We start from the raw sequence: 144,179 nt of genomic DNA, 5'->3' as shown, positions 1-144,179 counted from the left end.
TGCGAGGACTACATATTAAATGGATTTTTATCAATAGGAGTTGAAAAAGGAGCTTGCTCCGTTCACTCCAAGCATCGACCCGGTACTGCAGTGCCGCTGGGAACGGTGCGCTCTCCTCTGCTCTTGTGAAAAAGCAAACAGCGGTGCAGGATGGAAGTTTCTTTTAATCTGCTGAGAAAAGAGAGTGAATGCGAAGCAGACTTTAACACGGCTCTGGGAGCGAGCCGAGTGCGGGCTAACCAGGAGAATTGCTTTAAAGAAACGCGACACCGAATGAGCGGTCAGAACAAAGCCTCAATACGGTGTTCCTGTGGTGTTTTTATAAAATGCGGTGTAAAAAAAGGTGTGAATGCCCCATAGAAAACTAATAGGTGAATCGGAAGTGTTCGGCTGCAAGAAGGTGTGAATGTCCGACTATATTTGGTGAAAAGCAGGTGAAGCAAGGTCTGAATGCCCAACCTTACATCATCAAAAGCGAGATCAGAGGTTTTTGGCTGCAAGAAGGCCATAGTTTGCCAAAAGCGGGTAAGGTGCGAATGATCGGCTAAATATCAACAAAAGTGGGGGCGGAGGTCTTCGGATGCAAGTGGATGTGAATATCCCACCATACAAGTATGGTGGAGAGGAAGCTGTGAATGGCCGACCATAGTTTGCAAAAAGCGGGTGAGAAAAGGTGCGAATGTCCAACCATACATGATCAAAACAGGGAGCGGAGGTGTTTGGCTGCGACAAGGTGTGAATGTCCACCCATAATTAATGAAAAGCGGGCAACAAGTAGGTTCGAATGCCCAACCATACATCATCAAAAGCAGGAGTGGATGTGTTCGGCTACAAGAAGGTTTGAATGTCCGAGCATAGTTTGTAAAAAGCGGGTAAGAAAAGGTTCGAATGCCCGAACATACACCATCAAAAGAGGGAGCGGAGGTGTTCCGCTGTAAGACGGTGTGAATGTCCGACCATAGTTGGTAAAAAGTGGGTATGAAAAGGTTCGAATGCCCAAATTCGGCTGCAAAAAACTGTGTTCGGCTGCAAAAAGGTGTGAATGTTCGACTAAATTTTGTAAAAAGCGGGTAAGACAAAGTGTGAATGCCTGACAATGTATGATCAAAAGCGGGAGCGGAGGTGTTCAGCTGCAAGAAGGTCTAAATGTCCATTTTTAATTGCTAGAAAACATGAAAGAAAATTTTCGAAAATCAATCCGCACATGATCATAAGTGGGAGAGGAGGTGTTCAGCTGCAAGAAGGTGTGAATGTCCTACCATAATTGCTGAAAAATGTGTTAGAAACGGTAAGAATGCCGGACCATACATCCTCAAAAGCTAGAGAGGTGGTGTTCGGCTGCAAGTAGGTGTGAATGTCTGACTAAAGTTCAAATATATTAACAAAAGCGGGAGGAGAGGTCTTTGGATGAGTGGTTGAGAATTTCCAACCATAATCTATAAAATGCGGTGAAAAAAAAGGTGTGATAGATACCTAAAAGGTGGAGCGGAAGTGTTCGGCTGCAAGAAGGTGTGAATGTTATATATATAGTTGGTGAAAAGCAGGAAAAGAAAGGTCTGAATGCCCAATCTTACATCATCAAAAGCGAGATCAGAGGTGTTTGGCGGCAAGAAAACGGGTAAGGTGTGAATGACCGACTAAATATCAACAAAAGTGGGGGCGGAGGTCTTCGGATGCAAGTGGGTGTGAATATCCCACCATACAAGTATGGTGGAGAGGAAGCTGTGAATGGCCGACCATAGTTTGCAAAAAGCGGGTGAGAAAAGGTGCGAATGTCCAACCATACATGATCAAAACAGGGAGCGGAGGTGTTTGGCTGCGACAAGGTGTGAATGTCCACCCATAATTAATGAAAAGCGGGCAACAAGTAGGTTCGAATGCCCAACCATACATCAACAAAAGCAGGAGTGGATGTGTTTGGCTACAAGAAGGTTTGAATGTCCGAGCATAGTTTGTAAAAAGCGGGTAAGAAAAGGTGCGAATGCCCGACAAAGTATGATCAAAAGAGGGAGTGGAGGTTTTCGGCTACAAGAAGGTTTGAATGTACGACCATAGTTTGTAAAAAGCGGGTAAGAAAAGGTGCGAATGCCCGAACATACACCATCAAAAGAGGGAGCGGAGGTGTTCCGCTGAAAGACGGTGTGAATGTCCGACCATAGTTGGTAAAAAGCGGGTAAGAAAAGGTTCGAATGCCCGAATATATACCATCAAAAGCGGAAGCGGAGGTGTTCGGCTGTAAGAAGTTGTGAACGTCCGACCAAAGTTTGTAAAAAGCAGTTAAGAAAAGGTTTGAATATCCAACCAAACATAATCAAAAGTGGGAGCAGAGCTGTTCGACTGCAAGTAGGTGTGAATGTCCGACCATAGTTGGTAAAAAGCGGGTAAGAAAAGGTTAAAAAACCCGACTGTACACAATCAAAAGAGGGAGCGGACGTGTTTCGCTGCAAGAAGGTGTGAATGTCCGAGCATAGTTTGTAAAAAGTGGGTAAGAAAAGGTTCGAATGCCAGAACATACACCATCAAAAGAGAGAGCGGAGGTGTTCCGCTGTAAGAAGGTGTGAATATCCGACCATAGTTGGTAAAAAGCGGGTAAGAAAAGGTTCGAATGCCAAAATATACACCATCAAAAGCGGAAGCCGAGGTGTTCGGCTGCAAGTAGGTGTGAATGTCAGATCATAATTTGCAAAAAGCTGATGAGAAAGGTGTGAATGACCGACAATAATTGCTGAAAAATGTGTTAGGAAAGGTAAGAATGCCGGACCATTCATCATCAAAAGCGGGAGAAGAGGTGTTCGGCTGCAAGAAGCTGTGAATGTCCAGCCATAATTACTCAAAAACGGGTTCGAAAAGGTAGTATTGCCAGACCATAAATGATCAAAAAAGGGAGCGGAGGTTTTCCGCTGTAAGAAGGTGTGAATATCCGACCATAATTGGTAAAAAGCGGGTAAGAAAAGGTGCGAATGCCCGACAATGTATGATCAAAAGAGGGAACGGAGGTTTTCGGCTGCAAGAAGGTCTAAATGTCCAACCATAATTTGTAAAAACCGGGGAAGAAAAGGCTCGGAAGCCCAACTATACACCATCAAAAGCGGGAGCTGAGGTGTTCAGCTGCAAGAAGGTCTGATTGTCCATCAATAATTGCTAGAAAACATGAAAAAAAATTTCGAATATCCAACCGCACATGATCATAAGTGGGAGAGGAGGTGTTCAGCTGCAAGAAGGTGTGAATGTCCACCCATAATTCCTCAAAAATGGGTAAAAAAAAAGGTGCGAATGCCCAACCATACATCATCAAAAGCAGTACTGGATGTGTTAGGCTACAAGAAGGTTTGAATGTCCGAGCATAGTTTGTAAAAAGCGGGTAAGAAAAGGTTCGAATGCCCGAACATACACCATCAAAAGAGGGAGCGGAGGTGTTCCGCCATAAGAAGGTGTGAATGTCCGACCGTAGTTGGTTAAAATACCCGACTGTACGCAATCAATAGCGGGAGCGAATGTGTTCGGCTACAAGAAGGTGTGAATGGCCGACCATTTTTTGTAAATAGCGGGTAAGAAAAGGTGCGAATGCCCGACAATGTATGATCAAAAGAGGGAGCGGAGGTTTTCGGCTAAAAGAAGGTCTGAATGTCCAACCATAATTTGTAAAAACCGGGGAAGAAAAGGCTCGAAATCCCGACTATACACCATCAAAAGCGGGAGCAGAGGGGTTCAGCTGCAAGAAGGTCTGAATGTCCATCAATAATTGCTAGAAAACATGAAAGAAAATTTTCGAATATCAAACCGCACATGATCATATGCGGGAGAGGAGGTGTTCAGCTGCAAGAAGGTGTGAATGTCCACCCATAATTCCTGAAAAATGGGTAAAAAAAGGTGCGAATTCCCAACCATACATCATCAAAAGCATGTGTGAATGTCAGATCATAATTTGCAAAAACCTGATGAACACATCAAATTTGGATCAGCAGGTGAAACAGTCCACTCCATTTCTTTCTGACATGTAGCAACAAACTCTCCCACACCTTGTCACTGCCAGTGTGTACGTTTGGCCAAGGAAATGTGAGGGCGAGTACCACAAACATTAAAAAAATCTAAGTGCTCTGGAGTCAATAAAGTAGGCGCACATATTTTTTCACTTCTTCTCATAGTCATTGTCAGGCCCCAAAGAAATGTGTGATGTGCAGTGCAAATCAGCAGGTTGCATGAAATCAGAAAAACTAACGCTTTTGCTTCTTCCACTAGTTGTTGTGAAAAAGGAGAGCTGGGAAGTTTCCACTCATAAGCATATGTAAGTGCAGATGAATCAAACTGCACTGCTGTGAAAACTTTGTCAGGCTGTAACATAACGTTAACACCCTCTGGTGTAGAAGTTAAAATAATGCCTAATTTACACATGAGATCACAGCCCATCAGGTTAATGGGACACAACTCTGATAACAAAAATGAGTGTTTGAAGGAGAGCCCATCTGGAGTGACACACGCAATGGGCGATGTCATTTTCTCCTTCACAACCTGGCCTGATGCAGACATAGAGTAAACGTGGTTTCCACTTAACTTTGGAGGACAATCAAACTCCCCTGACGTCACTACTGATGAACATAAGTTCCTATATTCTGAGAGAAATATCTTTGCTCTAGGACGGAAATAGCATGCAAAACTTTACGACGTGAATCACAGTCGGCAAGCGTTTCTTCACTACACAGAGCAGGAAAAATGTGTGAGTGTGTTTGTGCTATCACCCATTAGTGGAGGCTCCGCTGCCACGTGACGTCCAGAACCTGCCTCCCACCCTCAGTCAGCCTTTTGCCCAATTTCATCACTTTTCAGCTGTGGACACAGCCACAGTAAAAACAAATATTCGGATCATAGCTCTGGCGTGGCCCATTTCGACCTCCTCTCCCACACGTCCACGTCTTCGACTTCGGCCTCGTCCTCTGTTTAAACCAACTGCGTAATACATGGTCATGGCTGCCAAATGCAGCTCCTTTTCACACTTGTCCTATATCTTAAGCGTCTCAACTTGGCTCTCAGCATGGCGAGCATATCGGCGAACGTCAGCCAAACGAGGACCCTCACACCATCCCACGTAAATGTTCTTTACTTCAGTGGCGACATCTGGCATGAGGCCTTTAATTATTGCATTGCATGCAATACTCTCCCATGGTCCTGATTCATTACCCAAATCCCTTGGTCTCTGATGACCGCTGTGCTTGCTGACTTCCTCAAGGATGCGGTGTACAAAATCATCAGTCCCTTCACCGGGTTTCTGTTTGCAGGTGTAAATGTGGGACATATTGATTTTGGTTGGAAATTGAGTGGTGATGGCTTGACACAGTCTTTGGATGGCTGCTTCATATTGAGCGTTATCATTATGTCCTCGTTCACTGTTGGTAGGTCGCAAATCCAGTTGTAGCATACTGGCCTCTATTTTGCAGAGGTCGGTCAGTTTGAACTTTTTTGCCAATATGCGACGCAATTCAACCCCGGTCGGGCAGAATTGTGCGCAGAAATCTCGCAACTCGTCAGCAAAATGGGGTCCAGAAATCTCTGGATCTGGTAAGCATTGTTATGCTTCCATGATGTCAGTCTCAGTCCAGGGTCGATAAACCAGTAATGGTCCAGTGGGAACTGCAACTTTAACCATAGGCATGGTTTGAATCTGGTTTTGTTTTTTCTCACGTTTAGATCTCTGAAGTCCAGATTGTGGGTAAAGGATTTTTGTCACTTGCGTTAAAAGTTCTTGGGCAGGTACGCTGGAGAACCAAACGTCTTCCTTTTCCTCATCATCAGACCTATGTAACTGATGTTGTGAGAATGATGGAATTTCTTCCCGAGGGAGGATGGAAGAAGTCCCTTCTTCCCGAGAGCCAGAGGCTTGTGGCAGGGCTGGCTGTTGTTGTTGCAGGCGTCGTGGAGGGCAGGAGTCCAGGTCTGGATCCGGCACAGCGAGAGCGCTCAGGGTGGGGTAAAGAGGTGCAGAAGGAGAAAAAGTGTTATCAGTGGAATATGGTGATGGTTTAAAAGAAGATTCAGTCTTAATCAGAGCTGAATTATCTTTTCGTCCACATACTAAATTATTATCATCATTCCGTCATGGCATTCGTTTAACATTTTCCTTTCTTTCTCTTAATACACTTTATTTTTTCCAACATTCTATACCTTTCTTACTTCTTATTTAAACTTAATTTTCTTTTTTTTTGCTTCATCTCTTTCTCATATTTGCAAAACTTTTCTTCTAATTTTCTTATTTCTAACATACTAAAAGAACCTTCAGGTGGAAAACCTCTGGACCATATTTCTTTTTCATTTCAACATGCTTAGGTCCCCCGGTAGGGTCAAAAGTCTGAGACCTACTGTTTCCCATTCTCAGACTTGGAATGGGGAAATATATTCCTTCACTCAAAGGACGTCTCCAATGAGGACCTTAATCTGTACTCACACTTCTTCGGAGTACTTCACACTTCTTCGGACTGCTTCAAAAGTTTCCCTTACCCATGAAATCTCTGTCTCACTAATGACACAACTGGGAAACCCTCTTTTATTCAAATAAAAACTAAAAAGCAGTCCTATCATCTCAGACTATCATATTTAAAAAATGATCCCAGCGCTGGTATTCAGGAAAAGGACCTGCCAGTCCTCTCTCTCAGAAAAGGCCTTGGAGGTATGAGGCTGGAACAGCTACTTCAGTCCAGGCTGGCCATGCACTGCGGTCCGGTCCAGAGACACCAGTCGAGGGATCCTGTTCGTGACGCCAAAATTGTGGACATAGAAGGGCATGTTGAAGGTGTGAATGTCCGACCATAGTTGGTAAAAAGCGGGTAAGAAAAGGTTAAAATACCCGACTCTACACAATCAATAGCGGGAGCGGAGTTGTTCGGCTAAAAGAAGGTGTGAAAGTCCTACCATGGTTTGTAAAAAGCGGGTAAGAAAAGGTGCGAATGCCCGAACATACACCATCAAAAGAGGGAGCGGAGGTGTTCCGCTGAAAGACGGTGTGAATATCCGACCATAGTTGGTAAAAAGCGGGTAAGAAAAGGTTCGAATGCCCGAATATATACCATCAAAAGCGGAAGCGGAGATGTTCGGCTGCAAGAAGGTGTGAACGTCCGACCAAAGTTTGTAAAAAGCAGTTAAGAAAAGTTTCGAATATCCAACCAAACATAATCAAAAGTGGGAGCAGAGCTGTTCGACTGCAAGTAGGTGTGAATGTCCACCCATAATTCCTGAAAAATGGGTAAGAAAAGGTGCGAATGCCCGAACATACACCATCAAAAGAGGGAGCGGAGGTGTTCCGCTGTAAGATGGTGTGAATGTCCGACCATAATTGGTAAAAAGCGGGTAAGAAAAGGTTAAAATACCCGACTCTACACAATCAATAGCGGGAGCGGAGTTGTTCGGCTAAAAGAAGGTGTGAAAGTCTACTTCGCATTCCGCACCTCCACCCACCCGCTGCACTGAGCACTCTTCAGCCCTTTTAAATGGTATAACTTTACACTACCGCACGCTCCAGCGAGCACCATTCAAGCAACATCTTTGCACTCCAGCTTCGAACATCGGCAAAGTCGCAACAAGTAAGGCGACTCTACTCAGAGAAGTCACTCTGCACAGTAACAAGATTTCTTTTGCACAGACAGAAAGGGCTTCATCCGCAAAGGTAAAGCCTGCCAAAAATAGAAACAACTCATTAGTGCTGCTCAACATTGTACTTTGCAGTAAAAGAAAGAGCAAATCTAAAGATTCAGGAATCCGAGAATAAGCTTACTTCCATGAGTTCTTCACGCTTTCGGATTTTGCTATAAAATGAATTCCTTCACTCAAACTAAATTAAAACTGCTAAACCGCTAATCTGTTACATGTAAGGCAGATGTCAAATTCACCGAAATAGGATCTAAGGGTACTCGGCCAATCGAGCTGTAGCAGCTTTTGTAAAAGAGTATAAGTTGAAGAGTTTGTGAATAAAGGTGTGCGCACACATAGTGAGCTGTAGGAAAATAGGCAGGGAGCAATGCCGGCTGGGGTATATGTTCTTGTATGTTGTCTGACTGTTTGATTTGAATGTGTTGTGTAAGTGTCCTGTTGAATGTTACATGTTTGGGCTTTGACACTTCACTGTGGTTGTTAACTGTGTGGTGTGTCCTGAAATGTTATATGTTTGGGCTGTGTGACATGCTTAATGCTTGTCAGTAGCTACCCACTTATTCATATATAGCAACTGACAACATAAGAAGTCTGGACATACTTTGATAGTAGTTGTAGAAGTATCCTTATTGATAATAGATAAACTAATTCATAGTGATAGAACAGTAGATGAACAGGTGCCTGCACATGTCTCACGAAAATAAAATGGGTGTATGATTGCTGACGGCAGAGCAATACTGCCAAACTTATGAGTTCTTGTGGCAAACTTGATTCAGTGTCTTGACGTGTATACGCTGTTTCGCTGACTTGATTGTCACAAGAAACAAAGTGTGTTTGATAAGATCCGACCATTTTATTACGGGAGGATCAGTATGTATGGATTCTGATGTGACTGATAAACCCATTCGTATCGTAAGCATAATCTAATACGTGAGACAACGCCCTGGCACACAATCAAAAAAAAAAAGAGAGAGCGGTTTTGTGTCCCCACAGTCCATAATGTAGAAAAGAGAGAAAAAAGCCTTTCTGATTTGGTGTGTGTGCTCATAGTGCAGAGTGTAGAGAAAAGAGAGAAAAGAAAGCCGTTTTGGTGTCACGGGTGTTGTGACTTACACATGCAAGTGGGTGTGAATATCCCACCATACAAGTATGGTGGAGAGGAAGCTGTGAATGGCCGACCATAGTAAAAAGCGGGTGAGAAAAGGTGCGAATGTCCAATCATACATGATCAAAACAGGGAGCGGAGGTGTTTGGCTGCGACAAGGTGTGTATGTCCACCCATAATTAATGAAAAGCGGCCAACAAGTAGGTTTGAATACCCATCATCAAAAGCAGGAGTGGATGTGTTCGGCTACAAGAAGGTTTGAATGTCTGACCATAGTTTGTAAAAAGCGGGTAAGAAAAGGTTCGAGTGCCCGAACATACACCATCAAAAGAGGGAGCGGAGGTGTTCCGCTGTAAGACGGTGTGAATGTCCAACAATAGTTGGTAAAAAGCGGGTAAGAAAAGGTTAAAATACCCGACTGTACACAATCAATAGCGGGAGCGGAGTTGTTCGGCTACAAGAAGGTGTGAAAGTCCGACCATGGTTTGTAAAAAGCGGGTAAGAAAAGGTGCGAATGCCCGACAATGTATGATCAAAAGAGGGAGTGGAGGTTTTCGGCTGCAAGAAGGTCTGAATGTCCAACCATAATTTGTAAAAACCGGGGAAGAAAAGGCTCGAAAGCCCGACTATACACCATCAAAAGTGGGAGCGGAGGTGTTCAGCTTCAAGAAGGTCTGAATGTCCATCAATAATTGCTAGAAAACATGAAAGAAAATTTTCGAATATCAAACTGCACATGATCATAAGCGGGAGAGGAGGTGTTCAGCTGCAAGAAGGTGTGAATGTCTACCCATAATTACTGAAAAATGGGTAAGAAAAGGTGCGAATGCCTAACCATACATCATCAAAAGAGGGAGCGGAGGTGTTCCGCTATAAGACGGTGTGAATGTCCGACCATAGATGGTAAAAAGAGGGTAAGAAAAGGTTAAATTACCCAACTGTACACAATCAAAAGAGGGAGCGGAGTTGTTCAGCTAAGAGAAGGTGTGAAAGTCCGACCTTGGTTTGTAAAAAGCGGGTAAGAAAAGGTTCGTATGCCCGAATATACACCATCAAAAGCGGAAGCGGAGGTGTTCGGCTGCAAGATATTGTGAACGTCCGACCAAAGTTTATAAAAAGCAGTTAAGAAAAGGTTCGAATATCTAACCAAACATAAGAATGAGTCTTTTTCGCTGTAGAATGCCCGACTATAGACCATCAAATGCGGGAGCGGAGGTGTTCGGCTCTGAGTAGGTGTGAATGTCCGACCATAATTGCTGAAAAATGTGTTAGAAAAGGTAAGAATGCTGGACCATACATCATCAAAAGCGGTAGAGGTGGTGTTCGGCTGCAAAAAGGTGTGACTGTTCGACTAAAGTTTGTAAAAAGTGGGTAAGACAAGGTGCGAATGCCTTACAATGTATGATCAAAAGCGGGAGCGGAGGTGTTCAGCTGCAAGAAGGTCTACATGTCCATCAATAATTGCTAGAAAACATGAAAGAAACTTTTCGAAAATCAAACCGCACATGATCATAAGTGGGATAGGAGGTGTTCAGCTGCAAGGTGTGAATGTCCACCCATAATTCCTGAAAAATGGGCAAAAAAAAGGTGTGAATGCCCAACCATACATCATCAAAAGCAGGAGTAGAAGTGTTCGGCTACAAGAAGGTGTGAACGTCCAACCAAAATATGTAAAAAGAAGTTAAGAAAAGGTTCGAATATCCAACCAAACATAATCAAAAGCGGGAGAAGAGCTGTTCGACTGCAAGTAGGTGTGAATGTCAGATCATAATTTGCAAAAAGCTGATGAGAAAAGGTTCGAATGCCCGACTATACACCATCAAAAGCGGGAGCAGAGGTGTTCCGCTGTAAGACGGTGTGAATGTCCGACCATAGTTGGTAAAAAGCGGGTAAGAAAAGGTTAAAATAGCCGACTGTACACAATCAATAGCGGGAGCGAAGTTGTTCGGCTACAAGAAGGTGTGAACGTCCGACCATGGTTTGTAAAAAGCATTTAAGAAAAGGTTCGAATATCCAACCAAACATAATCAAAAGCGGGAGCAGAGCTGTTCGACTGCAAGTAGGTGTGAATGTCCAGCCATAATTACTCACAAACGGGGGTAGAAAAGGTAGTATTGCCAGACCATACATGATCAAAACAGGGAGCGGAGGTTCAGCTGCAAGGTGTGAATGTCTGACTATAGTTTGTAAAAAGCGGGTAAGACAAGGTGCGAATGCCCAACAATGTATGATCAAAAGAGAGAGCGGAGGTGTTCGGCTGCAAGGTCTGAATGTCCAACCATAATTTGTAAAAACCGGGTAAGAAAAGGCTCGAAAGCCCGACTATACATCATCAAAAGCGGGAGCGGAGGTGTTCAGCTGCAAGAAGGTGTGAATGTTCGACTAAAGTTTGTAAAAAGCTGGTAAGACAAGGAGCGATGTCCCGACATTGTATGATCAAAAGCGGGAGCGGAGGTGTCCAGCTGTGAGTAGGTGTGAATGTCCGACCATAATTGCTGAAAAATGTGTTAGAAAAGGTAAGAATACTGGACCATACATCATCAAAAGCGGGAGAGGTGGTGTTCGGCTGCAAGAAGGTGTGAAAGTCCGACAATGGTTTGTAAAAAGCGGGTAAAAAAAGGTTCGAATGCCCGAATATACATCATCAAAAGCGGAAGCGGAGGTGTTCGGATGCAAGAAGGTGTGAACGTCCGACCAAAGTTTGTAAAAAGCAGTGAAAAGCGAGAAAAAGCATTTCGTGAGTTCTGCATGATTTGGGATTTTGCTTATAAAATGCATTACTTCACTCAAACTATGTTAAAACTGATTTGTCCTTCATATTTACCATGTCTAGAAATATTTAAACAAAAAAACAACGTTGTACTTTGCAGTAAAAGAAAGAGCAAATCTAAAGTTTCAGTTATCTGAGTATAAGCCTGCTTTCCTGAGTTCTGCACGATTTCGGATTTTGCTATAAAATGAATTGCTTTGCTCAAACCAAGTTAAAACTGCTTTGTCCTTCCATATTCATCAATGTCTAGATCGACTTCAACAAAGAAAAACATTGGACTTTGCAGTAGAAGAAGTTGAAATCCATCTACACATTGATAAATATGAAGGACAAAGCAGTTCCCACTTGCCCATAAGAAAATAAGCTTATTCTCGAATTCCTGATCCTTCAGTGTTGCTCTTTCTTCTACTGCAAAATACAATGTTGTTCTTTGTTGAAGTCGATCTAGACATTGATAAATATGAAGGAAAAAGCAGTTTTAACTTGGTTTGAGTGAATGAATTCATTTTATACATAATATCCGAATTCGTGCAGAACTCATGAAAATAAGCTTATTCTCGGATTCCTAAAACTTTTGATTGGCTCTTTCTTTTACTGCAAAGTACAACGTTGTTTTTTTGTTTAAATCTATCGAGACATTGATAAATATGAAGGTAAAAGCCGTTTTAACATAGTTTGAGTGAAGGAATTGATTTTATAGATAAAATCCCAAATCATGCAGAACTCCTCAAAAGGGGCGTATGGCTTAATCACAAGTGTGGCTCTTTCTCATTCAGGGTAGTATGAGGAAGTTTATGCTTGAGATATATGTAGAAATGGGTACATATGAAGGACAAAGCAGTGTTAACTTAGTTTGAGTGAAGGAATTCATTTTATACATAAAATCCCAAATCATGCAGAACGTATGAAAAGAAGCTTATTCTCGGATTCCTGATCCTTCAGTTTTGCTCTTTCTTCTACTGCAAAATACAATGTTGTTCTTTGTTGAAGTCGATCTAGACATTGATAAATATGAAGGAAAAAGCAGTTTTAACTTGGTTTGAGTGAATGAATTCATTGTATACATAAAATCCGAAATCGTGCAGAACTCATGAAAATAAGCTTATTCTCGGATTCCTAAAACTTTTGATTTGCTCTTTCTTTTATTGCAAAGTACAACGTTGTTTTTTTTGTTTAAATCTATCGAGACATTGATAAATATGAAGGTAAAAGCCGTTTTAACATAGTTTGAGTGAAGGAATTAATTTTATAGATAAAATCCCAAATCATGCAGAACTCCTCAAAAGGGAGGTATGGCTTAATCACAAGTGTGGCTCTTTCTCATTCAGGGTAATATGAGGAAGTTTATGCTTGAAATATATGTAGAAATGGGTACATATGAAGGACAAAGCAGTGTTAACTTAGTTTGCGTAAAGAAATTCATTTTATACATAAAACCCGAAATCGTGCAGAACTCATGAAAATAAGCTTATTCTCGGATTCCTAAAACTTTTGATTTGCACTTTCTTTTACTGCAAAGTACAACGTTGTTTTTTGTTGAAATCTATCTAGACATTGATAAATACCAGCCGAAACTCTGCTGCCGCTTTTGATAATTTATGGTTGGGCATTCTTACCTTTTCTTACCCGCTTTTTACAAATTATGATCTTACATTCACACCTACTTGCAGTCGAACACCTTCTCATCCACTTATGATCATGTGCGGTTGGGCTTTCGCACCTTTTCTTACCCATTTTTCAGTAATTATGGGTGGACATTCAGACCTTCTTGCAGCCGAAAACCTCCACTCCTCTTTTGATCATACATTGTCGGGCATTCACACCTTGTCTTACGCGCTTTTTACAAACTTTAGTCGGACATTCAAACCTTCTTGCAGCTGAACCACCTCCGCTCCCTGTTTTGATCATATATGGTCTGGCAATAGTACCTTTTCTTACCCGTTTGTGAGTAATTATGGCTGGACATTCACACCTTCTTGCAGCCGAACACAACCTCTCCCGCTTTTGATGATATATGGTCCGGCATTCTTACCTTTTCTAACACATTTTTCAGCAATTATGGTCGGACATTCACACCTACTCACAGACGAACACCTCCGCTCCCACATTTGATAGTGTATAGTCGGGCATTCTCACCCTTTCTCATCAGCTTTTTGCAAATTATGATCTGACATTCACACCTACTTGCAGTCGAACAGCTCTGCTCCCGCTTTTGATTATGTTTGGTTGGATATTCGAACATTTTCTTAATGCTTTTTACAAACTTTGGTCGGACGTTCACACCGTCTTGCAGCCGAACACCTCCGCTTCCGCTTTTGATGGTGTATAGTTGGGCATTCGCACCTTTTTTTTTACCCATTTTTCAGGTATTATGGGTGGACATTCACACCTTCTTGCAGCTGAACACCTCCTCTCCCACTTATGATCATGTGTGGTTTGATTTTCGAAAATTTTCTTTCATGTTTTCTAGCAATTATTGATGGACATTTAGACCTTCTTGCAGCTGAACACCACCTCTCCCAATTTTGATGATGTATGGACCGGCATTTTTACCTTTTCTAACACATTTTTCAGCAATTATGGTTGGAGATTCACACCTACTCACAGCCGAATAACTCCGCTACCGCATTTGATGGTGTATAGTCGGGCATTCTCACCCTTTCTCATCAGCTTTTTGCAAATTATGATCTGACATTCACACCTACTTCCAGTTGAACAGCTCTGCTCCCGCTTTTGATTATGTTTGGTTAGATATTCGAACCTTATCTTAACTGCTTTTTACAAACTTTGGTCGGACGTTCACAATATCTTGCAGCCGAACACCTCCGCTTCCGCTTTTGATGGTGTATATTCGGGCATACGAACCTTTTCTTACCCGCTTTTTACAAACCAAGGTCGGACTTTCACACCTTCTCTTAGCTGAACAACTCCGCTCCCTCTTTTGATTGTGTACAGTCGGGTAATTTAACCTTTTCTTACCCGCTTTTTACCATCTATGGTCGGACATTCACACCGTCTTACAGCGGAACACCTCCACTCCCTCTTTTGATGATGTATGGTTAGGCATTCGCACCTTTTCTTACCCATTTTTCAGTAATTATGTGTAGACATTCACACCTTCTTGCAGCTGAACACCTCCTCTCCCGCTTATGATCATGTGCAGTTTGATATTCGAAAATTTTCTTTCATGTTTTCTAGCAATTATTGATGGACATTCAGACCGTCTTGCAGCTGAACACCTCCGCTCCCACTTTTGATCATACATTGTCGGGCATTCGCACCTTTTCTTACCCGCTTTTTACAAACCATGGTCGGACTTTCACAACTTTTAGTAGCTGAACACCTCCGCTCCCGCTATTGATTGTGTACAGTCGGGTATTTTAACCTTTTCTTACCCGCTTTTTACCAACTATGGTTGGACATTCACACCTTCTTACAGCAGAACACCTCCGCTCCCTGTTTTGATTATGTATGGTTTGACATTCGCATCTTCTCTCACCCGCCTTTTACTATGGTCGGCCATTCACAGCTTCCTCTCCACCATACTTGTATGGTGGGATATTCACACCCACCTGCATCCGAAGACCTCCGCCCCCACTTTTGTTGATATTTAGTCGGTCATTCGCACCTTACCCGCTTTTGGCAAACTATGGCCTTCTTGCAGCCCAACACCTCTTATCTCGCTTTTGATGATGTAAGGTTAGGCATTCAGACCTTGCTTCACCTGCTTTTCACCAAATATAGTCGGACATTCACACCCACTTGCATCCGAAGACCTCCGCCCCAAATTTTGTTGATATTTAGTCGGACATTCGCACCTTACCCGCTTTTGTCAAACTATGGCCTTCTTGCAGCCAAACACCTCTGATCTCGCTTTTGATGATGTAAGGTTGGGCATTCAGACCTTGCTTCACCTGCTTTTCACCAAATATAGTCGGACATTCACACCTTCTTGCAGCCGAACACTTCCGCTCCACCTTTTAGTGTTCTATCACACCTTTTTTTCACCGCATTTTATACATTATGGTTGGAAATTTTCAACCACTCTCATCCGAAGACCTCTCCTCCCGCTTTTGTTAATATATTTGAACTTTAGTCGGACATTCAAACCTTCTTGCAGCTGAACCACCTCCGCTCCCTGTTTTGATCATATATGGTCAGGCAATACTACCTTTTCTTACCCGTTTGTGAGTAATTATGGCTGGACATTCACACCTACTTGCAGCCGAACACAACCTCTCTCGCTTTTGATGATGTATGGACCGGCATTCTTACCTTTTCTAACACATTTTTCAGCAATTATGGTCGGAGATTCACACCTACTCACAGCTGAACAACTCCGCTCCCGCATTTGATGGTGTATAGTCGGGCATTCTCACCCTTTCTCATCAGCTTTTTGCAAATTATGATCTGACATTCACACCTACTTGCAGTTGAACAGCTCTGCTCCCGCTTTTGATTATGTATGGTTGGATATTCGAACCTTTTCTTAACTGCTTTTTACAAACTTTGGTTGGACGTTCACACCTTCTTGTAGCCGAACACATGCACTCCTGCTTTTGATGATGTATGGTTGGGCATTCGCACCTTTTTTTTTACCCATTTTTCAGGTATTATGGGTGGACATTCACACCTTCTTGCAGCTGAACACCTCCTCTCCCACTTATGATCATGTGTGGTTTGATTTTCGAAAATTTTCTTTCATGTTTTCTAGCAATTATTGATGGACATGTAGACCTTCTTGCAGCTGAACACCACCTCTCCCGATTTTGATTATGTATGGACCGGCATTTTTACCTTTTCTAACACATTTTTCAGCAATTATGGTTGGAGATTCACACCTACTCACAGCCGAACAACTCCGCTACCGCATTTGATGGTGTATAGTCGGGCATTCTCACCCTTTCTCATCAGCTTTTTGCAAATTATGATCTGACATTCACACCTACTTGCAGTCGAACAGCTCTGCTCCCGCTCTTGATTATGTTTGGTTGGATATTCGAACCTTTTCTTAACTGCTTTTTACAAACTTTGGTCGGACGTTCACAATATCTTGCAGCCGAACACCTCCGCTTCCGCTTTTGATGGTGTATATTCGGGCATACGAACCTTTTCTTACCCGCTTTTTACAAACCAAGGTCGGACTTTCACACCTTCTCTTAGCTGAACAACTCCGCTCCCTCTTTTGATTGTGTACAGTCGGGTAATTTAACCTTTTCTTACTCGCTTTTTACCATCTATGGTCGGACATTCACACCGTCTTACAACGGAACACCTCCGCTCCCTCTTTTGATGATGTATGGTTAGGCATTCGCACCTTTTCTTACCCATTTTTCAGTAATTATGGGTAGACATTCACACCTTCTTGCAGGTGAACACCTCCTCTCCCGCTTATGATCATGTGCAGTTTGATATTCGAAAATTTTCTTTCATGTTTTCTAGCAATTATTGATGGACATTCAGACCGTCTTGCAGCTGAACACCTCCGCTCCCACTTTTGATGGTGTATAGTCGGGCTTTCGAGCCTTTTCTTCCCCGGTTTTTACAAATTATGGTTGGACATTCAGACCTTCTTGCAGCCGAAAACCTCCACTCCCTCTTTTGATCATACATTGTTGGGCATTTGCACCTTTTCTTACCCGCTTTTTACAAACCATGGTCGGACTTTCACACCTTTTAGTAGCCGAACAACTCCGCTCCCGCTATTGATTGTGTACAGTCGGGTATTTTAACCTTTTCTTACCCGCTTTTTACCAACTATGGTTGGACATTCACACCTTCTTACAGCAGAACACCTCCGCTCCCTGTTTTGATTATGTATGGTTTGACATTCGCACCTTCTCTCACCCGCCTTTTACTATGGTCGGCCATTCACAGCTTCCTCTCCACCATACTTGTATGGTGGGATATTCACACCCACCTGCATCCGAAGACCTCCGCCCCCACTTCTGTTGATATTTAGTTGGTCATTCGCACCTTACCCGCTTTTGGCAAACTATGGCCTTCTTGCAGCCCAACACCTCTGATCTCGCTTTTGATGATTTAAGGTTGGGCATTCAGACCTTGCTTCACCTGCTTTTCACCAAATATAGTCGGACATTCACACCCACTTGCATCCGAAAACCTCCGCCCCCACTTTTGTTGATATTTAGTCGGACATTCGCACCTTACCCGCTTTTGGCAAACTATGGCCTTCTTGCAGCCAAACAACTCTGATCTCGCTTTTGATGATGTAAGGTTGGGCATTCAGACCTTGCTTCACCTGCTTTTCACCAAATATAGTCGGACATTCACACCTTCTTGCAGCCGAACACTTCTGCTCCACCTTTTAGTGTTCTATCACACCTTTTTTTTCACCGCATTTTATACATTATGGTTGGAAATTTTCAACCACTTTCATCCGAAGACCTCTCCTCCCGCTTTTGTTAATATATTTGAACTTTAGTTTGACATTCAAACCTTCTTGCAGCTGAACCACCTCCGCTCCCTGTTTTGATCATATATGGTCTGGCAATACTACCTTTTCTTACCCGTTTGTGAGTAATTATGGCTGGACATTCACACCTACTTGCAGCCGAACACAACCTCTCTCGCTTTTGATGATGTATGGACCGGCATTTTTACCTTTTCTAACACATTTTTCAGCAATTATGGTCGGAGATTCACACCTACTCACAGCCGAACAACTCCGCTCCCGCATTTGATGATGTATAGTCGGGCATTCTCACCCTTTCTCATCAGCTTTTTGCAAATTATGATCTGACATTCACACCTACTTGCAGTCGAACAGCTCTGCTCCCGCTCTTGATTATGTTTGGTTGGATATTCGAACCTTTTCTTAACTGCTTTTTACAAACTTTGGTTGGACGTTCACACCTTCTTGTAGCCGAACACATGCACTCCTGCTTTTGATGATGTATGGTTGGGCATTCGCACCTTTTTTTTTACCCATTTTTCAGGTATTTTGGTTGGACGTTCACACCTTCTTGTAGCCGAACACTTCCACTCCTGCTTTTGATGATGTATGGTTGGGCATTCATACCTTTTTTTTGCCCATTTTTCAGGAATTATGGGTGGACATTCACACCTTGCAGCTGAACACCTCCTATCCCACTTATGATAATGTGCGGTTTGATTTTCGAAAAGTTTCTTTCATGTTTTCTAGCAATTATTGATGGACATGTAGACCTTCTTGCAGCTGAACACCTCCGCTCCCGCTTTTGATCATACATTGTCAGGCATTCGCACCTTGTCTTACCCACTTTTTACAAACTTTAGTCGAACAGTCACACCTTTTTGCAGCCGAACACCACCTCTACCGCTTTTGATGATGTATGGTCCAGCATTCTTACCTTTTCTAACACATTCAACAGCAATTATGGTCGGACATTCACACCTACTCAGAGCCGAACACCTCCGCTCCCGCATTTGATGGTCTATAGTCGGGCATTCTACAGCGGAAAAGACTCATTCTTATGTTTGGTTAGATATTCGAACCTTTTCTTAACTGCTTTTTACAAACTTTGGTCGGACGTTCACAATATCTTGCAGCCGAACACCTCCGCTTCCGCTTTTGATGGTGTATATTCGGGCATACGAACCTTTTCTCACCCGCTTTTTACAAACCAAGGTCGGACTTTCACACCTTCTCTTAGCTGAACAACTCCGCTCCCTCTTTTGATTGTGTACAGTCGGGTAATTTAACCTTTTCTTACCCGCTTTTTACCATCTATGGTCGGACATTCACACCGTCTTACAGCGGAACACCTCCACTCCCTCTTTTGATGATGTATGGTTAGGCATTCGCACCTTTTCTTACCCATTTTTCAGTAATTATGGGTAGACATTCACACCTTCTTGCAGGTGAACACCTCCTCTCCCGCTTATGATGATGTGTGGTTTGATATTCGAAAATTTTCTTTCATGTTTTCTAGCAATTATTGATGGACATTCAGACCTTCTTGCAGCTGAACACCTCCGCTCCAGCTGTTGATGGTGTATAGTCGGGCTTTCGAGCCTTTTCTTCCCAGATTTTTACAAAATATGGATGGACATTCAGACCTTGTTTCAGCCGAAAACCTCCGCTCCCTCTTTTGATCATACATTGTCGGGCATTCGCACCTTTTCTTACCCGCTTTTTACAAACCATGGTCGGACTTTCACACCTTTTAGTAGCGGAACAACTCTGCTCCCGCTATTGATTGTGTACAATCGGGTATTTTAACCTTTTCTTACCTGCTTTTTGCCAACTATGGTCGGACATTCACACCTTCTTACAGCGGAACACCTCCGCTACCTCCTTTGATGGTGTATGTTCGGGCATTCGAACCTTTTCTTACCCGCTTTTTACAAACAATGGTCAGACATTCACACCTTCTTGCAGCCGAACACTTCCGCTCTACCTTTTAGTGTTCTATGGGGTATTCACACCTTTTTTTTCACCGCATTTCATAGATTATCCGAAGACCTCTCCTCCTGCTTTGGTTAATATATAGTCGAGCATTCGAACCTTTTCTTACCCGCTTTTTACAAATTATGGTCGAACATTCACACCTACTTGCAGCCGAACACCTCCGCTCCCGCTTTTGATGGTGTATAGTCGGGCTTTCGAGCCTTTTCTTCCCCGGTTTTTACAAATTATGGTTGGACATTCAGACCTTGCAGCCGAAGACCTCCGCTCCCTCTTTTGATCATACATTGTCAGGCATTCGCACCTACTTGCAGCCGAATACTTCCGCTCCACCTTTTAGTGATGTATGGTTGGCATTTGCACCTTTTCTTACCCTTTCTTACCCTACTGATTGCTTAAGATTAATTTGTTTTTTTTCAAACTACAACATTTTTTTAATTGTTGAAACTTGATTTGAAGTGGATAAATAAGGAGGACAAACAGTTTTAAGTCAGGCTGATAGAAGGAATTAATTTTATAGCAAAATCTGTATTTCGTCATATGTCGAGAGATGCTTATTGCTGAAGAAGTACAAAGTACAACGTTGTTTATCGTTGAAACTTGATTAGACATGAATAAATATGAAGGACAAAGCAGTCTTAACTTGGTTAGAGTTAAGGAATTCGTTTTATAGGAGAATCCGAATTCGTGCATAACTCGTAAAATAGAGCTTATTTTCGGATTCCTGAAGAATGAGTCTGGTTCTTTCTCATAATACAAAGTTTGTTGTTTATTGTTGAAACTTCATCAGAAGTGAAGAAATAAATGAATGCCTATCAACAAATGTGGGATCTAAACTCTACTGTTTCCTCTAAAATAATTTCCTTTCTCAATTCAGAAATGTGTGTGTGTAAGTCACAACACCCGTGACACCAAAACGGCTTTCTTTTCTCTCTTTTCTCTACACTCTGCACTGTGAGCACACACACCAAATCAGAAAGGCTTTTTTCTCTCTTTTCTACATTATGGACTGTGGGGACACAAAACCGCTCTCTCTTTTTTTTTTTGATTGTGTGCCAGGGCGTTGTCTCATGTATTAGATTATGCTTAAGATACGAATGGGTTTATCAGTCACATCAGAATCCATACATACTGATCCTCCCGTAATAAAATGGTCGGATCTTATCAAACACGGCTCTGGGAGCGAGCCGAGTGCGGGCTAACCGGGAGAATTGCTTGAAAGAAACGGCATACCAAATGAGCGGTCAGAACAAAGCCTCAATACGGTGTTCCCGTTGTGTTTTTGTTACTGCCACTGTTTGCTTTTTCACAAGAGCGCACCTGTTGAGGGGGGGCCTGGGGGGGCCTGGAGCGGAGGTTTTCGGCTGCAAGGTCTGAATGTCCAACCATAATTTGTAAAAACCGGGGAAGAAAAGGCTCGAAAGCCCGACTATACACCATCAAAAGCGGGAGCGGAGGTGTTCGGCTGCAAGTAGGTGTGAATGTTCGACCATAATTTGTAAAAAGCGGGTAAGAAAAGGTTCGAATGCCCGACTATATATTAACCAAAGCAGGAGGAGAGGTCTTCGGATAAGAGTGGGTGAGAATTTACAACCATAATCTATAAAATGCGGTGAAAAAAAAGGTGTGAATACCCCATAGAACACTAAAAGGTAGAGCGGAAGTGTTCGGCTGCAAGAAGGTGTGAATGTCTGACCATAGTTTGTAAAAAGCGGGTAAGAAAGGGTTTGAATGCCCGAACATACACCATCAAAGGAGGGAGCGGAGGTGTTCCGCTGTAAGAAGGTGTGAATGTCCGACCATAGTCTGCAAAAAGCAGGTAAGAAAAGGTTAAAATACCCGATTGTACACAATCAATAGCGGGAGCGGAGTTGTTCCGCTACTAAAAGGTGTGAAAGTCCGACCATGGTTTGTAAAAAGCGGGTAAGAAAAGGTGCGAATGCCCGACAATGTATGATCAAAAGAGGGAGCGGAGGTTTTCGGCTGAAACAAGGTCTGAATGTCCATCCATATTTTGTAAAAATCTGGGAAGAAAAGGCTCGAAAGCTCCAGCTGTTGATGGTGTATAGTCGGACACCATCAACAGCTGGAGCGGAGGTGTTCAGCTGCAAGAAGGTCTGAATGTCCATCAATAATTGCTAGAAAACATGGAAGAGAATTTTGGAATATCAAACCGCACATGATCATAAGCGGGAGAGGAGGTGTTCAAATGCAAGAAGGTGTGAATGTCCAACCATAATTACTGCAAAATGGGTAAGAAAAGGTACGAATGCCCAACCATACATGATCCTAACAGGGAGCGGAGGTGTTTGGCTGCGACAAGGTGTGTATGTCCACCCATAATTAATGAAAAGCGGGCAACAAGTAGGTTTGAATACCCATCATCAAAAGCAGGAGTGGATGTGTTCGGCTAAAAGAAGGTTTGAATGTCTGACCATAGTTTGTAAAAAGCGGGTAAGAAAAGGTTCGAGTGCCCGAACATACACCATCAAAGGAGGGAGCGGAGGTGTTCGGCTGCAAGTAGGTGTGAATGTTCGACCATAATTTGTAAAAAGCGGGTAAGAAAAGGTTTGAATGCCCGACTATATATTAACAAAAGCAGGAGGAGAGGTCTTCGGATAAGAGTGGGTGAGAATTTCCAACCATAATCAATAAAATGCGGTGAAAAAAAAGGTGTGAATACCCCATAGAACACTAAAAGGTGGAGCAGAAGTGTTCGGCTGCAAGAAGGTGTGACTGTTCGACTATATTTGGTGAAAAGCAGGTGAAGCAAGGTCTGAATGCCCAACCTTACATCATCAAAAACGAGATCAGAGGTGTTTGGCTGCAAGAAGGCCATAGTTTGCCAAAAGCGGGTAAGGTGCGAATGACCGACTAAATATCAACAAAAGTGGGGGCGGAGGTCTTCGGATGCAAGTGGGTGTGAATATCCCACCATACAAGTATGGTGGAGAGGAAGCTGTGAATGGCCAACCATAGTAAAAAGCGGGTGAGAAAAGGTGCGAATGTCCAATCATACATGATCAAAACAGGGAGCGGAGGTGTTTGGCTGCGACAAGGTGTGTATGTCCACCCATAATTAATGAAAAGCGGGCAACAAGTAGGTTTGAATACCCATCATCAAAAGCAGGAGTGGATGTGTTCGGCTACAAGAAGGTTTGAATGTCTGACCATAGTTTGTAAAAAGCGGGTAAGAAAAGGTTCGAGTGCCCGAACATACACCATCAAAAGAGGGAGCGGAGGTGTTCCGCTGTAAGACGGTGTGAATGTCCAACAATAGTTGGTAAAAAGCGGGTAAGAAAAGGTGCGAATGCCCGACAATGTATGATCAAAAGAGGGAGTGGAGGTTTTCGGCTGCAAGAAGGTCTGAATGTCCAACCATAATTTGTAAAAACCGGGGAAGAAAAGGCTCGAAAGCCCGACTATACACCATCAAAAGTGGGAGCGGAGGTGTTCAGCTTCAAGACGGTCTGAATGTCCATCAATGATTGCTAGAAAACATGAAAGAAAATTTTCGAATATCAAACTGCACATGATCATAAGCAGGAGAGGAGGTGTTCAGCTGCAAGAAGGTGTGAATGTCTACCCATAATTACTGAAAAATGGGTAAGAAAAGGTGTGAATGCCTAACCATACATCATCAAAAGAGGGAGCGGAGGTGTTCCGCTGTAAGACGGTGTGAATGTCCGACCATAGATGGTAAAAAGCGGGTAAGAAAAGGTTAAATTACCCGACTGTACACAATCAAAAGAGGGAGCGGAGTTGTTCAGCTAAGAGAAGGTGTGAAAGTCCGACCTTGGTTTGTAAAAAGCGGGTAAGAAAAAGTTCGTATGCCCGAATATACACCATCAAAAGCGGAAGCGGAGGTGTTCGGCTGCAAGATATTGTGAACGTCCGACCAAAGTTTGTAAAAAGCATTTAAGAAAAGGTTCGAATATCTAACCAAACATAAGAATCAGTCTTTTCCGCTGTAGAATGCCCGACTATAGACCATCAAATGCGGGAGCGGAGGTGTTCGGCTCTGAGTAGGTGTGAATGCCCGACCATAATTGCTGTTGAATGTGTTAGAAAAGGTAAGAATACTGGACCATACATCATCAAAAGCGGGAGAGGTGGTGTTCGGCTGCAAGAAGGTGTGAAAGTCCGACAATGGTTTTTAAAAAGCGGGTAAAAAAAGGTTCGAATGCCCGAATATACATCATCAAAAGCGGAAGCGGAGGTGTTCGGATGCAAGAAGGTGTGAACGTCCGACCAAAGTTTGTAAAAAGCAGTGAAAAGCGAGAAAAAGCATTTCTTGAGTTCTGCATGACTTGGGATTTTGCTTATAAAATGCATTACTTCATCAAACTATGTTAAAACTGATTTGTCCTTCATATTTACCATGTCTAGAAATATTTAAACAAAAAAACAACGTTGTACTTTGCAGTAAAAGAAAGAGCAAATCTAAAGTTTCAGGAATCCGAGTATAAGCCTGCTTTCATGAGTTCTGCACGATTTCGGATTTTGCTATAAAATGAATTGCTTTGCTCAAACCAAGTTAAAACTGCTTTGTCCTTCCATATTCATCAATGTCTAGATCGACTTCAACAAAGAAAAACATTGGACTTTGCAGTAGAAGAAGTTGAAATCCATCTACACATTGATAAATATGAAGGACAAAGCAGTTCCCACTTGCCCATAAGAAAATAAGCTTATTCTCGGATTCCTGATCCTTCAGTGTTGCTCTTTCTTCTACTGCAAAATACAATGTTGTTCTTTGTTGAAGTCGATCTAGACATTGATAAATATGAAGGAAAAAGCAGTTTTAACTTGGTTTGAGTGAATGAATTCATTTTATACATAAAATCCGAAATCGTGCAGAACTCATGAAAATAAGCTTATTCTCGGATTCCTAAAACTTTTGATTGGCTCTTTCTTTTACTGCAAAGTACAACGTTGTTTTTTTGTTTAAATCTATCGAGACATTGATAAATATGAAGGTAAAAGCCGTTTTAACATAGTTTGAGTGAAGGAATTGATTTTATAGATAAAATCCCAAATCATGCAGAACTCCTCAAAAGGGGCGTATGGCTTAATCACAAGTGTGGTTCTTTCTCATTCAGGGTAGTATGAGGAAGTTTATGCTTGAAATATATGTAGAAATGGGTACATATGAAGGACAAAGCAGTGTTAACTTAGTTTGAGTGAAGGAATTCATTTTATACATAAAATCCCAAATCATGCAGAACGTATGAAAAGAAGCTTATTCTCGGATTCCTGATCCTTCAGTTTTGCTCTTTCTTCTACTGCAAAATACAATGTTGTTCTTTGTTGAAGTCGATCTAGACATTGATAAATATGAAGGAAAAAGCAGTTTTAACTTGGTTTGAGTGAATGAATTTATTTTATACATAAAATCCGAAATCGTGCAGAACTCATGAAAATAAGCTTATTCTCGGATTCCTAAAACTTTTGATTTGCTCTTTCTTTTATTGCAAAGTACAACGTTGTTTTTTTTGTTTAAATCTATCGAGACATTGATAAATATGAAGGTAAAAGCCGTTTTAACATAGTTTGAGTGAAGGAATTAATTTTATAGATAAAATCCCAAATCATGCAGAACTCCTGAAAAGGGAGGTATGGCTTAATCACAAGTGTGGCTCTTTCTCATTCAGGGTAATATGAGGAAGTTTATGCTTGAAATATATGTAGAAATGGGTACATATGAAGGACAAAGCAGTGTTAACTTAGTTTGCGTGAAGAAATTCATTTTGTACATAAAATCCGAAATCGTGCAGAACTCATGAAAATAAGCTTATTCTCGGATTCCTAAAACTTTTGATTTGCACTTTCTTTTACTGCAAAGTACAACGTTGTTTTTTGTTGAAATCTATCTAGACATTGATAAATACCAGCCGAAACTCTGCTGCCGCTTTTGATAATTTATGGTTGGGCATTCTTACCTTTTCTTACCCGCTTTTTACAAATTATGATCTTACATTCACACCTACTTGCAGTCGAACACCTTCTCATCCACTTATGATCATGTGCGGTTGGGCTTTCGCACCTTTTCTTACCCATTTTTCAGTAATTATGGGTGGACATTCAGACCTTCTTGCAGCCGAAAACCTCCGCTCCTCTTTTGATCATACATTGTCGGGCATTCACACCTTGTCTTACCCGCTTTTTACAAACTTTAGTCGGACATTCAAACCTTCTTGCAGCTGAACCACCTCCGCTCCCTGTTTTGATCATATATGATCTGGCAATAGTACCTTTTCTTACCCGTTTGGGAGTAATTATGGCTGGACATTCACACCTTCTTGCAGCCAAACACAACCTTTCCCGCTTTTGATGATGTATGGTCCGGCATTCTTACCTTTTCTAACACATTTTTCAGCAATTATGGTCGGACATTCACACCTACTCACAGACGAACACCTCCGCTCCCACATTTGATAGTGTATAGTAGCGCATTCTCACCCTTTCTCATCAGCTTTTTGCAAATTATGATCTGATATTCACACCTACTTGCAGTCGAACAGCTCTGCTCCCGCTTTTGATTATGTTTGGTTGGATATTCGAACATTTTCTTAATGCTTTTTACAAACTTTGGTCGGACGTTCACACCGTCTTGCAGCCGAACACCTCCGCTTCCGCTTTTGATGGTGTATAGTTGGGCATTCGCACCTTTTTTTTACCCATTTTTCAGGTATTATGGGTGGACATTCACACCTTCTTGCAGCTGAACACCTCCTCTCCCACTTATGATCATGTGTGGTTTGATTTTCGAAAATTTTCTTTCATGTTTTCTAGCAATTATTGATGGACATTTAGACCTTCTTGCAGCTGAACACCACCTCTCCCGATTTTGATGATGTATGGACCGGCATTTTTACCTTTTCTAACACATTTTTCAGCAATTATGGTTGGAGATTCACACGTACTCACAGCCGAATAACTCCGCTACCGCTTTTGATGGTGTATAGTCGGGCATTCTCACCCTTTCTCATCAGCTTTTTGCAAATTATGATCTGACATTCACACCTACTTCCAGTTGAACAGCTCTGCTCCCGCTTTTGATTATGTTTGGTTAGATATTCGAACCTTTTCTTAACTGCTTTTTACAAACTTTGGTCGGACGTTCACAATATCTTGCAGCCGAACACCTCCGCTTCCGCTTTTGATGGTGTATATTCGGGCATACGAACCTTTTCTTACCCGCTTTTTACAAACCAAGGTCGGACTTTCACACCTTCTCTTAGCTGAACAACTCCGCTCCCTCTTTTGATTGTGTACAGTCGGGTAATTTAACCTTTTCTTACCCGCTTTTTACCATCTATGGTCGGACATTCACACCGTCTTACAGCGGAACACCTCCGCTCCCTCTTTTGATGATGTATGGTTAGGCATTCGCACCTTTTCTTACCCATTTTCAGTAATTATGGGTAGACATTCACACATTCTTGCAGCTGAACACCTCCTCTCCCGCTTATGATCATGTGCAGTTTGATATTGGAAAATTTTCTTTCATGTTTTCTAGCAATTATTGATGGACATTCAGACCGTCTTGCAGCTGAACACCTCCGCTCCCACTTTTGATGGTGTATAGTCGGGCTTTCGAGCCTTTTCTTCCCCGGTTTTTACAAATTATGGTTGGACATTCAGACCTTCTTGCAGCCGAAAACCTCCACTCCCTCTTTTGATCATACATTGTCGGGCATTCGCAACTTTTCTTACCCGCTTTTTACAAACCATGGTCGGACTTTCACACCTTTTAGTAGCCGAACAACTCCGCTCCCGTTATTGATTGTGTACAGTCGGGTATTTTAACCTTTTCTTACCCGCTTTTTACCAACTATGGTTGGACATTCACACCTTCTTACAGCAGAACACCTCTGCTCCCTGTTTTGATTATGTATGGTTTGACATTCGCACCTTCTCTCACCCGCCTTTTACTATGGTCGGCCATTCACAGCTTCCTCTCCACCATACTTGTATGGTGGGATATTCACACCCACCTGCATCCGAAGACCTCCGCCCCCACTTTTGTTGATATTTAGTCGGTCATTCGCACCTTACCCGCTTTTGGCAAACTATGGCCTTCTTGCAGCCCAACACCTCTGATCTCGCTTTTGATGATGTAAGGTTGGGCATTCAGACCTTGCTTCACCTGCTTTTCACCAAATATAGTCGGACATTCACACCCACTTGCATCCGAAGACCTCTCCTCCCGCTTTTGTTAATATATTTGAACTTTAGTCGGACATTCAAACCTTCTTGCAGCTGAACCACCTCCGCTCCCTGTTTTGATCATATATGGTCTGGCAATACTACCTTTTCTTACCCGTTTGTGAGTAATTATGGCTGGACATTCACACCTACTTGCAGCCGAAAACAACCTCTCTCGCTTTTGATGATGTATGGACCGGCATTCTTACCTTTTCTAACACATTTTTCAGCAATTATGGTCGGAGATTCACACCTACTCACAGCCGAACAACTCCGATCCCGCATTTGATGGTGTATAGTCGGGCATTCTCACCCTTTCTCATCAGCTTTTTGCAAATTATGATCTGACATTCACACCTACTTGCAGTTGAACAGCTCTGCTCCCGCTTTTGATTATGTATGGTTGGATATTCGAACCTTTTCTTTACTGCTTTTTACAAACTTTGGTTGGACGTTCACACCTTCTTGTAGCCGAACACATGCACTCCTGCTTTTGATGATGTATGGTTGGGCATTCGCACCTTTTTTTTACCCATTTTTCAGGTATTATGGGTGGACATTCACACCTTCTTGCAGCTGAACACCTCCTCTCCCACTTATGATCATGTGTGGTTTGATTTTCGAAAATTTTCTTTCATGTTTTCTAGCAATTATTGATGGACATTTAGACCTTCTTGCAGCTGAACACCACCTCTCCCGATTTTGATGATGTATGGACCAGCATTTTTACCTTTTCTAACACATTTTTCAGCAATTATGGTTGGAGATTCACACCTACTCACAGCCGAACAACTCCGCTACCGCATTTGATGGTGTATAGTCGGGCATTCTCACCCTTTCTCATCAGCTTTTTGCAAATTATGATCTGACATTCACACCTACTTGCAGTCGAACAGCTCTGCTCCCGCTTTTGATTATGTATGGTTGGATATTCGAACCTTTTCCTAACTGCTTTTTACAAACTTTGAGTGGACGTTCACACCTTCTTGTAGCCGAACACATGCACTCCTGCTTTTGATGATGTATGGTTGGGCATTCGCACCTTTTTTTTACCCATTTTTCAGGTATTATGGGTGGACATTCACACCTTCTTGCAGCTGAACACCTCCTCTCCCACTTATGATCATGTGTGGTTTGATTTTCGAAAATTTTCTTTCATGTTTTCTAGCAATTATTGATGGACATGTAGACCTTCTTGCAGCTGAACACCACCTCTCCCGATTTTGATTATGTATGGACCGGCATTTTTACCTTTTCTAACACATTTTTCAGCAATTATGGTTGGAGATTCACACCTACTCACAGCCGAACAACTCCGCTACCGCATTTGATGGTGTATAGTCGGGCATTCTCACCCTTTCTCATCAGCTTTTTGCAAATTATGATCTGACATTCACACCTACTTCCAGTCGAACAGCTCTGCTCCCGCTTTTGATTATGTTTGGTTAGATATTCGAACCTTTTCTTAACTGCTTTTTACAAACTTTGGTCGGACGTTCACAATATCTTGCATCCGAACACCTCCGCTTCCGCTTTTGATGGTGTATATTCGGGCATACGAACCTTTTCTTACCCGCTTTTTACAAACCAAGGTCGGACCTTCACACCTTCTCTTAGCTGAACAACTCCGCTCCCTCTTTTGATTGTGTACAGTCGGGTAATTTAACCTTTTCTTACCCGCTTTTTACCATCTATGGTCGGACATTCACACCGTCTTACAGCGGAACACCTCCGCTCCCTCTTTTGATTATGTATGGTTAGGCATTCGCACCTTTTCTTACCCATTTTTCAGTAATTATGGGTAGACATTCACACCTTCTTGCAGCTGAACACCTCCTCTCCCGCTCAGGATCATGTGCAGTTTGATATTCGAAAATTTTCTTTCATGTTTTCTAGCAATTATTGATGGACATTCAGACCGTCTTGCAGCTGAACACCTCCGCTCCCACTTTTGATGGTGTATAGTCGGGCTTTCGAGCCTTTTCTTCCCCGGTTTTTACAAATTATGGTTGGACATTCAGACCTTCTTGCAGCCGAAAACCTCCACTCCCTCTTTTGATCATACATTGTCGGGCATTCGCACCTTTTCTTACCCGCTTTTTACAAACCATGGTCGGACTTTCACACATTTTAGTAGCCGAACAACTCCGCTCCCGTTATTGATTGTGTACAGTCGGGTATTTTAACCTTTTCTTACCCGCTTTTTACCAACTATGGTTGGACATTCACACCTTCTTACAGCAGAACACCTCCGCTCCCTGTTTTGATTATGTATGGTTTGACATTCGCACCTTCTCTCACCCGCCTTTTACTATGGTCGGCCATTCACAGCTTCCTCTCCACCATACTTGTATGGTGGGATATTCACACCCACCTGCATCCGAAGACCTCCGCCCCAAATTTAGTTGATATTTAGTCGGACATTCGCACCTTACCCGCTTTTGGCAAACTATGGCCTTCTTGCAGCCAAACACCTCTGATCTCGCTTTTGATGATGTAAGGTTGGGCATTCAGACCTTGCTTCACCTGCTTTTCACCAAATATAGTCGGACATTCACACCCACTTGCATCCGAAGACCTCCGCCCCAAATTTTGTTGATATTTAGTCGGACATTCGCACCTTACCCGCTTTTGGCAAACTATGGCCTTCTTGCAGCCAAACACCTCTGATCTCGCTTTTGATGATGTAAGGTTGGGCATTTAGACCTTGCTTCACCTGCTTTTCACCAAATATAGTCGGACATTCACACCTTCTTGCAGCCGAACACTTCCGCTCCACCTTTTAGTGTTCTATCACACCTTTTTTTCACCGCATTTTATACATTATGGTTGGAAATTTTCAACCACTCTCATCCGAAGACCTCTCCTCCCGCTTTTGTTAATATATTTGAACTTTAGTCGGACATTCAAACCTTCTTGCAGCTGAACCACCTCCGCTCCCTGTTTTGATCATATATGGTCTGGCAATACTACCTTTTCTTACCCGTTTGTGAGTAATTATGGCTGGACATTCACACCTACTTGCAGCCGAACACAACCTCTCTCGCTTTTGATGATGTATGGACCGGCATTCTTACCTTTTCTAACACATTTTTCAGCAATTATGGTCGGAGATTCACACCTACTCAGAGCCGAACAACTCCGCTCCCGCATTTGATGGTGTATAGTCGGGCATTCTCACCCTTTCTCATCAGCTTTATGCAAATTATGATCTGACATTCACACCTACTTGCAGTCGAACAGCTCTGCTCCCGCTTTTGATTATGTATGGTTGGATATTCGAACCTCTTCTTAACTGCTTTTTACAAACTTTGGTTGGACGTTCACACCTTCTTGTAGCCGAACACATGCACTCCTGCTTTTGATGATGTATGGTTGGGCATTCGCACCTTTTTTTTACCCATTTTTCAGGTATTATGGGTGGACATTCACACCTTCTTGCAGCTGAACACCTCCTCTCCCACTTATGATCATGTGTGGTTTGATTTTCGAAAATTTTCTTTCATGTTTTCTAGCAATTATTGATGGACATTTAGACCTTCTTGCAGCTGAACACCACCTCTCCCGATTTTGATGATGTATGGACCGGCATTTTTACCTTTTCTAACACATTTTTCAGCAATTATGGTTGGAGATTCACACCTACTCACAGCCGAACAACTCCGCTACCGCATTTGATGGTGTATAGTCGGGCATTCTCACCCTTTCTCATCAGCTTTTTGCAAATTATGATCTGACATTCACACCTACTTGCAGTCGAACAGCTCTGCTCCCGCTTTTGATTATGTATGGTTGGATATTCGAACCTTTTCTTAACTGCTTTTTACAAACTTTGGTTGGACGTTCACACCTTCTTGTAGCCGAACACATGCACTCCTGCTTTTGATGATGTATGGTTGGGCATTCGCACCTTTTTTTTACCCATTTTTCAGGTATTATGGGTGGACATTCACACCTTCTTGCAGCTGAACACCTCCTCTCCCACTTATGATCATGTGTGGTTTGATTTTCGAAAAATTTCTTTCATGTTTTCTAGCAATTATTGATGGACATTTAGACCTTCTTGCAGCTGAACACCACCTCTCCCGATTTTGATGATGTATGGACCGGCATTTTTACCTTTTCTAACACATTTTTCAGCAATTATGGTTGGAGATTCACACCTACTCACAGACGAACAACTCCGCTACCGCATTTGATGGTGTATAGTCGGGCATTCTCACCCTTTCTCATCAGCTCTTTGCAAATTATGATCTGACATTCACACCTACTTCCAGTCGAACAGCTCTGCTCCCGCTTTTGATTATGTTTGGTTAGATATTCGAACCTTTTCTTAACTGCTTTTTACAAACTTTGGTCGGACGTTCACAATATCTTGCAGCCGAACACCTCCGCTTCCGCTTTTGATGGTGTATATTCGGGCATACGAACCTTTTCTTACCCGCTTTTTACAAACCAAGGTCGGACTTTCACACCTTCTCTTAGCTGAACAACTCCGCTCCCTCTTTTGATTGTGTACAGTCGGGTAATTTAACCTTTTCTTACCCGCTTTTTACCATCTATGGTCGGACATTCACACCGTCTTACAGCGGAACACCTCCGCTCCCTCTTTTGATGATGTATGGTTAGGCATTCGCACCTTTTCTTACCCATTTTTCAGTAATTATGGGTAGACATTCACACCTTCTTGCAGCTGAACACCTCCTCTCCCGCTTATGATCATGTGCAGTTTGATATTCGAAAATTTTCTTTCATGTTTTCTAGCAATTATTGATGGACATTCAGACCGTCTTGCAGCTGAACACCTCCGCTCCCACTTTTGATGGTGTATAGTCGGGCTTTCGAGCCTTTTCTTCCCCGGTTTTTACAAATTATGGTTGGACATTCAGACCTTCTTGCAGCCGAAAACCTCCACTCCCTCTTTTGATCATACATTGTCGGGCATTCGCACCTTTTCTTACCCGCTTTTTACAAACCATGGTCGGACTTTCACACCTTTTAGTAGCCGAACAACTCCGCTCCCGCTATTGATTGTGTACAGTCGGGTATTTTAACCTTTTCTTACCCGCTTTTTACCAACTATGGTTGGACATTCACACCTTCTTACAGCAGAACACCTCCGCTCCCTGTTTTGATTATGTATGGTTTGACATTCGCACCTTCTCTCACCCGCCTTTTACTATGGTCGGCCATTCACAGCTTCCTCTCCACCATACTTGTATGGTGGGATATTCACACCCACTTGCATCCGAAGACCTCCGCCCCCACTTTTGTTGATATTTAGTCGGTCATTCGCACCTTACCCGCTTTTGGCAAACTATGGCCTTCTTGCAGCCAAACACCTCTGATCTCGCTTTTGATGATGTAAGGTTGGGCATTCAGACCTTGCTTCACCTGCTTTTCACCAAATATAGTCGGACATTCACACCTTCTTGCAGCCGAACACTTCCGCTTTTAGTGTTCTATGAGGCATTCACATATTTTTTTTCACCGTATTTTATAGATTATGGTTGGAAATTCTCACCCACTCTCATCCGAAGACCTCTCCTCCCGCTTTTGTTAATATATAGTCGGGCATTCGAACCTTTTCTTACCCGCTTTTTACAAATTATGGTCGAACATTCACACCTACTTGCAGCTGAATACTTCCGCTCCACCTTTTAGTTATGTATGGTTGGCATTTGCACCTCTTTTTATACTGATTGCTGAAGATTAAGTTGTTCTTTCTCAAACTACAAATTTTTTTTAATTGTTGAAACTTGATTTGAAGTGGATAAATAAGGAGGACAAAAAGTTTTAAGTCAGGCTGATAGAAGGAATTAATTTTATAGCAAAATCTGTATTTCGTCATATGTCGAGAGATGCTTATTGCTGAAGAAGTTCTTTCTCATTCTACAAAGTACAACGTTGTTTATCGTTGAAACTTGATTAGACATGAATAAATATGAAGGACAAAGCAGTCTTAACTTGGTTTGAGTTAATGAATTTGTTTTATAGGAGAATCCGAATTCGTTCATAACCCATAAAATAGAGCTTATTTTCGGATTCCTGAAGAATGAGTCTGGTTCTTTCTCATAATACAAAGTTTGTTGTTTATTGTTGAAACTTCATCAGAAGTGAAGAAATAAATGAATGCCTATCAACAAATGTGGGATCTAAACTCTAGTGCTTCCTCTAAAATAATTTCCTTTCTCAATTTAGAAATGTGTGTGTGTAAGTCACAACACCCGTGACACCAAAACGGCTTTCTTTTCTCTACACTCTGCACTATGAGCACACACACCAAATCAGAAAGGCTTTTTTCTCTCTTTTCTACATTATGGACTGTGGGGACACAAAACCGCTCTCTCTCTTTTTTTTTTTTTATCGTGTGCCAGGGCGTTGTCTCACGTATTAGATTATGCTTAAGATATGAATGGGTTTATCAGTCACATCAGAATCCATACATACTGATCCTCCCGTAATAAAATGGTCGGATCTTATCAAACACACTTTGTTTCTTGTGACAATCAAGTCAGCGAAACAGCGTATACACGTCAAGACACTGAATCAAGTTTGCCACAAGAACTCATAAGTTTGGCAGTATTGCTCTGCCGTCAGCAATCATACACCCATTTTATTTTCGTGAGACATGTGCAAGCACCTGTTCATCTACTGTTCTATCACTATGAATTAGTGATCTATTATCAATAAGGATACTTCTACAACTACTATCAAAGTATGTCCGGACTTCTTATGTTGTCAGTTGCTATATATGAATAAGTGGGTAGCTACTGACAAGCATTAAGCATGTCACACAGCCCAAACATATAACATTTCAGGACACACCACACAGTTAACAACCACAGTGAAGCGTGTCAAAGCCCAAACATGTAACATTCAACAGGACACTTACACAACACATTCAAATCAAACAGTCAGACAACATACAAGAACATATACCCCAGCCGGCATTGCTCCCTGCCTATTTTCGTACAGCACACTATGTGTGCGCACACCTTTATTCACAAACTCTTCAACTTATACTCTTTTACCGAAGCTGCTACAGCTCGATTGGCCGAATACCCTTTGATCCTATTTCGGTGAATTTGACATCTGCCTTACATATAACAGATTAGCGGTTTAGCAGTTTTAATTTAGTTTGAGTTGTTTTTTTTGTTTAAATCTCAAGCGTCTCAACCAAGCAACGCTCACCATGGGGAAGGTGGCTATGCCAACTAGCCTGATGCCCTGCTCCCGCAGTGACGGATAATCGTACTCTGGTTTCTCTTCATAACGTACAAGTCTTTCGCCTTTTACTAAAGACTTCTGTGGAGAGCAGCACTAATGAGTTGTTTCTATTTTTGGCAGGCTTTACCTTTGCGGGTGAAGCCCTTTCTGTCTGTGCAAAAGAAATATTCTTACTGTGCAGAGTGACTTCTCTGAGTAGAATCGCCTTACTTGTTGCGACTGTGCCGATGTTCGAAGCTGGAGTGCAAAGTTGTTGCTTGAATGGTGCTTGCTGGAGTGTGCGGGAGTGCAAAGTTATACCATTTAAAAGGGCTGAAGAGTGCTCAGTGCAGCGGGTGGGCGACACTCTGGCCACCTTGAAAACCGAGGTTACATCCACTACCAGGGGCAGCCCAAGTACTGCCGCAAGTGTGGTGAGCATGGGCACCTGGTTGAGGCTTGTACCAAGGTGTTATGTGGGAAGAGCAGAGAAATTGGGCAAACTTTTGGAGAGTGTCCAAATGGCAGGAAATGTAATCTCTGTGGAGAATTAAATCACCTCTTCAGAGATTGCCCTAAATCTTTTGCCAACAAATTAAAGACGGTAAAGCCACAGTCAAGCCAACAAAGAGAAGGACCAAAGGTGGCAGTTGGTGAACAAAGTGAAGAGGTTGACCCAATAAATTCAAACTTCCCGCCAAAAGCTTGGATTGGAAGTGAGGAGCAAAAAGGGGAGGGGCCTGTAGAGGCCTCACCACTCAGTGTTGAAGTCTGTGAGAATTCACAGGCAGAGGGTGGAGCTACGCTAAATGAGGAGGAAGAGCAGACAGGTGAGTCTAGTGAAGATACTCACCTCCCCGAAGGTCAACAGCCGAAGAGGACGGCATCTGAGCCTCTGATTCCCCAGTGGTATCAGAGAAGAGGGGAAGGGTTAGGTCCCTTTCAGACAGTTCTTCAGTGGAAGAACCTAGAGTCTTCCCCTCCGACTCACCAAATGAGGTCTCCTTTTTAACTTCAGCTCTGCAATCAACCCCCAGGGACTCAAAGTTAAATGCAACATTGCGTCAGAGGCCAACACCGAGAGTCCGAAAAGGAAATATAGATCACCCTACTCACCTTTCACCTAAAGAAATGAAGGAAGAGCTAGTTTCCCAAGAAATAACCTGTGTGTAATTTGTTTTGATAACTTAGAAAAACGAAAATGACATACCTACTTTCCTTTATGCTTTTAATGGTTCTCACCTTCTCAACACTAAATGTGAGAAGTGTGAAATCAAAGACAAGAGCCCAGAGTATTTTATCCTTCTTAGACTCCATAAAATCAGATGTGTTTTTAATACAAGAATGTGGACTACCTTTTTTAAAAAACCATAGACAATGGGAGGAAATGTGGCCCCATTTATCGATATGGAGTGGCTCAAATCAAAATAAAAATGATGGTGTGGCCATTCTAATTAAAAATCCGCATGTTCTGGTGAAAGGTAGCACAGTGGTGAGAGACGGACGGGCACTTTTAGCACACTTGAATTTTATGGGGCAAGACTTTAACCTCTTAAATATTTATGGTTTCAATGGAAAAAATGAAAGGTATGACCTTTTAGAAGATATACAGCTTTACATGCTAGGGCAAGTACCTTTAGTTGTAGGAGGGGATTTTAACTGTATCTTGAGCAGGAAAGATAGAAAAAGAGCAGGGGTAGATTTTAAAGTGGATAAGACTTCGATTTTACTTCAGGGCATATGCAGGGATTTTAAGCTTACTGACTGTTTTAAAACCATGCATCCCAGAGAGGAGGGCTTCACCTGGTTTAGTCATGATGGCACCAGAGCCTCTCGCATTGATTATTTCTTTACTAGAGATTGCCCACCCACTGATGTTAGATTAACCCCTGTTTTCTTTTCAGACCACCTTATGCTCTCCTGCACCCTTTCACCCCCTTCTGGTGTGACGGTAGGAAGTGGTCTGTGGAAACTCAACTGTTCCCTGTTGGAGGATGAAATCATAGTCAGTCAGTACAGGGAATGTTATAAAGAGTGGCAGACCCTTCAAGACCTCTACGAAACACATGCACAATGGTGGGAAATGGTGAAGGAAACGACCCAGACTTTTTTTAAACAGCAAGGTAAACGTAAAAAAAGGAAAGAGAATAGATGTATGATGGGACTACATAAACGCTTACAGCGCTACTTTAAACTAAATCAGTGTGGCATAGACTTTAAAGAAGAAATCAAAGATGTCAAAAAGGAAATGTCAGTTTTAGCAGAAATAAAGAGTAAAGGAATTTTTGTAAGAAGCAGGGAGCAGGAAATTGAGGAAGGTGAAAAAGAAAGAAAGTTATAAATAAAAAGGAGTGTAATCAAAATCTAAAAAGAGAAGATGGGTTTTTAACAAAATCCACACAAGAGATGATTGAAACTGTACATACCTTTTATAGTAACATGTACAAAGAGAAACCAGTGCACTTGGAAACATCGGCAGAAATCTTAAAATTCGTTGACAAAACCGTAAAAGAGAATGCACACTTGACACAGAATTTTACTGCTTTAGAGTTAAAAAAATGCCTAACAGGTTTTAAGAGAAGTCGAGCTCCGGGTTTAGACGGGCTTCCTGCAGAATTCTATCTGACCTATTGGGACCTTTTATCATCAGACATTTTAGATGTTTTTAAAGATTTTGAAAAACTCGACCGACTGCCTGACAGTTTTAGAGTGGGAATAGTGACTCTACTTTATAAAAAAAATGATAAGACTGACCTAAAGAATTGGAGGCCAATCACACTTTTAAACTTTGACTGTAAACTTTTTAGCAAGGTTTTAGCGACACGGATGTCCTCTGTTTTAGAGGAGGTAATTCACCCAGACCAAGCTTGTGCCATCTCAGGGAGACAACTCACCGACAGCCTCGTACTGATTCGAGACATCATTGATTACGCTAGAGACAGAAACACCCGGCTTGTCATCTTAAATTTAGACTTTGAAAAAGCATTTGATCGGGTCTCGCATCAATATCTCTTTCAGGTGTTGCAGCCATCGAAAAGGGCCCGATTGTTCCTATTTGGTGAGCTTTGCTTGGTTGAGACGCTTGCCCCCCCCCCCCTGCTCCTCGGCTGACCAAGTAGAAACAATCTATTCGATGGCTGCCTTGTCTTTTACTCTGTGCAAAAGACAAGGCAGCCACAAACACCACGGGAACACCGTATTGAGGCTTTGTTCTGACCACTCATTCGGTGTCGCGTTTCTTTCAAGCAATTCTCCCGGTTAGCCCGCACTCGGCTCGCTCCCAGAGCCGTGTTAAAGTCCACTTCGCATTCACTCTCTTTTCTCAGCAGATTAAAAGAAAGTTTCATCTTGGGCTCCCTGAAACTTCCATCCTGCACCGCTGTTTGCTTTTTCACAAGAGCAGAGGAGAGCGCACTGTTCCCAGCGGCACTGCAGTACCGGGTCGAGGCTTGGAGTGAACGGAGCAAGCTTCTTTTTCAACTCCTATTCTTAAAAATCCATTTAATATGTTGTCCTCGTATAGAGGACATATTAAACTGATAAGAACAGATACTACACTTGATATTAGCCAAAAGGCCGAGAAGCGATAACTGTCCACTGTTTCAGGTCCGAGGGCCCTTGCTGGCACAATGCGCACTTGTAGCAGTGTTCTTTTTATGGCCATAGGTGGCCAGAGTGTCACGTTGCACCTCCGCCCACCCGCTGCACTGAGCACTCTTCAGCCCTTTTAAATGGTATAACTTTGCACTCCCGCATGCTCCAGCAAGCACCATTCAAGCAACAACTTTGCACTCCAGCTTCGAACATCGGCACAGTCGCAACAAGTAAGGCGACTCTACTCAGAGAAGTCACTCTGCAAAGTAGCAAGATTTCTTTTGCACAGACAGAAAGGGCTTCACCCGCAAAGGTAAAGCCTGCCAATAATAGAAACAACTCATTAGTGCTGCTCTCCACGGAAGTCTTTAATAAAAGGCGAAAGACTTGTATGTTATGAAGAGAAACCAGAGTACGATTATCCGTCACTGCGGGAGCAGGGCATCAGGCTAGTTGCCATAGCCACCTTCCCCATGGTGAGCTTTGCTTGGTTGAGACGCTTGCTCCCCCCCTTGCTCCTCGGCTGACCAAGTAGGAACAATCGGGCCCTATTCGATGGCTGCCTTGTCTTTTACTCTGTGCAAAAGACAAGGCAGCAACAAAAACACCACGAGAATCCTTTATTGAGGCTTTGTTCTGACCGCTCATTCGGTGTCGCGTTTCTTTCAAGCAATTCTCCCGGTTAGCCCGCACTCGGCTCGCTCCCAGAGCCGTGTTAAAGTCTACTTCGCATTCACTCTCTTTTCTCAGCAGACTCTTGGGATTTTATCAATAAAATGAATAAATTCACTCAAACTATGTTAAAACTGCTTTGTCCTTCATATTTACCATGTCTTGAAAGATTTAAACAAAAAAACCAACGTTGTACTTTGCAGTAAAAGAAATAGCAAATCTAAAGTTTCAGGAATCCGAGAATAAGCTTACTTTCATGAGTTCTTCACGATTTCGGATTTTGCTATAAAATGAATTCCTTCACTCAAACTAAATTAAAACTGCTAAACCGCTAATCTGTTATATGTAAGGCAGATGTCAAATTCACCGAATTAGGATTATTCGGTATTCGGCCAATCGAGCTGTAGCAGCTTCGGTAAAAGAGTATAAGTTGAAGAGTTTGTGAATAAAGGTGTGCGCACACATAGTGAGCTGTAGGAAAATAGGCAGGGAGCAATGCCGGCTGGCGTATATGTTCTTGTATGTTGTCTGACTGTTTGATTTGAATGTGTTGTGTAAGTGTCCTGTTGAATGTTACATGTTTGGGCTTTGACACGCTTCACTGTGGTTGTTAACTGTGTGGTGTGTCCTGAAATGTTATATGTTTGGGCTGTGTGACATGCTTAATGCTTGTCAGTAGCTACCCACTTATTCATATATAGCAACTGACAACGTAAGAAGTCCGGACATACTTTGATAGAGTAGTTGTAGAAGTATCCTTATTGATAATAGATAAACTAATTCATAGTGATAGAACAGTAGATGAACAGGTGCCTGCACATGTCTCACGAAAATAAAATGGGTGTATCATTGTTGATGGCAGAGCAATACTGCCAAACTTATGAGTTCTTGTGGCAAACTTGATTCAGTGTCTTGACGTGTATACGCTGTTTCGCTGACTTGATTGTCACAAGAAACAAAATGTGTTTGATAAGATCCGACCATTTTATTACGGGAGGATCAGTATGTATGGATTCTGATGTGACTGATAAACCCATTCGTATCTTAAGCACAATCTAATACGTGAGACAACGCCCTGGCACACGATAAAAAAAAAAAGAGAGAGCGGTTTTGTGTCCCCACAGTCCATAATGTAGAAAAGAGAGAAAAAAGCCTTTCTGATTTGGTGTGTGTGCTCATAGTGCAGTGTAGAGAAAAGAAAGCCGTTTTGGTGTCACAGGTGTTGTGACTTACACACACACATTTCTAAATTGTGAAAGGAAATTATTTTAGAGGAAGCACTAGAGTTTAGATCCCACATTTGTTGATAGGCATTCATTTATTTCTTCACTTCTGATAAAAATGATAAGACTGACCTAAAGAATTGGAGGCCCATCACACTTTTAAACTTTGACTGTAAACTTTTTAGCAAGGTTTTAACGACACGGATGTCCTCTGTTTTAGAGGAGGTAATTCACCCAGACCAGGCTTGTGCCATCTCAGAGAGACAACTCACCGACAGCCTCGTACTGATTCGAGACATCATTGATTACGCTAGAGACAGAAACACCCGGCTTGTCATCTTAAATTTAGACTTTGAAAAAGCTTTTGATCGGGTCTCGCATCAATATCTCTTTCAGGTGTTGCAGCCATCGAATAGGGCCCGATTGTTCCTACTTGGTGAGATTTGCTTGGTTGAGACGCTTGCTCCCCCCCCTTGCTCCTCGGCTGACCAAGTAGGAACAATCGGGCCCTATTCGATGGCTGCCTTGTCTTTTACTCTGTGCAAAAGACAAGGCAGCCACAAACACCACGGGAACACCGTATTGAGGCTTTGTTCTGACCACTCATTCGGTGTCGCGTTTCTTTCAAGCAATTCTCCCGGTTAGCCCACACTCGGCTCGCTCCCAGAGCTGTGTTAAAGTCTACTTCGCATTCACTCTCTTTTCTCAGCAGATTAAAAGAAAGTTTCATCTTGGGCTCCCTGAAACTTCCATCCTGCACCGCTGTTTGCTTTTTCACAAGAGCAGAGAAGAGCGCACCGTTCCCAGCGGCACTGCAGTACCGGGTCGATGCTTGGAGTGAACGGAGCAAGCTTCTTTTTCAACTCCTATTCTTAAAAATCCATTTAATATGTAGTCCTCGTATAGAGGACATATTAAACTGATAAGAACAGATACTACACTTGATCTTAGCCAAAAGGCCGAGAAGCAATAACTGTCCACTGTTTCAGGTCCGAGGGCCCTTGCTGGCACAATGCGCACTTGTAGCAGTGTTCTTTTTATGGCCATAGGTGGCCAGAGTGTCACGTTGCACCTCCGCCCACCCGCTGCACTGAGCACTCTTCAGCCCTTTTAAATGGTATAACTTTGCACTCCCGCATGCTCCAGCAAGCACCATTCAAGCAACAACTTTGCACTCCAGCTTCGAACATCGGCACAATCGCAACAAGTAAGGCGACTCTACTCAGAGAAGTCACTCTGCACAGTAACAAGATTTCTTTTGCACAGACAGAAAGGGCTTCACCCGCAAAGGTAAAGCCTGCCAAAAATAGAAACAACTCATTAGTGCTGCTCTCCACGAAAGTCTTTAGTAAAAGGCGAAAGACTTGTATGTTATGAAGAGAAACCAGAGTACGATTATCCGTCACTGCGGGAGCAGGGCATCAGGCTAGTTGCCATAGCCACCTTCCCCATGGTGAGCGTTGCTTGGTTGAAACGCTTGCCCCTGTGCAATCGACAAGGCAGCAACAAAAACACCACGGGAACACCGTATTGAGGCTTTGTTCTGACCGCTCATTCGGTGTCGCGTTTCTTTCAAGCAATTCTCCTGGTTAGCCCACACTCGGCTCGCTCCCAGAGCCGTGTTAAAGTCTACTTCGCATTCACTCTCTTTTCTCAGCAGACTCTTGGGATTTTATCTATAAAATGAATTCCTTCACTCAAACTATGTTAAAACTGCTTTGTCCTTCATATTTACCATGTCTAGAAAGATTTAAACAAAAAAAAAACAACGTTGTACTTTGCAGTAAAAGAAAGAGCAAATCTAAAGTTTCAGGAATCCGAGAATAAGCTTACTTTCATGAGTTCTTCACGATTTCGGATTTTGCTATAAAATGAATTCCTTCACTCAAACTAAATTAAAACTGCTAAACCGCTAATCTGTTACATGTAAGGCAGATGTCAAATTCACCGAAATAGGATCTAAGGGTATTCGGCCAATCGAGCTGTAGCAGCTTTGGTAAAAGAGTATAAGTTGAAGAGTTTGTGAATAAAGGTGTGCGCACACATAGTGAGCTGTAGGAAAATAGGCAGGGAGCAATGCCGGCTGGGGTATATGTTCTTGTATGTTGTCTGACTGTTTGATTTGAATGAGTTGTGTAAGTGTCCTGTTGAATGTTACATGTTTGGGCTTTGACACTTCACTGTGGTTGTTAACTGTGTGGTGTGTCCTGAAATGTTATATGTTTGGGCTGTGTGACATGCTTAATGCTTGTCAGTAGCTACCCACTTATTCATATATAGCAACTGACAACATAAGAAGTCTGGACATACTTTGATAGTAGTTGTAGAAGTATCCTTATTAATAATAGATAAACTAATTCATAGTGATAGAACAGTAGATGAACAGGTGCCTGCACATGTCTCACGAAGATAAAATGGGTGTATGATTGCTGACGGCAGAGCAATACTGCCAAACTTATGAGTTCTTGTGGCAAACTTGATTCAGTGTCTTGACGTGTATACGCTGTTTCGCTGACTTGATTGTCACAAGAAACAAAGTGTGTTTGATAAGATCCGACCATTTTATTACGGGAGGATCAGTATGTATGGATTCTGAAGTGACTGATAAACCCATTCGTATCGTAAGCATAATCTAATACGTGAGACAACGCCCTGGCACACAATCAAAAAAAAAAAGAGAGAGCGGTTTTGTGTCCCCACAGTCCATAATGTAGAAAAGAGAGAAAAAAGCCTTTCTGATTTGGTGTGTGTGCTCATAGTGCAGAGTGTAGAGAAAAGAAAGCCGTTTTGGTGTCACGGGTGTTGTCACATTTCTAAATTGTGAAAGGAAATTATTTTAGAGGAAGCACTAGAGTTTAGATCCCACATTTGTTGATAGGCATTCATTTATTTCTTCACTTCTGATAAAAATGATAAGACTGACCTAAAGAATTGGAGGCCCATCACACTTTTAAACTTTGACTGTAAACTTTTTAGCAAGGTTTTAACGACACGGATGTCCTCTGTTTTAGAGGAGGTAATTCACCCAGACCAGGCTTGTGCCATCTCAGAGAGACAACTCACCGACAGCCTCGTACTGATTCGAGACATCATTGATTACGCTAGAGACAGAAACACCCGGCTTGTCATCTTAAATTTAGACTTTGAAAAAGCTTTTGATCGGGTCTCGCATCAATATCTCTTTCAGGTGTTGCAGCCATCGAATAGGGCCCGATTGTTCCTACTTGGTGAGATTTGCTTGGTTGAGACGCTTGCTCCCCCCCCTTGCTCCTCGGCTGACCAAGTAGGAACAATCGGGCCCTATTCGATGGCTGCCTTGTCTTTTACTCTGTGCAAAAGACAAGGCAGCCACAAACACCACGGGAACACCGTATTGAGGCTTTGTTCTGACCACTCATTCGGTGTCGCGTTTCTTTCAAGCAATTCTCCCGGTTAGCCCACACTCGGCTCGCTCCCAGAGCTGTGTTAAAGTCTACTTCGCATTCACTCTCTTTTCTCAGCAGATTAAAAGAAAGTTTCATCTTGGGCTCCCTGAAACTTCCATCCTGCACCGCTGTTTGCTTTTTCACAAGAGCAGAGAAGAGCGCACCGTTCCCAGCGGCACTGCAGTACCGGGTCGATGCTTGGAGTGAACGGAGCAAGCTTCTTTTTCAACTCCTATTCTTAAAAATCCATTTAATATGTAGTCCTCGTATAGAGGACATATTAAACTGATAAGAACAGATACTACACTTGATCTTAGCCAAAAGGCCGAGAAGCGATAACTGTCCACTGTTTCAGGTCCGAGGGCCCTTGCTGGCACAATGCGCACTTGTAGCAGTGTTCTTTTTATGGCCATAGGTGGCCAGAGTGTCACGTTGCACCTCCGCCCACCCGCTGCACTGAGCACTCTTCAGCCCTTTTAAATGGTATAACTTTGCACTCCCGCATGCTCCAGCAAGCACCATTCAAGCAACAACTTTGCACTCCAGCTTCGAACATCGGCACAATCGCAACAAGTAAGGCGACTCTACTCAGAGAAGTCACTCTGCACAGTAACAAGATTTCTTTTGCACAGACAGAAAGGGCTTCACCCGCAAAGGTAAAGCCTGCCAAAAATAGAAACAACTCATTAGTGCTGCTCTCCACGAAAGTCTTTAGTAAAAGGCGAAAGACTTGTATGTTATGAAGAGAAACCAGAGTACGATTATCCGTCACTGCGGGAGCAGGGCATCAGGCTAGTTGCCATAGCCACCTTCCCCATGGTGAGCGTTGCTTGGTTGAAACGCTTGCCCCTGTGCAATCGACAAGGCAGCAACAAAAACACCACGGGAACACCGTATTGAGGCTTTGTTCTGACCGCTCATTCGGTGTCGCGTTTCTTTCAAGCAATTCTCCTGGTTAGCCCACACTCGGCTCGCTCCCAGAGCCGTGTTAAAGTCTACTTCGCATTCACTCTCTTTTCTCAGCAGACTCTTGGGATTTTATCTATAAAATGAATTCCTTCACTCAAACTATGTTAAAACTGCTTTGTCCTTCATATTTACCATGTCTAGAAAGATTTAAACAAAAAAAAAACAACGTTGTACTTTGCAGTAAAAGAAAGAGCAAATCTAAAGTTTCAGGAATCCGAGAATAAGCTTACTTTCATGAGTTCTTCACGATTTCGGATTTTGCTATAAAATGAATTCCTTCACTCAAACTAAATTAAAACTGCTAAACCGCTAATCTGTTACATGTAAGGCAGATGTCAAATTCACCGAAATAGGATCTAAGGGTATTCGGCCAATCGAGCTGTAGCAGCTTTGGTAAAAGAGTATAAGTTGAAGAGTTTGTGAATAAAGGTGTGCGCACACATAGTGAGCTGTAGGAAAATAGGCAGGGAGCAATGCCGGCTGGGGTATATGTTCTTGTATGTTGTCTGACTGTTTGATTTGAATGAGTTGTGTAAGTGTCCTGTTGAATGTTACATGTTTGGGCTTTGACACTTCACTGTGGTTGTTAACTGTGTGGTGTGTCCTGAAATGTTATATGTTTGGGCTGTGTGACATGCTTAATGCTTGTCAGTAGCTACCCACTTATTCATATATAGCAACTGACAACATAAGAAGTCTGGACATACTTTGATAGTAGTTGTAGAAGTATCCTTATTAATAATAGATAAACTAATTCATAGTGATAGAACAGTAGATGAACAGGTGCCTGCACATGTCTCACGAAGATAAAATGGGTGTATGATTGCTGACGGCAGAGCAATACTGCCAAACTTATGAGTTCTTGTGGCAAACTTGATTCAGTGTCTTGACGTGTATACGCTGTTTCGCTGACTTGATTGTCACAAGAAACAAAGTGTGTTTGATAAGATCCGACCATTTTATTACGGGAGGATCAGTATGTATGGATTCTGAAGTGACTGATAAACCCATTCGTATCGTAAGCATAATCTAATACGTGAGACAACGCCCTGGCACACAATCAAAAAAAAAAAGAGAGAGCGGTTTTGTGTCCCCACAGTCCATAATGTAGAAAAGAGAGAAAAAAGCCTTTCTGATTTGGTGTGTGTGCTCATAGTGCAGAGTGTAGAGAAAAGAAAGCCGTTTTGGTGTCACGGGTGTTGTCACATTTCTAAATTGTGAAAGGAAATTATTTTAGAGGAAGCACTAGAGTTTAGATCCCACATTTGTTGATAGGCATTCATTTATTTCTTCACTTCTGATAAAAATGATAAGACTGACCTAAAGAATTGGAGGCCCATCACACTTTTAAACTTTGACTGTAAACTTTTTAGCAAGGTTTTAACGACACGGATGTCCTCTGTTTTAGAGGAGGTAATTCACCCAGACCAGGCTTGTGCCATCTCAGAGAGACAACTCACCGACAGCCTCGTACTGATTCGAGACATCATTGATTACGCTAGAGACAGAAACACCCGGCTTGTCATCTTAAATTTAGACTTTGAAAAAGCTTTTGATCGGGTCTCGCATCAATATCTCTTTCAGGTGTTGCAGCCATCGAATAGGGCCCGATTGTTCCTACTTGGTGAGATTTGCTTGGTTGAGACGCTTGCTCCCCCCCCTTGCTCCTCGGCTGACCAAGTAGGAACAATCGGGCCCTATTCGATGGCTGCCTTGTCTTTTACTCTGTGCAAAAGACAAGGCAGCCACAAACACCACGGGAACACCGTATTGAGGCTTTGTTCTGACCACTCATTCGGTGTCGCGTTTCTTTCAAGCAATTCTCCCGGTTAGCCCACACTCGGCTCGCTCCCAGAGCTGTGTTAAAGTCTACTTCGCATTCACTCTCTTTTCTCAGCAGATTAAAAGAAAGTTTCATCTTGGGCTCCCTGAAACTTCCATCCTGCACCGCTGTTTGCTTTTTCACAAGAGCAGAGAAGAGCGCACCGTTCCCAGCGGCACTGCAGTACCGGGTCGATGCTTGGAGTGAACGGAGCAAGCTTCTTTTTCAACTCCTATTCTTAAAAATCCATTTAATATGTAGTCCTCGTATAGAGGACATATTAAACTGATAAGAACAGATACTACACTTGATCTTAGCCAAAAGGCCGAGAAGCGATAACTGTCCACTGTTTCAGGTCCGAGGGCCCTTGCTGGCACAATGCGCACTTGTAGCAGTGTTCTTTTTATGGCCATAGGTGGCCAGAGTGTCACGTTGCACCTCCGCCCACCCGCTGCACTGAGCACTCTTCAGCCCTTTTAAATGGTATAACTTTGCACTCCCGCATGCTCCAGCAAGCACCATTCAAGCAACAACTTTGCACTCCAGCTTCGAACATCGGCACAATCGCAACAAGTAAGGCGACTCTACTCAGAGAAGTCACTCTGCACAGTAACAAGATTTCTTTTGCACAGACAGAAAGGGCTTCACCCGCAAAGGTAAAGCCTGCCAAAAATAGAAACAACTCATTAGTGCTGCTCTCCACGAAAGTCTTTAGTAAAAGGCGAAAGACTTGTATGTTATGAAGAGAAACCAGAGTACGATTATCCGTCACTGCGGGAGCAGGGCATCAGGCTAGTTGCCATAGCCACCTTCCCCATGGTGAGCGTTGCTTGGTTGAAACGCTTGCCCCTGTGCAATCGACAAGGCAGCAACAAAAACACCACGGGAACACCGTATTGAGGCTTTGTTCTGACAGTGCAGAGTGTAGAGAAAAGAGAGAAAAGAAAGCCGTTTTGGTGTCACGGGTGTTGTGACTTACACACACACATTTCTGAATTGAGAAAGGAAATTATTTTAGAGGAAGCACTAGAGTTTAGATCCCACATTTGTTGATAGGCATTCATTTATTTCTTCACTTCTGATGAAGTTTCAACAATAAACAACAAACTTTGTATTATGAGAAAGAACCAGACTCATTCTTCAGGAATCCGAAAATAAGCTCTATTTTACGAGTTATGCACGAATTCGGATTCTCCTATAAAACGAATTCCTTAACTCTAACCAAGTTAAGACTGCTTTGTCCTTCATATTTATTCATGTCTAATCAAGTTTCAACGATAAACAACGTTGTACTTTGTACTTCTTCAGCAATAAGCATCTCTCGACATATGACGAAATACAGATTTTGCTATAAAATTAATTCCTTCTATCAGCCTGACTTAAAACTGTTTGTCCTCCTTATTTATCCACTTCAAATCAAGTTTCAACAATTAAAAAAATGTTGTAGTTTGAGAAAAAACAACTTAATCTTAAGCAATCAGTAGGGTAAGAAAGGGTAAGAAAAGGTGCAAATGCCAACCATACATCACTAAAAGGTGGAGCGGAAGTATTCGGCTGCAAGTAGGTGCGAATGCCTGACAATGTATGATCAAAAGAGGGAGCGGAGGTTTTCGACTGCAAGGTCTGAATGTCCAACCATAATTTGTAAAAACCGGGGAAGAAAAGGCTCGAAAGCCCGACTATACACCATCAAAAGCGGGAGCGGAGGTTTTCGGCTGCAAGTAGGTGTGAATGTTCGACCATAATTTGTAAAAATCGGGTAAGAAAAGGTTCGAATGCCCGACTATATATTAACCAAAGCAGGAGGAGAGGTCTTCGGATAAGAGTGGGTGAGAATTTACAACCATAATCTATAAAATGCGGTGAAAAAAAAGGTGTGAATACCCCATAGAACACTAAAAGGTAGAGCGGAAGTGTTCGGCTGCAAGAAGGTGTGAATGTCTGACCATAGTTTGTAAAAAGCGGGTAAGAAAAGGTTCGAATGCCCGAACATACACCATCAAAGGAGGGAGCGGAGGTGTTCCGCTGTAAGAAGGTGTGAATGTCCGACCATAGTTGGCAAAAAGCAGGTAAGAAAAGGTTAAAATACCCGATTGTACACAATCAATAGCGGGAGCAGAGTTGTTCCGCTACTAAAAGGTGTGAAAGTCCGACCATGGTTTGTAAAAAGCGGGTAAGAAAAGGTGCGAATGCCCGACAATGTATGATCAAAAGAGGGAGTGGAGGTTTTCGGCTGAAACAAGGTCTGAATGTCCATCCATATTTTGTAAAAATCTGGGAAGAAAAGGCTCGAAAGCCCGACTATACACCATCAACAGCTGGAGCGGAGGTGTTCAGCTGCAAGAAGGTCTGAATGTCCATCAATAATTGCTAGAAAACATGGAAGAGAATTTTCGAATATCAAACCGCACATGATCATAAGCAGGAGAGGAGGTGTTCAAATGCAAGAAGGTGTGAATGTCCACCCATAATTACTGCAAAATGGGTAAGAAAAGGTACGAATGCCCAACCATACATGATCCTAACAGGGAGCGGAGGTGTTTGGCTGCGACAAGGTGTGTATGTCCACCCATAATTAATGAAAAGCGGGCAACAAGTAGGTTTGAATACCCATCATCAAAAGCAGGAGTGGATGTGTTCGGCTACAAGAAGGTTTGAATGTCTGACCATAGTTTGTAAAAAGCGGGTAAGAAAAGGTTTGAATGCCCGAACATACACCATCAAAGGAGGGAGCGGAGGTGTTCCGCTGTAAGAAGGTGTGAATGTCCAACCATAATTGGCAAAAAGCAGGTAAGAAAAGGTTAAAATACCCTATTGTACACAATCAATAGCGGGAGCAGAGTTGTTCCGCTACTAAAAGGTGTGAAAGTCCGACCATGAATTGTAAAAAGCGGGTAAGAAAAGGTGCGAATGCCCGACAATGTATGATCAAAAGAGGGAGTGGAGGTTTTCGGCTGAAAGAAGGTCTGAATGTCCATCCATAATTTGTAAAAATCGGGGAAGAAAAGGCTCGAAAGCCCGACTATACACCATCAACAGCTAGAGCGGAGGTGTTCAGCTGCAAGAAGGTCTGAATGTCCATCAATAATCGCTAGAAAACATGGAAGAGAATTTTCGAATATCAAACCGCACATGATCATAAGCGGGAGAGGAGGTGTTAAAATGCAAAAAGGTGTGAATGTCCACCCATAATTACTGCAAAATGGGTAAGAAAAGGTACGAATGCCCAACCATACATCATCAAAAGCAGGAGTGGATGTGTTCGGCTACAAGAAGGTTTTAATGTCCGACCATAGTTTGTAAAAAGCGGGTAAGAAAAGGTTCGAATGCCCGAACATACACCATCAAAAGAGGGAGCGGAGGTGTTCCACTGTAAGAAGGTGTGAATGTCTGACCATAGTTGGTAAAAAGCGGGTAAAAAAAGGTGAAAATACCTGACTGTACACAATAAATAGCGGGAGCGGAGTTGTTCGGCTACTAAAAGGTGTGAAAGTCCGACCCTGGTTTGTAAAAAGCGGGTAAGAGAAGGTGCGAATGCCCGACAATGTATGATCAAAAGAGGGAGCGGAGGTTTTCGGCTGCAAGAAGGTCTGAATGTCCAACAATAATTTTGTAAAAACCGGGGAAGAAAAGGCTCGAAAGCCCGACTATACATCATCAAAAGCGGGAGCGGAGGTGTTCAGCTGCAAGAAGGTCTGAATGTCCATCAATAATTGCTAGAAAACATGAAAGAAAATTTTCGAATATCAAACCACACATCATCATAAGCGGGAGAGGAGGTGTTCAGCTGCAAGAAGGTGTGAATGTCCGACCATAGTTTGTAAAAAATGGGTAAGAAAAGGTGCGAATGCTCAACCATACATCATCAAAAGCAGGAGTGGATGTGTTCGGCTAAAAGAAGGTTTGAATGTCCGACCATAGTTCGTAAAATGCCGGTAAGAAAAGGTTCGAATGCCCGAACATACACCATCAAAAGAGGGAGCGGAGGTGTTCCGCTGTAAGACGGTGTGAATGTCCAACAATAGTTGGTAAAAAGCGGGTAAGAAAAGGTTAAAATACCCGACTGTACACAATCAATAGCGGGAGCGGAGTTGTTCGGCTACAAGAAGGTGTGAAAGTCCGACCATGGTTTGTAAAAAGCGGGTAAGAAAAGGTTCGAATGCCCGAATATATACCATCAAAAGCGGAAGCGGAGGTGTTCGGCTGAGAGAAGGTGTGAACGTCCGACCAAAGTTTGTAAAAAGCAGTGAAGAAAAGTTTCGAATATCCAACCAAACATAATCAAAAGCGGGAGCAGAGCTGTTCGACTGCAAGTAGGTGTGAATGTCAGATCATAATTTGCAAAAAGCTGATGAGAAAGGGTGAGAATGCCCGACTATACACCATCAAATGCGGGAGCGGAAGTGTTCGGCTGTGAGTAGGTGTGAATGTCAAACCATAATTGCTGAAAAATGTGTTAGAAAAGACAAGAATGCCGGACCATACATCATCAAAAGCGGGAAAAGTGGTGTTCGGCTGCAAGTAGGTGTGAATGTCCAGCCATAACTACTCACAAACCGGTAAGAAAAGGTAGTATTGCCAGACCATACATTATCAAAACAGGGAGCGGAGGTGGTTCAGCTGCAAGGTGTGAATGTCTGACTAAAGTTTATAAAAAGCGGGTAAGACAAGGTGCGAATGCCTGACAATGTATGATCAAATGAGGGAGCGGAGGTTTTCGGCTGCAAGGTCTGAATGTACAACCATAATTTGTAAAAACCGGGGAAGAAAAGGCTCGAAAGCCCGACTATACACCATCAAAAGCGGGAGCGGAGGTGTTCGGCTGCAAGTAGGTGTGAATGTTCGACCATAATTTGTAAAAAGCGGGTAAGAAAAGGTTTGAATGCTCGACTATATATTAACAAAAGCAGGAGGAGAGGTCTTCGGATAAGAGTGGGTGAGAATTTCCAACCATAATCAATAAAATGCGGTGAAAAAAAAGGTGTGAATACCCCATAGAACACTAAAAGGTGGAGCAGAAGTGTTCGGCTGCAAGAAGGTGTGACTGTTCGACTATATTTGGTGAAAAGCAGGTGAAGCAAGGTCTGAATGCCCAACCTTACATCATCAAAAACGAGATCAGAGGTGTTTGGCTGCAAGAAGGCCATAGTTTGCCAAAAGCGGGTAAGCTGCGAATGACCGACTAAATATCAACAAAAGTGGGGGCGGATGTCTTCGGATGCAAGTGGGTGTGAATATCCCACCATACAAGTATGGTGGAGAGGAAGCTGTGAATGGCCGACCATAGTAAAAAGCGGGTGAGAAAAGGTGCGAATGTCCAATCATACATGATCAAAACAGGGAGCGGAGGTGTTTGGCTGCGACAAGGTGTGTATGTCAACCCATAATTAATGAAAAGCGGGCAACAAGTAGGTTTGAATACCCATCATCAAAAGCAGGAGTGGATGTGTTCGGCTACAAGAAGGTTTGAATGTCTGACCATAGTTTGTAAAAAGCGGGTAAGAAAAGGTTTGAGTGCCCGAACATACACCATCAAAAGAGGGAGCGGAGGTGTTCCGCTGTAAGACGGTGTGAATGTCCAACAATAGTTGGTAAAAAGCGGGTAAGAAAAGGTTAAAATACCCGACTGTACACAATCAATAGCGGGAGCGGAGTTGTTCGGCTACAAGAAGGTGTGAAAGTCCGACCACGGTTTGTAAAAAGCGGGTAAGAAAAGGTGCGAATGCCCGACAATGTATGATCAAAAGAGGGAGTGGAGGTTTTCGGCTGCAAGAAGGTCTGAATGTCCAACCATAATTTGTAAAAACCGGGGAAGAAAAGGCTCGAAAGCCCGACTATACACCATCAAAAGTGGGAGCGGAGGTGTTCAGCTTCAAGACGGTCTGAATGTCCATCAATAATTGCTAGAAAACATGAAAGAAAATTTTCAAATATCAAACTGCACATGATCATAAGCAGGAGAGGAGGATTTCAGCTGCAAGAAGGTGTGAATGTCTACCCATAATTACTGAAAAATGGGTAAGAAAAGGTGCGAATGCCTAACCATACATCATCAAAAGAGGGAGCGGAGTTGTTCCGCTGTAAGACGGTGTGAATGTCCGACCATAGATGGTAAAAAGCGGGTAAGAAAAGGTTAAATTACCCGACTGTACACAATCAAAAGAGGGAGCGGAGTTGTTCAGCTAAGAGAAGGTGTGAAAGTCCGACCTTGGTTTGTAAAAAGCGGGTAAGAAAAGGTTCGTATGCCCGAATATACACCATCAAAAGCGGAAGCCGAGGTGTTCGGCTGCAAGATACTGTGAACGTCCGACCAAAGTTTGTAAAAAGCAGTTAAGAAAAGGTTTGAATATCTAACCAAACATAAGAATGAGTCTTTTCCGCTGTAGAATGCCCGACTATAGACCATCAAATGCGGGAGCGGAGGTGTTCGGCTCTGAGTAGGTGTGAATATCCGACCATAATTGCTGAAGAATGTGTTAGAAAAAGTAAGAATGCTGGACCATACATCATCAAAAGCGGTAGAGGTGGTGTTCGGCTGCAAAAAGGTGTGACTGTTCGACTAAAGTTTGTAAAAAGTGGGTAAGACAAGGTGCGAATGCCTGACAATGTATGATCAAAAGCGGGAGCGGAGGTGTTCAGCTGCAAGAAGGTCTACATGTCCATTAATAATTGCTAGAAAACATGAAAGAAACTTTTCGAAAATCAAACCGCACATGATCATAAGTGGGATAGGAGGTGTTCAGCTGCAAGGTGTGAATGTCCACCCATAATTCCTGAAAAATGGGCAAAAAAAAGGTGTGAATGCCCAACCATACATCATCAAAAGCAGGAGTGGAAGTGTTTGGCTACAAGAAGGTGTGAACGTCCAACCAAAATATGTAAAAAGAAGTTAAGAAAAGGTTCGAATATCCAACCAAACATAATCAAAAGCGGGAGCAGAGCTGTTCGACTGCAAGTAGGTGTGAATGTCAGATCATAATTTGCAAAAAGCTGATGAGAAAGGGTGAGAATGCCCGACTATACATCATCAAATGCGGGAGCGGAGTTGTTCGGCTGTGAGTAGGTGTGAATCTCCGACCATAATTGCTGAAAAATGTGTTAGAAAAGGTAAAAATGCCGGTCCATACATCATCAAAAGCGAGAGAGGTTGTGTTCGGCTGCAAGTAGGTGTGAATGTCCAGCCATAATTACTCACAAACGGGTAAGAAAAGGTAGTATTGCCAGACCATATATGATCAAAACAGGGAGCGGAGGTGGTTCAGCTGCAAGAAGGTTTGAATGTCAAACTAAAGTTCAAATATATTAACAAAAGCGGGAGGAGAGGTCTTCGGATGAAAGTGGTTGAAAATTTCCAACCATAATGTATAAAATGCGGTGAAAAAAAAGGTGTGATAGAACACTAAAAGGTGGAGCGGAAGTGTTCGGCTGCAAGAAGGTGTGAATGTCCGACTATATTTGGTGAAAAGCAGGTGAAGCAAGGTCTGAATGCCCAACCTTACATCATCAAAAGCAAGATCAGAGTTGTTAGGCTGCAAGAAGGCCATAGTTTGCCAAAAGCGGGTAAGGTGCGAATGTCCGACTAAATATCAACAAAATTTGGGGCGGAGGTTTTCGGATGCAAGTGGGTGTGAATATCCCACCATACAAGTATGGTGGAGAGGAAGCTGTGAATAGCTGACCATAGTTTGGAAAAAGCGGGTAAGAAAAGGTTTGAATGCCCGAACATACACCATCAAAAGAGGGAGCGGAGGTGTTCCGCTGTACGAAGGTGTGAATGTCCGACCATACTTGGTAAAAAGCGGGTAAGAAAAGGTTAAAATACCCGACTGTACACAATCAATAGCGGGAGCGGATGTGTTCGGCTACAAGAAGGTGTGACAGTCCGACCATGTTTTGTAAAAAGCGGGTAAGAAAAGGTGCGAATGTCCGACAATGTATGATCAAAAGAGAGAGCGGAGGTTTTCGGATACACGAAGGTTTGAATGTCCTACCATAGTTTGTAAATAGCGGGTAAGAAAAGGTTCGAATGCCCGACTATACACCATAAAAAGCGGGAGCGGAGGTGTTCCGCTGTAAGACGGTGTGAATGTCCGACCATAGTTGGTAAAAAGCGGGTAAGAAAAGGTTAAAATACCCGACTGTACACAATCAATAGCGGGAGCGGAGTTGTTCGGCTACAAGAAGGTGTGAAAGTCCGACCATGGTTTGTAAAAAGCAGTTAAGAAAAGGTTCGAATATACAACCAAACATGATCAAAAGCGGGAGCAGAGCTGTTCGACTGCAAGTAGGTGTGAATGTCCAGCCATAATTACTCACAAACGGGGGAAGAAAAGGTAGTATTGCCAGACCATACATGATCAAAACAGGGAGCGGAGGTTCAGCTGCAAGGTGTTAATGTCTGACTATAGTTTGTAAAAAGCGGGTAAGACAAGGTGCGAATGCCCAACAATGTATGATCAAAAGAGAGAGCGGAGGTGTTCGGCTGCAAGGTCTGAATGTCCAACCATAATTTGTAAAAACCGGGTAAGAAAAGGCTCGAAAGCCCGACTATACATCATCAAAAGCGGGAGCGGAGGTGTTCAGCTGCAAGAAGGTGTGAATGTTCGACTAAAGTTTGTAAAAAGCTGGTAAGACAAGGAGCGATGTCCCGACATTGTATGATCAAAAGCGGGAGCGGAGGTGTCCAGCTGTGAGTAGATGTGAATGTCCGACCATAATTGCTGAAAAATGTGTTAGAAAAGGTAAGAATACTGGACCATACATCATCAAAAGCGGGAGAGGTGGTGTTCGGCTGCAAGAAGGTGTGAAAGTCCGACAATGGTTTGTAAAAAGCGGGTAAAAAAAGGTTCAAATGCCCGAATATACATCATCAAAAGCGGAAGCGGAGGTGTTCGGATGCAAGAAGGTGTGAACGTCCGACCAAAGTTTGTAAAAAGCAGTGAAAAGCGAGAAAAAGCATTTCGTGAGTTCTGCATGATTTGGGATTTTGCTTATAAAATGCATTACTTCACTCAAACTATGTTAAAACTGATTTGTCCTTCATATTTACCATGTCTAGAAATATTTAAACAAAAAAAACAACGTTGTACTTTGCAGTAAAAGAAAGAGCAAATCTAAAGTTTCAGGAATCCGAGTATAAGCCTGCTTTCATGAGTTCTGCACGATTTCGGATTTTGCTATAAAATGAATTGCTTTGCTCAAACCAAGTTAAAACTGCTTTGTCCTTCCATATTCATCAATGTCTAGATCGACTTCAACAAAGAAAAACATTGGACTTTGCAGTAGAAGAAGTTGAAATCCATCTACACATTGATAAATATGAAGGACAAAGCAGTTCCCACTTGCCCATAAGAAAATAAGCTTATTCTCGGATTCCTGATCTTTCAGTGTTGCTCTTTCTTCTACTGCAAAATACAATGTTGTTCTTTGTTGAAGTCGATCTAGACATTGATAAATATGAAGGAAAAAGCAGTTTTAACTTGGTTTGAGTGAATTAATTCATTTTATACATAAAATCCGAAATCGTGCAGAACTCATATAAATAAGCTTATTCTCGGATTCCTAAAACTTTTGATTGGCTCTTTCTTTTACTGCAAAGTACAACGTTGTTTTTTTTTGTTTAAATCTATCGAGACATTGATAAATATGAAGGTAAAAGCCATTTTAACATAGTTTGAGTGAAGGAATTGATTTTATAGATAAAATCCCAAATCATGCAGAACTCCTCAAAAGGGGCGTATGGCTTAATCACAAGTGTGGTTCTTTCTCATTCAGGGTAGTATGAGGAAGTTTATGCTTGAAATATATGTAGAAATGGGTACATATGAAGGACAAAGCAGTGTTAACTTAGTTTGAGTGAAGGAATTCATTTTATACATAAAATCCCAAATCATGCAGAACGTATGAAAAGAAGCTTATTCTCGGATTCCTGATCCTTCAGTTTTGCTCTTTCTTCTACTGCAAAATACAATGTTGTTCTTTGTTGAAGTCGATCTAGACATTGATAAATATGAAGGAAAAAGCAGTTTTAACTTGGTTTGAGTGAATGAATTTATTTTATACATAAAATCCGAAATCGTGCAGAACTCATGAAAATAAGCTTATTCTCGGATTCCTAAAACTTTTGATTTGCACTTTCTTTTACTGCAAAGTACAACGTTGTTTTTTGTTGAAATCTATCTAGACATTGATTACATTCACACCTAGTTGCAGTCGAACACCTTCTCATCCACTTATGATCATGTGCGGTTGGGCTTTCGCACCTTTTCTTACCCATTTTTCAGTAATTATGGGTGGACATTCAGACCTTCTTGCAGCCGAAAACCTCCGCTCCTCTTTTGATCATACATTGTCGGGCATTCACACCTTGTCTTACCCGCTTTTTACAAACTTTAGTCGGACATTCAAACCTTCTTGCAGCTGAACCACCTCCGCTCCCTGTTTTGATCATATATGGTCTGGCAATACTACCTTTTCTTACCCGTTTGTGAGTAATATTTGGCTGGACATTCACACCTTCTTGCAGCCGAACACAACCTCTCCCGCTTTTGATGATATATGGTCCGGCCTTCTTACCTTTTCTAACACATTTTTCAGCAATTATGGTCGGACATTCACACCTACTCACAGACGAACACCTCCGCTCCCACATTTGATAGTGTATAGTCGGGCATTCTCACCCTTTCTCATCAGCTTTTTGCAAGTTATGATCTGATATTCACACCTACTTGAAGTCGAGCAGCTCTGCTCCCGCTTTTGATTATGTTTGGTTGGATATTCGAACATTTTCTTAATGCTTTTTATAAACTTTGGTCGGACGTTCACACCGTCTTCCAGCAGAACACCTCCGCTTCCGCTTTTGATGGTGTATAGTCGGGCATTCGAGCCTTTTCTTACCCACCTATTACTTACTATGGGTGGACATTCAAACCTTCTTGTAGCCGAACACATCCGCTCCTGCTTTTGATGATGTATGATTTGGCATTCGCACCTTTTCTTACCCATTTTTCAGTAATTATTGGTCGGACATTCAGACCTTCTTGCACCTGAACACCTCTGCTCCCGCTTTTGATGGTGTATAGTCGGGCTTTCGAGCCTTTTCTTCCCCGATTTTTACAAATTATGGTTGGACATTCAGACCTTGCAGCCGAAAACCTCCGTTCCCTCTTTTGATCATACATTGTCGGGCATTCGCCCCTTGTCTTACACGGTTTTTACAAACTTTAGTCAGACATTCACACCTTGCAGCTGAACCACCTCCATTCCCTGTTTTGATCATGTGTGGTCTGGAAATACTACCTTTTCTTCCCCCGTTTGTGAGTAATTATGGCTGGACATTCACACCTACTTGCAAGCGAAAAACCACCTCTCCCGCTTTTGATGATGTATTGTCCGTTATTCTAGTCTTTTCTATCACATTTTTCAGCAATTATGATCTGACATTTACACCTACTTGCAGTCGAACAGCTCTGCTCCCGCTTTTGATTATGTTCGGTTGGATATTCAAACCTTTTCTTAACTGCTTTTTACAAACTTTGGTCGGACGTTCACACCTTCTTGCAGCTGAACACCCCCGCTTCCGCTTTTGATGGTATATATTCGGGTATTCGAACCTTCTCTTACCCGCTTTTTACAAACCATGGTTGGACTTTCATACCTTCTTGTAGCTGAACAACTCCACTCCTGCTTTTGATGATTTATGGTTGGACATTCGCATCTTTTCCTACCCATTTTTCAGTAATTATAGGTGGATATTCACATCTTCTTGCAGCTGAACACCTCCTCTCCCGCTAATGATCATGTAAGGTTTGATATTCGAAAATTTCTTTCATGTTTTAAAGCAATTATTAATGGACATTCACACCTACTTGCAGCCGAACACCACCTCTCCCGCTTTTGATGATGTATGGACCGGCATTCTTACCTTTTCTAACACATTTTTCAGCAATTATGGTTGGAGAATCACACCTACTCACAGCCGAACAACTCCGCTACCGCATTTGATGGTGTATAGTCGGGATTTCTCACCCTTTCTCATCAGCTTTTTGCAAATTATTCTCTGACATTCACACCTACTTGCAGTCGAACAGCTCTGCTCCCGCTTTTGATTATGTTTGGTTAGATATTCGAACCTTTTCTTAACTGCTTTTTTACAAACTTTGGTCGGACGTTCACACCGTCTTACAGCGGAACACCTCCGCTCCCTCTTTTGATGGTGTATGTTCGGGCATTCGAACCTTTTCTTACCCGCTTTTTACAAACCAGGGTCGGACTTTCACACCTTTTAGTAGCCGAACAACTCCGCTCCCGCTATTGATTGTGTACAGTCGGGTATTTTAACCTTTTCTTACCCGCTTTTTACCAACTATGGTCGGACATTCACACCGTCTTACAGCGGAACACCTCCTCTCCCGCTTATGATCATGTACGGTTTGATATTCGAAAATTTACTTTCTTGTTTTAAAGCAATTATTGATGGACATTCAAACCTTCTTTTTGATGGTGTATAGTCGGGCTTTCGAGCCTTTTCTTCCCGCTTTTTACAAACCATGGTCGGACTTTCACACCTTCTTGTAGCCGAACAACTCCGCTCCTGCTATTGATTGTGTACAGTCGGGTATTTTAACCTTTTCTTACCCGCTTTTTGCCAACTATGGTCGGACATTCACACCGTCTTACAGCGGAACACCTCTGCTCCCGCTTTTGATGGTGTATAGTCGGGCATTCAAACCATTTCTTACCCGCTTTTTACAAACTATATTGGGACATTCAAACCTTCTTGTATCCGAAAACCTCCGCTCTCTCTTTTGATCATACATTGTCGGACATTCGCACCTTTTCTTACCCGCTTTTTACAAACCATGGTCGGACTTTCACACCTTCTTGTAGCCGAACACATCCGCTCCCGCTATTGATTGTGTACAGTCGGGTATTTTAACCTTTTCTTACCCGCTTTTTACCAACTATGGTCGGCTATTCACAGCTTCCTCTCCACCATACTTGTATGGTTGGATATTCACACCCACTTGCATCCGAAGACCTCTGCCCCAAATTTCGCACCTTACCCGCTTTTGGCAAACTATGGCCTTCTTGCAGCCAAACACCTCTGATCTCGCATTTGATGATGTAAGGTTTGGCATTCAGACCTTGCTTCACCTGCTTTTCACCAAATATAGTCGGACATTCACACCTTCTTGCAGCCGAACACTTCCGCTCCACCTTTTAGTGTTCTATCACACCTTTTTTTCACCGCATTTTATACATTATGGTCGGAAATTTTCAACCACTCTCATCCGAAGACCTCTCCTCCCGCTTTCTTTAATATATTTGAACTTTAGTCGGACATTCAAACCTTCTTGCAGCTGAACCACCTCCGCTCCCTGTTTTGATCATATATGGTCTGGCAATACTACCTTTTCTTACCCGTTTGTGAGTAATTATGGCTGGACATTCACACCTACTTGCAGCCGAACACAACCTCTCTCGCTTTTGATGATGTATGGACCGGCATTTTTACCTTTTCTAACACATTTTTCAGCAATTATGGTTGGAGATTCACACCTACTCACAGCCGAACAACTCCGCTACCGCATTTGATGGTGTATAGTCGGGCATTCTCACCCTTTCTCATCAGCTTTTTGCAAATTATGATCTGACATTCACACCTACTTGCAGTCGAACAGCTCTGCTCCCGCTTTTGATTATGTTTGGTTGGATATTCGAACCTTTTCTTAACTTCTTTTTACATATTTTGGTTGGACGTTCACACCTTCTTGTAGCCAAACACTTCCACTCCTGCTTTTGATGATGTATGGTTGGGCATTCACACCTTTTTTTTGCCCATTTTTCAGGAATTATGGGTGGACATTCACACCTTGCAGCTGAACACCTCCTATCCCACTTATGATCATGTGCGGTTTGATTTTCGAAAAGTTTCTTTCATGTTTTCTAGCAATTATTGATGGACATGTAGACCTTCTTGCAGCTGAACACCTCCGCTCCCGCTTTTGATCATACATTGTCAGGCATTCGCACCTTGTCTTACCCACTTTTTACAAACTTTAGTCGAACAGTCACACCTACTTGCAGCCGAACACAACCTCTCTCGCTTTTGATGATGTATGGACCGGCATTCTTACCTTTTCTAACACATTTTTCAGCAATTATGGTCGGAGATTCACACCTACTCACAGCCGAACAACTCCGCTCCCGCATTTGATGGTGTATAGTCGGGCATTCTCACCCTTTCTCATCAGCTTTTTGCAAATTATGATCTGACATTCACACCTACTTGCAGTTGAACAGCTCTGCTCCCGCTTTTGATTATGTATGGTTAGATATTCGAACCTTTTCTTAACTGCTTTTTACAAACTTTGGTCGGACGTTCACAATATCTTGCAGCCGAACATCTCCGCTTCCGCTTTTGATGGTGTATATTCGGGCATACGAACCTTTTCTTACCCGCTTTTTACAAACCAAGGTCGGACTTTCACACCTTCTCTTAGCTGAACAACTCCGCTCCCTCTTTTGATTGTGTACAGTCGGGTAATTTAACCTTTTCTTACCCGCTTTTTACCATCTATGGTCGGACATTCACACCTTCTTGCAGCTGAACACCTCCTCTCCCGCTTATGATCATGTGCAGTTTGATATTCGAAAATTTTCTTTCACATTTTCTAGCAATTATTGATGGACATTCAGACCGTCTTGCAGCTGAACACCTCCGCTCCCACTTTTGATGGTGTATAGTCGGGCTTTCGAGCCTTTTCTTCCCCGGTTTTTACAAATTATGGTTGGATATTCAGACCTTCTTGCAGCCGAAAACCTCCACTCCCTCTTTTGATCATACATTGTCGGGCATTCGCACCTTTTCTTACCCGCTTTTTACAAACCATGGTCGGACTTTCACACCTTTTAGTAGCCGAACAACTCCGCTCCCGCTATTGATTGTGTACAGTCGGGTATTTTAACCTTTTCTTACCCGCTTTTTACCAACTATGGTTGGACATTCACACCTTCTTACAGCAGAACACCTCCGCTCCCTGTTTTGATTATGTATGGTTTGACATTCGCACCTTCTCTCACCCGCCTTTTACTATGGTCGGCCATTCACAGCTTCCTCTCCACCATACTTGTATGGTGGGATATTCACACCCACTTGCATCCGAAGACCTCCGCCCCCACTTTTGTTGATATTTAGTCGGTCATTCGCACCTTACCCGCTTTTGGCAAACTATGGCCTTCTTGCAGCCAAAAACCTCTGATCTCGCTTTTGATGATGTAAGGTTGGGCATTCAGACCTTGCTTCACCTGCTTTTCACCAAATATAGTCGGACATTCACACCCACTTGCATCCGAAGACCTCCGCCCCAAATTTTGTTGATATTTAGTCGGACATTCGCACCTTACCCGCTTTTGGCAAACTATGGCCTTCTTGCAGCCAAACACCTCTTTTCTCGCTTTTGATGATGTAAGGTTGGGCATTCAGACCTTGCTTCACCTGCTTTTCACCAAATATAGTCGGACATTCACACCTTCTTGCAGCCGAACACTTCCGCTCCACCTTTTAGTGTTCTATCACACCTTTTTTTCACCGCATTTTATACATTATGGTTGGAAATTTTCAACCACTCTCATCCGAAGACCTCTCCTCCCGCTTTTGTTAATATATTTGAACTTTAGTCGGACATTCAAACCTTCTTGCAGCTGAACCACCTCCGCTCCCTGTTTTGATCATATATGGCCTGGCAATACTACCTTTTCTTACCCGTTTGTGAGTAATTATGGCTGGACATTCACACCTACTTGCAGCCGAACACAACCTCTCTCGCTTTTGATGATGCATGGACCGGCATTCTTACCTTTTCTAACACATTTTTCAGCAATTATGGTCGGACATTCACACCTACTCACAGCCGAACAACTCCGCTCCCACTTATGATCATGTGTGGTTTGATTTTCGAAAATTTTCTTTCATGTTTTCTAGCAATTATTGATGGACATTTAGACCTTCTTGCAACTGAACACCACCTCTCCCGATTTTGATTATGTATGGACCGGCATTTTTACCTTTTCTAACACATTTTTCAGCAATTATGGTTGGAGATTCACACCTACTCACAGCCGAACAACTCCGCTACCGCATTTGATGGTGTATAGTTGGGCATTCTCACCCTTTCTCATCAGCTTTTTGCAAATTATGATCTGACATTCACACCTACTTGCAGTCGAACAGCTCTGCTCCCGCTTTTGATTATGTATGGTTGGATATTCGAACCTTTTCTTAACTGCTTTTTACAAACTTTGGTTGGACGTTCACACCTTCTTGTAGCCGAACACATGCACTCCTGCTTTTGATGATGTATGGTTGGGCATTCGCACCTTTTTTTTACCCATTTTTCAGGTATTATGGGTGGACATTCACACCTTCTTGCAGCTGAACACCTCCTCTCCCACTTATGATCATGTGTGGTTTGATTTTCGAAAATTTTCTTTCATGTTTTCTAGCAATTATTGATGGACATTTAGACCTTCTTTCAGCTGAACACCACCTCTCCCGATTTTGATTATGTATGGACCGGCATTTTTACCTTTTCTAACACATTTTTCAGCAATTATGGTTGGAGATTCACACCTACTCACAACCGAACAACTCCGCTACCGCATTTGATGGTGTATAGTCGGGCATTCTCACCCTTTCTCATCAGCTTTTTGCAAATTTTGATCTGACATTCAAACCTACTTCCAGCCAAACACCTCTGATCTCGCTTTTGATGATGTAAGGTTGGGCATTCAGACCTTGCTTCACCTGCTTTTCACCAAATATAGTCGGATATTCACACCTTCTTGCAGCCGAACACTTCCGCTTTTAGTGTTCTATGAGGCATTCACATATTTTTTTTCACCGTATTTTATAGATTATGGTTGGAAATTCTCACCCACTCTCATCCGAAGACCTCTCCTCCCGCTTTTGTTAATATATAGTCGGGCATTCGAACCTTTTCTTACCCGCTTTTTACAAATTATGGTCGAACATTCACACCTACTTGCAGCTGAATACTTCCGCTCCACCTTTTAGGTATGTTTGGTTGGCATTTGCACCTCTTTTTATACTGATTGCTGAAGATTAAGTTGTTCTTTCTCAAACTACAAATTTTTTTTAATTGTTGAAACTTGATTTGAAGTGGATAAATAAGGAGGACAAACAGTTTTAAGTCAGGCTGATAGAAGGAATTAATTTTATAGCAAAATCTGTATTTCGTCATATGTCGAGAGATGCTTATTGCTGAAGAAGTTCTTTCTCATTCTACAAAGTACAACGTTGTTTATCGTTGAAACTTGATTAGACATGAATAAATATGAAGGACAAAGCAGTCTTAACTTGGTTTGAGTTAATGAATTCGTTTTATAGGAGAATCCGAATTCGTGCATAACTCATAAAATAGAGCTTATTTTCGGATTCCTGAAGAATGAGTCTGGTTCTTTCTCATAATACAAAGTTTGTTGTTTATTGTTGAAACTTCATCAGAAGTGAAGAAATAAATGAATGCCTATCAACAAATGTGGGATCTAAACTCTAGTGCTTCCTCTAAAATAATTTCCTTTCTCAATTTAGAAATGTGTGTGTGTAAGTCACAACACCCGTGACACCAAAACGGCTTTCTTTTCTCTACACTCTGCACTATGAGCACACACACCAAATCAGAAAGGCTTTTTTCTCTCTTTTCTACATTATGGACTGTGGGGACACAAAACCGCTCTCTCTCTTTTTTTTTTTTTATCGTGTGCCAGGGCGTTGTCTCACGTATTAGATTATGCTTAAGATACGACTGGTTTTATCAGTCACATCAGAATCCATACATACTGATCCTCCCGTAATAAAATGGTCGGATCTTATCAAACACACTTTGTTTCTTGTGACAATCAAGTCAGCGAAACAGCGTATACACGTCAAGACACTGAATCAAGTTTGCCACAAGAACTCATAAGTTTGGCAGTATTGCTCTGCCGTCAGCAATGATACACACATTTTATTTTCGTGAGACATGTGCAAGCACCTGTTCATCTACTGTTCTATCACTATGAATTAGTGATCTATTATCAATAAGGATACTTCTACAACTACTATCAAAGTATGTCCGGACTTCTTATGTTGTCAGTTGCTATATATGAATAAGTGGGTAGCTACTGACAAGCATTAAGCATGTCACACAGCCCAAACATATAACATTTCAGGACACACCACACAGTTAACAACCACAGTGAAGCGTGTCAAAGCCCAAACATGTAACATTCAACAGGACACTTACACAACACATTCAAATCAAACAGTCAGACAACATACAAGAACATATACCCCAGCCGGCATTGCTCCCTGCCTATTTTCGTACAGCACACTATGTGTGCGCACACCTTTATTCACAAACTCTTCAACTTATACTCTTTTACCGAAGCTGCTACAGCTCGATTGGCCGAATACCCTTTGATCCTATTTCGGTGAATTTGACATCTGCCTTACATATAACAGATTAGCGGTTTAGCAGTTTTAATTTAGTTTGAGTGAAGGAATTCATTTTATAGCAAAATCCGAAATCGTGAAGCACTCATGAAAGTAAGCTTATTCTCGGATTCCTGAAACTTTAGATTTGCTCTTTCTTTTACTGCAAAGTACAACGTTGTTTTTTTTGTTTAAATCTTTCTAGACATGGTAAATATTAAGGACAAAGCAGTTTTCACATAGTTTGAGTGAAGGAATTCATTTTATAGATAAAATCCCAAGAGTCTGCTGAGAAAAGAGAGTGAATGCGAAGTAGACTTTAACACGGCTATGGGAGCGAGCCGAGTGTGGGCTAACCGGGAGAATTGCTTGAAAGAAACGCGACACCGAATGAGCGGTCAGAACAAAGCCTCAATACGGGATTCTCGTGGTGTTTTTGTTGCTGCCTTGTCTTTTGCACAGAGTAAAAGACAAGGCAGCCATCGAATAGGGCCCGATTGTTCCTACTTGGTCAGCCGAGGAGCAAGGGGGGGGGAGCAAGCGGCTCAACCAAGCAAAGCTCACCATGGGGAAGGTGGCTATGCCAACAAGCCTGATGCCCTGCTCCCGCAGTGACGGATAATCGTACTCTGGTTTCTCTTCATAACGTACAAGTCTTTCGCCTTTTACTAAAGATTTCTGTGGAGAGCAGCACTAATGAGTTGTTTCTATTTTTGGCAGGCTTTACCTTTGCGGGTGAAGCCCTTTCTGTCTGTGCAAAAGAAATCTTCTTACTGTGCAGAGTGACTTCTCTGAGTAGAGTCGCCTTACTTGTTGCGACTGTGCCGATGTTCGAAGCTGGAGTGCAAAGTTGTTGCTTGAATGGTGCTTGCTGGAGCGTGCGGGAGTGCAAAGTTATACCATTTAAAAGGGCTGAAGAGTGCTCAGTGCAGCGGGTGGGCGACACTCTGGCCACCTTGAAAACCGAGGTTACATCCACTACCAGGGGCAGCCCAAGTTCTGCCGCAAGTGTGGTGAGCATGGGCACCTGGTTGAGGCTTGTACCAAGGTGTTATGTGGGAAGAGCAGAGAAATTGGGCAAACTTTTGGAGAGTGTCCAAATGGCAGGAAATGTAATCTCTGTGGAGAATTAAATCACCTCTTCAGAGATTGCCCTAAATCTTTTGCCAACAAATTAAAGACGGTAAAGCCACAGTCAAGCCAACAAAGAGAAGGACCAAAGGTGGCAGTTGGTGAACAAAGTGAAGAGGTTGACCCAATAAATTCAAACTTCCCGCCAAAAGCTTGGATTGGAAGTGAGGAGCAAAAAGGGGAGGGGCCTGTAGAGGCCTCACCACTCAGTGTTGAAGTCTGTGAGAATTCACAGGCAGAGGGTGGAGCTACGCTAAATGAGGAGGAAGAGCAGACAGGTGAGTCTAGTGAAGATACTCACCTCCCCGAAGGTCAACAGAAGGTCAATTTGTTGATAGGCATTCATTTATTTCTTCACTTCTGATGAAGTTTCAACAATAAACAACAAACTTTGTATTATGAGAAAGAACCCGAATCATTCTTCAGGAATCCGAAAATAAGCTCTATTTTATGAGTTATGCACGAATTCGGATTCTCCTATAAAACGAATTCCTTAACTCAAACCAAGTTAAGACTGCTTTGTCCTTCATATTTATTCATGTCTAATCAAGTTTCAACGATAAACAACGTTGTACTTTGTAGAATGAGAAAGAACTTCTTCAGCAATAAGCATCTCTCGACATATGACGAAGTACAGATTTTGCTATAAAATTAATACCTTCTATCAGCCTGACTTAAAACTGTTTGTCCTCCTTATTTATCCACTTCAAATCAAGTTTCAACAAATAAAAAAATGTTGTAGTTTGAGAAAGTAAAACTTAATCTTCAGCAATCAGTATAAAAAGAGGTGCAAATGCCAACCATACATACCTAAAAGGTGGAGCGGAAGTATTCAGCTGCAAGTAGGTGTGAATGTTCGACTATAATTTGCAAAAAGCGGGTAAGAAAAGGTTCGAATGCCCAACTATATATTAACAAAAGCGGGAGGAGAGGTCTTCGGATGAGAGTGGGTGAGAATTTCCAACCATAATCTATAAAATACGGTGAAAAAAAATATGTGAATGCCTCATAGAACACTAAAAGCGGAAGTGTTCGGCTGCAAGAAGGTGTGAATGTCCGACTATATTTGGTGAAAAGCAGGTGAAGCAAGGTCTGAATGCCCAACCTTACATCATCAAAAGCGAGATCAGAGGTGTTTGGCTGCAAGAAGGCCATAGTTTTCCAAAAGCGGATAAGGTGCGAATGTCCGACTAAATATCAACAAAATTTGGGGCGGAGGTCTTCGGATGCAAGAAGGTGTGAATGTCCACCCATAATTCATGAAAAATGGGTAAAAAAAGGTGCGAATGCCTAACAATACATTATCAAAAGCAGGTGTGAATGTCAGATCATAATTTGTAAAAAGCTGATGAGAAAGGGTGAGAATGCCCGACTATACACCATCAAATGCGGGAGCGGAGGTGTTCGGCTCTGAGTAGGTGTGAATGTCCGACCATAATTGCTGAAGAATGTGTTAGAAAAGGTAAGAATGCTGGACCATACATCATCAAAAGCGGGAGAGGTGGTGTTCGGCTGCAAAAAGGTGTGACTGTTCGACTAAAGTTTGTAAAAAGTGGGTAAGACAAGGTGCGAATGCCTGACAATGTATGATCAAAAGCGGGAGCGGAGGTGTTCAGCTGCAAGAAGGTCTACATGTCCATCAATAATTGCTAGAAAACATGAAAGAAACTTTTCGAAAATCAAACCGCACATGATCATAAGTGGGATAGGAGGTGTTCAGCTGCAAGGTGTGAATGTCCACCCATAATTCCTGAAAAATGGGCAAAAAAAAGGTGTGAATGCCCAACCATACATCATCAAAAGCAGGAGTGGAAGTGTTCGGCTACAAGAAGGTGTGAACGTCCAACCAAAATATGTAAAAAGAAGTTAAGAAAAGGTTCGAATATCCAACCAAACATAATCAAAAGCGGGAGCAGAGCTGTTCGACTGCAAGTAGGTGTGAATGTCAGATCATAATTTGCAAAAAGCTGATGAGAAAGGGTGAGAATGCCCGACTATACATCATCAAATGCGGGAGCGGAGTTGTTCGGCTGTGAGTAGGTGTGAATCTCCGACCATAATTGCTGAAAAATGTGTTAGAAAAGGTAAGAATGCCGGTCCATACATCATCAAAAGCGAGAGAGGTTGTGTTCGGCAACGTGGATTCATGCCAGTCACTGTAAGAAGGTACCAGAACCAGTAGATGACTTCCACCCTGACATACATCAGCCTAACCAACACGCCCGGAAGGACAAAGATAAGAGTCAGCAGTAAAAGCTGTACTCCACCGGTGTGTTAAGTGCTAGTAACCTCTGACACCGAAGATTGAAACATCCTTACTGAGACCTGCGATGAAGATGATCATACACATGCTGTGAACCATGGAAGAAACTGTTTGTTGTTTGTATTTTCTTATTTGTAACCAGCATGTGCACATTGTATCTTGATTTCACAGGAAGCAATAATACAGGGCTGCTGTATTTTTCCCTGTGTGAAAGGCCTCATTGTATGTATCTCACCAAATGATTCAAATGACTCAAAGAACTTTTTTGCTTTCAAAATTTTTCCTCTAGTGACGCTGACTTAGAGAGGCATGAAGATAATCATATTTAATTGTTCATGTTTTGATTGTTTATCATTGGACCCTTTATCACTATGATGCCTGCATTTTAAACTCACGTTGTGTGCAAATGCAGGCTGATGTTTTACAGATAAAGTTATTATTTTCCTTGTTTCTTTTGGGTTGATTAATATAATGGTATTATTATAATCAAAAGGGAGGAATGTAATGGAAAATAATTCTTATATGCATTGTATTGAGTGTTACTGTGTATAACCTGCAAATGACTGAGCTGCAAGGTACCACCCTGCCCTGTTTTCTTAAATTCCTCTTTACAATGGTGGGCTTGTTATTATGAGATAGCTGCACTTTAGGGGGGACAGGGTTAGGCTGGTATTTACGAGTGTGTCTGGGTAACCTCAACTAATGGTTGGGGAGGAAAGTTAGAAGAACAATCAACTATACCCAAAAACAGATGACGTGATGAGTGGGCAATATAACTGTGTGTTTTTGCTTCAGTGGTCAGAGCAACTCTGTATTCTGTACTGTGTTGTTCTCTCTTGCAAGATATTATTATTAAAGCCTCTTATCTCCTCAAAAGAAAATAACTGACTCCCCAAGTGCAAGTGTCAGGACAAATGATCAAACTTCTCCAAGCTTCAGTCTGCAGAGAGGTACAAGACAGGGTTGCCCACTTTCGCCCTCACTTTTTGCTATTTTCATCGAACCTTTAGCAGCTGCTATCAGACAAGATAGAAATATTAAAGGCATCCAACCCCAAAATATTGAGCATAAAATAAGTCTTTATGCTGATGATGTATTACTTTTCCTTCAGAACTCACAGACGTCTCTCACTCACACGATCACACTCATAAATAAATTCTCAGCACTTTCTGACTACTCTATCAATTGGTCTAAGACCACAGTTCTGCCCATTAACTATAGGGACCAGAATATACCTGCGATCACTTTACAGTCAGGAAATATTAGATATTTAGGCATAAACATTTCCTCCAGGCTCTCAGAGCTAACAAAGCTAAATTATGTGCAATTATTAAAGACAGTAGAGGACGATCTCTCTCGTTTGAAGTCCTTACCTATATCACTTATGGGGAGAGTTACAACCATTAAAATGATGATACTACCAAAAGGTAACTATTTGTTCTCAATGATCCCCATAAAACCATCTGCTACTTGGTTTAAGTCACTAGGTTCATGCATCTCCAAATTTCTGTGGAAAAACAAACCACCACGTATTAGTTTAAAAACCCTACAGAAGACCAAGGACAGTGGTGGATTAGATTTACCTAATTTTCAGCACTATTCATAAAGTTAGTGTTAGTGTATCTGGTCTCCCTCTCGGATAGTTTCTGGCTGATGTAAAGCACTGGGCGGTCAACGCCCCGCACCTGCTGGGAAAGAACAGCCCCCGACCCCCTTCCCGATGCATCAGTCTGCAGGACAAATGGGAGAGAGGAGTTAGGTGTGTGGAGAAGAGGCTCCCCACAGAGGGTCTGCTTTACCCTCTCAAGTGACACCTGGCACTGCTTCGTCCACCGGACCGGATCAGAGGCACCTTTTCGCGAAGTTGGGAATAAATCGCCGGTAATATCCGGCCAGCCCCAAAAACCGCCTCACCTCTTTCTTGATCTTAGGTTTTGGGCAGGCTGCAATCGCTGCTGTCTTGTCTACCTGTGGACGCACCTGTCCGCCGCCCAAGTGGTACCCCAGATACCGTACCTCCCTCCATCCAACTGCACACTTCTTTGGGTTGGCCGTGAGCCCCGCCTGCCGCAGTGACTCCAGCACTGCCGCCCAGCTGTTGCTATGGATGATGACGTCATCCAGGTAAGCGGCAGCATACGCAGGAACTTACATCATGAAAAGCGAGATCAGAGGTGTTTGGCTGAGAGAAGGCCACAGTTTGCGATGCAATAATTAAAGGCCTCATGCCAGATGTCGCCACTGAAGTAAAGAACATTTACGTGGGATGGTGTGAGGGTCCTCGTTTGGCTGACGTTTGCCGATATGCTCGCCATGCTCATAACCAAGTTGAGACGCGTAAGACAACCAAAAGGGACAAGTGTGAAAAGGAGCTGCATTTGGCAGCCATGACCATGTATTCCGCAGTGTGTGTAAACAGAGGACGAGGCCGAAGTCGAAGACGTGGACGTGTGGGAGTGGAGGTCGAAATGGGCCACGCCAGAGCTATGATCCGAATATTTGTTTTTACTGTGGCCAGACTGGACAGCTGAAAAGTGATGAAATTGGGCAAAAGGCTGACTGAGGGTGGGAGGCAGGTTCTGGACGTCACGCGGCAGCGGAGCCTCCACTAATGGGTGATAGCACAAACACACTCACACATTTTTCCTGCTCTGTGTAGTGAAGAAACGCTTGCCGACTGTGATTCACGTAGTAAAGTTTTGCATGCTATTTCCGTCCTAGAGCAAAGATATTTCTCTCAGAATATAGGAACTTATGTTCATCAGTAGTGACGTCAGGGGAGTTTTATTGTCCTCCAAAGTTAAGTGGAAACCACGTTTACTGTATGTCTGCATCAGGCCAGGTTGTGAAGGAGAAAATGACAATGCCCATTGCGTGTTGTCACTCCCGATGAGCTCTCCTTCAAACACTCATTTTTGTTATCAGAGTTGTGTCCCATTAACCTGATGGGCTGTGATCTCATGTGTAAATTAGGCATTATTTTAACTTCTACACCAGAGGGTGTTAAGGTTATGTTACAGCCTGACAAAGTTTTCACAGCAGTGCAGTTTGATTCATCGGCACTTACATATGCTTATGAGTGGAAACTTCCCAGCTCTCCTTTTTCACAACAACTAGTGGAAGAAGCAAAAGCGTTAGTTTCACCCCTTTCTGATTTCATGCAACCTACTGATTTGCACTGCACATCACACATTTCTTTGGGGCTATGAGAAGAAGTGAAAAAATATGTGCGCCTACTTTATTGGCTGTGTCGCTCACTCCAGAGCACTTCGATTTTTTAATGTTTGTGGTACTCGCCCTCACATTTCCTTGGCCAAACGTACACACTGGCAGTGACAAGGTGTGGGAGAGTTTGTTGCTACATGTCAGAAAGAAATGGAGTGGACCGTTTCACCTGCTGATCCAAATTTGATGTTTTCTGAACGATTGTCAGCATACAAAAAAACATTTTTGAGTACAATGCATTGTCAAAGAACTGTGGACTTAATTCCTACCACAGAATCACATTTTGAAGCATGTTTTTTATCTGAAACAGATTTGTCTTCGATACCCATGTTGGCTGAAGTGCCCAATGATCTTTGGGCTAAGAGCAAATATGATGTGGGGTTGATAAAAGGCTGTGAACCAGTAATTTTCACCCCTAAATCAGACATTTGTCCATGTAAAAAACAATACCCTTTTAAGCCTGAAGCAATTAAAGGGATTAAACCTGTTTTTCAATCTTTTCAGAAAACAGGCGTTATTGTTCCTTTTGAAAATTCACCTGTACTTACTCCATTGTTTCCTGTTAAAAAGATTAAAGATGCTGGCCAGCCAGATGAATGGCGTTTTGTACAGGACCTCCAAGCGGTGAATGCTGCAGTTCAGCCACATGCTCCTACTGTGCCCAACCCACACACTATTTTGTCTCAAATTACATCAGATGCACAGTTTTTCTCAGTGGTTGACTTGTCGCCAGTGCACCCTGATAGCCCATTTTGGTTTGCTTTTTAGTTTGAAGGGAGATCTTGGACTTTTACCCGGTTATGCCAGGGGTACTGTGAAAGTCCCACTATTTACAATGCTGCCCTCAAAGCTAGTCTGGATTAACTTCAATCAACCACAGGCTCTGCTCTTTTGCAGTATGTGGATGACATCCTTTTATGTGGTCCATCTAAACAACAGTGTGAAAAAGACAGTGAATCTGTTGAAACATCTTCCTTCTTATGGCCATAAAGCCAGCCTTTCTAAGTTACAGTTTGTACAGGACAAATGTGTACAATGTGCACATGCTGGTTACAAATAAGAAAGTACAAACAACAAACAGTTTCTGCCATGGTTCACAGCATGTGTATGATCACCTTCATCGCAGGTCTCAGTAAGGATGTTTCAATCTTCGGTGTCAGAGGTTACTAGCACTTAACACACCGGTGGAGTACAGCTTTTACTGCTGACTCTTATCTTTATCCTTCCGGGCGTGTTGGTTAGGCTGATGTATGTCAGGGCGGAAGTCATCTACTGGTTCTGGTACCTTCTTACAGTGACTGGCATGAATCCAGGTTGCTCTCTCTGCAACTTTAACAGCTGTATGAGTGACCAGTAGTACCTGGAACGGGCCTTGCCAACGTTTGGACTTCCAATGTTTCCTGCGAAGTTCCTTCACCACCTGTCATCTGGTTGGAGTGGTGTGTTTTCTGTGGCTGGAAGGGCTGCTTTTACTGTCTGTGAAACTTGAGATAGAACAGTGGAAAGGTTTCGACAGTAAGACAACATAGCATCATCACAAACAGTTGTGGAAGGGAGGGGTCTGGTTACAGGTCCCAATCCCAGGTTAGGAGGTCTGCCAAATAAAATTTCAAATGGGCTGAGATTCACTTGAGCTCTGATTCTCATTCTCATGTAGGTAAGCACAATAGGTAATACTTTTGTCCATGGCAGACCTGTTTCTTCACAACATTTGGCTAACTTGGGCTTTAATGTACCATTTTCTCTTTCCACAGCACCTCCACTCTGTGGATGATAAGCACAGTGTGTGCGCAAGGTTATTCCCAGGAATTTACCAACCTCAGTCAATGCAGTGTTTACAAAATGTGTGCCATTATCACTGCTGATCTTCTCTGGAATGCCCCATCTAGGAATGATTTCTGTTTAGCAGTGCTTTAGTCACTGCATTACTGTTTGCATGTTTTGCAGGGAAAACTTCAACCCATTTACTAAACACGTCCACTATTACTAGTGCATATTTCTTTCCTTCAGCTGGTGTGAGTTCAACAAAATCCATCATCAAATGTTCAAAAGGTTTCTCTGGTGGAGGGTGTGCAACTTGCGATGTGTGTAATGCCTTTCCTACATTATGTGTGGCACAAACCATACATGACTGACAGTATTTTTGCGCATATGAACTGAACCCTTTTGTGAACCACTGAGCAGTGAGTGCATTCAGCATCCCCCCTTTTGACACATGGTCCAACCCATGTGTCAATTTTGAAAAATGAGGAAAAAAATGTTTAGGTAGACAGGGTTTACCATCAGGTCCCATCCAAACACCATCCATATGAGTTGCACCCACAGAGGACCAAATGCGTCCAGAGGACCAAATTTCATCTGCAGAGGCAAAAGTTTGCAAAGCATGGAGATCTGTGAGGGAGTCTTCTGCCTGCAAAGAGAGGGAAGCGAAAACAGGAAAAGATTTAGCTGCTTGCTTAGCTGCAGCATCAGCTCTGGCATTGCCACAAGCAACAGGATCGTCTGAGTTAGTGTGAGCCGCACACTTACAGACCGAGATTGCTGTAGGCAAAAGGATCACATCAAGAAGATCAGAAACCTGCTTGGAGTTCAGAATAGTTTTACCATCTGATTTAAGGAAATGCCTGTGTTTCCACAGCGCACCAAAGTCATGAACAACACCAAAAGCATATCTGGAATCTGTGTAAATAGTGACAGACTTACCAGCTGCCAACTTACAAGCTTCAGTAAGTGCAATAAGCTCAGTAGTTTGAGCAGAGAAATGTTTAGGAAGAGAACCAGACAACAAAGTGTCATGTGAAGAACATACTGCAAACCAAACACAGTTAGTACCTGTGGCTGGATCACGCAAAGCTGATCCATCTACAAAAAGAATCATGTCAGAGTTTGGAAGAGGAGTCTCTAAAAGACAGGTCGGGGTGTACAAACTTGTTCCAAAACAGCTTCACAGTCATGAGGCTCCCCATCCTCAAGAGTCGGAAGCAAAGTAGCAGGATTCAGAACAGTACAACGTTTAACAGTGACATTTGGCATATCACAGAGGTGTATCTGAGCCAACGAGCAGTTGAAAGATGTGAAGCTTTCTGCTCGAGAAGAATAATGGCAACAGCATGAGGAACCAAAACAGTCAAATTAGCGTAGCCCACAATATCTTGGGAGGCCAGGACAGCTTTCTCTGCAGCTGCAACAACACGAAGACAACCAGGCAGGCCTGCAGCCACAGAGTCCAGTTTTGCTGAGAAATGAGCCACTGGCCTTTGCCTGCCCCATGTTCCTGCATAAGAACAGATGTCATGCTTCTCATCAACTGCCTGTATGAAAGGTTTATGAGGATCTGGAATGCCAAGTGTTGGTGCTGTTTGAAGAGCCAGCTTAAGCTGACTAAAGGCTGATTCAGCCTCAGGAGTCCATGGAACACGATCAGCTGACTGGAGGCCTTTACCATGGATAAGAGCACCTAAGAGAGCTTCGAGAAAAGAGTAGTTAGGAATAAAGTTCCTGCAGTAAGATGTTATACCTAAGAATGACATAAGCTGTTTTTTAGTAACCGGTTTAGGAATGATCTGAACTGCAGCAACACGTTTAGGAGAAAGTGAGCGCCCATCCTTAGAAATCACATGACCCAAAAAGGTGACTTCGTCCTGTACAAACTGTAAATTAGAAAGGCTGGCTTTATGGCCATAAGAATGAAGATGTTTCAACAGATTCACTGTCTTTTTCACACTGTTGTTTAGATGGACTACATAAAAGGATGTCATCCACATACTGCAAAAGAGCAGAGCCTGTGGTTGATTGAAGTTAATCCAGACTAGCTTTGAGGGCAGCATTGTAAATAGTGGGACTTTCACAGTACCCCTGGCATAACCGGGTAAAAGTCCAAGATCTCCCTTCAAACTAAAAAGCAAACCAAAATGGGCTATCAGGGTGCACTGGCGACAAGTCAACCACTGAGAAAAACTGTGCATCTGATGTAATTTGAGACAAAATAGTGTGTGGGTTGGGCACAGTAGGAGCATGTGGCTGAACTGCAGCATTCACCGCTTGGAGGTCCTGTACAAAACGCCATTCATCTGGCTGGCCAGCATCTTTAATCTTTTTAACAGGAATCAATGGAGTAAGCACAGGTGAATTTTCAAAAGGAACAATAACGCCTGTTTTCTGAAAAGATTGAAAAACAGGTTTAATCCCTTTAATTGCTTCAGGCTTAAAAGGGTATTGTTTTTTACATGGACAAAAGTCTGATTTAGGGGTGACAATTACTGGTTCACAGCCTTTTATCAACCCCACATCATATTTGCTCTTAGCCCAAAGATCATTGGGCACTTCAGCCAACATGGGTATCGAAGACAAATCTGTTTCAGATAAAAAACATGCTTCAAAATGTGATTCTGTGGTAGGAATTAAGTCCACAGTTCTTTGACAATGCATTGTACTCAAAAATGTTTTTTTGTATGCTGACAATCGTTCAGAAAACATCAAATTTGGATCAGCAGGTGAAACGGTCCACTCCATTTCTTTCTGACATGTAGCAACAAACTCTCCCACACCTTGTCACTGCCTGTGTGTACGTTTGGCCAAGGAAATGTGAGGACGAGTACCACAAACATTAAAAAAATCGAAGTGCTCTGGAGTGAGCGACACAGCCAATAAAGTAGGCGCACATATTTTTTCACTTCTTCTCATAGTCATTGTCAGGCCCCAAAGAAATGTGTGATGTGCAGTGCAAATCAGTAGGTTGCATGAAATCAGAAAGGGGTGAAACTAACGCTTTTGCTTCTTCCACTAGTTGTTGTGAAAAAGGAGAGCTGGGAAGTTTCCACTCATAAGCATATGTAAGTGCCGATGAATCAAACTGCACTGCTGTGAAAACTTTGTCAGGCTGTAACATAACCTTAACACCCTCTGGTGTAGAAGTTAAAATAATGCCTAATTTACACATGAGATCACAGCCCATCAGGTTAATGGGACACAACTCTGATAACAAAAATGAGTGTTTGAAGGAGAGCTCATCAGGAGTGACAACACGCAATGGGCATTGTCATTTTCTCCTTCACAACCTGGCCTGATGCAGACATACAGTAAACGTGGTTTCCACTTAACTTTGGAGGACAATCAAACTCCCCTGACGTCACTACTGATGAACATAAGTTCCTATATTCTGAGAGAAATATCTTTGCTCTAGGACGGAAATAGCATGCAAAACTTTACTACGTGATATGATGTATTTTAAATTATGATCTGACATTCACACCTGCTTTTGATAATGTATTGTTAGGCATTCGCACCTTTTTTTTACCCATTTTTCATGAATTATGGGTAGACATTCACACCTTCTTGCAGCCGAACACCTCCTCTCCCGCTTATGATCATGTGCGGTTTGATATTCGAAAATTTACTTTCTTGTTTTAAAGCAATTATTGATGGACATTCAAACCTTCTTTTTGATGGTGTATAGTCGGGCTTTCGAGCCTTTTCTTCCCGGTTTTTACAAACCATGGTCGGACTTTCACACCTTCTTGTAGCCGAACAACTCCGCTCCCGCTATTGATTGTGTACAGTCGGGTATTTTAACCTTTTCTTACCCGCTTTTTACCAACTATGGTCGGACATTCACACCGTCTTACAGCGGAACACCTCTGCTCCCGCTTTTGATGGTGTATAGTCGGGCATTCGAACCTTTTCTTACCCGCTTTTTACAAACTATGGTGGGACATTCAAACCTTCTTGTATCCGAAAACCTCCGCTCTCTCTTTTGATCATACATTGTCGGACATTCGCACCTTTTCTTACCCGCTTTTTACAAACCATGGTCGGACTTTCACACCTTCTTGTAGCCGAACAACTCCGCTCCCGCTATTGATTGTGTACAGTCGGGTATTTTAACCTTTTCTTACCCGCTTTTTACCAACTATGGTCGGACATTCACACCTTCGTACAGCGGAACACCTCCGCTCCCTCTTTTGATGGTGTATGTTCGGGCATTCAAACCTTTTCTTACCCGCTTTTTCCAAACTATGGTCGGCTATTCACAGCTTCCTCTCCACCATACTTGTATGGTGGAATATTCACACCCACTTGCATCCGAAGACCTCCGCCCCAAATTTTGTTGATATTTAGTCGGACATTCGCACCTTACCCGCTTTTGGAAAACTATGGCCTTCTTGCAGCCAAACACCTCTGATCTCGCTTTTGATGATGTAAGGTTGGGAATTCAGACCTTGCTTCACCTGCTTTTCACCAAATATAGTCGGACATTCACACCTTCTTGCAGCCGAACACTTCCGTTTTTAGTGTTCTATGAGGCATTCACATATTTTTTTTCACCGTATTTTATAGATTATGGTTGGAAATTCTCACCCACTCTCATCCGAAGACCTCTCCTCCCGCTTTTGTTAATATATAGTCGGGCATTCGAACCTTTTCTTACCCGCTTTTTACAAATTATAGTCGAACATTCACACCTACTTGCAGCTGAATACTTCCGCTCCACCTTTTAGGTATGTATGGTTGGCATTTGCACCTCTTTTTATACTGATTGCTGAAGATTAAGTTGTACTTTCTCAAAATACAACATTTTTTTATTTGTTGAAACTTGATTTGAAGTGGATAAATAAGGAGGACAAACAGTTTTAAGTCAGGCTGATAGAAGGAATTCATTTTATAGCAAAATCTGTACTTCGTCATATGTCGAGAGATGCTTATTGCTGAAGAAGTTCTTTCTCATTCTACAAAGTACAACGTTGTTTATCGTTGAAACTTGATTAGACATGAATAAATATGAAGGACAAAGCAGTCTTAACTTGGTTTGAGTTAAGGAATTCGTTTTATAGGAGAATCCGAATTCGTGCATAACTCATAAAATAGAGCTTATTTTCGGATTCCTGAAGAATGATTCTGGTTCTTTCTCATAATACAAAGTTTGTTGTTTATTGTTGAAACTTCATCAGAAGTGAAGAAATAAATGAATGCCTATCAACAAATGTGGGATCTAAACTCTAGTGCTTCCTCTAAAATAATTTCCTTTCTCAATTTAGAAATGTGTGTGTGTAAGTCACAACACCCGTGACACCAAAACGGCTTTCTTTTCTCTACACTCTGCACTATGAGCACACACACCAAATCAGAAAGGCTTTTTTCTCTCTTTTCTACATTATGGACTGTGGGGACACAAAACCGCTCTCTCTCTTTTTTTTTTTATCGTGTGCCAGGGCGTTGTCTCATGTATTAGATTATGCTTAAGATACGAATGGGTTTATCAGTCACATCAGAATCCATACATACTGATCCTCCCGTAATAAAATGGTCGGATCTTATCAAACACACTTTGTTTCTTGTGACAATCAAGTCAGCGAAACAGCGTATACACGTCAAGACACTGAATCAAGTTTGCCACAAGAACTCATAAGTTTGGCAGTATTGCTCTGCCATCAGCAATGATACACCCATTTTATTTTCGTGAGACATGTGCAAGCACCTGTTCATCTACTATTCTATCACTATGAATTAGTGATCTATTATCAATAAGGATACTTCTACAACTACTATCAAAGTATGTCCGGACTTCTTATGTTGTCAGTTGCTATATATGAATAAGTGGGTAGCTACTGACAAGCATTAAGCATGTCACACAGCCCAAACATATAACATTTCAGGACACACCACACAGTTAACAACCACAGTGAAGCGTGTCAAAGCCCAAACATGTAACATTCAACAGGACACTTACACAACACATTCAAATCAAACAGTCAGACAACATACAAGAACATATACCCCAGCCGGCATTGCTCCCTGCCTATTTTCGTACAGCACACTATGTGTGCGCACACCTTTATTCACAAACTCTTCAACTTATACTCTTTTACCGAAGCTGCTACAGCTCGATTACCACCTTTTAGGTATGTATGGTTGGCATTTGCACCTCTTTTTATACTGATTGCTGAAGATTAAGTTGTACTTTCTCAAACTACAACATTTTTTTATTTGTTGAAACTTGATTTGAAGTGGATAAATAAGGAGGACAAACAGTTTTAAGTCAGGCTGATAGAAGGAATTCATTTTATAGCAAAATCTGTACTTCGTCATATGTCGAGAGATGCTTATTGCTGAAGAAGTTCTTTCTCATTCTACAAAGTACAACGTTGTTTATCGTTGAAACTTGATTAGACATGAATAAATATGAAGGACAAAGCAGTCTTAACTTGGTTTGAGTTAAGGAATTCGTTTTATAGGAGAATCCGAATTCGTGCATAACTCATAAAATAGAGCTTATTTTCGGATTCCTGAAGAATGATTCTGGTTCTAGCCTTTTGGCTAAGATCAAGTGTAGTATCTGTACTTATCAGTTTAATATGTGATATGTCTATGCAAGGACTACATATTAAATGGATTTTTATCAATAGGAGTTGAAAAAGGAGCTTGCTCCATTCACTCCAAGCATCGACCCGGTACTGCAGTGCCGCTGGGAACGGTGCGCTCTCCTCTGCTCTTGTGAAAAAGCAAACAGCGGTGCAGGATGGAAGTTTCTTTTAATCTGCTGAGAAAAGAGAGTGAATGCGAAGCAGACTTTAACACGGCTCTGGGAGCGAGCCGAGTGCGGGCTAACCAGGAGAATTGCTTGAAAGAAACGCGACACCGAATGAGCGGTCAGAACAAAGCCTCAATACGGTGTTCCTGTGGTGTTTTTATAAAATGCGGTGTAAAAAAAGGTGTGAATGCCCCATAGAAAACTAAAAGGTGGAGCGGAAGTGTTCGGCTGCAAGAAGGTGTGAATGTCCGACTATATTTGGTGAAAAGCAGGTGAAGCAAGGTCTGAATGCCCAACCTTACATCATCAAAAGCGAGATCAGAGGTTTTTGGCTGCAAGAAGGTCATAGTTTGCCAAAAGCGGGTAAGGTGCGAATGATCGGCTAAATATCAACAAAAGTGGGGGCGGAGGTCTTCGGATGCAAGTGGGTGTGAATATCCCACCATACAAGTATGGTGGAGAGGAAGCTGTGAATGGCCGACCATAGTTTGCAAAAAGCGGGTGAGAAAAGGTGCGAATGTCCAACCATACATGATCAAAACAGGGAGCGGAGTGTGTTTGGCTGCGACAAGGTGTGAATGTCCACCCATAATTAATGAAAAGCGGGCAACAAGTAGGTTCGAATGCCCAACCATACATCATCAAAAGCAGGAGTGGATGTGTTCGGCTACAAGAAGGTTTGAATGTCCGAGCATAGTTTGTAAAAAGCGGGTAAGAAAAGGTTCGAATGCCCGAACATACACCATCAAAAGAGGGAGCGGAGGTGTTCCGCTGTAAGACGGTGTGAATGTCCGACCATAGTTGGTAAAAAGCGGGTAAGAAAAGGTTAAAAAACCCGACTGTACACAATCAATAGCGGAAGCGGAGTTGTTCGGCTACAAGAAGGTGTGAAAGTCCACCAATAATTACTGAAAAATGGGTAAGAAAAGGTGTGAATGCCCAACTATACATCATGAAAAGCAGAAGTGGATGTGTTCGGCCACAAGAACGTTTGAATGTCCGACCATAGTTTGTAAAAGGCGGGTAAGAAAAGGTTCGAATGCCCGTACATACACAATCAAAAGAGGGAGCGGAGGTGTTTCGCTGTAAGAAGGTGTGAATGTCCGAGCATAGTTTGTAAAAAGTGGGTAAGAAAAGGTTCGAATGCCAGAACATACACCATCAAAAGAGGGAGCGGAGGTGTTCCGCTGTAAGAAGGTGTGAATGTCCGACCATAGTTGGTAAAAAGCGGGTAAGAAAAGGTTCGAATGCCAAAATATACACCATCAAAAGCGGAAGCCGAGTTGTTCGGCTGCAAGTAGGTGTGAATGTCAGATCATAATTTGCAAAAAGCTGATGAGAAAGGTGTGAATGACCGACAATAATTGCTGAAAAATGTGTTAGAAAAGGTAAGAATGCCGGACCATTCATCATCAAAAGCGGGAGAAGAGGTGTTCGGCTGCAAGAAGCTGTGAATGTCCAGCCATAATTAGTCAAAAACGGGTACGAAAAGGTAGTATTGCCAGACCATAAATGATCAAAAAAGGGAGCGGAGGTTTTTCGCTGTAAGAAGGTGTGAATATCCGACCATAATTGGTAAAAAGCGGGTAAGAAAAGGTGCGAATGCCCGACAATGTATGATCAAAAGAGGGAACGGAGGTTTTCGGCTGCAAGAAGGTCTAAATGTCCAACCATAATTTGTAAAAACCGGGGAAGAAAAGGCTCGGAAGCCCAACTATACACCATCAACAGCGGGAGCGGAGGTGTTCAGCTGCAAGAAGGTGTGAATGTCCACCCATAATTCCTCAAAAATGGGTAAAAAAAAAGGTGCGAATGCCCAACCATACATCATCAAAAGCAGGACTGGATGTGTTAGGCTACAAGAAGGTTTGAATGTCCGAGCATAGTTTGTAAAAAGCGGGTAAGAAAAGTTTCGAATGCCCGAACATACACCATCAAAAGAGGGAGCGGAGGTGTTCCGCCATAAGAAGGTGTGAATGTCCGACCGTAGTTGGTTAAAATACCCGACTGTACACAATCAATAGCGGGAGCGAATGTGTTCGGCTACAAGAAGGTGTGAATGGCCGACCATTTTTTGTAAATAGCGGGTAAGAAAAGGTGCGAATGCCCGACAATGTATGATCAAAAGAGGGAGCGGAGGTTTTCGGCTAAAAGAAGGTCTGAATGTCCAACCATAATTTGTAAAAACCGGGGAAGAAAAGGCTCGAAAGCCCGACTATACACCATCAAAAGCGGGAGCAGAGGGGTTCAGCTGCAACAAGGTCTGAATGTCCATCAATAATTGCTAGAAAACATGAAAGAAAATTTTCGAATATCCAACCGCACATGATCATAAGTGGGAGAGGAGGTGTTCAGCTGCAAGAAGGTGTGAATGTCCACCCATAATTCCTCAAAAATGGGTAAAAAAAAAGGTGCGAATGCCCAACCATACATCATCAAAAGCAGGACTGGATGTGTTAGGCTACAAGAAGGTTTGAATGTCCGAGCATAGTTTGTAAAAAGCGGGTAAGAAAAGGTTCGAATGCCCGAACATACACCATCAAAAGAGGGAGCGGAGGTGTTCCGCCATAAGAAGGTGTGAATGTCCGACCGTAGTTGGTTAAAATACCCGACTGTACACAATCAATAGCGGGAGCGAATGTGTTCGGCTACAAGAAGGTGTGAATGGCCGACCATTTTTTGTAAATAGCGGGTAAGAAAAGGTGCGAATGCCCGACAATGTATGATCAAAAGAGGGAGCAGAGGTTTTCGGCTAAAAGAAGGTCTGAATGTCCAACCATAATTTGTAAAAACCGGGGAAGAAAAGGCTCGAAAGCCCGACTATACACCATCAAAAGCGGGAGCAGAGGGGTTCAGCTGCAAGAAGGTCTGAATGTCAATCAATAATTGCTAGAAAACATGAAAGAAAATTTTCGAATATCAAACCGCACATGATCATATGCGGGAGAGGAGGTGTTCAGCTGCAAGAAGGTGTGAATGTCTACCCATAATTCCTGAAAAATGGGTAAAAAAAGGTGCGAATGCCCAACCATACATCATCAAAAGCATGTGTGAATGTCAGATCATAATTTGCAAAAACCTGATTGTGTGCAGCTGAACACCTCTGCTCCCGCTTTTGATGGTGTATAGTCGGGCTTTCGAGGCTTTTCTTCAACGGTGTTTACAAATTACGGTTGGAAATTCAGACCTTGCAGCCGAACACCTCCGCTCCCTCTTTTGATCATACATTGTCGGGCATTCGCACCTTGTCTTACCCGCGTTTTACAAACCATGGTCGGACTTTCACACCTTCTTGTAGCTGAACAACTCCGCTCCCGCTATTGATTGTGTACAGTCGGGTATTTTAACCTTTTCTTACCCGCTTTTTACCAATTATGGTCGGACATTCACACCGTCTTACAGCGGAACACCTCCGCTCCCTCTTTTGATGGTGTATGTTCGGGCATTCGAACTTTTTCTTACCCACTTTTTACAAACTATGGTCGGACATTCAAACCTTCTTGTAGCAGAACACATCCACTTCTTCTTTTGATGATGTATGGTTGGGCATTCGCACCTTTTCTTACCCATTTTTCAGGAATTATGGCTGGACATTCACACCTACTTGCAGTCGAACAGCTCTGCTCCCACTTTTTATTATGTTTGGTTGGATATTCGAACCTTTTCTTAACTGCTTTTTACAAACTTTGGTCGGACGTTCACAACTTCTTACAGCCGAACACCTCCGCTTCCGCTTTTGATGGTATATATTCGGGCATTCGAACCTTTTCTTACCCGCTTTTTACCAACTATGGTCGGACATTCACACCGTCTTTCAGCGGAACACCTCCGCTCCCTCTTTTGATGGTGTATGTTCGGGCATTCGCACCTTTTCTTACCCGCTTTTTACAAACTATGGTCGTACATTCAAACCTTCTTGTAGCCGAAAACCTCCACTCCCTCTTTTGATCATACTTTGTCGGGCATTCGCACCTTTTCTTACCCGCTTTTTACAAACTATGCTCGGACATTCAAACCTTCTTCTAGCCAAACACATCCACTCCTGCTTTTGTTGATGTATGGTTGGGCATTCAAACCTACTTGTTGCCCGCTTTTCATTAATTATGGGTGGACATTCACACCTTGTCGCAGCCAAACACCTCCGCTCCCTGTTTTGATCATGTATGGTTGGACATTCGCACCTTTTCTCACCCACTTTTTGCAAACTATGGTCGGCTATTCACAGCTTCCTCTCCACCATACTTGTATGGTGGGATATTCACACCTACTTGCATCCGAAGACCTCCGCCCCCACTTTTGTTGATATTTAGTCGGTCATTCACACCTTACCCGTTTTCTTGCCGCCAAACACCTCTGATCTCGCTTTTGATGATGTAAGATTGGGCATTCAGACCTTGCTTCACCTGCTTTTCACCAAATATAGTCGGACATTCACACCTTCTTGCAGCCGAACACTTCCGCTCCACCTTTTAGTTTTCTATGGGGCATTCACACCTTTTTTTACACCGCATTTTATAAAAACACCACAGGAACACCGTATTGAGGCTTTGTTCTGACCGCTCATTCGGTGTCGCGTTTCTTTCAAGCAATTCTCCTGGTTAGCCCGCACTCGGCTCGCTCCCAGAGCCGTGTTAAAGTCTTCTTCGCATTCACTCTCTTTTATCAGCAGATTAAAAGAAAGTTTCATCTTAGGCTCCCTGAAACTTCCATCCTGCACCGCTGTTTGCTTTTTCACAAGAGCAGAGGAGAGCGCACCGTTCCCAGCGGCACTGCAGTACCGGGTCGATGCTTGGAGTGAACGGAGCAAGCTCCTTTTTCAACTCCTATTGATAAAAATCCATTTAATATGTAGTCTCGCATAGAGGACATATCAGACATTAAACTGATAAGAACAGATACTACACTTGATCTTAGCCAAAAGGCAGAGAAGCGATAACTGTCCACTGGTTCACGTCCGAGGGCCCTTCCTGGCACAATGCGCACTTGTAGCGGTGTTCTTTTTATGGCCATAGTGTCACTTTGCACCTCCGCCCACCCGCTGCACTGAGCACTCTTCAGCCCTTTTAAATGGTATAACTTTACACTACCACACGCTCCAGCGAGCACCATTCAAGCAACAACTTTGCACTCCAGCTTCGAACATCGGCACAGTCGCAACAAGTAAGGCGACTCTACTCAGAGAAGTCACTCTGCACAGTAACAAGATTTCTTTTGCACAGACAGAAAGGGCTTCATCCGCAAAGGTAAAGCCTGCCAAAAATAGAAACAACTCATTAGTGCTGCTCAACGTTGTACTTTGCAGTAAAAGAAAGAGCAAATCTAAAGTTTCAGGAATCCGAGAATAAGCTTACTTTCATGAGTTCTTCACGATTTCGGATTTTGCTATAAAATGAATTCCTTCACTCAAACTAAATTAAAACTGCTAAACTGCTAATCTGTTACATACAAGGCAGATGTCAAATTCACCGAAATAGGATCTAAGGGTATTTGGCCAATCGAGCTGTAGCAGCTTCGGTAAAAGAGTATAAGTTGAAGAGTTTGTGAATAAAGGTGTGCGCACACATAGTGAGTTGTAGGAAAATAGGCAGGGAGCAATGCCGGCTGGGGTATTTGTTCTTGTATGTTGTCTGACTGTTTGATTTGAATGTGTTGTGTAAGTGTCCTGTTGAATGTTACATGTTTGGGCTTTGACACGCTTCACTGTGGTTGTTAACTGTGTGGTGTGTCCTGAAATGTTATATGTTTGGGCTGTGTGACATGCTTAATGCTTTTCAGTAGCAACCCACTTATTCATATATAGCAACTGACAACATAAGAAGTCCGGACATACTTTGATAGTAGTTGTAGAAGTATCCTTATTGATAATAGATAAACTAATTCATAGTGATAGAACAGTAGATGAACAGGTGCCTGCACATGTCTCATGAAAATAAAATGGGTGTATGATTGCTGACGGCAGAGCAATACTGCCAAACTTATGAGTTCTTGTGGCAAACTTGATTCAGTGTCTTGACGTGTATACGCTGTTTCGCTGACTTGTCACAAGAAACAAAGTGTGTTTGATAAGATCCGACCATTTTATTACGGATCTTATCAGTATGGATTCTGATGTGACTGATAAACCCATTCGTATCTTAAGCATAATCTAATACGTGAGACAACGCCCTGGCACACAATCAAAAAAAAAAAAGAGAGAGAGCGGTTTTGTGTCCCCACAGTCCATAATGTAGAAAAGAGAGAAAAAAGCCTTTCTGATTTGGTGTGTGTGCTCACAGTGCAGAGTGTAGAGAAAAGAGAGAAAAGAAAGCCATTTTGGTGTCACGGGTGTTGTGACTTACACACACACATTTCTGAATTGAGAAAGGAAATTATTTTAGAGAAAGCACTAGAGTTTAGATCCCATATTTGTTGATAGGCATTCATTTAATTTTTCTTTTAATCAGTTTTAAAGTGAATACTAACTGAGAAATGAAAAAGGTGAAGAGTTTAGAAGCTTGGTTCAAGAGCAAAACTTGGTTTATGATCAGCTGAGTCTCTAAACAGAACAGCAAAGGGCTTCATCGAACATTTAAAAAAGATTCAGATTGTTAGAATATCCAGAATTTATAGGAATGGTGGTGATTACTCTTATTTTCTAGAATGGAAATAACTGCACCATGTCTGTTTTATGAATTTAAGGGGCTAAAAAGTTTTGTTCTCGTTTTTCTATGATTAACCGAATGTATGTGAGAGTCCAAACAGACAGAAGGGTTACGGCCGAGCGCTGGACCTTCCAAAAAAGATGAGACAGGCTGGACCTGTGCCATACTACTTAAGACCGGCATGTGGATAACAGGTTCTTTAAACTCTCACACACACAAACTCACACACGTTCGCACACATACACCCATACACACACACATTCTTGAACTTGCTGCAAGATTAAACATTTGCATTAACTGACTCCAGCAACTCTGAGTCTCATTGAGAGACTTTTCTCAACAATTGGGTCCTCAAACCAGATCTCAACGTTTTTTCCGCTTTCCAGGGTCGGAGCTGAAACCGTGCACGGGGGAGTCCAGTACTCCTAATGAAAGACCCCCTGCTGAATTGCGGTAATTAGGGGCCAGTGTCCACTGAAAGGGGGAAACAGGGACGAGATCGTACTTTTGAATCAATGGCCAGAAGCCATTGGCAGTGCAGGCATCAACAATAATGGTGTTATTTCACCCATTAACACTTAAGGTACCTCATGCAGTGGCTGTGATATGGTTACTTAACAAAATATCTTTACCAGACATCTCTCCTACATAACAGTTCTTCTTTCACAGCCACACCTTGTTGTCGAGAGATGTGCTACACTTAATCCATCCACACTGCTACCTACCCCACAGATGGAAAGCCTCATGATTGCATGTCAGAAATAACCATCAGTGTTTTACCCAGGCCAGACTTAACTGATATACGTTATGAAAATGCAGAAATAACTATATTTATTCAACAGGTCAAGCAAAAAACCCTGATGGCACAAATGCTACAGGATTTGCAGTAGTAACAGAAACTGAAGTTTTCTTAAAACAACCACTACCAAAAAATTACTCTGTTCAAGCAGTCGAATTGGTAGCTTTAACTGAAGCTTGTAAATTAAATAACAAAAAGGTTGTTAACGTTTACACTGACAGTCAGTATGCCTTCTCAACTGTACATGTGTTAACACAGCATTGGAAAAACAGGTATGTTGACATCCACAGCTAAATGTATAAACTACAAATATTTTAGCATTATTAGATGTTATTCAATTGCCATTTACAATAGACTCGTATGAATGACCGGAAGGAAAACCATACTGCCAAAGAATTTGTTTAAATATGCTGCAGTATTGAGCCACGGACCATGTCATGTCTCAACAGGAGGGATGGAAGCAATAATGAACAAGGTTTTTACAGCATATGGTTTTACTTATTATTGAATTTTTTTTTTTAGAATAAATAAATGAATAAAGTTTTGTCTAGCAGGTCAAATATGTGCAAAATACATTCCACAGGGCAATCTAAGACCAAAACGAAGATAATTCCCTAAGCCAGTGTATCTTTTTCAACATATTTGTTTGGATTTCATTATTTCATTATTGTGTAGATTTCATTGAACTAAATTAATGTTAAGGGAAACGATTCTGCTCAGTGACAACAGATGTTTTTACCAAATGGTCTGAAATATTTCCATGTGCACAAGCAGATGCACTCTCAGTAGCAAAATCACGCGTAAAATAACTCATTTCTAGATTTGAAATTCCTGAAAAGATCTTCAGTGATAATTTGACACACTTTGTAAGCTATGTCATCTCACTGATGGCAAAGAACTTAAAATAGATCTTAGAAACCACTGTGATATAGAAGGTTTCGCTAACACATTGGAATTGTTTTACTATTTACATATGCATGTGCAGTGAAGAATTGCTTGCTGCTGATAAATGCAAAGAAGAACAGCTTACACATAGATGCTCACATATAGGCTGCTGAATGCAATGAAGACCTGCTTATCCAGTAAAGTTCAATGTCAATGTGTAATATTCAATTAGGATTTGCAAAACAGTGAAGTTAAACAATGAATGGGTCCATAGTCGGTATGAGAAGACTACAGGAATATTTACCTGGGTGTACGTTCAAACAGAGATGAGAAAATTGCGATAAATTATTGTTTGTTTGTTTGTTAGTATGTATATGAATGTTATGTGTATAAACTGGGTTGAGTTGTAGTTACTCAGTAGTGTCTCAGTGAAACAACCGACGGGGGAAGCCTTGCGGTGACAACAAAAGCAGTGTTTTACTGATCAGTCAAGTTGCTCCAGTGTACTCCATACAAACTGGTTGGCTACTGAAGGGATAGAAAATGGGGAATACTTGTTTTAAAGCAAACAAGACAAATACATGTTTTAACGGGACCCAGACAATATTATATAGATGTCGCCACTGAAGTAAAGAACATTTACGTGGGATGGTGTGAGGGTCCTCGTTTGGCTGACGTTCGCCGATATGCTCGCCATGCTCAGAACCAAGTTGAGACGCGTAAGACAACCAAAAGGGACAAGTGTGAAAAGGAGCTGCATTTGGCAGCCATGACCATGTATTACGCAGTTGGTGTAAACAGAGGACGAGGCCGAAGTCGAAGACGTGGACGTGTGGGAGAGGAGGTCGAAATGGGCCACGCCAGAGCTATGATCCGAATATTTGTTTTTATTGTGGCCAGACTGGACACTGGAAGAAGGACTGTCCACAGCTAAAAAGTGATGAAATTGGGCAAAAGGCTGACTGAGGGTGGGAGGCAGGTTCTGGACGTCACGCGGCAGCGGAGCCTCCACTAATGGGTGATAGCACAAACACACTCACACATTTTTCCTGCTCTGTGTAGTGAAGCAACGCTTGCCGACTGTGATTCACGTAGTAAAGTTTTGCATGCTATTTCCGTCCTAGAGCAAAGATATTTCTCTCAGAATATAGGAACTTATGTTCATCAGTAGTGACGTCAGGGGAGTTTGATTGTCCTCCAAAGTTAAGTGGAAACCACGTTTACTGTATGTCTGCATCAGGCCAGGTTGTGAAGGAGAAAATGACAATGCCCATTGCGTGTTGTCACTCCCGATGAGCTCTCCTTCAAACACTCATTTTTGTTATCAGAGTTGTGTCCCATTAACCTGATGGGCTGTGATCTCATGTGTAAATTAGGCATTATTTTAACTTCTACACCAGAGGGTGTTAAGGTTATGTTACAGCCTGACAAAGTTTTCACAGCAGTGCAGTTTGATTCATCGGCACTTACATATGCTTATGAGTGGAAACTTCCCAGCTCTCCTTTTTCACAACAACTAGTGGAAGAAGCAAAAGCGTTAGTTTCACCCCTTTCTGATTTCATGTAACCTACTGATTTGCACTGCACATCACACATTTCTTTGGGGCCTGACAATGACTATGAGAAGAAGTGAAAAAATATGTGCGCCTACTTTATTGGCTGTGTCGCTCACTCCAGAGCACTTCGATTTTTTTAATGTTTGTGGTACTCGCCCTCACATTTCCTTGGCCAAACGTACACACTGGCAGTGACAAGGTGTGGGAGAGTTTGTTGCTACATGTCAGAAAGAAATGGAGTGGACTGTTTCACCTGCTGATCCAAATTTGATGTTTTCTGAACGATTGTCAGCATACAAAAAAACATTTTTGAGTACAATGCATTGTCAAAGAACTGTGGACTTAATTCCTACCACAGAATCACATTTTGAAGCATGTTTTTTATCTGAAACAGATTTGTCTTCGATACCCATGTTGGCTGAAGTGCCCAATGATCTTTGGGCTAAGAGCAAATATGATGTGGGGTTGATAAAAGGCTGTGAACCAGTAATTGTCACCCCTAAATCAGACTTTTGTCCATGTAAAAAACAATACCCTTTTAAGCCTGAAGCAATTAAAGGGATTAAACCTGTTTTTCAATCTTTTCAGAAAACAGGCGTTATTGTTCCTTTTGAAAATTCACCTGTGCTTACTCCATTGTTTCCTGTTAAAAAGATTAAAGATGCTGGCCAGCCAGATGAATGGCGTTTTGTACAGGACCTCCAAGCGGTGAATGCTGCAGTTCAGCCACATGCTCCTACTGTGCCCAACCCACACACTATTTTGTCTCAAATTACATCAGATGCACAGTTTTTCTCAGTGGTTGACTTGTCGCCAGTGCACCCTGATAGCCCATTTTGGTTTGCTTTTTAGTTTGAAGGGAGATCTTGGACTTTTACCTGGTTATGCCAGGGGTACTGTGAAAGTCCCACTATTTACAATGCTGCCCTCAAAGCTAGTCTGGATTAACTTCAATCAACCACAGGCTCTGCTCTTTTGCAGTATGTGGATGACATCATTTTATGTAGTCCATCTAAACAACAGTGTGAAAAAGACCAAATGACTCAAATAACTTTCTTGCTTTCAAAATCTTTCCTCTAGTGACGCTGACTTAGAGAGGGATGAAGATAATCATGTTTAATTGTTCATGTTTTGATTGTTTATCATTGGACCCTTTATTACTATGATGCCTGCATTTTAAACTCACGTTGTGTGCAAATGCAGGCTGATGTTTTACAGATAAAGTTATTATTTTCCTTGTTTCTTTTGGGTTGATTAATATAATGGTATTATTATAATCAAAAGGGAGGAATGTAATGGAAAATAATTCTTATATGCATTGTATTGAGTGTTACTGTGTATAACCTGCAAATGACCGAGCTGCAAGGTACCACCCTGCCCTGTTTTCTTAAATTCCTCTTTACAATGGTGGGCTTGTTATAATGAGATAGCTGCACTTTAGGGGGGACAGGGTTAGGCTGGTATTTACGAGTGTGTCTGGGTAACCTCAACTGATGGTTGGGGAGGAAAGTTAGAAGAACAATCAATTATACCCAAAAACAGATGACGTGATGAGCGGGCAATATAACTGTGTGTTTTTGCTTCAGTGGTCAGAGCAACTCTGTATTCTGTATTGTGTTGTTCTCTCTTGCAAGATATTATTATTAAAGTCTCTTATCTCCTCACAAGAAAATAACTGACTCCCCAAATGCAAGTGTCAGGACAAATGATCAAACTTCTCCAAGCTTCAGTCTGCAGAGAAGTACAAGACAGGGTTGCTCACTTTCTCCCTCACTTTTTGCTAATTTCATCAAACCTTTAGCAGCTGCTATCAGACAAGATAGAAATATTAAAGACATCCAACCCCAAAATATTGAGCATAAAATAAGTCTTTATGCTGATGATGTATTACTTTTCCTTCAGAACTCACAGACGTCTCTCACTCACACGATCACACTCATAAATAAATTCTCAGCACTTTCTGACTACTCTATCAATTGGTCTAAGACCACAGTTCTGCCCATTAACTGTAGGGTCCAGAATATACCTGCGATCACTTTACAGTCAGGAAATATTAGATATTTAGGCATAAACATTTCCTCCAGGCTCTCAGAGCTAACAAAGCTAATTTATGTGCAATTATTAAAGACAGTAGAGGACAATCTCTCTCGTTGGAAGTCCTTACCTATATCACTTATGGGGAGAGTTACAACCATTAAAATGATGATACTACCAAAAGTTAACTATTTGTTCTCAATGATCCCCATAAAACCAACCTTCTACTTGGTTTAAGTCACTAGATTCATGCATCTCCAAATTTCTGTGGAAAAACAAACAGAAGACAGAAGACCAGAAGACCAAGGACAGTGGTGGATTAGATTTACCTAATTTTCAGCACTATTCCTTAGCCAATAGGTTACGGTATATATCAAAATGGTTTAAACCTAGCCCAATAGATGAACATGGATAAATATAGAACAAGCATTGTGTGATAATCTGGAAATCTCTGACCTGCCACTTATTAGTCAAAACGTAAAAAATCACAAATGTTTCAAAAGCATTAACATCAGCACCTCTCTGACAGCCTGGTGGGAATTTCTTAAAATAACAAAGTCTTCACTTGTCCCGTGTAAGCTTACACCCATCTGGAACAATCCTGACATCCTGCAAAACAAAAAAATGCTAAACTTTACTCTCTGGAAGATCAAAGGAATCAAACATCTGGAACATATAATCCAAAATGGACATTTTATTTCATTTGATGAGCTCATATCACAACATGAGATAGGCAGCAATAAATTCCTAGAATATCAACAACTTAAGTCTATAATAACAAAGAAATATATCCTCCACCAACCAGACTTACAACTCCCGATTAGGGTAGCAGAATTTCTAAGCATCTGCACCCCAAAACTACTATCAAAAATATATGAATTATTGTCTAAGATAGATGACACAATGTCTCTACCATCCTCAAAATGGGAGGCAGATTTATCCATCAGTTCTAGTCATAGCTTCTGGCCACAAATATGTTTGAACACCTTCAGAATGACTCAAAATCCTAATTTACAGCTCATACAATACAAAATTCTTCATAGAACACACTATACAGGACAAAGGATGTTCAGGATGGGTCTAACACACTCAAACATCTGCTCACATTGCACAGATAACACACCTGATGATTATGCACACGCTTTGTTTTTTTGTGCGCCTGTCCAGAAGTTCTGGCTTGAAGTCTGTGCGGACCTATCAACATGGCTAAAGTGTAGCATTCCTGCATGCCCCACACTGTGCATACTGGGTGACTTAGACAACATCAACGTGGAATTTAGCTTAGCACACATGATCCTCACAGTGTTATGTATAGCAAAGAAAACTATTCTCATGAACTGGAAAGCGAAGAACAATCTGTGTATTAACCAGTTTAGAAATTTTCTTTTAGATTATATTAGCATGGAAACAATGTCTGCCTCCTCAAAACATCAATTGGCTGAATTTAATTCTCTCTGGTCTCCTCTGATTAGCTTGATGACATAGTGTTGGTGGTGGGTTGCTGTCCCGTCGCTCTGGGCGGTTGGGTGTGTGCTGGGGGGGGCTGTGTGGCTTCGGGCGTCTGGTGGTCTCTCGGGTCGTGGGGACCGGGTTGGTCATTGCTGGGGGGGACTGTGTGTCGGGCTTGGAGGGCAGTTTTGGGGGCTTGCGGGTGGGGCTGTCTTGCGGTGTGGGGCGGGGTCCCTTAGGGGCCTTGGGGTGGTGGCTGCTGGCTCTGTACCGGGTGACCGGGCCGCTCTGGCGTGGGTGGTGGAGCTGGGCCTGGACCTGGTGGCTTGCCGCTGCCTTGCGCCCGGGGCGGGGCCCTGCCTGTGCCTGGGGGGTCTGGGTTGCCCTGGACATGCCACAATATGCGTGGGTTGGTGCAGGTCCTGGTGCCGGCCTTGTTGCTCTGGGAACTCCAAGGTGTCCGCAGGTGGTTATTTTCTTTAGGGTGTTGGGGCGTGCGGTGAGGGGGAGGGGGTCTGTGTGGGGGTGTGCTTTTCCCCTGTTGGGGGGGGCCTGGGGGGGCCTGGGTGATGGTGGGTCTCGCTGCTGCGACTGGTGTGACCGGGTGATTTGTTTGTTTGTTTGTTTGATTTTTGTTGTTGTTTGTTTGTTTTTGTAGAGGTCCTCCGGGGTGGGGTTGGGTTGAGTGGGGTGGGGCGGGATGGGTTCCTTCTGGGGGTACAGTAGCTCCCGGAATATGGTGACTGCAGGCCCCGAGCCTGGTGGACATCAGGCCCTCCTGCCCTGTGTTGGGTCCCAGGTAGCGGGGATGCCTATTGCAGCCAGTCTCTGGCTGCCCTCTCCGGGGTGGGAGGGACCAGGAGGATGAATTAATTATTCTGCTAGTTTATATATTGTAAACATAAACAATAAACATTTATAAAACTTCCCTTGGCAAAGCAAATCTGTTTGGCATAAATGTATTCAGACTACAATTCGGCTGACATAATGCACAATTCCAGATTTTGATATAAAATGAATTCCTTCACTCAAACCAAGTTAAAACTGCTTTTTCCTTCATATTTATCCATGTCTAAATAGCTTTAAACAAAAAAGAACGTTGTACTTTGCAGGATAGGAAAGAACAACACTAAACCTTTAGGAATCCGAGAATAAGCTTATTTTCACGAGTTCTACACAATTTCGGATTTTGATATAAAATGAATTCCTTCACTCAAACCAAGTTAAAACTGCTTTGTCCTTCATATTTATCCATGTCTAAATAGCTTTAAACAAAAACGAACGTAGTACGTTTCAGGATAGGAAACAACAACACTAAATTTTTTCAGGAATCCAAGAATAAGCTTCTTTTCACGAGTTCTACACAATTCCGGATTTTGATATAAAATGAATTCCTTCACTCAAACCAAGTTAAAACTGCTTTGTCCTTCATATTTTTGCATGTCTAAATAGGTTTTAGGCATAAAATTCTTCATATTACCCTGTATGTGAAAGAAGCATACTTGTGATGGAGCAATACACTCCTTTTGGGTAACCTAAACTGATGGTTGGGGAGGAAAGTTAGAAGAACAATCAACTATCAACCAAAGACAGATGACGTGATGAGCGGGCAATATAACTGTGTGTTTTTGCTTCAGTGGTCAGAGCAACTCTGTATTCTGTACTGTGTTGTTCTCTCTTTCAAGATATTATTATTAAAGCCTCTTATCTCCTCAGAAGAAAATAACTGACTCTGTGCGTTACTAAATTTCCACCACAATTTTGGCGTCACGAACAGGATCCCTCGACTGGTGTCTCTGGACTGGATCGCAGTGCATGGCCAGCCTGGACTGAAGTAGCTGTTCCAGCCTCATACCTCCAAGGCCTTTTCTGAGAGAGAGGACTGGCAGGTCCTTTTCTTGAATACCAGCGCTGGGATCATTTTTGAAATATGATAGTCTGAGACGATAGGACTGCTGTTTAGTTTTTATTTGAATAAAAGAGTGTTTCCCGGTTGTGTCATTAGTGAGACAGAGATTTCATGGGTAAGTGAAACTTTTGAAGCAGTCCGAAGAAGTGTGAAGTACTCAGAAGAAGTGTGAGTACAGATTAAGGTCCTCATTGGAGACGTCCTTTGAGTGAAGGAATATATTTCCCCATTCCAAGTCTGAGAATGGGAAACAGTAGGTCTCAGACTTTTGACCCTACCGGGGGACCTAAGCATGATGAAATGAAAAAGACATATGGTCCAGAGGTTTTCCACCTGAAGGTTCTTTTAGTATGTTAGAAATAAGAAAATTAGAAGAAAAGTTTTGCAAATATGAGAAAGAGATGAAGCAAAAAAAAGAAAATTGAGTTTAAATAAGAAGTAAGAAAGGTATAGAATTTTGGAAAAAATAAAGTGTATTAAGAGAAAGAAAGGAAAATGTTAAACAAATGCCATGACGGAATGATGATAATAATTTAGTATTAGCTGTGCCGGATCCAGACCTGGACTCCTGCCCTGCAACAACAACAGCCAGCCCTGCCACAAGCCTCTGGCTCTCGGGAAGAAGGGACTTCTTCCATCCTCCCTCGGGAAGAAATTCCATCATTCTCACAACATCAGTTACATAGGTCTGATGATGAGGAAAAGGAAGACGTTTGGTTCTCCAGCGTACCTGCCCAAGAACTTTTAACGCAAGTGACAAAAATCCTTTACCCACAATCTGGACTTCAGAGATCTAAACGTGAGAAAAAACAAAACCAGATTCAAACCATGCCTATGGTTAAAGTTGCAGTTCCCACTGGACCATTACTGGTTTATCGACCCTGGACTGAGACTGACATCATGGAAGCATAACAATGCTTACCAGATCCAGAGATTTCTGGACCCCATTTTGCTGACGAGTTGCGAGATTTCTGCGCACAATCTGCCCGACTGGGGTTGAATTGCGTCGCATATTGGCAAAAAAGTTCAAACCGACCGACCTCTGCAAAATAGAGGCCAGTATGCTACAACTGGATTTGCGACCTACCAACAGTGAACGAGGACATAATGATAACGCTCAATATGAAGCAGCCATCCAAAGACTGTGTCAAGCCATCACCACTATATTTCCAACCAAAATCAATATGTCCCACATTTACACCTGCAAACAGAAACCCGGTGAAGGGACTGATGATTTTGTACACCGCATCCTTGAGGAAGTCAGCAAGCACAGCGGTCATCAGAGACCAAGGGATTTGGGTAATGAATCAGGACCATGGGAGAGTATTGCATGCAATGCAATAATTAAAGGCCTCATGCCAGATGTCGCCACTGAAGTAAAGAACATTGGGATGGTGTGAGGGTCCTCGTTTGGCTGACGTTCGCGATATGTTTGCCATGCTCATAACCAAGTTGAGACGCGTAAGACAACCAAAAGGGACAAGTGTGAAAAGGAGCTGCATTTGGCAGCCATGACCATGTATTACGCAGTTGGTGTAAAAAGAGGACGAGGCCGAAGTTGAAGACGTGGACGTGTGGGAGAGGAGGTCGAAATGGGCCACGCCAGAGCTATGATCCGAATATTTGTTTTTACTGTGGCCAGACTGGACACTGGAAGAAGGACTGTCCACAGCTGAAGAGTGATGAAACGCTTGCTGACTGTGATTCACGTAGTAAAGTTTTGCATGCTATTTCCGTCCTAGAGCAAAGATATTTCTTTCAGAATATAGGAACTTATGTTCATCAGTAGTGACGCCAGGGGAGTTTGATTGTCCTCCAAAGTTAAGTGGAAACCACGTTTACTGTATGTCTGCCTCAGGCCAGGTTGTGAAGGAGAAAATGACAATGCCCATTGCGTGTTGTCACTCCCGATGAGCTCTCCTTCAAACACTCATTTTTGTTATCAGAGTTGTGTCCCATTAACCTGATGGGCTGTGATCTCATGTGTAAATTAGGCATTATTTTAACTTCTACACCAGAGGGTGTTAAGGTTATGTTACAGCCTGACAAAGTTTTCACAGCAGTGCAGTTTGATTCATCGGCACTTACATATGCTTATGAGTGGAAACTTCCCAGCTCTCCTTTTTCACAACAACTAGTGGAAGAAGCAAAAGCGTTAGTTTCACCCCTTTCTGATTTCATGCAACCTACTGATTTGCACTGCACATCACACATTTCTTCGGGGCCTGACAATGACTATGAGAAGAAGTGAAAAAATATGTGCGCCTACTTTATTGGCTGTGTCGCTCAGCCAATAAAGTAGGCTGAGCGACACAGCGTCTCAAGATACTCACCTCCCCGAAGGTCAACAGCCGAAGAGGACGGCATCTGAGCCTCTGATTCCCCAGTGGTATCAGAGAAGAGGGGAAGGGTTAGGTCCCTTTCAGACAGTTCTTCAGTGGAAGAACCTAGAGTCTTCCCCTCCGACTCACGAAATGAGGTCTCCTTTTTAACTTCAGCTCTGCGATCAACCCCCAGGGACTCAAAGTTAAATGCAACATTGCGTCAGAGGCCAACACCGAGAGTCCGAAAAGGAAATATAGATCACCCTACTCACTTTTCACCTAAAGAAATGAAGGAAGAGCTAGTTTCCCAAGAAATAACCTGTGTGTAATTTGTTTTGATAACTTAGAAAAACGAAAATGACATACCTACTTTCCTTTATGCTTTTAATGGTTCTCACCTTCTCAACACTAAATGTGAGAAGTGTGAAATCAAAGACAAGAGCCCAGAGTATTTTATCCTTCTTAGACTCCATTAAATCAGATGTGTTTTTAATACAAGAATGTGGACTACCTTTTTTAAAAAACCATAGACAATGGGAGGAAATGTGGCCCCATTTATCGATATGGAGTGGCTCAAATCAAAATAAAAATGATGGTGTGGCCATTCTAATTAAAAATCCGCATGTTCTGGTGAAAGGTAGCACAGTGGTGAGAGACGGACGGGCACTTTTAGCACACTTGAATTTTATGGGGCAAGACTTTAACCTCTTAAATATTTATGGTTTCAATGGAAAAAATGAAAGGTATGACCTTTTAGAAGATATACAGCTTTACATGCTAGGGCAAGTACCTTTAGTTGTAGGAGGGGATTTTAACTGTATCTTGAGCAGGAAAGATAGAAAAAGAGCAGGGGTAGATTTTAAAGTGGATAAGACTTCGATTTTACTTCAGGGCATATGCAGGGATTTTAAGCTTACTGACTGTTTTAAAACCATGCATCCCAGAGAGGAGGGCTTCACCTGGTTTAGTCATGATGGCACCAGAGCCTCTCGCATTGATTATTTCTTTACTAGAGATTGCCCACCCACTGATGTTAGATTAACCCCTGTTTTCTTTTCAGACCACCTTATGCTCTCCTGCACCCTTTCACCCCCTTCTGGTGTGACGGTAGGAAGTGGTCTGTGGAAACTCAACTGTTCCCTGTTGGAGGATGAAATCATAGTCAGTCAGTACAGGGAATGTTATAAAGAGTGGCAGACCCTTCAAGACCTCTACGAAACACATGCACAATGGTGGGAAATGGTGAAGGAAACGACCCAGACTTTTTTTAAACAGCAAGGTAAACGTAAAAAAAGGAAAGAGAATAGATGTATGATGGGACTACATAAACGCTTACAGCGCTACTTTAAACTAAATCAGTGTGGCATAGACTTTAAAGAAGAAATCAAAGATGTCAAAAAGGAAATGTCAGTTTTAGCAGAAATAAAGAGTAAAGGAATTTTTGTAAGAAGCAGGGAGCAGGAAATTGAGGAAGGTGAAAAAGAAAGAAAGTTATAAATAAAAAGGAATGTAATCAAAATCTAAAAAGAGAAGATGGGTTTTTAACAAAATCCACACAAGAGATGATTGAAACTGTACATACCTTTTATAGTAACATGTACAAAGAGAAACCAGTGCACTTGGAAACATCGGCAGAAATCTTAAAATTCGTTGACAAAACCGTAAAAGAGAATGCACACTTGACACAAAATTTTACTGCTTTAGAGTTAAAAAAATGCCTAACAGGTTTTAAGAGAAGTCGAGCTCCGGGTTTAGACGGGCTTCCTGCAGAATTCTATCTGACCTATTGGGACCTTTTATCATCAGACATTTTAGATGTTTTTAAAGATTTTGAAAAACTCGACCGACTGCCTGACAGTTTTAGAGTGGGAATAGTGACTCTACTTTATAAAAAAAATGATAAGACTGACCTAAAGAATTGGAGGCCAATCACACTTTTAAACTTTGACTGTAAACTTTTTAGCAAGGTTTTAGCGACACGGATGTCCTCTGTTTTAGAGGAGGTAATTCACCCAGACCAAGCTTGTGCCATCTCAGGGAGACAACTCACCGACAGCCTCGTACTGATTCGAGACATCATTGATTACGCTAGAGACAGAAACACCCGGCTTGTCATCTTAAATTTAGACTTTGAAAAAGCATTTGATCGGGTCTCGCATCAATATCTCTTTCAGGTGTTGCAGCCATCGAAAAGGGCCCGATTGTTCCTACTTGGTGAGCTTTGCTTGGTTGAGACGCTTGCCCCCCCCCCCTGCTCCTCGGCTGACCAAGTAGAAACAATCTATTCGATGGCTGCCTTGTCTTTTACTCTGTGAAAAAGACAAGGCAGCCACAAACACCACGGGAACACCGTATTGAGGCTTTGTTCTGACCACTCATTCGGTGTCGCGTTTCTTTCAAGCAATTCTCCCGGTTAGCCCGCACTCGGCTCGCTCCCAGAGCCGTGTTAAAGTCCACTTCGCATTCACTCTCTTTTCTCAGCAGATTAAAAGAAAGTTTCATCTTGGGCTCCCTGAAACTTCCATCCTGCACCGCTGTTTGCTTTTTCACAAGAGCAGAGGAGAGCGCACCGTTCCCAGCGGCACTGCAGTACCGGGTCGAGGCTTGGAGTGAACGGAGCAAGCTTCTTTTTCAACTCCTATTCTTAAAAATCCATTTAATATGTTGTCCTCGTATAGAGGACATATTAAACTGATAAGAACAGATACTACACTTGATCTTAGCCAAAAGGCCGAGAAGCGATAACTGTCCACTGTTTCAGGTCCGAGGGCCCTTGCTGGCACAATGCGCACTTGTAGCAGTGTTCTTTTTATGGCCATAGGTGGCCAGAGTGTCACGTTGCACCTCCGCCCACCCGCTGCACTGAGCACTCTTCAGCCCTTTTAAATGGTATAACTTTGCACTCCCGCATGCTCCAGCAAGCACCATTCAAGCAACAACTTTGCACTCCAGCTTCGAACATCGGCACAATCGCAACAAGTAAGGCGACTCTACTCAGAGAAGTCACTCTGCACAGTAACAAGATTTCTTTTGCACAGACAGAAAGGGCTTCACCCGCAAAGGTAAAGCCTGCCAAAAATAGAAACAACTCATTAGTGCTGCTCTCCACGAAAGTCTTTAGTAAAAGGCGAAAGACTTGTATGTTATGAAGAGAAACCAGAGTACGATTATCCGTCACTGCGGGAGCAGGGCATCAGGCTAGTTGCCATAGCCACCTTCCCCATGGTGAGCGTTGCTTGGTTGAAACGCTTGCCCCTGTGCAATCGACAAGGCAGCAACAAAAACACCACGGGAACACCGTATTGAGGCTTTGTTCTGACCGCTCATTCGGTGTCGCGTTTCTTTCAAGCAATTCTCCTGGTTAGCCCACACTCGGCTCGCTCCCAGAGCCGTGTTAAAGTCTACTTCGCATTCACTCTCTTTTCTCAGCAGACTCTTGGGATTTTATCTATAAAATGAATTCCTTCACTCAAACTATGTTAAAACTGCTTTGTCCTTCATATTTACCATGTCTAGAAAGATTTAAACAAAAAAAAAACAACGTTGTACTTGGCAGTAAAAGAAAGAGCAAATCTAAAGTTTCAGGAATCCGAGAATAAGCTTACTTTCATGAGTTCTTCACGATTTCGGATTTTGCTATAAAATGAATTCCTTCACTCAAACTAAATTAAAACTGCTAAACCGCTAATCTGTTACATGTAAGGCAGATGTCAAATTCACCGAAATAGGATCTAAGGGTATTCGGCCAATCGAGCTGTAGCAGCTTTGGTAAAAGAGTATAAGTTGAAGAGTTTGTGAATAAAGGTGTGCGCACACATAGTGAGCTGTAGGAAAATAGGCAGGGAGCAATGCCGGCTGGGGTATATGTTCTTGTATGTTGTCTGACTGTTTGATTTGAATGTGTTGTGTAAGTGTCCTGTTGAATGTTACATGTTTGGGCTTTGACACTTCACTGTGGTTGTTAACTGTGTGGTGTGTCCTGAAATGTTATATGTTTGGGCTGTGTGACATGCTTAATGCTTGTCAGTAGCTACCCACTTATTCATATATAGCAACTGACAACATAAGAAGTCTGGACATACTTTGATAGTAGTTGTAGAAGTATCCTTATTAATAATAGATAAACTAATTCATAGTGATAGAACAGTAGATGAACAGGTGCCTGCACATGTCTCACGAAAATAAAATGGGTGTATGATTGCTGACGGCAGAGCAATACTGCCAAACTTATGAGTTCTTGTGGCAAACTTGATTCAGTGTCTTGACGTGTATACGCTGTTTCGCTGACTTGATTGTCACAAGAAACAAAGTGTGTTTGATAAGATCCGACCATTTTATTACGGGAGGATCAGTATGTATGGATTCTGAAGTGACTGATAAACCCATTCGTATCGTAAGCATAATCTAATACGTGAGACAACGCCCTGGCACACAATCAAAAAAAAAAAGAGAGAGCGGTTTTGTGTCCCCACAGTCCATAATGTAGAAAAGAGAGAAAAAAGCCTTTCTGATTTGGTGTGTGTGCTCATAGTGCAGAGTGTAGAGAAAAGAAAGCCGTTTTGGTGTCACGGGTGTTGTCACATTTCTAAATTGTGAAAGGAAATTATTTTAGAGGAAGCACTAGAGTTTAGATCCCACATTTGTTGATAGGCATTCATTTATTTCTTCACTTCTGATAAAAATGATAAGACTGACCTAAAGAATTGGAGGCCCATCACACTTTTAAACTTTGACTGTAAACTTTTTAGCAAGGTTTTAACGACACGGATGTCCTCTGTTTTAGAGGAGGTAATTCACCCAGACCAGGCTTGTGCCATCTCAGAGAGACAACTCACCGACAGCCTCGTACTGATTCGAGACATCATTGATTACGCTAGAGACAGAAACACCCGGCTTGTCATCTTAAATTTAGACTTTGAAAAAGCTTTTGATCGGGTCTCGCATCAATATCTCTTTCAGGTGTTGCAGCCATCGAATAGGGCCCGATTGTTCCTACTTGGTGAGATTTGCTTGGTTGAGACGCTTGCTCCCCCCCCTTGCTCCTCGGCTGACCAAGTAGGAACAATCGGGCCCTATTCGATGGCTGCCTTGTCTTTTACTCTGTGCAAAAGACAAGGCAGCCACAAACACCACGGGAACACCGTATTGAGGCTTTGTTCTGACCACTCATTCGGTGTCGCGTTTCTTTCAAGCAATTCTCCCGGTTAGCCCACACTCGGCTCGCTCCCAGAGCTGTGTTAAAGTCTACTTCGCATTCACTCTCTTTTCTCAGCAGATTAAAAGAAAGTTTCATCTTGGGCTCCCTGAAACTTCCATCCTGCACCGCTGTTTGCTTTTTCACAAGAGCAGAGAAGAGCGCACCGTTCCCAGCGGCACTGCAGTACCGGGTCGATGCTTGGAGTGAACGGAGCAAGCTTCTTTTTCAACTCCTATTCTTAAAAATCCATTTAATATGTAGTCCTCGTATAGAGGACATATTAAACTGATAAGAACAGATACTACACTTGATCTTAGCCAAAAGGCCGAGAAGCGATAACTGTCCACTGTTTCAGGTCCGAGGGCCCTTGCTGGCACAATGCGCACTTGTAGCAGTGTTCTTTTTATGGCCATAGGTGGCCAGAGTGTCACGTTGCACCTCCGCCCACCCGCTGCACTGAGCACTCTTCAGCCCTTTTAAATGGTATAACTTTGCACTCCCGCATGCTCCAGCAAGCACCATTCAAGCAACAACTTTAAACTCCAGCTTCGAACATCGGCACAATCGCAACAAGTAAGGCGACTCTACTCAGAGAAGTCACTCTGCACAGTAACAAGATTTCTTTTGCACAGACAGAAAGGGCTTCACCCGCAAAGGTAAAGCCTGCCAAAAATAGAAACAACTCATTAGTGCTGCTCTCCACGAAAGTCTTTAGTAAAAGGCGAAAGACTTGTATGTTATGAAGAGAAACCAGAGTACGATTATCCGTCACTGCGGGAGCAGGGCATCAGGCTAGTTGCCATAGCCACCTTCCCCATGGTGAGCGTTGCTTGGTTGAAACGCTTGCCCCTGTGCAATCGACAAGGCAGCAACAAAAACAACACGGGAACACCGTATTGAGGCTTTGTTCTGACCGCTCATTCGGTGTCGCGTTTCTTTCAAGCAATTCTCCCGGTCAGCCCACACTCGGCTCGCTCCCAGAGCCGTGTTAAAGTCTACTTCGCATTCACTCTCTTTTCTCAGCAGACTCTTGGGATTTTATCTATAAAATGAATTCCTTCACTCAAACTATGTTAAAAATGCTTTGTCCTTCATATTTACCATGTCTAGAAAGATTTAAACAAAAAAAAAACAACGTTGTACTTTGCAGTAAAAGAAAGAGCAAATCTAAAGTTTCAGGAATCCGAGAATAAGCTTACTTTCATGAGTTCTTCACGATTTCGGATTTTGCTATAAAATGAATTCCTTCACTCAAACTAAATTAAAACTGCTAAACCGCTAATCTGTTACATGTAAGGCAGATGTCAAATTCACCGAAATAGGATCTAAGGGTATTCGGCCAATCGAGCTGTAGCAGCTTTGGTAAAAGAGTATAAGTTGAAGAGTTTGTGAATAAAGGTGTGCGCACACATAGTGAGCTGTAGGAAAATAGGCAGGGAGCAATGCCGGCTGGGGTATATGTTCTTGTATGTTGTCTGACTGTTTGATTTGAATGTGTTGTGTAAGTGTACTGTTGAATGTTACATGTTTGGGCTTTGACACTTCACTGTGGTTGTTAACTGTGTGGTGTGTCCTGAAATGTTATATGTTTGGGCTGTGTGACATGCTTAATGCTTGTCAGTAGCTACCCACTTATTCATATATAGCAACTGACAACATAAGAAGTCTGGACATACTTTGATAGTAGTTGTAGAAGTATCCTTATTAATAATAGATAAACTAATTCATAGTGATAGAACAGTAGATGAACAGGTGCCTGCACATGTCTCACGAAAATAAAATGGGTGTATGATTGCTGACGGCAGAGCAATACTGCCAAACTTATGAGTTCTTGTGGCAAACTTGATTCAGTGTCTTGACGTGTATACGCTGTTTCGCTGACTTGATTGTCACAAGAAACAAAGTGTGTTTGATAAGATCCGACCATTTTATTACGGGAGGATCAGTATGTATGGATTCTGATGTGACTGATAAACCCATTCGTATCGTAAACATAATCTAATACGTGAGACAACGCCCTGGCACACAATCAAAAAAAAAAAGAGAGAGCGGTTTTGTGTCCCCACAGTCCATAATGTAGAAAAGAGAGAAAAAAGCCTTTCTGATTTGGTGTGTGTGCTCACAGTGCAGAGTGTAGAGAAAAGAGAGAAAAGAAAGCCGTTTTGGTGTCACGGGTGTTGTGACTTACACACACACATTTCTGAATTGAGAAAGGAAATTATTTTAGAGGAAGCACTAGAGTTTAGATCCCACATTTGTTGATAGGCATTCATTTATTTCTTCACTTCTGATGAAGTTTCAACAATAAACAACAAACTTTGTATTATGAGAAAGAACCAGACTCATTCTTCAGGAATCCGAAAATAAGCTCTATTTTACGAGTTATGCACGAATTCGGATTCTCCTATAAAACGAATTCCTTAACTCTAACCAAGTTAAGACTGCTTTGTCCTTCATATTTATTCATGTCTAATCAAGTTTCAACGATAAACAACGTTGTACTTTGTACTTCTTCAGCAATAAGCATCTCTCGACATATGACGAAATACAGATTTTGCTATAAAATGAATTCCTTCTATCAGCCTGACTTAAAACTGTTTGTCCTCCTTATTTATCCACTTCAAATCAAGTTTCAACAATTAAAAAAATGTTGTAGTTTGAGAAAAAACAACTTAATCTTAAGCAATCAGTAGGGTAAGAAAGGGTAAGAAAAGGTGCAAATGCCAACCATACATCACTAAAAGGTGGAGCGGAAGTATTCGGCTGCAAGTAGGTGCGAATGTCTGACAATGTATGATCAAAAGAGGGAGCGGAGGTTTTCGACTGCAAGGTCTGAATGTCCAACCATAATTTGTAAAAACCGGGGAAGAAAAGGCTCGAAAGCCCGACTATACACCATCAAAAGCGGGAGCGGAGGTGTTCGGCTGCAAGTAGGTGTGAATGTTCGACCATAATTTGTAAAAAGCGGGTAAGAAAAGGTTCGAATGCCCGACTATATATTAACCAAAGCAGGAGGAGAGGTCTTCGGATAAGAGTGGGTGAGAATTTACAACCATAATCTATAAAATGCGGTGAAAAAAAAGGTGTGAATACCCCATAGAACACTAAAAGGTAGAGCGGAAGTGTTCGGCTGCAAGAAGGTGTGAATGTCTGACCATAGTTTGTAAAAAGCGGGTAAGAAAAGGTTTGAATGCCCGAACATACACCATCAAAGGAGGGAGCGGAGGTGTTCCGCTGTAAGAAGGTGTGAATGTCCGACCATAGTTGGCAAAAAGCAGGTAAGAAAAGGTTAAAATACCCGATTGTACACAATCAATAGCGGGAGCAGAGTTGTTCCGCTACTAAAAGGTGTGAAAGTCCGACCATGGTTTGTAAAAAGCGGGTAAGAAAAGGTGCGAATGCCCGACAATGTATGATTGTCTGGGCATTCAAATCTGGGAAGAAAAGGCTCGAAAGCCCGACTATACACCATCAACAGCTGGAGCGGAGGTGTTCAGCTGCAAGAAGGTCTGAATGTCCATCAATAATTGCTAGAAAACATGGAAGAGAATTTTCGAATATCAAACCGCACATGATCATAAGCGGGAGAGGAGGTGTTCAAATGCAAGAAGGTGTGAATGTCCACCCATAATTACTGCAAAATGGGTAAGAAAAGGTACGAATGCCCAACCATACATGATCCTAACAGGGAGCGGAGGTGTTTGGCTGCGACAAGGTGTGTATGTCCACCCATAATTAATGAAAAGCGGGCAACAAGTAGGTTTGAATACCCATCATCAAAAGCAGGAGTGGATGTGTTCGGCTACAAGAAGGTTTGAATGTCTGACCATAGTTTGTAAAAAGCGGGTAAGAAAAGGTTTGAATGCCCGAACATACACCATCAAAGGAGGGAGCGGAGGTGTTCCGCTGTAAGAAGGTGTGAATGTCCAACCATAATTGGCAAAAAGCAGGTAAGAAAAGGTTAAAATACCCTATTGTACACAATCAATAGCGGGAGCAGAGTTGTTCCGCTACTAAAAGGTGTGAAAGTCCGACCATGAATTGTAAAAAGCGGGTAAGAAAAGGTGCGAATGCCCGACAATGTATGATCAAAAGAGGGAGTGGAGGTTTTCGGCTGAAAGAAGGTCTGAATGTCCATCCATAATTTGTAAAAATCTGGGAAGAAAAGGCTCGAAAGCCCGACTATACACCATCAACAGCTAGAGCGGAGGTGTTCAGCTGCAAGAAGGTCTGAATGTCCATCAATAATTGCTAGAAAACATGGAAGAGAATTTTCGAATATCAAACCGCACATGATCATAAGCGGGAGAGGAGGTGTTAAAATGCAAAAAGGTGTGAATGTCCACCCATAATTACTGCAAAATGGGTAAGAAAAGGTACGAATGCCCAACCATACATCATCAAAAGCAGGAGTGGATGTGTTTGGCTACAAGAAGGTTTTAATGTCCGACCATAGTTTGTAAAAAGCGGGTAAGAAAAGGTTCGAATGCCCGAACATACACCATCAAAAGAGGGAGCGGAGGTGTTCCACTGTAAGAAGGTGTGAATGTCTGACCATAGTTGGTAAAAAGCGGGTAAGAAAAGGTGAAAATACCCGACTGTACACAATAAATAGCGGGAGCGGAGTTGTTCGGCTACTAAAAGGTGTGAAAGTCCGACCGTGGTTTGTAAAAAGCGGGTAAGAGAAGGTGCGAATGCCCGACAATGTATGATCAAAAGAGGGAGCGGAGGTTTTCGGCTGCAAGAAGGTCTGAATGTCCAACAATAATTTTGTAAAAACCGGGGAAGAAAAGGCTCGAAAGCCCGACTATACATCATCAAAAGCGGGAGCGGAGGTGTTCAGCTGCAAGAAGGTCTGAATGTCCATCAATAATAGCTAGAAAACATGAAAGAAAATTTTCGAATATCAAACCACACATCATCATAAGCGGGAGAGGAGGTGTTCAGCTGCAAGAAGGTGTGAATTTCCGACCATAGTTTGTAAAAAATGGGTAAGAAAAGGTGCGAATGCTCAACCATACATCATCAAAAGCAGGAGTGGATGTGTTCGGCTAAAAGAAGGTTTGAATGTCCGACCATAGTTCGTAAAATGCCGGTAAGAAAAGGTTCGAATGCCCGAACATACACCATCAAAAGAGGGAGCGGAGGTGTTCCGCTGTAAGACGGTGTGAATGTACAACAATAGTTGGTAAAAAGCGGGTAAGAAAAGGTTAAAATACCCGACTGTACACAATCAATAGCGGAAGCGGAGGTGTTCGGCTGAGAGAAGGTGTGAACGTCCGACCAAAGTTTGTAAAAAGCAGTGAAGAAAAGTTTCGAATATCCAACCAAACATAATCAAAAGCGGGAGCAGAGCTGTTCGACTGCAAGTAGGTGTGAATGTCAGATCATAATTTGCAAAAAGCTGATGAGAAAGGGTGAGAATGCCCGACTATACACCATCAAATGCGGGAGCGGAAGTGTTCGGCTGTGAGTAGGTGTGAATGTCAAACCATAATTGCTGAAAAATGTGTTAGAAAAGACAAGAATGCCGGACCATACATCATCAAAAGCGGCAAAAGTGGTGTTCGGCTGCAAGTAGGTGTGAATGTCCAGCCATAATTACTCACAAACTGGTAAGAAAAGGTAGTATTGCCAGACCATACATTATCAAAACAGGGAGCGGAGGTGGTTCAGCTGCAAGGTGTGAATGTCTGACTAAAGTTTATAAAAAGCGGGTAAGACAAGGTGCGAATGCCTGACAATGTATGACCAAATGAGGGAGCGGATGTTTTCGGCTGCAAGGTCTGAATGTACAACCATAATTTGTAAAAACCGGGGAAGAAAAGGCTCGAAAGCCCGACTATACACCATCAAAAGCGGGAGCGGAGGTGTTCGGCTGCAAGTAGGTGTGAATGTTCGACCATAATTTGTAAAAAGCGGGTAAGAAAAGGTTTGAATGCTCGACTATATATTAACAAAAGCAGGAGGAGAGGTCTTCGGATAAGAGTGGGTGAGAATTTCCAACCATAATCAATAAAATGCGGTGAAAAAAAAGGTGTGAATACCCCATAGAACACTAAAAGGTAGAGCAGAAGTGTTCGGCTGCAAGAAGGTGTGACTGTTCGACTATATTTGGTGAAAACCAGGTGAAGCAAGGTCTGAATGCCCAACCTTACATCATCAAAAACGAGATCAGAGGTGTTTGGCTGCAAGAAGGCCATAGTTTGCCAAAAGCGGGTAAGCTGCGAATGACCGACTAAATATCAACAAAAGTGGGGGCGGATGTCTTCGGATGCAAGTGGGTGTGAATATCCCACCATACAAGTATGGTGGAGAGGAAGCTGTGAATGGCCGACCATAGTAAAAAGCGGGTGAGAAAAGGTGCGAATGTCCAATCATACATGATCAAAACAGGGAGCGGAGGTGTTTGGCTGCGACAAGGTGTGTATGTCCACCCATAATTAATGAAAATCGGGCAACAAGTAGGTTTGAATACCCATCATCAAAAGCAGGAGTGGATGTGTTCGGCTACAAGAAGGTTTTAATGTCTGACCATAGTTTGTAAAAAGCGGGTAAGAAAAGGTTTGAGTGCCCGAACATACACCATCAAAAGAGGGAGCGGAGGTGTTCCGCTGTAAGACGGTGTGAATGTCCAACAATAGTTGGTAAAAAGCGGGTAAGAAAAGGTTAAAATACCCGACTGTACACAATCAATAGCGGGAGCAGAGTTGTTCGGCTACAAGAAGGTGTGAAAGTCCGACCATGGTTTGTAAAAAGCGGGTAAGAAAAGGTGCGAATGCCCGACAATGTATGATCAAAAGAGGGAGTGGAGGTTTTCGGCTGCAAGAAGGTCTGAATGTCCAACCATAATTTGTAAAAACCGGGGAAGAAAAGGCTCGAAAGCCCGACTATACACCATCAAAAGTGGGAGCGGAGGTGTTCAGCTTCAAGACGGTCTGAATGTCCATCAATAATTGCTAGAAAACATGAAAGAAAATTTTCAAATATCAAACTGCACATGATCATAAGCAGGAGAGGAGGATTTCAGCTGCAAGAAGGTGTGAATGTCTACCCATAATTACTGAAAAATGGGTAAGAAAAGGTGCGAATGCCTAACCATACATCATCAAAAGAGGGAGCGGAGTTGTTCCGCTGTAAGACGGTGTGAATGTCCGACCATAGATGGTAAAAAGCGGGTAAGAAAAGGTTAAATTACCCGACTGTACACAATCAAAAGAGGGAGCGGAGTTGTTCAGCTAAGAGAAAGTGTGAAAGTCCGACCTTGGTTTGTAAAAAGTGGGTAAGAAAAGGTTCGTATGCCCGAATATACACCATCAAAAGCGGAAGCGGAGGTGTTCGGCTGCAAGATACTGTGAACGTCCGACCAAAGTTTGTAAAAAGCAGTTAAGAAAAGGTTTGAATATCTAACCAAACATAAGAATGAGTCTTTTCCGCTGTAGAATGCCCGACTATAGACCATCAACTGCGGGAGCGGAGGTGTTCGGCTCTGAGTAGGTGTGAATATCCGACCATAATTGCTGAAGAATGTGTTGGAAAAGGTAAGAATGCTGGACCATACATCATCAAAAGCGGTAGAGGTGGTGTTCGGCTGCAAAAAGGTGTGACTGTTCGACTAAAGTTTGTAAAAAGTGGGTAAGACAAGGTGCGAATGCCTGACAATGTATGATCAAAAGCGGGAGCGGAGGTGTTCAGCTGCAAGAAGGTCTACATGTACATTAATAATTGCTAGAAAACATGAAAGAAACTTTTCGAAAATCAAACCGCACATGATCATAAGTGGGATAGGAGGTGTTCAGCTGCAAGGTGTGAATGTCCACCCATAATTCCTGAAAAATGGGCAAAAAAAAGGTGTGAATGCCCAACCATACATCATCAAAAGCAGGAGTGGAAGTGTTTGGCTACAAGAAGGTGTGAACGTCCAACCAAAATATGTAAAAAGAAGTTAAGAAAAGGTTCGAATATCCAACCAAACATAATCAAAAGCGGGAGCAGAGCTGTTCGACTGCAAGTAGGTGTGAATGTCAGATCATAATTTGCAAAAAGCTGATGAGAAAGGGTGAGAATGCCCGACTATACATCATCAAATGCGGGAGCGGAGTTGTTCGGCTGTGAGTAGGTGTGAATCTCCGACCATAATTGCTGAAAAATGTGTTAGAAAAGGTAAAAATGCCGGTCCATACATCATCAAAAGCGAGAGAGGTTGTGTTCGGCTGCAAGTAGGTGTGAATGTCCAGCCATAATTACTCACAAACGGGTAAGAAAAGGTAGTATTGCCAGACCATATATGATCAAAACAGGGAGCGGAGGTGGTTCAGCTGCAAGAAGGTTTGAATGTCAAACTAAAGTTCAAATATATTAACAAAAGCGGGAGGAGAGGTCTTCGGATGAAAGTGGTTGAAAATTTCCAACCATAATGTATAAAATGCGGTGAAAAAAAAGGTGTGATAGAACACTAAAAGGTGGAGCGGAAGTGTTCGGCTGCAAGAAGGTGTGAATGTCCGACTATATTTGGTGAAAAGCAGGTGAAGCAAGGTCTGAATGCCCAACCTTACATCATCAAAAGCAAGATCAGAGTTGTTAGGCTGCAAGAAGGCCATAGTTTGCCAAAAGCGGGTAAGGTGCGAATGTCCGACTGAATATCAACAAAATTTGGGGCGGAGGTTTTCGGATGCAAGTGGGTGTGAATATCCCACCATACAAGTATGGTGGAGAGGAAGCTGTGAATAGCTGACCATAGTTTGGAAAAAGCGGGTAAGAAAAGGTTTGAATGCCCGAACATACACCATCAAAAGCGGGAGCGGAGGTGTTCCGCTGTAAGACGGTGTGAATGTCCGACCATAGTTGGTAAAAAGCGGGTAAGAAAAGGTTAAAATACCGGACTGTACACAATCAATAGCGGGAGCGGAGTTGTTCGGCTACAAGAAGGTGTGAAAGTCCGACCATGGTTTGTAAAAAGCAGTTAAGAAAAGGTTCGAATATCCAACCAAACATAATCAAAAGCGGGAGCAGAGCTGTTCGACTGCAAGTAGGTGTGAATGTCCAGCCATAATTACTCACAAACGGGGGAAGAAAAGGTAGTATTGCCAGACCATACATGATCAAAACAGGGAGCGGAGGTTCAGCTGCAAGGTGTTAATGTCTGACTATAGTTTGTAAAAAGCGGGTAAGACAAGGTGCGAATGCCCAACAATGTATGATCAAAAGAGAGAGCGGAGGTGTTCGGCTGCAAGGTCTGAATGTCCAACCATAATTTGTAAAAACCGGGTAAGAAAAGGCTCGAAAGCCCGACTATACATCATCAAAAGCGGGAGCGGAGGTGTTCAGCTGCAAGAAGGTGTGAATGTTCGACTAAAGTTTGTAAAAAGCTGGTAAGACAAGGAGCGATGTCCCGACATTGTATGATCAAAAGCGGGAGCGGAGGTGTCCAGCTGTGAGTAGATGTGAATGTCCGACCATAATTGCTGAAAAATGTGTTAGAAAAGGTAAGAATACTGGACCATACATCATCAAAAGCGGGAGAGGTGGTGTTCGGCTGCAAGAAGGTGTGAAAGTCCGACAATGGTTTGTAAAAAGCGGGTAAAAAAAGGTTCAAATGCCCGAATATACATCATCAAAAGCGGAAGCGGAGGTTTTCGGATGCAAGAAGGTGTGAACGTCCGACCAAAGTTTGTAAAAAGCAGTGAAAAGCGAGAAAAAGCATTTCGTGAGTTCTGCATGATTTGGGATTTTGCTTATAAAATGCATTACTTCACTCAAACTATGTTAAAACTGATTTGTCCTTCATATTTACCATGTCTAGAAATATTTAAACAAAAAAACAACGTTGTACTTTGCAGTAAAAGAAAGAGCAAATCTAAAGTTTCAGGAATCCGAGTATAAGCCTGCTTTCATGAGTTCTGCACGATTTCGGATTTTGCTATAAAATGAATTGCTTTGCTCAAACCAAGTTAAAACTACTTTGTCCTTCCATATTCATCAATGTCTAGATCGACTTCAACAAAGAAAAACATTGGACTTTGCAGTAGAAGAAGTTGAAATCCATCTACACATTGATAAATATGAAGGACAAAGCAGTTCCCACTTGCCCATAAGAAAATAAGCTTATTCTCGGATTCCTGATCTTTCAGTGTTGCTCTTTCTTCTACTGCAAAATACAATGTTGTTCTTTGTTGAAGTCGATCTAGACATTGATAAATATGAAGGAAAAAGCAGTTTTAACTTGGTTTGAGTGAATTAATTCATTTTATACATAAAATCCGAAATCGTGCAGAACTCATATAAATAAGCTTATTCTCGGATTCCTAAAACTTTTGATTAGCTCTTTTTTTTACTGCAAAGTACAACGTTGTTTTTTTTGTTTAAATCTATCGAGACATTGATAAATATGAAGGTAAAAGCCGTTTTAACATAGTTTGAGTGAAGGAATTGATTTTATAGATAAAATCCCAAATCATGCAGAACTCCTCAAAAGGGGCGTATGGCTTAATCACAAGTGTGGTTCTTTCTCATTCAGGGTAGTATGAGGAAGTTTATGCTTGAAATATATGTAGAAATGGGTACATATGAAGGACAAAGCAGTGTTAACTTAGTTTGAGTGAAGGAATTCATTTTATACATAAAATCCCAAATCATGCAGAACGTATGAAAAGAAGCTTATTTTCGGATTCCTGATCCTTCAGTTTTGCTCTTTCTTCTACTGCAAAATACAATGTTGTTCTTTGTTGAAGTTGATCTAGACATTGATAAATATGAAGGAAAAAGCAGTTTTAACTTGGTTTGAGTGAATGAATTCATTTTATACATAAAATCCGAAATCGTGCAGAACTCATGAAAATAAGCTTATTCTCGGATTCCTAAAACTTTTGATTTGCTCTTTCTTTTATTGCAAAGTACAACGTTGTTTTTTTTGTTTAAATCTATCGAGACATTGATATATATGAAGGTAAAAGCCGTTTTAACATAGTTTGAGTGAAGGAATTAATTTTATAGATAAAATCCCAAATCATGCAGAACTCCTCAAAAGGGAGGTATGGCTTAATCACAAGTGTGGCTCTTTCTCATTCAGGGTAATATGAGGAAGTTTATGCTTGAAATATATGTAGAAATGGGTACATATGAAGGACAAAGCAGTGTTAACTTAGTTTGCGTGAAGAAATTCATTTTATACATAAAATCCGAAATCGTGCAGAACTCATGAAAATAAGCTTATTCTCGGATTCCTAAAACTTTTGATGTGCACTTTCTTTTACTGCAAAGTACAACGTTGTTTTTTGTTGAAATCTATCTAGACATTGATTACATTAAAACCTACTTGCAGTCGAACACCTTCTCATCCACTTATGATCATGTGCGGTTGGGCTTTCGCACCTTTTCTTACCCGTTTTTCAGTAATTATGGGTGGACATTCAGACCTTCTTGCAGCCGAAAACCTCCGCTCCTCTTTTGATCATACATTGTCGGGCATTCACACCTTGTCTTACCCGCTTTTTACAAACTTTAGTCGGACATTCAAACCTTCTTGCAGCTGAACCACCTCCGCTCCCTGTTTTGATCATATATGGTCTGGCAATAGTACCTTTTCTTACCCGTTTGTGAGTAATATTTGGCTGGACATTCACACCTTCTTGCAGCCGAACACAACCTCTCCCGCTTTTGATGATATATGGTCCGGCCTTCTTACCTTTTCTAACACATTTTTCAGCAATTATGGTCGGACATTCACACCTACTCACAGACGAACACCTCCGCTCCCACATTTGATAGTGTATAGTCGGGCATTCTCACCCTTTCTCATCAGCTTTTTGCAAATTATGATCTGATATTCACACCTACTTGAAGTCGAGCAGCTCTGCTCCCGCTTTTGATTATGTTTGGTTGGATATTCGAACATTTTCTTAACTGCTTTTTACAAACTTTGGTCGGACGTTCACACCGTCTTCCAGCAGAACACCTCCGCTTCCGCTTTTGATGGTGTATAGTCGGGCATTCGAGCCTTTTCTTACCCACCTATTACTTACTATGGGTGGACATTCAAACCTTCTTGTAGCCGAACACATCCGCTCCTGCTTTTGATGATGTATGATTTGGCATTCGCACCTTTTCTTACCCATTTTTCAGTAATTATTGGTCGGACATTCAGACCTTCTTGCACCTGAACACCTCTGCTCCCTCTTTTGATGGTGTATAGTCGGGCTTTCAAGCCTTTTCTTCCCCGATTTTTACAAATTATGGTTGGACATTCAGACCTTGCAGCCGAAAACCTCCGTTCCCTCTTTTGATCATACATTGTCGGGCATTCGCCCCTTGTCTTACAAGGTTTTTACAAACTTTAGTCAGACATTCACACCTTGCAGCTGAACCACCTCCATTCCCTGTTTTGATCATGTGTGGTCTGGAAATACTACCTTTTCTTCCCCCGTTTGTGAGTAATTATGGCTGGACATTCACACCTACTTGCAGCCGAAAAACCACCTCTCCCGCTTTTGATGATGTATTGTCCGTTATTCTAGTCTTTTCTATCACATTTTTCAGCAATTATGATCTGACATTTACACCTACTTGCAGTCGAACAGCTCTGCTCCCGCTTTTGATTATGTTCGGTTGGATATTCAAACCTTTTCTTAACTGCTTTTTACAAACTTTGGTCGGACGTTCACACCTTCTTGCAGCTGAACACCCCCGCTTCCGCTTTTGATGGTATATATTCGGGTATTCGAACCTTCTCTTACCCGCTTTTTACAAACCATGGTTGGACTTTCATACCTTCTTGTAGCTGAACAACTCCACTCCTGCATTTGATGATTTATGGTTGGACATTCGCATCTTTTCCTACCCATTTTTCAGTAATTATAGGTGGATATTCACATCTTCTTGCAGCTGAACACCTCCTCTCCCGCTAATGATCATGTAAGGTTTGATATTCGAAAATTTTCTTTCATGTTTTAAAGCAATTATTAATGGACATTCACACCTACTTGCAGCCGAACACCACCTCTCCCGCTTTTGATGATGTATGAACCGGCATTCTTACCTTTTCTAACACATTTTTCAGCAATTATGGTTGGAGAATCACACCTACTCACAGCCGAACAACTCCGCTACCGCATTTGATGGTGTATAGTCGGGATTTCTCACCCTTTCTCATCAGCTTTTTGCAAATTATTCTCTGACATTCACACCTACTTGCAGTCGAACAGCTCTATTCCCGCTTTTGATTATGTTTGGTTAGATATTCGAACCTTTTCTTAACTGCTTTTTTACAAACTTTGGTCGGACGTTCACACCTTCTCTTAGCTGAACAACTCCGCTCCCTCTTCTGATTGTGTACAGTCGGGTATTTTAACCTTTTCTTACCCGCTTTTTACCAACTATGATCGGACATTCACACCGTCTTACAGCGGAACACCTCCGCTCCCTCTTTTGATGGTGTATGTTCGGGCATTCGAACCTTTTCTTACCCGCTTTTTACAAACCAGGGTCGGACTTTCACACCTTTTAGTAGCCAAACAACTCCGCTCCCGCTATTGATTGTGTACAGTCGGGTATTTTAACCTTTTCTTACCCGCTTTTTACCAACTATGGTCGGACATTCACACCGTCTTACAGCGGAACACCTCCTCTCCCGCTTATGATCATGTACGGTTTGATATTCGAAAATTTACTTTCTTGTTTTAAAGCAATTATTGATGGACATTCAAACCTTCTTTTTGATGGTGTATAGTCGGGCTTTCGAGCCTTTTCTTCCCGCTTTTTACAAACCATGGTCGGACTTTCACACCTTCTCTTAGCTGAACAACTCCGCTCCCTCTTTTGATTGTGTACAGTCGGGTATTTTAACCTTTTCTTACCCGCTTTTTACCAACTATGATCGGACATTCACACCGTCTTACAGCGGAACACCTCCGCTCCCTCTTTTGATGGTGTATGTTCGGGCATTCGAACCTTTTCTTACCCGCTTTTTACAAACCAGGTTCGGACTTTCACACATTTTAGTAGCCGAACAACTCCGCTCCCGCTATTGATTGTGTACAGTCGGGTATTTTAACCTTTTCTTACCCGCTTTTTACCAACTATGGTCGGACATTCACACCGTCTTACAGCGGAACACCTCCTCTCCCGCTTATGATCATGTACGGTTTGATATTCGAAAATTTACTTTCTTGTTTTAAAGCAATTATTGATGGACATTCAAACCTTCTTTTTGATGGTGTATAGTCGGGCTTTCGAGCCTTTTCTTCCCGGTTTTTACAAACCATGGTCGGACTTTCACACCTTCTTGTAGCCGAACAACTCCGCTCCTGCTATTGATTGTGTACAGTCGGGTATTTTAACCTTTTCTTACCCGCTTTTTGCCAACTATGGTCGGACATTCACACCGTCTTACAGCGGAACACCTCTGCTCCCGCTTTTGATGGTGTATAGTCGGGCATTCAAACCTTTTCTTATCCGCTTTTTACAAACTATGGTGGGACATTCAAACCTTCTTGTATCCGAAAACCTCCGCTCTCTCTTTTGATCATACATTGTCGGACATTCGCATCTTTTCTTAGCCGCTTTTTACAAACCATGGTCGGACTTTCACACCTTCTTGTAGCCGAACACATCCGCTCCCGCTATTGATTGTGTACAGTCGGGTATTTTAACCTTTTCTTACCCGCTTTTTACCAACTATGGTAGGCTATTCACAGCTTCCTCTCCACCATACTTGTATGGTTGGATATTCACACCCACTTGCATCCGAAGACCTCTGCCCCAAATTTCGCACCTTACCCGCTTTTGGCAAACTATGGCCTTCTTGCAGCCAAACACCTCTGATCTCGCATTTGATGATGTAAGGTTTGGCATTCAGACCTTGCTTCACCTGCTTTTCACCAAATATAGTCGGACATTCACACCTTCTTGCAGCCGAACACTTCCGCTCCACCTTTTAGTGTTCTATCACACCTTTTTTTCACCGCATTTTATACATTATGGTCGGAAATTTTCAACCACTCTCATCCGAAGACCTCTCCTCCCGCTTTCTTTAATATATTTGAACTTTAGTCGGACATTCAAACCTTCTTGCAGCTGAACCACCTCCGCTCCCTATTTTGATCATATATGGTCTGGCAATACTACCTTTTCTTACCCGTTTGTGAGTAATTATGGCTGGACATTCACACCTACTTGCAGCCGAACACAACCCCTCTCGCTTTTGATGATGTATGGACCGGCATTTTTACCTTTTCTAACACATTTTTCAGCAATTATGGTTGGAGATTCACACCTACTCACAGCCGAACAACTCCGCTACCGCATTTGATGGTGTATAGTCGGGCATTCTCACCCTTTCTCATCAGCTTTTTGCAAATTATGATCTGACATTCACACCTACTTGCAGTCGAACAGCTCTGCTCCCGCTTTTGATTATGTTTGGTTGGATATTCGAACCTTTTCTTAACTTCTTTTTACATATTTTGGTTGGACGTTCACACCTTCTTGTAGCCAAACACTTCCACTCCTGCTTTTGATGATGTATGGTTGGGCATTCACACCTTTTTTTTGCCCATTTTTCAGGTATTATGGGTGGACATTCACACCATGCAGCTGAACACCTCCTATCCCACTTATGATCATGTGCGGTTTGATTTTCGAAAAGTTTCTTTCATGTTTTCTAGCAATTATTGATGGACATGTAGACCTTCTTGCAGCTGAACACCTCCGCTCCCGCTTTTGATCATACATTGTCAGGCATTCGCACCTTGTCTTACCCACTTTTTACAAACTTTAGTCGAACAGTCACACCTACTTGCAGCCGAACACAACCTCTCTCGCTTTTGATGATGTATGGACCGGCATTCTTACCTTTTCTAACACATTTTTCAGCAATTATGGTCGGAGATTCACACCTACTCACAGCCGAACAACTCCGCTCCCGCATTTGATGGTGTATAGTCGGGCATTCTCACCCTTTCTCATCACCTTTTTGCAAATTATGATCTGACATTCACACCTACTTGCAGTCGAACAGCTCTGCTCCTGCTTTTGATTATGTTTGGTATGATATTCGAACCTTTTCTTAACTGCTTTTTACAAACTTTGGTTGGACGTTCACACCTTCTTGTAGCCGAACACATGCACTCCGTCTTTTGATGATGTATGGTTGGGCATTCGCACCTTTTTTTTACCCATTTTTCAGGTATTATGGGTGGACATTCACACCGTCTTGCAGCTGAACACCTCCTCTCCCACTTATGATCATGTGTGGTTTGATTTTCGAAAATTTTCTTTCATGTTTTCTAGCAATTATTGATGGACATTTAGACCTTCTTGCAGCTGAACACCACCTCTCCCGATTTTGATGATGTATGGACCGGCATTTTTACCTTTTCTAACACATTTTTCAGCAATTATGGTTGGAGATTCACACCTACTCACAGCCGAACAACTCCGCTACCGCATTTGATGGTGTATAGTCGGGCATTCTGACCCTTTCTCATCAGCTTTTTGCAAATTATGATCTGACATTCACACCTACTTGCAGTTGAACAGCTCTGCTCCCGCTTTTGATTATGTATGGTTAGATATTCGAACCTTTTCTTAACTGCTTTTTACAAACTTTGGTCGGACGTTCACAATATCTTGCAGCCGAACACCTCTGCTTCCGCTTTTGATGGTGTATATTCGGGCATATGAACCTTTTCTTACCCGCTTTTTACAAACCAAGGTCGGACTTTCACACCTTCTCTTAGCTGAACAACTCCGCTCCCTCTTTTGATTGTGTACAGTCGGGTAATTTAACCTTTTCTTACCCGCTTTTTACCATCTATGGTCGGACATTCACACCTTCTTGCAGCTGAAATCCTCCTCTCCCGCTTATGATCATGTGCAGTTTGATATTCGAAAATTTTCTTTCACATTTTCTAGCAATTATTGATGGACAGTCAGACCGTCTTGCAGCTGAACACCTCCGCTCCCACTTTTGATGGTGTATAGTCGGGCTTTCGAGCCTTTTCTTCCCCGGTTTTTACAAATTATGGTTGGACATTCAGACCTTCTTGCAGCCGAAAACCTCCACTCTCTCTTTTGATCATACATTGTCGGGCATTCGCACCTTTTCTTACCCGCTTTTTACAAACCATGGTCGGACTTTCACACCTTTTAGTAGCCGAACACATCCGCTCCCGCTATTGATTGTGTACAGTCGGGTATTTTAACCTTTTCTTACCCGCTTTTTACCAACTATGGTTGGACATTCACACCTACTTACAGCAGAACACCTCCGCTCCCTGTTTTGATTATGTATGGTTTGACATTCGCACCTTCTCTCACCCGCCTTTTACTATGGTCGGCCATTCACAGCTTCCTCTCCACCATACTTGTATGGTGGGATATTCACACCCACCTGCATCCGAAGACCTCCGCCCCCACTTTTGTTGATATTTAGTCGGTCATTCGCACCTTACCCGCTTTTGGCAAACTATGGCCTTCTTGCAGCCAAACACCTCTGATCTCGCTTTTGATGATGTAAGGTTGGGCATTCAGACCTTGCTTCACCTGCTTTTCACCAAATATAGTCGGACATTCACACCCACTTGCATCCGAAGACCTCCGCCCCAAATTTTGTTGATATTTAGTCGGACATTCGCACCTTACCCGCTTTTGGCAAACTATGGCCTTCTTGCAGCCAAACACCTCTGATCTCGCTTTTGATGATGTAAGGTTGGGCATTCAGACCTTGCTTCACCTGCTTTTCACCAAATATAGTCGGACATTCACACCTTCTTGCAGCCGAACACTTCCGCTCCACCTTTTAGTGTTCTATCACACCTTTTTTTCACCGCATTTTATACATTATGGTTGGAAATTTTCAACCACTCTCATCCGAAGACCTCTCCTCCCGCTTTTGTTAATATATTTGAACTTTAGTCGGACATTCAAACCTTCTTGCAGCTGAACCACCTCCGCTCCCTGTTTTGATCATATATGGTCAGGCAATAGTACCTTTTCTTACCCGTTTGTGAGTAATTATGGCTGGACATTCACACCTACTTGCAGCCGAACACAACCTCTCTCGTTTTTGATGATGTATGGACCGGCATTCTTACCTTTTCTAACACATTTTTCAGCAATTATGGTCGGAGATTCACACCTACTCACAGCCAAACAACTCCGCTCCCGCATTTGATGGTGTATAGTCGGGCATTCTCACCCTTTCTCATCAGCTTTTTGCAAATTATGATCTGACATTCACACCTACTTGCAGTCAAAAAGCTCTGCTCCCGCTTTTGATTATGTATGGTTGGATATTCGAACCTTTTCTTAACTGCTTTTTACAAACTTTGGTTGGACGTTCACACCTTCTTGTAGCCGAACACATGCACTCCTGCTTTTGATGATGTATGGTTGGGCATTCGCACCTTTTTTTTTACCCATTTTTCAGGTATTATGGGTGGACATTCACACCTTCTTGCAGCTGAACACCTCCTCTCCCACTTATGATCATGTGTGGTTTGATTTTCGAAAATTTTCTTTCATGTTTTCTAGCAATTATTGATGGACATGTAGACCTTCTTGCAGCTGAACACCACCTCTCCCGATTTTGATTATGTATGGACCGGCATTTTTACCTTTTCTAACACATTTTTCAGCAATTATGGTTGGAGATTCACACCTACTCACAGCCGAACAACTCCGCTTCCGCTTTTGATGGTGTATATTCGGGCATACGAACCTTTTCTTACCCGCTTTTTACAAACCAAGGTCGGACTTTCACACCTTCTCTTAGCTGAACAACTCCGCTCCCTCTTTTGATTGTGTACAGTCGGGTAATTTAACCTTTTCTTAGCCGCTTTTTACCATCTATGGTCGGACATTCACACCGTCTTACAGCGGAACACCTCCGCTCCCTATTTTGATGATGTATGGTTAGGCATTCGCACCTTTTCTTACCCATTTTTCAGTAATTATGGGTAGACATTCACACCTTCTTGCAGCTGAACACCTCCTCTCCCGCTTATGATCATGTGCAGTTTGATATTCGAAAATTTTCTTTCATGTTTTCTAGCAATTATTGATGGACATTCAGACCGTCTTGCAGCTGAACACCTCCGCTCCCACTTTTGATGGTGTATAGTCGGGCTTTCGAGCCTTTTCTTCCCCGGTTTTTACAAATTATGGTTGGACATTCAGACCTTCTTGCAGCCGAAAACCTCCACTCCCTCTTTTGATCATACATTGTCGGGCATTCGCACCTTTTCTTACCCGCTTTTTACAAACCATGGTCGGACTTTCACACCTTTTAGTAGCCGAACAACTCCGCTCCCGCTATTGATTGTGTACAGTCGGGTATTTTAACCTTTTCTTACCCGCTTTTTACCAACTATGGTTGGACATTCACACCTTCTTACAGCAGAACACCTCCGCTCCCTGTTTTGATTATGTATGGTTTGACATTCGCACCTTCTCTCACCCGCCTTTTACTATGGTCGGCCATTCACAGCTTCCTCTCCACCATACTTGTATGGTGGGATATTCACACCCACTTGCATCCGAAGACCTCCGCCCCCACTTTTGTTGATATTTAGTCGGTCATTCGCACCTTACCCGCTTTTGGCAAACTATGGCCTTCTTGCAGCCAAAAACCTCTGATCTCGCTTTTGATGATGTAAGGTTGGGCATTCAGACCTTGCTTCACCTGCTTTTCACCAAATATAGTCGGACATTCACACCCACTTGCATCCGAAGACCTCCGCCCCAAATTTTGTTGATATTTAGTCGGACATTCGCACCTTACCCGCTTTTGGCAAACTATGGCCTTCTTGCAGCCAAACACCTCTTTTCTCGCTTTTGATGATGTAAGGTTGGGCATTCAGACCTTGCTTCACCTGCTTTTCACCAAATATAGTCGGACATTCACACCTTCTTGCAGCCGAACACTTCCGCTCCACCTTTTAGTGTTCTATCACACCTTTTTTTCACCGCATTTTATACATTATGGTTGGAAATTTTCAACCACTCTCATCCGAAGACCTCTCCTCCCGCTTTTGTTAATATATTTGAACTTTAGTCGGACATTCAAACCTTCTTGCAGCTGAACCACCTCCGCTCCCTGTTTTGATCATATATGGTCTGGCAATACTACCTTTTCTTACCCGTTTGTGAGTAATTATGGCTGGACATTCACACCTACTTGCAGCCGAACACAACCTCTCTCGCTTTTGATGATGTATGGACCGGCATTCTTACATTTTCTAACACATTTTTCAGCAATTATGGTCGGACATTCACACCTACTCACAGCCGAACAACTCCGCTCCCACTTATGATCATGTGTGGTTTGATTTTCGAAAATTTTCTTTCATGTTTTCTAGCAATTATTGATGGACATTTAGACCTTCTTGCAACTGAACACCACCTCTCCCGATTTTGATTATGTATGGACCGGCATTTTTACCTTTTCTAACACATTTTTCAGCAATTATGGTTGGAGATTCACACCTACTCACAGCCGAACAACTCCGCTACCGCATTTGATGGTGTATAGTCGGGCATTCTCACCCTTTCTCATCAGCTTTTTGCAAATTATGATCTGACATTCACACCTACTTGCAGTCGAACAGCTCTGCTCCCGCTTTTGATTATGTATGGTTGGATATTCGAACCTTTTCTTAACTGCTTTTTACAAACTTTGGTTGGACGTTCACACCTTCTTGTAGCCGAACACATGCACTCCTGCTTTTGATGATGTAAGGTTGGGCATTCAGACCTTGCTTCACCTGCTTTTCACCAAATATAGTCGGACATTCACACCTTCTTGCAGCCGAACACTTCCGCTTTTAGTGTTCTATGAGGCATTCACATATTTTTTTTCACCGTATTTTATAGATTATGGTTGGAAATTCTCACCCACTCTCATCCGAAGACCTCTCCTCCCGCTTTTGTTAATATATAGTCGGGCATTCGAACCTTTTCTTACCCGCTTTTTACAAATTATGGTCGAACATTCACACCTACTTGCAGCTGAATACTTCCGCTCCACCTTTTAGGTATGTTTGGTTGGCATTTGCACCTCTTTTTATACTGATTGCTGAAGATTAAGTTGTTCTTTCTCAAACTACAAATTTTTTTTAATTGTTGAAACTTGATTTGAAGTGGATAAATAAGGAGGACAAACAGTTTTAAGTCAGGCTGATAGAACGTATTAATTTTATAGCAAAATCTGTATTTCGTCATATGTCGAGAGATGCTTATTGCTGAAGAAGTTCTTTCTCATTCTACAAAGTACAACGTTGTTTATCGTTGAAACTTGATTAGACATGAATAAATATGAAGGACAAAGCAGTCTTAACTTGGTTTGAGTTAATGAATTCGTTTTATAGGAGAATCCGAATTCGTGCATAACTCATAAAATAGAGCTTATTTTCGGATTCCTGAAGAATGAGTCTGGTTCTTTCTCATAATACAAAGTTTGTTGTTTATTGTTGAAACTTCATCAGAAGTGAAGAAATAAATGAATGCCTATCAACAAATGTGGGATCTAAACTCTAGTGCTTCCTCTAAAATAATTTCCTTTCTCAATTTAGAAATGTGTGTGTGTAAGTCACAACACCCGTGACACCAAAACGGCTTTCTTTTCTCTACACTCTGCACTATGAGCACACACACCAAATCAGAAAGGCTTTTTTCTCTCTTTTCTACATTATGGACTGTGGGGACACAAAACCGCTCTCTCTCTTTTTTTTTTTTTATCGTGTGCCAGGGCGTTGTCTCACGTATTAGATTATGCTTAAGATACGACTGGGTTTATCAGTCACATCAGAATCCATACATACTGATCCTCCCGTAATAAAATGGTCGGATCTTATCAAACACACTTTGTTTCTTGTGACAATCAAGTCAGCGAAACAGCGTATACACGTCAAGACACTGAATCAAGTTTGCCACAAGAACTCATAAGTTTGGCAGTATTGCTCTGCCGTCAGCAATGATACACACATTTTATTTTCGTAAGACATGTGCAAGCACCTGTTCATCTACTGTTCTATCACTATGAATCAGTGATCTATTATCAATAAGGATACTTCTACAACTACTATCAAAGTATGTCCGGACTTCTTATGTTGTCAGTTGCTATATATGAATAAGTGGGTAGCTACTGACAAGCATTAAGCATGTCACACAGCCCAAACATATAACATTTCAGGACACACCACACAGTTAACAACCACAGTGAAGCGTGTCAAAGCCCAAACATGTAACATTCAACAGGACACTTACACAACACATTCAAATCAAACAGTCAGACAACATACAAGAACATATACCCCAGCCGGCATTGCTCCCTGCCTATTTTCGTACAGCACACTATGTGTGCGCACACCTTTATTCACAAACTCTTCAACTTATACTCTTTTACCGAAGCTGCTACAGCTCGATTGGCCGAATACCCTTTGATCCTATTTCGGTGAATTTGACATCTGCCTTACATATAACAGATTAGCGGTTTAGCAGTTTTAATTTAGTTTGAGTGAAGGAATTCATTTTATAGCAAAATCCGAAATCGTGAAGCACTCATGAAAGTAAGCTTATTCTCGGATTCCTGAAACTTTAGATTTGCTCTTTCTTTTACTGCAAAGTACAACGTTGTTTTTTTTGTTTAAATCTTTCTAGACATGGTAAATATTAAGGACAAAGCATTTTTCACATAGTTTGAGTGAAGGAATTCATTTTATAGATAAAATCCCAAGAGTCTGCTGAGAAAAGAGAGTGAATGCGAAGTAGACTTTAACACGGCTATGGGAGCGAGCCGAGTGTGGGCTAACCGGGAGAATTGCTTGAAAGAAACGCGACACCGAATGAGCGGTCAGAACAAAGCCTCAATACGGGATTCTCGTGGTGTTTTTGTTGCTGCCTTGTCTTTTGCACAGAGTAAAAGACAAGGCAGCCATCGAATAGGGCCCGATTGTTCCTACTTGGTCAGCCGAGGAGCAAGGGGGGGGGAGCAAGCGGCTGTGGAGAGCAGCACTAATGAGTTGTTTCTATTTTTGGCAGGCTTTACCTTTGCGGGTGAAGCCCTTTCTGTGTGTGCAAAAGAAATCTTGTTACTGTGCAGAGTGACTTCTCTGAGTAGAGTCGCCTTACTTGTTGCGACTGTGCCGATGTTCGAAGCTGGAGTGCAAAGTTGTTGCTTGAATGGTGCTTGCTGGAGCGTGCGGGAGTGCAAAGTTATACCATTTAAAAGGGCTGAAGAGTGCTCAGTGCAGCGGGTGGGCGACACTCTGGCCACCTTGAAAACCGAGGTTACATCCACTACCAGGGTTAGCCCAAGTTCTGCCGCAAGTGTGGTGAGCATGGGCACCTGGTTGAGGCTTGTACCAAGGTGTTATGTGGGAAGAGCAGAGAAATTGGGCAAACTTTTGGAGAGTGTCCAAATGGCAGGAAATGTAATCTCTGTGGAGAATTAAATCACCTCTTCAGAGATTGCCCTAAATCTTTTGCCAACAAATTAAAGACGGTAAAGCCACAGTCAAGCCAACAAAGAGAAGGACCAAAGGTGGCAGTTGGTGAACAAAGTGAAGAGGTTGACCCAATAAATTCAAACTTCCCGCCAAAAGCTTGGATTGGAAGTGAGGAGCAAAAAGGGGAGGGGCCTGTAGAAGCCTCACCACTCAGTGTTGAAGTCTGTGAGAATTCACAGGCAGAGGGTGGAGCTACGCTAAATGAGGAGGAAGAGCAGACAGGTGAGTCTAGTGAAGATACTCACCTCCCCGAAGGTCAACAGAAGATCAATTTGTTGATAGGCATTCATTTATTTCTTCACTTCTGATGAAGTTTCAACAATAAACAACAAACTTTGTATTATGAGAAAGAACCCGAATCATTCTTCAGGAATCCGAAAATAAGCTCTATTTTATGAGTTATGCACGAATTCGGATTCTCCTATAAAACGAATTCCTTAACTCAAACCAAGTTAAGACTGCTTTGTCCTTCATATTTATTCATGTCTAATCAAGTTTCAACGATAAACAACGTTGTACTTTGTAGAATGAGAAAGAACTTCTTCAGCAATAAGCATCTCTCGACATATGACGAAGTACAGATTTTGCTATAAAATTAATACCTTCTATCAGCCTGACTTAAAACAGTTTGTCCTCCTTATTTATCCACTTCAAATCAAGTTTCAACAAATAAAAAAATGTTGTAGTTTGAGAAAGTACAACTTAATCTTCAGCAATCAGTATAAAAAGAGGTGCAAATGCCAACCATACATACCTAAAAGGTGGAGCGGAAGTATTCAGCTGCAAGTAGGTGTGAATGTTCGACTATAATTTGTAAAAAGCGGGTAAGAAAAGGTTCGAATGCCCAACTATATATTAACAAAAGCGGGAGGAGAGGTCTTCGGATGAGAGTGGGTGAGAATTTCCAACCATAATCTATAAAATACGGTGAAAAAAAATATGTGAATGCCTCATAGAACACTAAAAGCGGAAGTGTTCGGCTGCAAGAAGGTGTGAATGTCCGACTATATTTGGTGAAAAGCAGGTGAAGCAAGGTCTGAATGCCCAACCTTACATCATCAAAAGCGAGATCAGAGGTGTTTGGCTGCAAGAAGGCCATAGTTTTCCAAAAGCGGGTAAGGTGCGAATGTCCGACTAAATATCAACAAAATTTGGGGCGGAGGTCTTCGGATGCAAGAAGGTGTGAATGTCCACCCATAATTCATGAAAAATGGGTAAAAAAAGGTGCGAATGCCTAACAATACATTATCAAAAGCAGGTGTGAATGTCAGATCATAATTTGTAAAAAGCTGATGAGAAAGGGTGAGAATGCCCGACTATACACCATCAAATGCGGGAGCGGAGGTGTTCGGCTCTGAGTAGGTGTGAATGTCCGACCATAATTGCTGAAGAATGTGTTAGAAAAGGTAAGAATGCTGGACCATACATCATCAAAAGCGGGAGAGGTGGTGTTCGGCTGAAAAAAGGTGTGACTGTTCGACTAAAGTTTGTAAAAAGTGGGTAAGACAAGGTGCGAATGCCTGACAATGTATGATCAAAAGCGGGAGCGGAGGTGTTCAGCTGCAAGAAGGTCTACATGTCCATCAATAATTGCTAGAAAACATGAAAGAAACTTTTCGAAAATCAAACCGCACATGATCATTAGTGGGATAGGAGGTGTTCAGCTGCAAGGTGTGAATGTCCACCCATAATTCCTGAAAAATGGGCAAAAAAAAGGTGTGAATGCCCAACGATACATCATCAAAATCAGGAGTGGAAGTGTTCGGCTACAAGAAGGTGTGAACGTCCAACCAAAATATGTAAAAAGAAGTTAAGAAAAGGTTCGAATATCCAACCAAACATAATCAAAAGCGGGAGCAGAGCTGTTCGACTGCAAGTAGGTGTGAATGTCAGATCATAATTTGCAAAAAGCTGATGAGAAAGGGTGAGAATGCCCGACTATACACCATCAAATGCGGGAGCGGAGTTGTTCGGCTGTGAGTAGGTGTGAATCTCCGACCATAATTGCTGAAAAATGTGTTAGAAAAGGTAAGAATGCCGGTCCATACATCATCAAAAGCGAGAGAGGTTGTGTTCGGCTGCAAGTAGGTGTGACTGTTCGACTAAAGTTTGTAAAAAGTGGGTAAGACAAGGTGCGAATGCCTGACAATGTATGATCAAATGCGGGAGCGGAGGTGTTCAGCTGCAAGAAGGTCTACATGTCCATCAATAATTGCTAGAAAACATGAAAGAAACTTTTCGAAAATCAAACCGCACATGATCATAAGTGGGATAGGAGGTGTTCAGCTGCAAGGTGTGAATGTCCACCCATAATTCCTGAAAAATGGGCAAAAAAAAGGTGTGAATGCCCAACCATACATCATCAAAAGCAGGAGTGGAAGTGTTCGGCTACAAGAAGGTGTGAACGTCCAACCAAAATATGTAAAAAGCAGTTAAGAAAAGGTTCGAATATCCAACCAAACATAATCAAAAGCGGGAGCAGAGCTTTTCGACTGCAAGTAGGTGTGAATGTCAGATCATAATTTGCAAAAAGCTGATGAGAAAGGGTGAGAATGCCCGACTATACATCATCAAATGCGGGAGCGGAGTTGTTCGGCTGTGAGTAGCTGTGAATCTCGGACCATAATTGCTGAAAAATGTGTTAGAAAAGGTAAAAATGCCGGTCCATACATCATCAAAAGCGAGAGAGGTTGTGTTCGGCTGCAAGTAGGTGTGAATGTCCAGCCATAATTACTCACAAACGGGTAAGAAAAGTTAGTATTGCCAGACCATATATGATCAAAACAGGGAGCGGAGGTGGTTCAGCTGCAAGAAGGTTTGAATGTCCGACTAAAGTTCAAATATATTGAAGAAAGCGGGAGGAGAGGTCTTCGGATGAGAGTGGTTGAAAATTTCCGACCATAATGTATAAAATGCGGTGAAAAAAAGGTGTGATAGAACACTAAAAGGTGGAGCGGAAGTGTTCGGCTGCAAGAAGGTGTGAATGTCCGACTATATTTGGTGAAAAGCAGGTGAAGCAAGGTCTGAATGCCCAACCTTACATCATCAAAAGCGAGATCAGAGGTGTTTGGCTGCAAGAAGGCCATAGTTTGCCAAAAGCGGGTAAGGTGCGAATGTCCGACTAAATATCAACAAAATTTGGGGCGGAGGTCTTCGGATGCAAGTGGGTGTGAATATCCCACCATACAAGTATGGTGGAGAGGAAGCTGTGAATAGCCGACCATAGTTTGGAAAAAGCGGGTAAGAAAAGGTTTGACTGCCCGAACATACACCATCAAAAGAGGGAGCGGAGGTGTTCCGCTGTACGAAGGTGTGAATGTCCGACCATACTTGGTAAAAAGCGGGTAAGAAAAGGTTAAAATACCCGACTGTACACAATCAATAGCGGGAGCGGATGTGTTCGGCTACAAGAAGATGTGAAAGTCCGACCATGGTTTGTAAAAAGCGGGTAAGAAAAGGTGCGAATGTCCGACAATGTATGATCAAAAGAGAGAGCGGAGGTTTTCGGATACAAGAAGGTTTGAATGTCCCACCATAGTTTGTAAAAAGCGGGTAAGAAAAGGTTCGAATGCCCGACTATACACCATCAAAAGCGGGAGCAGAGGTGTTCCGCTGTAAGACGGTGTGAATGTCCGACCATAGTTGGTAAAAAGCGGGTAAGAAAAGGTTAAAATACCCGACTGTACACAATCAATAGCGGGAGCGGAGTTGTTCGGCTACAAGAAGGTGTGAAAGTCCGACCATGGTTTGTAAAAACCGGGAAGAAAAGGCTCGAAAGCCCGACTATACACCATCAAAAAGAAGGTTTGAATGTCCATCAATAACTGCTTTAAAACAAGAAAGTAAATTTTCGAATATCAAACCGCACATGATCATAAGCGGGAGAGGAGGTGTTCGGCTGCAAGAAGGTGTGAATGTCCACCCATAATTCATGAAAAATGGGTAAAAAAAAAAGGCGCGAATGCCTAACAATACATTATCAAAAGCAGTTGTGAATGTCAGATCATAATTTGTAAAAAGCTGATGAGAAAGGGTGAGAATGCCCGACTATACACCATCAAATGCGGGAGCGGAGGTGTTCGGCTCTGAGTAGGTGTGAATGTCCGACCATAATTGCTGAAGAATGTGTTAGAAAAGGTAAGAATGCTGGACCATACATCATCAAAAGCGGGAGAGGTGGTGTTCGGCTGCAAAAAGGTGTGACTGTTCGACTAAAGTTTGTAAAAAGTGGGTAAGACAAGGTGCGAATGCCTGACAATGTATGATCAAAAGCGGGAGCGGAGGTGTTCAGCTGCAAGAAGGTCTACATGTCCATCAATAATTGCTAGAAAACATGAAAGAAACTTTTCGAAAATCAAACCGCACATGATCATAAGTGGGATAGGAGGTGTTCAGCTGCAAGGTGTGAATGTCCACCCATAATTCCTGAAAAATGGGCAAAAAAAAGGTGTGAATGCCCAACCATACATCATCAAAAGCAGGAGTGGAAGTGTTCGGCTACAAGAAGGTGTGAACGTCCAACCAAAATATGTAAAAAGAAGTTAAGAAAAGGTTCGAATATCCAACCAAACATAATCAAAAGCGGGAGCAGAGCTGTTCGACTGCAAGTAGGTGTGAATGTCAGATCATAATTTGCAAAAAGCTGATGAGAAAGGGTGAGAATGCCCGACTATACATCATCAAATGCGGGAGCGGAGTTGTTCGGCTGTGAGTAGGTGTGAATCTCCGACCATAATTGCTGAAAAATGTGTTAGAAAAGGTAAAAATGCCGGTCCATACATCATCAAAAGCGAGAGAGGTTGTGTTTGACTGCAAGTAGGTGTGAATGTCCAGCCATAATTACTCACAAACGTGTAAGAAAAGGTAGTAGCCAGACCATATATGATCAAAACAGGGAGCGGAGGTGGTTCAGCTGCAAGAAGGTTTGAATGTCAAACTAAAGTTCAAATATATTAACAAAAGCGGGAGGAGAGGTCTTCGGATGAGAGTGGTTGAAAATTTCCGACCATAATTTATAAAATGCGGTGAAAAAAAGGTGTGATAGAACACTAAAAGGTGGAGCGGAAGTGTTCGGCTGCAAGAAGGTGTGAATGTCCGACTATATTTGGTGAAAAGCAGGTGAAGCAAGGTCTGAATGCCCAACCTTACATCATCAAAAGCGAGATCAGAGGTGTTTGGCTGCAAGAAGGCCATAGTTTGCCAAAAGCGGGTAAGGTGTGAATGTCCGACTAAATATCAACAAAATTTGGGGCGGAGGTCTTCGGATGCAAGTGGGTGTGAATATCCCACCATACAAGTATGGTGGAGAGGAAGCTGTGAATAGCCGACCATAGTTTGGAAAAAGCGGGTAAGAAAAGGTTTGAATGCCCGAACATACACCATCAAAAGAGGGAGCGGAGGTGTTCCGCTGTACGAAGGTGTGAATGTCCGACCATACTTGGTAAAAAGCGGGTAAGAAAAGGTTAAAATACCCGACTGTACACAATCAATAGCGGGAGCGGATGTGTTCGGCTACAAGAAGATGTGAAAGTCCGACCATGGTTTGTAAAAAGCGGGTAAGAAAAGGTGCGAATGTCCGACAATGTATGATCAAAAGAGAGAGCGGAGGTTTTCGGATACAAGAAGGTTTGAATGTCCCACCATAGTTTGTAAAAAGCGGGTAAGAAAAGGTTCGAATGCCCGACTATACACCATCAAAAGCGGGAGCAGAGGTGTTCCGCTGTAAGACGGTGTGAATGTCCGACCATAGTTGGTAAAAAGCGGGTAAGAAAAGGTTAAAATACCCGACTGTACACAATCAATAGCGGGAGCGGAGTTGTTCGGCTACAAGAAGGTTTGAATGTCAAACTAAAGTTCAAATATATTAACAAAAGCGGGAGGAGAGGTCTTCGGATGAGAGTGGTTGAAAATTTCCGACCATAATGTATAAAATGCGGTGAAAAAAAGGTGTGATAGAACACTAAAAGGTGGAGCGGAAGTGTTCGGCTGCAAGAAGGTGTGAATGTCCGACTATATTTGGTGAAAAGCAGGTGAAGCAAGGTCTGAAGGCCCAACCTTACATCATCAAAAGCGAGATCAGAGGTGTTTGGCTGCAAGAAGGCTATAGTTTGCCAAAAGCGGGTAAGGTGCGAATGTCCGACTAAATATCAACAAAATTTGGGGCGGAGGTCTTTGGATGCAAGTGGGTGTGAATATCCCACCATACAAGTATGGTGGAGAGGAAGCTGTGAATAGCCGACCATAGTTTGGAAAAAGCGGGTAAGAAAAGGTTTGACTGCCCGAACATACACCATCAAAAGAGGGAGCGGAGGTGTTCCGCTGTACGAAGGTGTGAATGTCCGACCATACTTCGTAAAAAGCGGGTAAGAAAAGGTTAAAATACCCGACTGTACACAATCAATAGCGGGAGCGGATGTGTTCGGCTACAAGAAGATGTGAACGTCCGACCATGGTTTGTAAAAAGCGGGTAAGAAAAGGTGCGAATGTCCGACAATGTATGATCAAAAGAGAGAGCGGAGGTTTTCGGATACAAGAAGGTTTGAATGTCCCACCATAGTTTGTAAAAAGCGGGTAAGAAAAGGTTCGAATGCCCGACTATACACCATCAAAAGCGGGAGCAGAGGTGTTCCGCTGTAAGACGGTGTGAATGTCCGACCATAGTTGGTAAAAAGCGGGTAAGAAAAGGTTAAAATACCCGACTGTACACAATCAATAGCGGGAGCGGAGTTGTTCGGCTACAAGAAGGTGTGAAAGTCCGACCATGGTTTGTAAAAACCGGGAAGAAAAGGCTCGAAAGCCCGACTATACACCATCAAAAAGAAGGTTTGAATGTCCATCAATAATTGCTTTAAAACAAGAAAGTAAATTTTCGAATATCAAACCGCACATGATCATAAGCGGGAGAGGAGGTGTTCGGCTGCAAGAAGGTGTGAATGTCCACCCATAATTCATGAAAAATGGGTAAAAAAAAAAGGTGCGAATGCCTAACAATACATTATAAAAAGCAGGTGTGAATGTCAGATCATAATTTGTAAAAAGCTGATGAGAAAGGGTGAGAATGCCCGACTATACACCATCAAATGCGGGAGCGGAGGTGTTCGGCTCTGAGTAGGTGTGAATGTCCGACCATAATTGCTGAAGAATGTGTTAGAAAAGGTAAGAATGCTGGACCATACATCATCAAAAGCGGGAGAGGTGGTGTTCGGCTGCAAAAAGGTGTGACTGTTCGACTAAAGTTTGTAAAAAGTGGGTAAGACAAGGTGCGAATGCCTGACAATGTATGATCAAAAGCGGGAGCGGAGGTGTTCAGCTGCAAGAAGGTCTACATGTCCATCAATAATTGCTAGAAAACATGAAAGAAACTTTTCGAAAATCAAACCGCACATGATCATAAGTGGGATAGGAGGTGTTCAGCTGCAAGGTGTGAATGTCCACCCATAATTCCTGAAAAATGGGCAAAAAAAAGGTGTGAATGCCCAACCATACATCATCAAAAGCAGGAGTGGAAGTGTTCGGCTACAAGAAGGTGTGAACGTCCAACCAAAATATGTAAAAAGAAGTTAAGAAAAGGTTCGAATATCCAACCAAACATAATCAAAAGCGGGAGCAGAGCTGTTCGACTGCAAGTAGGTGTGAATGTCAGATCATAATTTGCAAAAAGCTGATGAGAAAGGGTGAGAATGCCCGACTATACATCATCAAATGCGGGAGCGGAGTTGTTCGGCTGTGAGTAGGTGTGAATCTCCGACCATAATTGCTGAAAAATGTGTTAGAAAAGGTAAAAATGCCGGTCCATACATCATCAAAAGCGAGAGAGGTTGTGTTCGACTGCAAGTAGGTGTGAATGTCCAGCCATAATTACTCACAAACGTGTAAGAAAAGGTAGTAGCCAGACCATATATGATCAAAACAGGGAGCGGAGGTGGTTCAGCTGCAAGAAGGTTTGAATGTCAAACTAAAGTTCAAATATATTAACAAAAGCGGGAGGAGAGGTCTTCGGATGAGAGTGGTTGAAAATTTCCGACCATAATGTATAAAATGCGGTGAAAAAAAGGTGTGATAGAACACTAAAAGGTGGAGCGGAAGTGTTCGGCTGCAAGACGGTGTGAATGTCCGACTATATTTGGTGAAAAGCAGGTGAAGCAAGGTCTGAATGCCCAACCTTACATCATCAAAAGCGAGATCAGAGGTGTTTGGCTGCAAGAAGGCCATAGTTTGCCAAAAGCGGGTAAGGTGCGAATGTCCGACTAAATATCAACAAAATTTGGGGCGGAGGTCTTCGGATGCAAGTGGGTGTGAATATCCCACCATACAAGTATGGTGGAGAGGAAGCTGTGAATAGTCGACCATAGTTTGGAAAAAGCGGGTAAGAAAAGGTTTGAATGCCCGAACATACACCATCAAAAGAGGGAGCGGAGGTGTTCCGCTGTACGAAGGTGTGAATGTCCGACCATACTTGGTAAAAAGCGGGTAAGAAAAGGTTAAAATACCGGACTGTACACAATCAATAGCGGGAGCGGATGTGTTCGGCTACAAGAAGATGTGAAAGTCCGACCATGGTTTGTAAAAAGCGGGTAAGAAAAGGTGCGAATGTCCGACAATGTATGATCAAAAGAGAGAGCGGAGGTTTTCGGATACAAGAAGGTTTGAATGTCCCACCATAGTTTGTAAAAAGCGGGTAAGAAAAGGTTCGAATGCCCGACTATACACCATCAAAAGCGGGAGCAGAGGTGTTCCGCTGTAAGACGGTGTGAATGTCCGACCATAGTTGGTAAAAAGCGGGTAAGAAAAGGTTAAAATACCCGACTGTACACAATCAATAGCGGGAGCGGAGTTGTTCGGCTACAAGAAGGTTTGAATGTCAAACTAAAGTTCAAATATATTAACAAAAGCGGGAGGAGAGGTCTTCGGATGAGAGTGGTTGAAAATTTCCGACCATAATGTATAAAATGCGGTGAAAAAAAGGTGTGATAGAACACTAAAAGGTGGAGCGGAAGTGTTCGGCTGCAAGAAGGTGTGAATGTCCGACTATATTTGGTGAAAAGCAGGTGAAGCAAGGTCTGAATGCCCAACCTTACATCATCAAAAGCGAGATCAGAGGTGTTTGGCTGCAAGAAGGCCATAGTTTGCCAAAAGCGGGTAAGGTGCGAATGTCCGACTAAATATCAACAAAATTTGGGGCGGAGGTCTTCGGATGCAAGTGGGTGTGAATATCCCACCATACAAGTATGGTGGAGAGGAAGCTGTGAATAGCCGACCATAGTTTGGAAAAAGCGGGTAAGAAAAGGTTTGACTGCCCGAACATACACCATCAAAAGAGGGAGCGGAGGTGTTCCGCTGTACGAAGGTGTGAATGTCCGACCATACTTGGTAAAAAGCGGGTAAGAAAAGGTTAAAATACCCGACTGTACACAATCGATAGCGGGAGCGGATGTGTTCGGCTACAAGAAGATGTGAAAGTCCGACCATGGTTTGTAAAAAGCGGGTAAGAAAAGGTGCGAATGTCCGACAATGTATGATCAAAAGAGAGAGCGGAGGTTTTCGGATACAAGAAGGTTTGAATGTCCCACCATAGTTTGTAAAAAGCGGGTAAGAAAAGGTTCGAATGCCCGACTGTACACAATCAATAGCGGGAGCGGATGTGTTCGGCTGTAAGACGGTGTGAATGTCCGACCATAGTTGGTAAAAAGCGGGTAAGAAAAGGTTAAAATACCCGACTGTACACAATCAATAGCGGGAGCGGAGTTGTTCGGCTACAAGAAGGTGTGAAAGTCCGACCATGGTTTGTAAAAACCGGGAAGAAAAGGCTCGAAAGCCCGACTATACACCATCAAAAAGAAGGTTTGAATGTCCATCAATAATTGCTTTAAAACAAGAAAGTAAATTTTCGAATATCAAACCGCACATGATCATAAGCGGGAGAGGAGGTGTTCGGCTGCAAGAAGGTGTGAATGTCCACCCATAATTCATGAAAAATGGGTAAAAAAAAAAGGTGCGAATGCCTAACAATACATTATCAAAAGCAGGTGTGAATGTCAGATCATAATTTGTAAAAAGCTGATGAGAAAGGGTGAGAATGCCCGACTATACACCATCAAATGCGGGAGCGGAGGTGTTCGGCTCTGAGTAGGTGTGAATGTCCGACCATAATTGCTGAAGAATGTGTTAGAAAAGATAAGAATGCTGGACCATACATCATCAAAAGCGGGAGAGGTGGTGTTCGGCTGCAAAAAGGTGTGACTGTTCGACTAAAGTTTGTAAAAAGTGGGTAAGACAAGGTGCGAATGCCTGACAATGTATGATCAAAAGCGGGAGCGGAGGTGTTCAGCTGCAAGAAGGTCTACATGTCCATCAATAATTGCTAGAAAACATGAAAGAAACTTTTCGAAAATCAAACCGCACATGATCATAAGTGGGATAGGAGGTGTTCAGCTGCAAGGTGTGAATGTCCACCCATAATTCCTGAAAAATGGGCAAAAAAAAGGTGTGAATGCCCAACCATACATCATCAAAAGCAGGAGTGGAAGTGTTCGGCTACAAGAAGGTGTGAACGTCCAACCAAAATATGTAAAAAGAAGTTAAGAAAAGGTTCGAATATCCAACCAAACATAATCAAAAGCGGGAGCAGAGCTGTTCGACTGCAAGTAGGTGTGAATGTCAGATCATAATTTGCAAAAAGCTGATGAGAAAGGGTGAGAATGCCCGACTATACATCATCAAATGCGGGAGCGGAGTTGTTCGGCTGTGAGTAGGTGTGAATCTCCGACCATAATTGCTGAAAAATGTGTTAGAAAAGGTAAAAATGCCGGTCCATACATCATCAAAAGCGAGAGAGGTTGTGTTCGACTGCAAGTAGGTGTGAATGTCCAGCCATAATTACTCACAAACGTGTAAGAAAAGGTAGTAGCCAGACCATATATGATCAAAACAGGGAGCGGAGGTGGTTCAGCTGCAAGAAGGTTTGAATGTCAAACTAAAGTTCAAATATATTAACAAAAGCGGGAGGAGAGGTCTTCGGATGAGAGTGGTTGAAAATTTCCGACCATAATGTATAAAATGCGGTGAAAAAAAGGTGTGATAGAACACTAAAAGGTGGAGCGGAAGTTTTCGGCTGCAAGAAGGTGTGAATGTCCGACTATATTTGGTGAAAAGCAGGTGAAGCAAGGTCTGAATGCCCAACCTTACATCATCAAAAGCGAGATCAGAGGTGTTTGGCTGCAAGAAGGCCATAGTTTGCCAAAAGCGGGTAAGGTGCGAATGTCCGACTAAATATCAACAAAATTTGGGGCGGAGGTCTTCGGATGCAAGGGGGTGTGAATATCCCACCATACAAGTATGGTGGAGAGGAAGCTGTGAATAGTCGACCATAGTTTGGAAAAAGCGGGTAAGAAAAGGTTTGAATGCCCGAACATACACCATCAAAAGAGGGAGCGGAGGTGTTCCGCTGTACGAAGGTGTGAATGTCCGACCATACTTGGTAAAAAGCGGGTAAGAAAAGGTTAAAATACCCGACTGTACACAATCAATAGCGGGAGCGGATGTGTTCGGCTACAAGAAGATGTGAAAGTCCGACCATGGTTTGTAAAAAGCGGGTAAGAAAAGGTGCGAATGTCCGACAATGTATGATCAAAAGAGAGAGCGGAGGTTTTCGGATACAAGAAGGTTTGAATGTCCCACCATAGTTTGTAAAAAGCGGGTAAGAAAAGGTTCGAATGCCCGACTATACACCATCAAAAGCGGGAGCAGAGGTATTCCGCTGTAAGACGGTGTGAATGTCCGACCATAGTTGGTAAAAAGCGGGTAAGAAAAGGTTAAAATACCCGACTGTACACAATCAATAGCGGGAGCGGAGTTGTTCGGCTACAAGAAGGTTTGAATGTCAAACTAAAGTTCAAATATATTAACAAAAGCGGGAGGAGAGGTCTTCGGATGAGAGTGGTTGAAAATTTCCGACCATAATGTATAAAATGCGGTGAAAAAAAGGTGTGATAGAACACTAAAAGGTGGAGCGGAAGTGTTCGGCTGCAAGAAGGTGTGAATGTCCGACTATATTTGGTGAAAAGCAGGTGAAGCAAGGTCTGAATGCCCAACCTTACATCATCAAAAGCGAGATCAGAGGTGTTTGGCTGCAAGAAGGCCATAGTTTGCCAAAAGCGGGTAAGGTGCGAATGTCCGACTAAATATCAACAAAATTTGGGGCGGAGGTCTTCGGATGCAAGTGGGTGTGAATATCCCACCATACAAGTATGGTGGAGAGGAAGCTGTGAATAGTCGACCATAGTTTGGAAAAAGCGGGTAAGAAAAGGTTTGAATGCCCGAACATACACCATCAAAAGAGGGAGCGGAGGTGTTCCGCTGTACGAAGGTGTGAATGTCCGACCATACTTGGTAAAAAGCGGGTAAGAAAAGGTTAAAATACCCGACTGTACACAATCAATAGCGGGAGCGGATGTGTTCGGCTACAAGAAGATGTGAAAGTCCGACCATGGTTTGTAAAAAGCGGGTAAGAAAAGGTGCGAATGTCCGACAATGTATGATCAAAAGAGAGAGCGGAGGTTTTCGGATACAAGAAGGTTTGAATGTCCCACCATAGTTTGTAAAAAGCGGGTAAGAAAAGGTTCGAATGCCCGACTATACACCATCAAAAGCGGGAGCAGAGGTGTTCCGTTGTAAGACGGTGTGAATGTCCGACCATAGTTGGTAAAAAGCGGGTAAGAAAAGGTTAAAATACCCGACTGTACACAATCAATAGCGGGAGCGGAGTTGTTCGGCTACAAGAAGGTGTGAAAGTCCGACCATGGTTTGTAAAAAGCAGTTAAGAAAAGGTTCGAATGCCCAACCAAACATAATCAAAAGCGGGAGCAGAGCTGTTCGACTGCAAGTAGGTCCAACTGAATGTCCAACCATAATTTGTAAAAACCGGGTAAGAAAAGTCTCGAAAGCCCGACTATACATCATCAAAAGCGGGAGCGGAGGTGTTCAGCTGCAAGAAGGTGTGAATGTTCGACTAAAATTTGTAAAAAGCTGGTAAGACAAGGAGCGATGTCCCGACATTGTATGATCAAAAGCGGGAGCGGAGGTGTCCAGCTGTGAGTAGGTGTGAATGTCCGACCATAATTGCTGAAATGTGTTAGAAGAGGTAAGAATACTGAACCATACATCATCAAAAGCGGTAGAGGTGGTGTTCGGCTGCAAGAAGGTGTGAAAGTCCGACAATGTTTTGTAAAAAGCGGGTAATAAAAGGTTCGAATGCCCGAATATACATCATCAAAAGCGGAAGCGGAGGTGTTCGGATGCAAGAAGGTGTGAACGTCCGACCAAAGTTTGTAAAAAGCAGTGAAAAGCGAGAAAAAGCTTTTCGTGAGTTCTGCATGATTTGGGATTTTGCTTATAAAATGCATTACTTCACTCAAACTATGTTAAAACTGATTTGTCCTTCATATTAACCATGTCTAGAAAGATTTAAACAAAAAAACAACGTTGTACTTTGCAGTAAAAGAAAGAGCAAATCTAAAGTTTCAGGAATCCGAGTATAAGCCTGCTTTCATGAGTTCTGCACGATTTCGGATTTTGCTATAAAATGAATTGCTTTGCTCAAACCAAGTTAAAACTGCTTTGTCCTTCCATATTCATCAATGTCTAGATCGACTTCAACAAAGAAAAACATTGGACTTTGCAGTAGAAGAAGTTGAAATCCATCTACACATTGATAAATATGAAGGACAAAGCAGTTCCCACTTGCCCATAAGAAAATAAGCTTATTCTCGGATTCCTGATCCTTCAGTTTTGCTCTTTCTTCTACTGCAAAATACAATGTTGTTCTTTGTTGAAGTCGATCTAGACATTGATAAATATGAATGAAAAAGCAGTTTTAACTTGGTTTGAGTGAATGAATTCATTTTATACATAAAATCCGAAATCGTGCAGAACTCATGAAAAAAAGCTTATTCTCGGATTCCTAAAACTTTTGATTGGCTCTTTCTTTTACTGCAAAGTACAACGTTGTTTTTTTGTTTAAATCTATCGAGACATTGATAAATATGAAGGTAAAAGCCGTTTTAACATAGTTTGAGTGAAGGAATTGATTTTATAGATAAAATCCCAAATCATGCAGAACTCCTCAAAAGGGGCGTATGGCTTAATCACAAGTGTGGCTATTTCTCATTCAGGGTAGTATGAGGAAGTTTATGCTTGAAATATATGTAGAAATGGGTACATATGAAGGACAAAGCAGTGTTAACTTAGTTTGAGTGAAGGAATTCATTTTATACATAAAATCCCAAATCATGCAGAACGTATGAAAAGAAGCTTATTCTCGGATTCCTGATCCTTCAGTTTTGCTCTTTCTTCTACTGCAAAATACAATGTTGTTCTTTGTTGAAGTCGATCTAGACATTGATAAATATGAAGGAAAAAGCAGTTTTAACTTGGTTTGAGTGAATGAATTCATTTTATACATAAAATCCGAAATCGTGCAGAACTCATGAAAATAAGCTTATTCTCGGATTCCTAAACCTTTTGATTTGCTCTTTCTTTTATTGCAAAGTACAACGTTGTTTTTTGTTGAAATCTATCTAGACATTGATAAATACCAGCCGAAACTCTGCTGCCGCTTTTGATAATTTATGGTTGGGCATTCTTACCTTTTCTTACCCGCTTTTTACAAATTATGATCTTACATTCACACCTACTTGCAGTCGAACACCTTCTCATCCACTTATGATCATGTGCGGTTGGGCTTTCGCACCTTTTCTTACCCATTTTTCAGTAATTATGGGTGGACATTCAGACCTTCTTGCAGCCGAAAACCTCCGCTCCTCTTTTGATCATACATTGTCGGGCATTCACACCTTGTCTTACCCGCTTTTTACAAACTTTAGTCGGACATTCAAACCTTCTTGCAGCTGAACCACCTCCGCTCCCTGTTTTGATCATATATGGTCTGGCAATAGTACCTTTTCTTACCCGTTTGTGAGTAATTATGGCTGGACATTCACACCTACTTGCAGCCGAACACAACCTCTCCCGCTTTTGATGATATATGGTCCGGCATTCTTACCTTTTCTAACACATTTTTCAGCAATTATGGTCGGACATTCACACCTACTCACAGACGAACACCTCCGCTCCCACATTTGATAGTGTATAGTCGGGCATTCTCACCCTTTCTCATCAGCTTTTTGCAAATTATGATCTGATATTCACACCTACTTGAAGTCGAGCAGCTCTGCTCCCGCTTTTGATTATGTTCGGTTGGATATTCAAACCTTTTCTTAACTGCTTTTTACAAACTTTGGTCGGACGTTCACACCTTCTTGCAGCCGAACACCTCCGCTTCCGCTTTTGATGGTATATATTCGGGTATTCGAACCTTCTCTTACCCGCTTTTTACAAACCATGGTTGGACTTTCATACCTTCTTGTAGCTGAACAACTCCACTCCTGCTTTTGATGATTTATGGTTGGACAATCGCATCTTTTCCTACCCATTTTTCAGTAATTATGGGTGGATATTCACACCTTCTTGCAGCTGAACACCTCCTCTCCCGCTAATGATCATGTAAGGTTTGATATTCGAAAATTTTCTTTCATGTTTTAAAGCAATTATTAATGGACATTCACACCTACTTGCAGCCGAACACCACCTCTCCCGCTTTTGATGATGTATGGACCGGCATTCTTACCTTTTCTAACACATTTTTCAGCAATTATGGTTGGAGAATCACACCTACTCACAGCCGAACAACTCCGCTACCGCATTTGATGGTGTATATTCGGGATTTCTCACCCTTTCTCATCAGCTTTTTGCAAATTATTCTCTGACATTCACACCTACTTGCAGTCGAACAGCTCTGCTCCCGCTTTTGATTATGTTTGGTTAGATATTCGAACCTTTTCTTAACTGCTTTTTCACAAACTTTGGTCGGACGTTCACACCTTCTTGCAGCCGAACACCTACGCTTCCGGTTTTGATAGTGTATATTCGGGCATACGAACCTTTTCTTACCCGCTTTTTACAAACCATGGTTGGACTTTCACACCTTCTCTTAGCTGAACAACTCCGCTCCCTCTTTTGATTGTGTACAGTCGGGTATTTTAACCTTTTCTTACCCGCTTTTTACCAACTATGATCGGACATTCACACCGTCTTACAGCGGAACACCTCCGCTACCTCTTTTGATGATGTATGTTCGGGCATTCGAACCTTTTCTTACCCGCTTTTTAAAACCAGGGTCGGACTTTCACACCTTTTAGTAGCCGAACAACTCCGCTCCCGCTATTGATTGTGTACAGTCGGGTATTTTAACCTTTTCTTACCCGCTTTTTACCAACTATGGTCGGACATTCACACCTTCTTACAGTGGAACACCTCCGCTCCCTCTTTTGATGGTGTATGTTTGGGCATTCAAACCTTTTCTTACCCGCTTTTTACAAACTATGGTCGGACATTCAAACCATCTTGTAGCCGAACACATCCACTCGTGCATTTGATGATGTATGGTTGGGAATTCGCACCTTTTCTTACCCATTTTTCAGTAATTATGGGTGGACATTCACACCTTCTTGCATATGAACACCTCCTCTCCCGCTTATTATCATGTGCGGTTTGATATTCGAAAATTCTCTTTCATGTTTTCTAGCAATTATTGATGGACATTCAGACCTTCTTGCAGCTGAACACCTCCGCTCCAGCTTTTGATGGTGTATAGTCGGGCTTTCGAGCCTTTTCTTCCCCGGTTTTTACAAATTATGGTTGGACATTCAGACCTTCTTTCAGCCGAAAACCTCCGCTCCCTCTTTTGATCATACATTGTCGGGCATTCGCACCTTTTCTTACCCGCTTTTTACAAACTTTAGTCGGACATTAACACCTCCTTGCAGCTTAACCACCTCCGCTCCCTGTTTTGATCATATATGGTCTGGCAATAGTACCTTTTCTTACCCGTTTGTGAGTAATTATGGCTGGACATTCACACCTACTTGCGGCCGAACACCACCTCTCCCGCTTTTGATGATGTATGGACCGGCATTTTTACCTTTTCTAACACATTTTTCAGCAATTATGGTTGGAGATTCACACCTACTCACAGCCGAACACCTCCGCTCCCGCATTTGATGGTGTATATTCGGGCATACGAACCTTTTCTTACCCGCTTTTTACAAACCATGGTCGGACTTTCACACCTTCTTGTAGCTGA

At 42.4% G+C, this 144,179-nt stretch overlaps 17 non-coding genes across 17 annotated transcripts in view; 4 read left to right on the top strand and 13 right to left on the bottom strand.

Moving 5' to 3' along the window:
* The window catches only part of LOC140275982 (U2 spliceosomal RNA), a 188-nt gene extending 72 nt beyond the window's left edge, over positions 1–116 (top strand). The window contains exon 1 of the small nuclear RNA XR_011908678.1: positions 1–116. This exon is cut by the window's left edge and continues 72 nt beyond it. This is a non-coding gene — a small nuclear RNA (U2 spliceosomal RNA).
* Positions 117–35,385: 35,269 nt separating this feature from the next.
* Positions 35,386–35,499, top strand: LOC140276301 (U5 spliceosomal RNA). Its single transcript, XR_011908907.1, has one exon. It is a non-coding gene; the product is annotated as a U5 spliceosomal RNA (small nuclear RNA).
* A 3,245-nt stretch (positions 35,500–38,744) lies between these two features.
* LOC140276192 (U2 spliceosomal RNA) lies at positions 38,745–38,928 on the bottom strand. Its single transcript, XR_011908866.1, has one exon. It is a non-coding gene; the product is annotated as a U2 spliceosomal RNA (small nuclear RNA).
* Positions 38,929–39,236: 308 nt separating this feature from the next.
* On the bottom strand, positions 39,237–39,350 carry LOC140275838 (U5 spliceosomal RNA). Its single transcript, XR_011908549.1, has one exon. It is a non-coding gene; the product is annotated as a U5 spliceosomal RNA (small nuclear RNA).
* A 2,266-nt stretch (positions 39,351–41,616) lies between these two features.
* Positions 41,617–41,800, bottom strand: LOC140276058 (U2 spliceosomal RNA). The gene has a single exon (XR_011908747.1). It is a non-coding gene; the product is annotated as a U2 spliceosomal RNA (small nuclear RNA).
* A 308-nt stretch (positions 41,801–42,108) lies between these two features.
* On the bottom strand, positions 42,109–42,222 carry LOC140275731 (U5 spliceosomal RNA). Its single transcript, XR_011908451.1, has one exon. It is a non-coding gene; the product is annotated as a U5 spliceosomal RNA (small nuclear RNA).
* Positions 42,223–44,407: 2,185 nt separating this feature from the next.
* LOC140276040 (U2 spliceosomal RNA) lies at positions 44,408–44,591 on the bottom strand. The gene has a single exon (XR_011908731.1). It is a non-coding gene; the product is annotated as a U2 spliceosomal RNA (small nuclear RNA).
* Positions 44,592–44,899: 308 nt separating this feature from the next.
* Positions 44,900–45,013, bottom strand: LOC140275730 (U5 spliceosomal RNA). Its single transcript, XR_011908450.1, has one exon. It is a non-coding gene; the product is annotated as a U5 spliceosomal RNA (small nuclear RNA).
* A 2,185-nt stretch (positions 45,014–47,198) lies between these two features.
* Positions 47,199–47,382, bottom strand: LOC140276038 (U2 spliceosomal RNA). Its single transcript, XR_011908729.1, has one exon. It is a non-coding gene; the product is annotated as a U2 spliceosomal RNA (small nuclear RNA).
* A 308-nt stretch (positions 47,383–47,690) lies between these two features.
* LOC140275729 (U5 spliceosomal RNA) lies at positions 47,691–47,804 on the bottom strand. The gene has a single exon (XR_011908449.1). It is a non-coding gene; the product is annotated as a U5 spliceosomal RNA (small nuclear RNA).
* An 18,361-nt stretch (positions 47,805–66,165) lies between these two features.
* Positions 66,166–66,279, top strand: LOC140276368 (U5 spliceosomal RNA). The gene has a single exon (XR_011908967.1). It is a non-coding gene; the product is annotated as a U5 spliceosomal RNA (small nuclear RNA).
* A 14,175-nt stretch (positions 66,280–80,454) lies between these two features.
* LOC140276145 (U2 spliceosomal RNA) lies at positions 80,455–80,641 on the top strand. The gene has a single exon (XR_011908827.1). It is a non-coding gene; the product is annotated as a U2 spliceosomal RNA (small nuclear RNA).
* A 4,790-nt stretch (positions 80,642–85,431) lies between these two features.
* Positions 85,432–85,621, bottom strand: LOC140275948 (U2 spliceosomal RNA). The gene has a single exon (XR_011908647.1). It is a non-coding gene; the product is annotated as a U2 spliceosomal RNA (small nuclear RNA).
* Positions 85,622–100,843: 15,222 nt separating this feature from the next.
* Positions 100,844–101,027, bottom strand: LOC140276077 (U2 spliceosomal RNA). Its single transcript, XR_011908764.1, has one exon. It is a non-coding gene; the product is annotated as a U2 spliceosomal RNA (small nuclear RNA).
* A 308-nt stretch (positions 101,028–101,335) lies between these two features.
* On the bottom strand, positions 101,336–101,449 carry LOC140275727 (U5 spliceosomal RNA). Its single transcript, XR_011908447.1, has one exon. It is a non-coding gene; the product is annotated as a U5 spliceosomal RNA (small nuclear RNA).
* Positions 101,450–103,634: 2,185 nt separating this feature from the next.
* On the bottom strand, positions 103,635–103,818 carry LOC140276037 (U2 spliceosomal RNA). Its single transcript, XR_011908728.1, has one exon. It is a non-coding gene; the product is annotated as a U2 spliceosomal RNA (small nuclear RNA).
* Positions 103,819–104,126: 308 nt separating this feature from the next.
* LOC140275726 (U5 spliceosomal RNA) lies at positions 104,127–104,240 on the bottom strand. Its single transcript, XR_011908446.1, has one exon. It is a non-coding gene; the product is annotated as a U5 spliceosomal RNA (small nuclear RNA).
* Between the last annotated feature and the right edge of the window lie 39,939 nt (positions 104,241–144,179).

Source organism: Leuresthes tenuis, unplaced genomic scaffold (assembly GCF_036924035.1).
Source record: "Leuresthes tenuis unplaced genomic scaffold, fLeuTen1.0.hap1 SCAF_18, whole genome shotgun sequence".
In the NCBI taxonomy this organism is placed as follows: domain Eukaryota; kingdom Metazoa; phylum Chordata; class Actinopteri; order Atheriniformes; family Atherinopsidae; genus Leuresthes; species Leuresthes tenuis.
This window is presented reverse-complemented; position numbering and strand designations above follow the sequence as displayed.